Here is a 144,179-nt window from a genome sequence, read left to right as displayed (position 1 = left end):
CTTAAATTGCAGCAAGGGAGCTTTAGGCTGAACATCAGGAAAACCTTCCTGACTGTCAGGGTGGTTAAGCACCGGAACAAATTGCTGAGGTAGGTTGTGGAATCTCCATCATTGGAGGTTTTTAAGAACAGATTAGGCAAACACCTATGAAAAATGGTCTAGTTCAGGGGTAGGCAACCTATGGCAAGTGTGCCAAAGGCAGCATGCAAGCTGATTTTTAGTGGCACTCACACTGCCTGGGTCCTGGCCACTGCTCCAGGGGGGCTCTGCATTTTAATTTAATTTTAAATGAAGCTTCTTAAACATTTTAAAAACCTTATTTACTTTACATTCAGCAATAGTTTAATTATATATTATAGACTTAGAGAAAGAGACCTTCTAAAAACATTAAAATGTATTACTGGCACGCAAACCTTTAAATGAAGACTTGGCACATGACTTCTGAAAGTGCGTCTGACGAAGTGGGCATTCACCCATGAAGGCTCATGCTCCGATACATCTGTTAGTCTTTAAGGTGCCACAGGACCCTCTGTTGCTTTTTACACTTTTGAAAGGTTGCCAACCCCTGGTCTAGTTATTACTTAGTCCTTCCTTGAGTGTAGGGGACTGGACTAGATGAGCAATTGAGGTCCCTTCCAGTCCTACACTTCCATGTTTCTAGACAACCACTAATAATATGGGCAGTTGTATTCAACTGTGAATCAACAAGATGCATATGCTGACTTCTGCCTCAAACTGCTGCATGATATTCTGCTGAAGCAAATACCATCCCCAAGACTGAATGTTTGTAGAACATTTGCCTCTCCTTCCCAGGATGTTCCTACTAGCTTCTGTATCTAAGCAGTGCAGGAGCCAGTCTTATTCTTTAGATGTTCTAGATGGGATTGGTATGTTAGACGATGGTCCGGTTTGACTCCTAAATAAGTGACAACTGGCTGATAAGGGAGTGTATGATACTCAGAAAGGACTGTAAGTGGTTGATTAGTCAGGCGATCGTTCAGATGGAAAGTTGTGGCCAGTATCTTACATTAAATGAATCTAAGGCCATGGCTACACTTACAGTTTTGCAGCGCTGGTAGTTACAGCTGTGTTCGTACAGCTGTGTAGGGCCAGCGCTGCAGTGTGGCCACACTGACAGCTACCAGCGCTGCAGTGTGGCCACATTTACAGCACTTGCAGCGCTGTTGGGAGTGGTGCATTGTGGGCAGCTATCCCACAGAGCACCTAGTCCTATTTTGACGCTGTGGCTTGTGGGAAGGGGAAGGAAGTGTGCGGGTCTTTCCGCTTCCTGTTCCAATTCCCCCGTGGTGCTTTGCTACACATTCCGAGCAGTTTGGCGGCATTGTGAGTCTGCAGCGCGATTTCTGAGATTTTTGTTATAAATGGAGCCTGAGCTGCTGAGGACCTTGCTGATGAATGTTGCCAGCACATCACGCATGGCAGTGGAGCTATTCCTTCAGCTGCAAAGTGACAGTGAGGAGTCAGACGATGATATTGAAACGCCTGACGCTCAAGACCCTCAATTGCTTGTGGCAGTAACAGACGTGCTCAGCACCGTGGAACGGCGCCTTTGGGCTCGGGAAACCAGCACTGAGTGGTGGGATCACATCGTCCTGCAATCCTGGGATGACGAGCAGTGGCTGCAGAACTTTCGGATGAGAAAAGCCATTTTCATGGCACTGTGTGCTGAGCTCGCCCCTACCCTGCGGCGCAGTGACACGAGACTGAGAGCTGCCCTGCCAGTGGAGAAGCGGGTGGCTATTGCAATCTGGAAGCTGGCAACTCCAGACAGCTTCCGATCGGTGGTGAACCAGTTTGGAGTTGGGAGGGGGGGAGGGGGAATTGACCGATGGGTCACTGGGGTTTATCTGCACTGGGTACAGGACGTAGCTGGTGTCCTGCACAGGGGACAGTAGTGACCAGGAAGGTGGCGAGCTGCTGCCGGGGGGTGGGGGGCGCGTTAATGCCGTCCTGCTGGTGAGGGGGGGGGAAAGCACAGCTGTGCTGGCTGCCTGCTGGGAGGGGTGGGGGGAACACCAGAGCACACCGCGGGGCTACCAACATGTTTGGAACACCGGATCGCACCGCGGGGCTGACTGCCTGCTGGGAGGGGTGGGGGAACACCGGAGCGCACCGCGGCGCTGGCTGCCTGCTGGGAGGGGTGGGGGGAACACCGGAGCGCACCGCGGGGCTGGATGCCTGCTGGGAGGGCGGGGTGAACACCCGAGCGCACCGCGGGGCTGGATGCCTGCTGGGAGGCGGGGGGTGAACACCCGAGCGCACCGCGGGGCTGGATGCCTGCTGGGAAGGGGGGGGTGAACACCCGAGTGCACCGCGGGGCTGGATGCCTGCTGGGAAGGGGGGGGTGAACACCCAAGCGCACCGCGGGGCTGGATGCCTGCTGGGAAGGGGGAAGGGAGACTGGAGCGCACCGCGGGGATAGCTACGTGCTGGGAAAGGGAGGGGGTGACCGGAGCGCACCACGGGGCTGGGGGGGTGGGACCGCGAACCTGGCGCCCTGCACTCAAGTATCCCTAAATTCTCAACAGGGTTTCCTACTGCCAGATATATCACTGCTGCGTGTTACCTGGGAAGAGAGGGAGGGTCTTCTACAGCAATGTGGATTCTGCCCTGGCCCCTATGCAGCTTGCCTGTGTGCAGCCATGGTCCCCCCACCCCTCGCTGCACAGTGGATCGGACGAGTTAGCCTGACCGGGACAAGGACCACGGTGGCTCTCCCAATCAACTTGAGAAAGCAAATTGCAAACGCTCTGGCTGAAACTTTTCAAGAGATTACCGAGGCAGATTACAGAGACGTGATAGAGCAAATCAATAGGCTATTCCACGTTTAGGCATGCATGCAGGCAGCCATAACCCAAATCCTCCTGTCCCAAAACATAAAAATCTACTTACCCCGAGCACGCTCCTCAGTTTCTTCCTCACCAGCAACTTCCTCCTGCTGCAACTGGCTAGCCTCCTCCTGGCTTGAGAAGAGCTCCTGGCTGCATGCCTCCTGAGACTCCGGGGTGTCTCCCTCCACGCCAGTAGCCTCACTGTTGGCTTCCTCTACACCCTCCCCCACTTCTCCCTGCTCTGATATCTCCATCGTGGTCCTCGGATTGGCAGTGGGGTCACACCCAAGTATGGCATCCAGCTCCTTGTAAAAACGGCAGGTTGTGGTGGCAGCTCCTGAGCGGCGATTTCCCTCACGGGCTTTGCAGTAAGCACTCCTCAGCTCTTTAATTTTGACCCTGCACTGCAACGCATCCCGTTCATGGCCCCTTGTCAGCAAGGACTGCGATATCTGCCCATAGGTATCATAATTTCTCCTTCTGGAGCGCAGCTGTGCTTGCACAGCCTCCTCACCCCAAACACTGATGAGGTCCTGCAGCTCTGAATTGTTCCATGCTGGGGCTCTTTTGGGGCGTGGAGGCATAAACTCATAGACTCATAAACTCTAGGACTGGAAGGGACCTCGAGAGGTCATCGAGTCCAGTCCCCTGCCCTCATGGCAGGACCAAATACTGTCTAGACCATCCCTAATAGACATTTATCTAACCTACTCTTAAATATCTCCAGAGATGGAGATTCCACAACCTCCCTAGGCAATTTATTGCAGTGTTTAACTACCCTGACAGTTAGGAACTTTTTCCTAATGTCCAACCTAAATCTCCCTTGCTGCAGTTTAAGCCCATTGCTTCTTGTTCTGTCATTGGAGGCTAAGGTGAACAAGTTTTCTCCCTCCTCCTGATGACACCCTTTTAGATACCTGAAAACTGCTATCAGGTCCCCTCTCAGTCTTCTCTTTTCCAAACTAAACAAACCCAATTCCTTCAGCCTTCCTTCATAGGTCATGTTCTCAAGACCTTTAATCATTCTTGTTGCTCTTCTCTGGACCCTCTCCAATTTCTCCACATCTTTCTTGAAATGCGGTGCCCAGAACTGGACACAATACTCCAGTTGAGGCCTAACCAGCGCAGAGTAAAGCGGAAGAATGACTTCTCGTGTCTTGTTTACAACACACCTGTTAATGCATCCCAGAATCACGTTTGCTTTTTTTGCAACAGTATCACACTGTTGACTCATATTAAGCTTGTGGTCTACTATGACCCCTAGATCTCTTTCTGCCATACTCCTTCCTAGACAGTCTCTTCCCATTCTGTATGTGTGAAACTGATTGTTCCTTCCTAGGTGGAGCACTTTGCATTTATCTTTATTGAACTTCATCCTGTTTACCTCAGACCATTTCTCCAATTTGTCCAGATCATTTTGAATTTTGACCCTGTCCTCCAAAGCAGTTGCAATCCCTCCCAGTTTGGTATCGTCCGCAAACTTAATAAGCGTACTTTCTATGCCAGCATCTAAATCGTTGATGAAGATATTGAACAGAACCGGTCCCAAAACAGACCCCTGCGGAGCCATTAACAAGTACTCTCTGAGTACGGTTATCCAGCCAGTTATGCACCCACCTTATAGTAGCCCCATCTAAATTGTACTTTCCTAGTTTATCTATAAGAATATCATGCGAGACTGTATCAAATGCCTTACTAAAGTCTAGGTATATCACATCCACCGCTTCTCCCTTATCCACAAGGCTCGTTATCCTATCAAAGAACGCTATCAGATTAGTTTGACACGATTTGCTCTTTACAAATCCATGCTGGCTATTCCCTATCACCTTACCACCTTCCAAGTGTTTGCAGATGATTTCTTTGATTACCTGCTCCATTATCTTCCCTGGCACAGAAGTTAAATTAACTGGTCTGTAGTTTCCTGGGTTGTTTTTATTTCCCTTTTTATAGATGGGCACTATATTTGCCCCCTTCCAGTCTTCTGGAATCTCCCCTGTCTCCCATGATTTCCCAAAGATAATAGCTAGAGGCTCAGATACCTCTTCTATTAACTCCTTGAGTATTCTAGGATGCATTTCATCAGGCCCTGGTGACTTGCAGGCATCTAACTTTTCTAAGTGATTTTTTACTTGCTCTTTTCTTATTTTCTCTTCTAAACCTACCCTCTTCCTGTAAGCATTCACTATACTAGACATTCCTTCAGACTTCTCAGTGAAGACCGAAACAAAGAAGTCATTAAGCATCTCTGCCATTTCCAAGTCTCCCGTTACTGTTTCCCCCTCCTCATTGAGCATTGGGCCTACCCTGTCCTTAGTCTTCCTCTTGCTTCTAATGTATTGATAAAAAGTCTTCTTGTTTCCCTTTATTCCCATAGCTAGTTTGAGTTCATTTTGTGCCTTTGCTTTTCTAATCTTGCCTCTGCATTCCTGTGTTATTTGCCTATATTCATCCTTCGTGATCTGACCTAGTTTCTATTTTTTATATGACGCCTTTTTATTTTGTAGGTCACGCAAGATCTCAAGGGTAAGCCAAGGTGGTCTTTTGCCGTATTTTCTATCTTTCCTAACCATCGGAATAACTTGCTTTTGGGCCCTTAATAGTGTCCCTTTGAAAAACTGCCAACTTTCCTCAGTTGTTTTTCCCCTCAGTCTTAATTCCCATGGGACCTTGCCTATCAGCTCTCTGAGCTTACCAAAATCCGCCTTCCTGAAATCCATTGTCTCTATTCTGCTGTACTCCCTTCTACCCTTCCTTAGAATTGCAAATTCTATGATTTCATGATCACTTTCACCCAAGCTTCCTTCTACTTTCAAATTCTCAACAAGTTCCTCCCTATTTGTTAAAATCAAGTCTAGAACAGCTTCCCCCCTAGTAGCTTTTTCAACTTTCTGAAACAAAAAGTTGTCTGCAATGCAGTCCAGGAACTTATTGGATAGTCTGTGCCCCGCGGTGTTATTTTCCCAACATATATCTGGATAGTTGAAGTCCCCCATCACCACCAAATCTTGGGCTTTGGATGATTTTGTTAGTTGTTTGAAAAAAGCCTCATCCACCTCTTCCACCTGATTAGGTGGCCTGTAGTAGACTCCCAGGACGACATCACCTGTGTTTTTACCCCTTTTAGCCTCACCCAGAGACTCTCCACACTTCCGTCTCCTATGTCCATCTCCACCTCAGTCCAAGTGTGTACATTTTTAATATATAAGGCAACACCTCCTCCCTTTTTTCCCTGTCTATCCTTCCTGAGCAAACTATACCCATCCACACCAACATTCCAGTCGTGTGTATTATCCTACCAAGTTTCAGTAATGCCAATAATGTCATAGTTGTATTTATTTATTAGCACTTCCAGTTCTTCCTGCTTATTACCCATACTTCTTGCATTTGTATATAGGCATCTAAGATACTGGTTTGATCTTGCCTCCCAGCTTTGCCCTGACCCTCCTTCCTCTCTGCCATTAAAGCCCGTGCTCCCTCCTGTTTCCAACTCATCTCCCAGGTCTTGCTCCCCACTTACCTGTGGGCTTTGCTCACCTGTCCCCGTTGAACCTAGTTTAAAGCCCTCCTTACTAGGTTAGCCAGTCTGTGCGCAAATAAGGCCTTTCCCCTCTTCAAAAGGTGAACGCCATCTGTTCCTAGCAGTCCTTCCTCGAATAGCATCCCGTGGTCGAGGAAGCCAAAGCCCTCCTGGTGACACCCTCTTCGCAGCCAGGCATTCACCTCCACGATGCATCTGTCTCTGCCCGGACCCCCACCTTCAACAAGAAGAATCGAAGAGAATACCACCTGCGCTCCAAACTCCTTAACCCGTACTCCCAGAGCCCTGTAGTCACTCTTGATCTGCTTAGTGTCACACCTCGCAGTATCATTTGTGCCCACATGGATGAGTAGCATGGGGTAGTAGTCAGAAGGCCGGATAATCCTCGACAATACCTCTGTAACATCTCGGATATGGGCCCCTGGCAGGCAGCATACCTCCCGGGATGAACGGTCAGGGTGACAGATGGGTGTCTCTGTCCCCCTCAGCAGAGAGTCTCCAACCACCACTACCCTACGTTTCTTATCAGTGGTGGCAGCAGACCTCCCAGCCTTAGGGGTACGAGGCTTCACCTCCTTAACTGTTGGGGGTGATTCCTTCTCTCCTGTATCAAGAAGAGCATAACGGTTATCTTTTACCACAGCAGGAGGGTTCGCAGCAGCGGTGGAGCACTGCCTGCTGCTAGAAGTAACCAGCTGGCTGTGTCCACCCTCAGCCTCCTCCTCCACTGGTGTGTCAGACACACCCTGAGGCATCTCCTCCTCCACTGGTGTGTCAGTAGTCCTGTCAACTGGGACAGCACCGTCAGTTGTCTCCACATGGATACTGTCCAGGAATTGCTCATGGATATGGATGTTCCTCAGCCTAGCCACCTCCTCCTGTAGCTCTCCCACCTGCTGCGTGAGAGATTCCACCAGTAGGCACCTTTCACATTGGATGCCACCCCCACCCTGGATATCAGTAAGTGGAAATTGCAAATTACAGTCTTTGCAAGCCCACACCAGAATCTGGGTAGAAGCATCCATGCTTTGGTGCTCTGTCTGGCTACAGGCGCAGGTGGAGGAGACAGAAGCAGTGCTGGCACAGGTATTGCGGGTCCTCCTCACCATTGTAAGCCTCCCTCTGTCAAACTCTCTCAAATTCCCGTCTACAGCTCCCTGTCCGCTCTGCTCTGTTGTAAACAGAAAGGTTTTGGATGTGGCTCAGTTGATAGGTTCAGGGGACCAATGGGTCACAGATGAGACTGACAAGGGACCCCTCCTCCCTTCCTACTCCCCTTCCAAACTCCCTTGCAAAACTCCCTGTTAGCAGCTCCTGTTCGCTAAGCTCCCTGGCCGCTTGTGTGCAGCTTTATAAAGCCCTGGCCTGAGTGATTGCCCCGCCCACTGGTTAAGGCTCAGCCAATTACCAGAGGCTTCTAGCTTTCAAACCTTCCTAGTAGCTCCACCTCCAACTGCCAGCTACAGCACATGATCCTTCAAACAAACAAACCAAACAGACTGACAAACACAAGCTCAGCACACAACAAGTAACCCCCAAACACAAACACAAACACTGCAGACAGTCACTTACCCCACAGATGCTGTATGTGCTCCTCCTTCACCTGGAGAACTCCCTTGCAAAACTACCTGTTAGCAGCTCCTGTTCGCTGGGTCGCTGATTGATTGAATGATTGATTGCACTCCACACCTGGCTGAGCAAACAGGAAGGGGATTTTTAAAATTCCCGGGGCATTTAAAGGAGGGGTCAGCTGAGCCCAGGGCAGTGGAGTGTACCAGAGAGACTTCTAAGGTATGCTGGGATACCTCCTTATGCCACAGAGGTCAATAAAAGCACTGGTGGGTGTCCACACTTGCTGACCAGCGCTGGATCACCAGCGCTGGATCCCCTACACCCGAGGCTCGACCGGGTGTACAGCCAGCGCTGCAACCAGGGAGTTGCAGCACTGGCCGTGCTTTGCAAGTGTGGCCACATCCTAAGTTGCAGCGCTGTAACCCCCTCACCAGTGCTGCAACTCTGTAGTGTAGCCAAGGCCTAAGTCTCCACTGATGGCAGTGAATGGCCAGAGCATTCATGCCTTGGCTGAGAGACCCTTTGATATAATGTAGATAGTTACCCACATCAGCAAAATAATGTCATCTGCATATACATACTTATTGGCCTTTGTTATTGTAAGTATATATGTTGTAAAGGAGAGGAGTTAGCATGGATCCTTGCAGAAGTCCATTACTGAGATGCCTAAACCATCTGACAATCTCTAGTTTACAAGATGAAGCTCTCATTTGTTACCATTTCCATGATGAACCACACATTGGGCTTACAGGGAATAGTCTTCAACAACTTGGCAGTCAGCCCCACATGCTAGACAGTGTCGTATACAGCTGACAGATTCACCAGAAGAGTGCCAACTTTCTTTCATTGACAAAGTCTTCTGTCTTGTGTTAAACAAATGACTTGATCTTGGGTACACCTTCCTTGTGTGGAAGACAGCCTGAACAAAGGGTAATTGTGGGTCAGTAACCTCATTAATTCTCATCAGAATCAATCTGTCCTTAAGCCTATATGTGACACAGCGGAGAGAGATGGGTTGATTGCTTTTAGGATCTTCCAGCAGTTTTCCTGGCTTCAGAATGACTACAACCTTTGCCCTTCACCGGACTTTTTGGGATACAGTTCTCTTGGAAATATCGGTTGAGGAACTGAAGCAACCAGCTTTTGGACACAGGTGAAACAGGAACTCCATACGGATATAATCCAGGCCTGGGGCCTTTCCTGTTTTCTTAAGCTTTATGGCCTGGTCTATCTCTTTGTCTGAAAATGACCCATCAAGTTTGAATCCACACACAAGGAGGCTGCCCCCTCTCTGTAACCGTATCCAATTCTGTGTACAGTGATTAGTCACTGACTGGGATGTGATAGCATTTGCAATGGAAAATCTTTTTACTGGGACTGAAATCTCTGGAGATTCTTTTGATAATCTACCAGGCTTTCCAGCTAGAATAAGCACCGTGCATCTTTGTGACTCTCTCTCTCTCTCCATTGATCGTGCCTGGTTTGATCCAATAGTTAAATGAGTTCCTTGCTTTTATTAATGGTCTCTTGTTTGTTACCAGCAGATTTAAATTCCTAGTAGAGCTTACTTGTCTCTGATCACCCACGGATATACCGTCAGTGATAGCCTCTAGGGATCAATTTCTTAGCAGCTGCCTGAACTAATTCACAGAAAAGTTAATAGAGTCTTTATATTGGCTTTACATGTTAAATCCAACTCAACCAGTTCATTGACAAATGTCTCCAGTTCTGCTTAAATGACTTCCCACTGGGCTTTCTATAAGCTATTTGGTATCTGCAGGCCCATGGTGATAAAACATAGCTGAGGCTGACACTTTGGGAAAGTTTCAAGCCCCTTCAACTCTATGGCTACTGGTAGCTGTTGCCAGGAAGATGAAAAAGTGCTGTCAGATGAAGAGCCTGTTGCCCATCTGCTACCATGAAAGCTTTGCATTTTTCTTTGGGTTATAGAGGTGTTGTAGGTCTGCAACTGATGCCCACTCTATTAGACCCTCTTCTTCTGCATTGTTATCAAGGTATCCCAACAGACATGGCGGGAGTTGAAGTTGCCACAGTAGAGGGGAGAACCTGACAAAATGGACAGAGTGGGGGTTGGTAGGTCTGTAGAAACTGATTGACGTAAGCTCTTTCACTTTTATTGCTTGCCAGTCTCTGATGTCATTCGGACTAGATGTTGATATAGTGACCATAGACAGTCCTTCTGTAATACAAGATGCCAACCCATATTGCTTGTGATGGTGATGAGCCATGACAGCATAGCCTGAAAGTTGCACATTGGTGGTGGAGTTCGTCTCCGAGGCAAGATTACATGTGCTTCAAGGTCTGTAGCTGGGTGGAGGAGATTATTCCTTTTCACTGCCAATATCCCCTCGATATTGAAATGCAGCATGTTGAGAATCAGTCCCAGTGCTACGATTTGCAGCCCTGAAAAGGGCCCCATCGGAGCACAGATCTTTTGGACTGATTGTTGATTAGAATATGGGCCTGTGTTTCATATTTTATCTACTTACACTTCGCTTCCTGCAGAGGATGATGTTTCCCAGTTCACTCTTTCATTCATTCTTTCTTCCTTTCCCCTAGCCTAGTCCAAGAGTAGAAAGTGCAGACAGAGAAACTTCTCACCCAGCTCCATTCCTCCCCAGCCAGGCACAATATCCCTCTGCATTCTGGGCAAGCAGGGAGATGATATGAGTGGCTCCAAAGTGATTGAGCCTACCCCTCACCTAAGCCTATTCACAGGGGTTATCTGGCCCCTTATGACCCAATCAAACATCTTCCTTGGGGTCAGCATTTCTGCTATCTATTGGCATGGTAAAACATCTTAACTTTGGGTGGGATTTTTCAGAAGTATGCAAATGATTTTAGGAGCACAAGTCCTGTTTAGCCATAGTGTGAAGGATATATGGGTAATTAAGGAAATGCTTTTGTTTTCGGGGGGCTAAATTATGGGCTGACATTTTGGGGATTTAGGAGGTCGGGGTACTCTCTGAAGAACAGATTGGAAAAGTTCAAATATTTTTCTTGGTAGTTTTTGTGAAGAAATAAAAATGCCAGTGTATCTAACAGCAGTTCTTAAAATTTATTCAACAAAGCAAGCAAATCTTACTAGGGTCATTCACAGTACAAACACAGAGGTCTTTCCTTCTCATAATAAACATAATGAAAAAATCAAGTACACTTCCAGACTGCACAGAGGTGATGTACTTAATTTAATACTCCTGTTAAAATTAACCATGATTTTGCCTTAGCCAGAATTAGATCAGGCACTTCCATTTAATTCCCCCACAGCTCCCAATGTGCACTCCCTAGAGCTCAATTTATAGTCCTAATATGGTTAATATTCAATTTCCTAGCTTCTCAGTTTGTATATCAAGGACACAGAGCAGGTAATTGCAGGATATTAACTTGCCCTTGTCAGTTTCCATTAAAGGAATAAGTGCCTCAAAATGATTTGTGATCATGTCATTTTAGGAAACTGTCACGAATTGTTTGAAGAGATCCTTAACCCACAGAGTATGTTTAAGCTTTCTAACTGAACACCAAATATGGGATTTATGTCTTGATCAGCCATATTTCTTGGCTATCTTACTCCTTGATAGAGCATTAGTAATACTACAGAATGGTGCACCCTATGGTTGCTATGAGAAAGCATTTTTCTACATATAAAAATGTTTTAATTACTATTATTCAAAATTGCAGTCTAAATTACCTTGATCTTTTACGCTAAGTTTTCATGCTGTCAGCTCTAAAGGTGAACCTAAACTGAAATAATAGAAATCCCTGCTCTCTATACTCGTTATTGTGGAAAATATAATTGCTGCCAAATTATATACTTGAATCATGTTCAGCCATGCAAATCAATGACTTTTAAATGACTGGCTAGATCAAGTGTCATTTTAGTATTTAGCATCATTGTCATGGAACAATGTGGGGAATTAAATGGAAGTGCCTGATCTAATTCTGGCTAAGGCAAAAAGTACTGCAGAAAAGGATCAAGGGTCATAGTGAATCACAAGTTAAATATGATCCAACAGTGTAATACTGTTGCAAAAAAAAAATCATCATCTGGGCTGTATTAGCAGGAGTGTTTAAGCAAGACATGAGAAGTAATTCTTCCGTTCTACTCTGTGCTGATTAGGCCTCAGCTGGAATATTGTGTCCAGTTCTGGGCCCCACATTTTAGGAAAGATGTGGACAAACTGGAGAAAGTCCAGAGAAGAGCAACAAAAATGATTAGGGGTCTAGAAAACATGAGCTATGAGGGAAGATTGAAGAAATTGGGTTTGTTTAGTATGGAGACGAGAAGACTGAGAGGGGACATGATAACAGTTTTCAAGTACATAGAAGGTTGTTACAAGGAGGATAGGACAAGAAGCAATCAGCTTAAATTGCAGCAAGGGAGCTTTAGGTTGAACATTAGGAAAATCTTCCTAACTGTCAGGGTGGTTAAGCACTGGAATAAATTACCTAGGGAGGTTGTGGAATCTCCATCATCGGAGATTTTTAAGAGCAGGTTAGACAAACACCTGTCAGGGATAACTGTAAGGGACTGGACTAGATGACTGCTCAAGGTCCCTTCCAGTCCTATGATTCTATTATTCTATTTTTAGTGCTATTCCAAGACCACAGAAAAAATAACTTGACGAATATTTTACAATAGATTTTAAAAAGTCACCTGGGAAATTTGATCTTAAGCTTAACAAAACAACAAGGGGCCTGGTTCTTCTCTCACTCTCACTGAGGTTTAAATCATGAGTGACTCTGTTGGAGTCACTGGTAACTCTGGTATGGGATTGTATCTCCAAAACCACAGTGCCTCATTGACATCTAGGAGCATGATGCATATTTGGCTTGTATTGATTCAAAAGGAATACTGCTAACAACTGAATCACTAACACCACTTCCTGCCCCACTAGATTATCCTGGGAGAGTTCCCATCCAAGTGCTGACCACCCCAGATCCGGTGTTGCTTAGTTTATAAGACTTGACAAGAGTTTCAATAATTCTTCTGTATACTCAAATGCAGTGGATTGGTACTAACAGTGTTAGTCATTTGCAATAATAATTATGATGAACAAAAATAGTGTAGCTTTAATATTCTGCTTGTTTATGGAGTAGAAGCAGATAAAAGCAAAGACAGCTGTACCTTCACCATTGCTTCCCCCTGCACATTTCATTACACTAAAAAAGACAACAGTTTTTATTCATTTTAAGGAACAATAAATAAGAATGGATGATGGTTAAGATGGTTCCAACCACTCAGCAAAGTACAAAAATAAAAATTAACAATGTAAATATGAAAAATACATTAAAGGACTCACTTATTAATTTAAAGAATAATTTATAATTACTCAACACCAAAGCTATTAAAATATAAAACCCAAGGCCAAAACAAGAGAGGATGACAATTCTGAAAGAGGCCAGGTAGAAATTTGGCAAATTATTTTATCTCGACAAAAGCCCAAGAATATGTGTATTCACAAGTTAAAAATTGGTTGGGAATTTTTGACTAAACATTTTTAATTGAAAAATGCTGATTCATTGAAACTAAAACTGTTCATAAAATAGTTTCATTGAATCTCCTGATGCAAAAAGTTTGTAATTTTTTGCAAGTGTCAAAATGTTCCATTTTGACATTTTCTAAATGAATTTCAGTTTTTTCCATTTCAAATAACTTTTCATTTTGAAATGTAAGCCAGTTAGACAAAAAAAAATATGATTTAAAAAAAGAAAAGGTCACAATCAAAACCAGATATATTTTGGTTTTTGGTTTGTGAACATTTTTGAGATTTGTACTTTTCAGGATGAGAATAAAAATTCAAACTCTAAAAAATATGAAAAGGACCAGAAAAGGGTTTCCCTCTCAGCTCTATTCACAAGTACAGATAAAGTCAAATCTATTTACTTTTGAAATATTGATTGCTATTTGTGTTAAGTGCTTTTGAAAGGTGGTTCAGGCACTTAGGAGCTTAATTCCCACTGATTTTGGACTTTGCCTAAGGGCTTGTCTACATATACAGCAGTGCAGCACAGTGCGCTGTTGCAGCACTTCTGATGAAGACCCTCTATGCCAATGCGGGAGAGGCTCCCACTGGTATAATAAAACCACCTCTGCGAGAGGCGGTAGCTATGTTGGCAGGAGAAGCTCTCCCTCTGACATAGCAGTGTCCACATCAGCGCTTATATCGGTGTAACTTACATCACTCAGGAAGGTGGTTTATTCACACCACTGGGTGACATAAGTTATGCCAACAAAGGCTGTAGTGTAGTCATAGCCTCAGTCACTTCTGAAAGCAAAGACTAAAACCTGATTGACACCAGAAAATTAAGTTGATTTAACAACATTGGTCAGGGCATTGTTAAGATGATCTAAATCCCTGTGTAGAAGGCACTAGATTGACAGAAGAATTCTTTCATCACCCTAGCTACTGCCTCTTGGGGAGGTAGCTTGCCTACATAAATGAGGAACTCTTCCCATCAGCATAGGTAGTGTCTACACCAAAGCACTGCAGCACACTTGTGCCGCTGTAGCATTTTAAGCATAGATGAGCCCTTAGTCTCCTAAGTGACTTAAGTACTTTTGAAAATTTTACTCTGTATTTTTTAAGAGTTTGAATGATAAAAGTAGTAATTGAGCTCCGGCTTTGTACCAGTGGCAACAGAAATTTAATCTTATTTTTTTTCTCAAGGAACTTCTTATTCTCTAATATAGGATTTTTAATAAAAATACTAGTCTGAATATTTGTCCTGTAGCATTCAATTTAGAAATAAAAGTGCTGTCGAGTCTTACCGCATGTTAGTCACAATTTGATTAATAACTATCATTGGTTTTACAGCCTGGAGATTATCAATCCGGTACATTTTTTAGGAATATAAATTTATTTTCCATACCTGTTCTTTTGATTTTGTACGCATTACTTGAAAAATACTCTGATTTAAAATAGTGCCTTCTGAGCTTTATTTATCAGTAATCCTTATTAGTATTATTTATATTCTACTAGCAGATGTTGCTATGTAAGCCTTTCCACTGGCTTGTTTGCAAAAATAATTCACTAAGTATCAAACACTGTATTTGATGTCCCACAGACAGCTATGCAGGTGTTCCAATACTCATTATTAGCTCCTACCTTAGAGACCTAGTATTTCCGCTCTTCTGACAGGTTATCTAACATACTAATTGTCTAAAAATAATGAGTGTGTTGCTTTCCAAATGAGTGAACTGGCAGAGATTATTCCAGGTCTGCCAACAGACAGAAGAAACTATCTGCTACGTAAGCTATTGGGATTCTCCACTCACCCCCCTGCATGCCCCTTATGCAGGTGTTTGCAAGGGGGTTGTGCAAGGCAGTAATGGCTGTCCTATGAAATGATTGCGGAGTGGGGGAGGGGGCAAGAATTCTCACCTGGCCTGCTAATGGGTTTTCATAGTCCCTCTGTGCCATTTCAGTGTTGTGATGGGGAGAATCCTTCACGCAGCATAGACCATCCCCCATGTTATCTTTTACAGTGCCCAGAACAGTGAGGCCTTGATCTGATATCTAATACAGGGATGCAGTCTAATAGGCTCTGGCTCCTGTACTGAAATGTTACCAGCATTGTACTGCTCAGTGGCCTCTCACTATAAATAGCAGCAGTTTCCTCCAGATAAAGAGGATTCTGCAAAGACTCTAGTATGTTAACTTGCCTGAAAAAAAAATTCACGCTGAAAATTTTGTATTCTTATTACTGTTAAGGAAACTTCAGTAACAGTCATCATTATTCAAGAATACAATACTAGACATCTACATATGCCACTGAAAACACTGAATGCCACCTTCCTAGTTAAAACAACAGATTATTTCTCCTTATGCTAACAATAAATAAATCTATTCACAGTAGACATTAGAGTGGATTGGAACACTTTTTTGACAAAATGCTTCACAGAGATGTACTGATTTTGTCAGAGATGGAGTGTCTCTCTCTCTCTCATGCCTGGTGGTTAGGGCAATGGACTGAGAGACATAGGTTCAAGTCCCTGCTGTGCCTAGTTCAGAGTGATCAGGGATGAAAAGCTCTGCTCTGACTCAGGCAGAGCAGGGACTTGAACCTGTCTCTCTCAGGCCACTCACCCCCCCGCATGCTCCTTATGTAGGTGTTTGCAAGGGAGTAGTGCAAGACAGTAATGGCTGTCCTATGGGGGCAGAAATTCTCACCTGGCCAGCTAATAGACTTTCATAGTCCCTCTGTGCCACTTCAGTGTTAGGGTGACCAGACAGCAAATGTGAAAAATCGGGATGGGGGTGCGGGGTAATAGGAGCCTATATAAGAAAAAGATCCAAAAATCGGGACTGTCGCTATAAAGTCAAGATATCTGGTCACCCTACTTCAGTGTTGAGACAGGGAGAACCCCTCACACAGCATAGAATATATCAGTGTTTTAGATAATTAGTAAGCATGGACTTAAGCCTCTCCCAGGCTAGTGCTACACACTATGAGTATAAAACACTTTCATAACAGTTAATGTTGCTGGTTTAAAGGTTTGTTAAGTAGCTCAGCAAAAAAATGTTTCCTGTCATTCCCACCACCACCGTCACACCACCGATGCACATTCTGCACTGGGCCTCCTGGACTAACAAACACAAGTGGCTTGGTGCTGTTTCTGTTCCTTTCTGGTCTGCTTCAGGGGTCAAAACAGCTCTAGCACAACATAGAGAAGTCCCAGCACATTCCTGGATGCCTCTGGATTGTAGGGCATGCCAGAATCCCCATAGTACAATGTGCTACGGCTCTGCCCTGAGCCCCACCTCCAGCATCTTCCTTACAATGGAGCTTTTCAAGGAGGCAACAGAGACTTGCTTATGGTGGCCCTATGCTGTCATTGCACAGCGGGAAGTCTGCCCTAACCAGCTGTGTCTTATTAACTGGCCTGGAGTGGGGGACAGAATCTGTCCAGCTCTAGCCAATTGGTTCATTTTATCATTCATTTATTGTGTGTTTTATGGGTTGGGATTATAAAAGCATAAAATTATTTAATAATTAGAATGAATAAGTATGCATTAGGTATCCAAATAAGTGGGGCAGAAATGCCAGGCCTACAAGCTGAGGCCTGTATGATGTCAGCTTACCCATACTAGGCCATAGGCTTAAGAAATGCTTGACATAAGTAAGCGATCAAAGAATGACTCAATGCCACAAGATTACTGAAAAAGAAGTGCCAGTGGTATTGTGAAAAATTAACAAGAGTAATTTTTTGCTTACAAGATACCTAGTAGTTACTTTTTTCTAGCACATGCCCTAACCACAGGACACATTATGTGTCTAAACGCTAATGAGATATAGTTAAAATCACATTATAAAAAGAGAGTGCCCAAATTGGAAAAATTGAGTTCACTATGGGAAAACTCCAGCAGGAACCATCCCTCTACTGATAATCAGTTGGCAAAGTAGCCATCAGACCTTAGAATATTGTTAATGATGTAAGTATAACTATATTTGTAACTTGTGCATAGGTCTTAATAAAATTTCTATATGCCTGAGTAACCATAACTTTAATTGTAACTTTAATAAAATTTGTAAAACAAACTAGACCTTATACTTTGAAATGTATGTGCGGTCACTATCTTTGGTCCTTGTGTGTTCCTAGAAACTCTAAATTTAAAGCAAGTAACAAGAGTAACTTTCACTCTGTTAGGTTTGAAACTGTGGCCACTGTAGAGCCAAACGCACAATGGCATAATACAACATTACAAAATTTTCTTTAAATAAAATAAATTCTACACCGGTACTGGGATTTGTGTTTGAGGATAAGGCTGCTTGGTGGTGACTTGTTTAAGGTACTGCAGAGACAGAAAGAGCATGCCAAGTGCCCTAATGCATTTTTGTTTTAACTGACTAGGGTATAGACTGGGAACAAATTTAGTCAAATCTAGTTTGATAATTAGAAAATAATCCTGACTTCAGAGGAAGTTTGGAGCTCTCTACATTTTCTATATATTTAATGCTCTGGACAAATCAAATTATATTTGATGATACTTAGTTGTAGCCTGATTCCCCGAAATATAGGTTTCTGGACATTGTACTCTGAATAAAATATCCCATATTCTCATTTCACTTACATGTGCTTTCATAAAATAACATGCTTTTTAGGAGAGAAATAGTTAATTGTGAAGATGACTATAATCGCAGTGGTTTAGTCAAATTGGTCTCTCAAAAATTTAATATGCCTAGAATTACATAATTCAACAGAATAACTGTAGTGAATGACTAATTTAAAATACCATAGGGTGGTTAGTTTTACCTTGATAAATTAAAGCTTTAGGAAAACTGAGAAAATGTGACACCTAAGATTTTTGTTAAATATCAAGCTGTAGGAGGAATGCACACTTTAAATTCATCTCTCAAGTAGAGAAACCATTAACTATTCCCTTGCTTATTAAAGGATAATTGTATTATGAATGTAGCATCCAGATGCCCAGTTCGGGATCTGGACCTCATTAAATGCTAATTCTAAATGAGCTAATTAATGAGCTAATTCTAAATGAAACATTTCAAAAAACTGAAATATTCCAGTTCAGGTTGAATTGACCTGAGATGAAATACTTCATTTCAATTTTCACAATGAAAGAATGAAACTGCTGAGCTTCAGTTCATCTGCAAATTTGACACCATCAGCTCAGGATTAAACAAAGACTGTGAATGGCTTGCCAGCTACAGAACCAGTTTCTCCTCCCTTGGTTTTCACACCTCAACTGCTAGAACAGGGCCTCATCCTCCCTGATTGAACTAGCCTCATTATCTCTAGCTTGCTTGCATATATATACCTGCCCCTGGAAATTTCCACTACATGCATCTGACGAAGTGGGTATTCACCCACAAAAGCTCATGCTCCAAAACGTCTGTTAGTCTATAAGGTGCCACAGGACTCTTTGCTGCTTTTAATGAAAGAATAATTTTCCACAGAAATGTTTTGATTTAAGAGCAAATTTCCTACCAGCTCTCCATAATAAGCCAGACCCTCCACCGGTGCAAATGGGATTGCAGGCCATTTTCACTGAAGTAGATTGTATTAACTTTAATTAAACTAGGCTAATTTACACCAGTTTAGGATCTGGACAATATTGTTAGAGAGCTGGAGAGAGAGGGGAGCTGGGAACAGGGATACAGCTTTACCTTCACCCAGAAATACTCATGTGCTCTTAGCCATGAGGGTTGATTCATACATAGGTACTTGGGGGTGTAGGGAAGTTTCCTGTGTCCTCTGTCACTCTAGCATATCTGTACAGTGAGAGGTATTGTTAATGTCGTGTGTGAACAAGAACCAGGATGGGGATAGCACAAAGTCTTCTAAAGGATTGTTTGGGGCTTGGGAAAGGAGGGGTTAACTCAGGTCTGCACAGTGAGGCCTACCACGCTGGGTCAAGGAGAGTGGTTTTGGTTGGGAGAAAAGGGATTGAAGATGGAGGGCATTTGCTGGGAAAATTTGCCTCCAGATTAATGTAGAATTTGGAATAAAAAAAAGCTAAAAACTAATGTGAATCTCAGTCATTGCAAAGTCTTAAAAGAAGTTCTGTGTTTTTGGCATTGTATGGAGAGGAAGAATGCAAGTCAGAATATAGAGGAACAAATTCTGCTTGGTTACGCTGGTGTAAAGCTGGAGTTAATGTCACATGAATCAGTGGAATAACCTTATATATAAGTGAGCAGAATGTATACCTTCTGCCTTACAGAAGTAACTTCCAAGAGCCCATATCATGCTGCTGATTCTTAAGTAGATTTCTTCTTTAAACTGGTGAGGAGTTTAACTAATAAAAACAAGTCACTTTTAAAATTATCTTATACTGTTTCCATAGCATTTATTTCCATAAGCCTGGCCTTGAATGAGACCACCATGGCTTGCATTCCTTGTAAAAATTATCATCCTTTTAATATTTATCTTAAAGATTAATTATTAGACATGCTAGACTGCATTAATGAATACATTATTAATTCAGTTCATTATGTGATGCTTTAATCAGCTGGATGCAGGAAGCATAGTGATGAGTCAATGTATAAACATTGAAACAAGTTACAAAACATACAGGCCCAGATTTTTCCAGGTATTAATGTCTACTTCACTTAGCCTTGCAATACCTAACTGATTGAAGAGTTCAAGTCTCATTTTCAAAAGGGATATAGGCACTTAGGAATCTAAATCCCAGACAGTGGATGGGATTCAGACTACTAAGTGCCTACATCCCCTTTGAAAATGAGATTTAGGCTCCTAAACCTCATTAAGCTTGCCTAGATGCACAAATGCCTAAGCTAAACAAAGCTGAGGAAATTCTCCACACTTGTGTTTACACAAATTGGAGGAAGTTTTTTCTTTCTAACCAGTTTCAAATAAAAGTTTCTTTTACATAGTCCACCTTTCTACATTTGTCTATGCATGGGTTGTCTATGCATTGGAAGCGATTCTTTAAAAAAAAAACAACAACAGAGACAATGTCAAACATGCTAGCCTCGTAAGCCTGAATTTGACATTGGATGAGATTTTCAAAAGCATCTATAGAATTAGGTAACTAGCCCGTTTGGAGTTTTTTGAAAATTCCATCCATGCTTATTCCTATGGCACTCATAATCACAGCTTCTGGGAACAGCCTTCCACTTTTAACTTATTTCCAAAATTACCAAATTACCTTTTATGACTAAATCAACTCTTTGAACACGTATAATAATGCTATAAAATGGATGATACTATGGGTTACAACAATTCCTTTAGTTGAAATAGGCCAAACAATTCAAGTGCCTGACACAAGGGTTTCATGGAAATGGTTCCATTTCTCAATTGACAATGCAAAGTGAAACAATTTGAATTCCAAATTCTTTTTCCCCCTCATACTATGTCCTTTTCATATCTGTCTGGTCCCACAGTGATAAATGCATCTCACAAGACAGTTCAGTAGCCATTACTTTGGGACAGTTTTTTGTTTTTTTAAGTAAATAATCCTGTTAATTCAAAAAGTGGCCCAGATTGATTTCTTCAGGGGGAAACCTGCCAAAGCCTACCACAAGCGTTTCCTCATGGAGTTCCTTTATATTTTCCTTTTGGGTTTTCTCCCCACATGGAACTCAAGTCCATCTTGGAATGCATGCTGTGCCTTTGTATGGCCTGTTGGCTCTTGCAGCCCTCCTCTGCCTTTGTCAGCAAAGCTCCAGTGGAGACTGCTTGCAGGATTTCTTTGTAGAAACTATCTCATAAAGGATGGGAAGAGGTCTCCTGCATCAAAGGCACCAACTCAGAAGTTATTATTTATTTGCATTACCATAACTCCTAGGACTCCCCCTGTCATGAACATACAGCTAAGGGTAGCATAAAATCCCTCCTTTACCTGTAAAGGGTTAAGAAGCTCAAATAACATGGTTGACACCTGACCAAAAGGACCAATAAGGGGAGAAGATACTTTCAAATCTAAGGGGGGAAGGTTTTTGCTTTGTGCTCTGTCTGGGTGCTCTCTCTGAGACAGAGAGAGACCAAGCAAGTAATCCAGCTCCTACTGAAATGATACATCTAATATTATAAAAATAGTAAGTAATAGCAAGGAAATGCGTTAGATTATCTTTTGTTTTAGCTTGTGAATTTTCCCTGTGCTAAGAGGAAAGTTTAGCCCTGTTCTTGTAACTATGAAGTTTTTCCTAGAGGGGAACCCTCTGTGTCTTAAATCTTATTACCCTGTAAAATTATCTTCCATCCTGATTTTACAGAGGTAGTGCTTCTATTTTTTTTCTTTATTATAAAGTTCTTTTTTTTTAAAGAATCGGATTGGTTTTTAGTGTCCTAAAAACCCAAGGGTCTGGTCTGTGCTCACCTTATTTACCTGTCTGGTTGGTAGATTATTCTCAAGCTTCCCCAGGAAAGGGCGTGAAGAGGTTTGGGGGGATATTCTGGGGAAACAGGAACTCCAAGTGGTCCTTTTCCTGAACCTTTGTCTAACTCACTTGGTGGTGGCAGCAGTACTCATCCAAGGACAAGGAAGCATTTGTGCCTTGGGGACGTTTTTAACCTAAGCTAGTAGAAATAAGCTTAGAGGGTCTTTCATGTGGGTCCCCACATCTGTACCCCAGAGTTCAGAATGAGGAGGGAACCCTGACACCCCCTCATTGCCCAAGATCCCATAATAGGCAATGTACGTACACAGAACAAAAAGACAGCCCCTACCCCAAAAGACTTAAAATCTAAGTATAAGTCAAGAGATGAATGCAGACAGAAATAATAAGACAGTATTAGTCATGATAGGCTGTGGTCTCAGTACACTAGCAGCCTAACTATTGCTAATGTTTTGGATCAACATCATGGCAAAGGAGAGTATTGAGGAGGGATTTGCAGGTGGATAATGAGATAGCTTTGCCAGTGTTTTCAGGAAGCACCTCCCAAGACTGGGGGCACATTGGGAGAAAGCACAAAAGCATTTGCTTGAAAATGTGACAAGTTGTCACTGGAGGCTGGCGTCATAAGCCAATCAGAGGCGAGCATTGACAGCTCAGTAGTGAATGAGAGATGACAGGTAGGTTGCGGTTTGACTGCAAAGGGCCTGAAAGTAAAACTTTGCAATAGGTTTGAAGATACTGGGAGTGATGCCTATTTCCCCTCTCCAGTTGTGGATGCCAGGGAGAAAAGAGGAGGGGATAATATCAGAAGACATCTGATAGTCCTTCAACCCTGCATAAATGATGAGATCTGGCACCAAATTATAATGAACAAGTTAGGTTGCAGTGTGATTGATGACAGTGTAGTAACTTATAGCACCATTTACAAAACCCAGGCTCCAATGAGTATAAAGAAGTGTATATTTCATAACAATATAGAAAACATAACTTTGTCCCAGGGGTTGTATTTTACAATTTTTTGTTATCTTGATTTCATTGTACTTTAAGTTTCACTTACACGTATTTATCAATTGACAAGAACGTATTTTAGCAAGTGCTTCTAGTTGCTATTGAGAATAATGCGCAATATGCAGTTCGATAGGAAAATGATGTACCAATTTATGCTAAAATTATGTATGTGGACTTGCATTTGGAGCCTAGCAGTTTATACACATAATCAATAATTATCATTCAAAAAAGTTTTGTTTTGTGTTTTTTATGATATTACTTGTGCAAGAATAATATTGGGTGAGCCACAGAGGTTATCTAAAGGAACATGTACTGGGTCACTTGATAAAAATGTGTGTGTTCACATGTTCAGTGTGAAATTTATTATGTCCTTACCCATTTACTTGCTTTTAGGTGCTTGGATTTTGTAAATGATGTGAGAGGAAACAACATTAATGTCCTTAATGACCTGTTCTGGTTTATGAAACCCATGTTACTTTGTTTTTCCAATTACCCAGGTGGTGTGGGGAGGTTTAGTGTTTTTTATGTCTTTTGTGTAAGTAAATAAAGATACAGCATCAGATCCTTTGGTGTAATGAAGCCATGAATGTGACTCAGCAAACCCAGGCAGGATCACTGTAATGGAGAAATGGGCAAACTATGGCCCACAGGCCACATCCGGTCCGCGGGACCCTCCTGCCCAGCCCCTCTCCTGCTGTTCTCCTCTTCCCCGCAGCTTCAGGGTGCCACTGGGCGCTCTGGGTGGCTGGGCAGCGCAGCTGCAAAGCCCAACCCGACCCGGTGCTCTGTGCTGTGTTGTGGCATGGCTGGCTCCAGCCGGGTGGCATGGCTGTAGCGCCACCAGCCACCGGTGCTCCAGGCAGCATTGTAAGAGGACAGGGAGCGAGGGGCGGTTGGCTAGAGGGCAGGGGAGTTTGGGGTGTGGATAGGGGTCAGGACGGTCAGAAGTCAGGGAACAGGCGGGTTGAATGGGGGCAGTCTGGAAGGAGGGAGGGTTGGATGGGGGGTGGAGGGCAGGGGTTCCAGGGGTAGTCAGGGGACAGGGAGCAAAGCAAGGTGTTGGATAAAGGGCAGGGGAGTTTGAGGTGGTGGTCAGGAGGCAGAGGTATGGATAGGGGTCAGGTTGGGGCGGTCAGACGGTGGGGAACAGGGGGTTGAATGGATGCAGGGGTCCCAGGGTGCAGTCAGGAAGGAGAGGGGGTTGGATGGGGCGGTGGGAGACAGTCAGGGGTGGGTGTTCCGGAGGTGGTCAGGGAACAGGGAATGAGGGAGGGTGCGGATGGGGCAGGAGTCCTGGGGGGTGCCATCAGGGGGCGAGAAGTGAGTGGGGGGAATGAAGGCAGGGGACAGGACACACCTGGCTTTTTGAGGAGACACAGCCTCCCCTAATCGGCCCTCCATACAATTTCTGAAACCAGATGTGGCCCTCAGGCCAAAAAGTTGGCCCACCCCTGCTCTAATGCAACCAATAGAGAAAACAAATATTAAGTAGTGACTAAATCCCAATTAAAATCCAGAAGATACAAAATATTTGCTCAAATGATGAATAGGCAGCCATTTTACAACCGCCTACTCTGTATAAAAGGCAGTAAAACAAATTATATTCTTCCAGCAGGAGACAAATAAATTGTGGGCTTATATAAGAGTTAGTAATAATACAGTCTGCATTTCCTTGAAAAATTGTGCCCTAAATTTTATACTGGAGCCAGAAGTAGTATAGACATTTATAATTTTCTGTTGGACAATCTCTCTTATCTCTTCCTTTATAGTTTATTCTGCACAGTTATGAGCTTGAGTCATCAGAGGAAACACAAACTGTAACGTGTAAATGGAATACATTAATTATAATTCACTATCTAGATAAAAATGGTTCTAGAAAGGGTCAAAACATGACATTCAATAAAGAGGCACAATCCTGGAAGGTGCTGAGAAAAATTTTGCTTTGTTCCAATTTTATGCAACTTCTATCTCTGATTTTTTTAAGAGTAATTCACTCAGTCTAAAATGCAGCTGGGATCATGCTTCCCAGCATGGGTAGACAGACATGTGCTAGCTCTGCTCAAACTGGCACACTAATAATAGCAGCACAGCTGGGGGTAGCATGGGCAGCAGCCCCAGCACATAGCCAGTGGGTCTGGGTGGGTTCGTATTTGATTGACTAGTCTGAAATGTAGCCCATGCTGTTCTCGGCTATACTGCTGATTTTAGTTCACTAGCTTAAGCAGAGCTAGTGCGTCTGTCTACCCATGCTGGGAAGCATGCTCCTAGCTGGAGCGTAGACAAACCCTCAAAAGAAGAATTAATGTAGCAGCAGCTACTTTAGCACACCAGGCTGCATGATACACACTAGGTGTGGGTGGTTGCTAAAATATCAGTAAGAGTATGCCTGCACAGCATTTTGGAGTGAGTCTCCCAGCCTGGGTCAACAGACTCAGGGTAGTGGAGCTTGCACTAGAGGTCTAAACATAGCTGTGTAGACCAGGGGTGGGCAAACTATGGCCTGGGGGCCGCATCCGGCCCTCCAGACATTTTAATCTGGCCCTCAAGCTTCCACTGGGAAGTGAGGTCTGGGGCTTGCCCTTCTCTGGGAACCATGGCCAATGGGAAATGCAGGGCGGAGCCTGTGGAGGGGGCAGCCGGAGGGGTGACATGCAACTGCTTCTGGGAGCTGCTTGAGGTAAGCACCACCTGGAGCCTGCACCCCGACCCCTTGCTGCACCCCAACCCCTTGCCCCAGTCCTGATCCCCCTCCCATCCTCTGAACCCCTTGGTCCCAGCCCAGAGCACCCTCCTGCACCCCTAACACCTCAGCCCCACTCCAGAGCCTGTACCCTCTGCTGGAGCCCTCACCCCCCCGACACACACTCCAACCTCCTGCCCTAGCCCAGATCCCCCTCCCTTACCCAGAACTCCTCATTTCTGGCCCCACCCTAGAGCTCGCACCCCCAGCCAGAGCCCACACCCCCTCCCATACCCTAAACCCCAATTTTATGAGAATTCATGACCCACCATACAATTTCCATAAGCAGATGTGGCCCTTGGGCCAGAAAGTTTGCCCACCCCTGATGTAGACCATGCTTTGAAGTTGTGGCTGCGCAGCTTTGAAACCTAACGAGGGGGTGGGCTTCAGAGTCCAAGCTTCAGCCTGAGCTGCAAACTTCAAAGCACTGTCTGTATAGTTATTTTTAGAGCGCTAGCTCAAGCCCCACTACCCCAAGTGTGTTGACCTGGGCTGGGAACGTCACTCCAAAATGCTGTGTAGACATACCCTAGGACTTCACTGAACCCCCTAACATGCTGCAGAGCTCTCAGTGTAATGATATGTTTATCTCCAGTATATTATTCTGCTTTTGGATATCTCTATGTGCTGTATCCAATTCCAGACAGGGTGTGATCATTGGTAAACAAGGGAGACAAAACTGGACGTTAAGCTGCATGGAAGTCTGTTTGTCTGTAGCTGATAGCTGTCTTCTTTAATAAATAAGTGGTTCTATTTATCATGACATCTGGGATGACTTATAAAAGAACTTCCACTGAACATATGCTCAGCTTTCAATGGCATATTGTAACATGCTTTATTTTGATATAATCTTCCATTACCGTTAGCAACTGACAGAAACTAAGCAGGTCACTAACAAATGTAGAAATATCCAAGAACCAAATTAAAGCATATGGGTAAAATTCTGGCCCAAATGAAGACAGTGAGAATTTTGCCACTGACTTCAGTAGAGCTAGGATTTCACCATGTGTGTGTACCACAGAGGGAAGGGGAGAATGACCTGTGCTGCTTTTTTAAAAGAGTATTAAAGGTATCGTAGTCAGATATTAAGGATGATCTGGTTTATACCGATAGGGCCAACAGAAAAAATTGAAGACCCAAGCAAATGGTCCAAGGACTTGTAGAAAAGTAATTTGTATTTCCTTCTGACGAAGTATGAGAGCACAGAAACTGGCAGCTGCATATGAAGAAATACTTAAACATATCAACAAAACTTCTAGTAGCTAGATAAGTCAATATGAATTATTTCTGATAAAGAAGGCATCAATTAAGTCAAATTTGCCTCCAGTGACTTTGTTTTTTTTTTCATTAGTTGTGCAATGTAAAAATCTGTCTTTCATATATATACATTATATAACATAGCTGGAGACAGGCTTTCCGGGTTGGTGAATATTTGGGATAGTGCTGGCAATTTTAGAACATAATTCTTCCGTTGGCCTACAAAATCCTTGTAGTTTAGTTGTCTTAATTTAAATGACATTATTTAAAACTATTCAACTGGCCTTTAAATGTCTGCAGAGATCCCACATAATTACACAGATGCCAAGGTCTACCCACTGGCAATCTGTAAAAGTTCCCAGTTTGCATAAATTGCCTTAATCGAGACTAAGAAGAAACACTGAATCTATTATCTGTGGTATTTTTTACTACAAAATGGCTCAGTTGTCATCATAAATTAACACAAGTTTCCTTTATTTTGTTTGTTTTTTTTAATACAATCCAGCCTATGAAATGTGTAAGAAATCTATCCATTAACTCAGTGTACTGACTAAAATCCCCATGGACTTCTGCAATATGTAACAGATACCAGCTCACCAGTTCTTACACTGAAAACAAACCTTGTGGAGAGGGGCAGTAAAGAGTAAATATCATAAATACACTTCTACTTCAATATAACGCTGTCCTTGGGAGCCAAAAAATCTTACCACGTTTTAGGTGAAACCATGTTATATTGAACTTGCTTTGATCCACCCCAGTGCACAGCCCTGTGCCCCGGAGCACTGCTTTACTGCATTATATCCAAATTTGTGTTATATCGGGTGGCGTTATATCAAGGTAGCGGTGTATTTTCATTAGTCTTCAGTCAGAGTAAGATGGAGTTTTCCATTACAGCCCTGTTGAGGAAGAATGGTCTATACCCTTATACAAAAATGTGCTGGATCTAAATGTCCTGTTTCATGTACAGTACATTTTCCATTCTTACTATTAATTTACTTTTGAGGATGTAGGCAAACACCTGGCTCCCCACTCTTTTCTATGTTGATGGGTCTTTTCTTTTACATCTCGGAGAACCTAAATGAACACAATGTATACCCAGGAGGGAGGAGAAACGAAGAGGTAGCTGAAGTGCCAGTCCCAGGTTCTTTGCTGCTCATGGTGGAAAGCATCCCCCACTCTCTCCCTGAGTAGCTGAGGACCACAAGAAAAAAACAAAAATGAGAGAGAGAGAGAGAAAGAAAAAGACTGACAGGCCAAGCAATATGCACCTGTGGATGCTGATTTGGTACCAGTTTGTAGGGAAGAAGCACATGCAATGGAGTATTTGGATTTGGTAGGATTTTTTCACACACACGTGTATGCACGTATGTATGTGTTTATGTTCGAGAAGAAGGATTTTTATGCAGTTCTGGAAGTAGAGGAGGAAGAATGAAACTAGTGAGGACTGCAATCCAAAATCCCAAGTCTGAACACCCCTAAACATAGGGGGAGTTATGGCTTGGGCCTGTATCTGTTTGAAAGAGCAAAATATTCTTGGGATATTTAAATAGGCAGAGATGTGTTGAGTAAAAATTATAGCCACAGGTACACTGAAGTGCCTAAATTGTGTAATGCACAACTTTACTTTTATTGCATTATGATACTTGGCTGTATAATAGAAAAATTTTAAACAATTTTTCCAAAAATTGTGGCACATCAATCCCCCTCTCCCTGCAGCAGACACTACCTCCCTGCCTATTGTAATGGGTCAGATTAAGAAAAAGCCAGAGTAAACAAATGTATGTTGCACTGTGTCCAACATATTTGAAACTCTGGCAGAGTGAAAGAAGGAATTAACTCCAAAGCCAAGAGTCTTCCACCATAAATGCATCGTTGCATCTGCCACCAGCAGTTCAACATGGGACAGACACAATGTATATTTTGATTTATTAAAAGAGCTAGTGAAGGCCCACTTTCACAAGGTGGGCAGGGAACTACTCCAGCCCACCTGTGCCTCATTCACAGCCTATATGGGGCCTGATAGAGGGCAGATATTCTTACAAAGAACCAGAATAACATAGGAAAAAGGGGACAGGTGCTTTCATAGCACAGCAGGTAGTATGTCACTCTCTTAAACTAAAGGTCCTGAATTTGAGTTTCAGAGGGGACAGCCCATTTCCTTCTTAGACAGGGTTACTGGCATAGTGGATGGGGGGATATTTTGATTTTAATGAGCCTTTTGACGCAGTGCCATATGACATTCTCAATTAGAGAAATGTGGTCTTGATGAAATTACTATAAGGTGAGTGCATAGCTGCTTGAAAAACTGTGTTCAAAGAGTGGTTATTGATGGTACACTGTCAAACTGGGAGGGTGTACCTAGGAGGTCCATGCAGAGATCAGCCCTGGGTCTGGTACTATTCAATATTTTCATTAATGACTTAGATAATGGAGTGTAAATACAATTTGCAGATAACACCAAGCTGGGAGGAAAAGCATAATTATAGAGTATCGGAGGGGTAGCTGTGTTAATCTGGATCTGTAAAAGCAGCAAAGAGTCCTGTGGCACCTTACAGACTAATAGATGTATTGGAGCATGAGCTTTCGTGGGTGAATACCCACTTCGTCTGATGCATAATTATAGAGGTTGCTGGGGTTTCTAAGATCCTACATGGTATTGGAAATAATTTGGAGTTTTGGCATCCAGGAAACTGTGAAAGTGCACTGCTTCTTTCCCTTGTGAACTGGGGTTAAGGTGAGTTAAAATTATGAGCTACTTTATTGTCACTAGAAGCTAACCTGCTGCCACACTGATCTTCCATTATATTCAGAAGGTGCATTAGGTAAAATGATCAGCAGCGAAATAGTTAACAATGATGGTTTTTAAACTATCCTCATTAGGTTCCAGTGTTCACACTTACTGAGAAGAAAGGAGGAAGTATACCCTTTCAGAGATATTGCTTTGGGCTGTCTGCAGACTCAGGAAGAGTACACTACTTCCTTTCACTCTTACTTCATTTGCTTTGCACTACACTAGGAAACAATGGTTAACTGTAAGCTTAAACTCTGTCCTACATTTCCATGGCAGAGGACACATTCTGCAGCAAATCCCTCAGCCATAGTTTGGCAAAATATACCTATTTTGCCTAAATAATGAAAATCACAGTAATGTAAAACTCCTTTGAAAAAGATTTCACTTATGCTATTTGAAAAGCTGTCATAGATTTGGTTTGATCATAAAGAAACTTGCAGAGCATCACTACACAGAAGATTGGGAACACTAAATCTTAGGCAATATACAAAAAGAAGTGGGAAACTAACAAGAAAATGTGTTTTTTAATTAATACATGAATTTGCTCCTTAAGTAAATTTTAAAAATCAAGTAATAATATTAGGTGTTTTCAGGCATGTGTGGGGGTGCCAGAGTCAGGGCTGGGGTCATGGGAGGGTGAAGAAATCAAGCAGAGGGCGGCGTGTGTGTGAGGGGGATACAGGGCTCAGGGCAGAGGCCTGGGGTTGTGTGGGGCTGCAGGACTCAGGGCAGAGGGCTGGGTGTGTGTGCGGGGGGTATAGGGCTCAGGGCAGGGGCCTGGGGAGTGTGCAGGGCTCAGGGCATGGGCCTGAGGGGTGTGCAGGGCTGCAGGGCTCAGGGCTGGGTGTGTGGGGGCAGGGGTCAGAGCAGAGGGCTGGGGGTGTGGGCTGGGGTCATGGGGTGTTCACGACAGGGGGATGGAGGGGATATGCCCCCATTCCACCACCCCCCTTCCCCAAGGCCCTGCCCCCGCTTCTTCTCTGCCTCCATCGGGAGCAGCGAGCATGCTAACTCCACTTGTCCCCGACCCCCTCCCTCGCAAGGGCCATCGGCTGATTGGCAGGCAGGGAGGGAGGGACGGAGAAGAGGAGGAGGGGCAGGAACCCAGCACTCTGCGGGAAGAGGCCAGGGATCCGTCAGGATCAAGCTTCTCCCCTTTGCCCTTTGCCCCCAGGGGAAGGGGAGGGGGGCAGAGGGCGGGGAAGAGTGGGCCGGGCCGGACCGGGCTGGGCAGGGCAGGATTTTTAATAGCATTCTTGTCTCGGAAGGCAGCAGCATGCCATTAAAAATAGGCTCATGTGCCGTCTTTGGCACGTGTGCCATAGGTTGCCGACCCCTGACATAATGTAACAAGTGGTTATGTTATTTACTACAGGCTAGTTATTCTCAATTCCACTGGCCTAATAATCTGTATGCGAATAGGAAAACACATTTCAGTTGCTATGTACTGGTGTTCTTGAGAGGTTCTGAAAGTCTACATGAGCAAGAAAAAAATTATGTAACATATTGATATGTTATCACCTGAAAGCTGCTGAGGAAAACTGATGATCCCTGACCCTTCCAAGACTGAGTCTGTTCCCTCCCCCCCACCACACACACACACACATAATTGCTTCTTAAAATAGAAACTCTACGCTTGTCAGATGTGACTATGTAGTATATACATGTAAAATAGCCTCAGGGTAAGTTGGAAAAGAGACATTTAACTAATCATTATTAAATAGCTGCATCAGATGATTGCTGAGTAAGGCTTGTTGTTTTTGGTGAATTTTGTGGTTTTGCTTCAGAATGACTTTATGTGATAAAACAGAACAAAATGTATTCTCTAAAATCACTAGTGGTTTGGAAAAATGTGAGCAGTGGCAAAATATGCAAATATGTCCATAGGCAGGATTGTATGTTGTAGAAGATCACTAATGACATAAGGAGTTGGCCTCCTTTAGGTCTCTAGCTTGTATCCAAAACCAGGTCTATATGGACTGAAAATCAATTTTGTGAAGAGTGCTTGGTAACCTAGATTAAAGTGCTCTCGGTATGATTTACAACACTCTCATCACCACGTAACCAAGTACTTGAGTTTGTGGTTTTACGCCAGGAGCCAGGTGACATTATCAAGGAATTGCATCTTATTGGTACCTTTTTTGTTTGTTTCAGAGAAATCCAGGGTTGGTTGGATGTGGAAGCTGAGCTACCTGTGTTCTTCTTTCAGATTACATTGAGTCATATTGGTGTGTGCAGTATACAAAGGTTTGTGCTACTGCTATGTGCTATAGATAGAAAACTTTAATTGCCAAGCTGTCAACCTGGCATCATTCACAAGCACTAAATGTTTATAAAGAAAAATATAACCCAGCCCATAACTAACCCTCAGGAAAGTAATAAACATGAATAAGCCACTTTGAAAAAATGAATCGTAACCCTGGCTTTAAAAGCTAACACTGTGCTAATATCACAACCTGTCAAGAGCAGGGAAATTCAGATCCAAGGACAACAATACCTTAATGCAGAGATCTTACATATGTGAAGTGCAGAAGAGACCATTTTTACTGTCTGAAAACATAACCTGGGGTTTAGATGAAATACATTCGATAAATAAAATGAGAGAATGGGGTGGAAAAGGGACAAGCAGAGTTATGCATGTTCCGTTAAGTGAGAGCTACAAGCTATTGCAGAATAGAAGGATGCACATATTATACTCTGTAAGAAATGAAAACCAGGATAATAGGACACCCCCACTGTTTTAATGCGTTTAAAAATCCTCCCACATAGCAGAACCAGTTTTTAAAATGTGTTCTCTTCCATCCACTTGCTAGCTGTTGTGATGAGACTAAGCCTGACCTACTTACAGGAGAGAAACTATAACAGATTTAAGATCTTAGAATGACTTGGAAAGATCTAGAAGCATCTAGCCAAGGTCATACTTATAAGACCTTGGTTTATGCTGGACCATTTATGATCCTTCTTTTGAGAAGTAGGCTTTTTCTGATGATCTAGGGTTGCTATAAAAGGCAGAGGAGTCCCGGCAGGAAGCAGCTTGCCATTAAAAATCCTGCCCGGCCCGGCCCAGCCCGACCTGGCCGGCTCTTTTCTGCCTTCCGCCCCGCCCCCCCGCCCACTTCTGTAGGAGCAGGGTGCAAAGGGCAAGGGGCAGAAACTTGGTCCTGCCAGCTCCCCGGCCTCTTCCTGATGGGGCCTACCACAGAGACAGACGTGCTGAGCCTCAGAGAGGTGCAGCTCCAGGAGGTGGAGTGGCTTGACCCCGAGAGAGAGAGTAGACCCCCGAGAAGGGCTGTCTCATTGAAAGGGGCACCCCCCACAGACCACATGGGGCCATGAGTGGGCATGATCTGTGAGTCCATGATACTCCCCACATCCTGACTCTTGCACCTCCCACATCCCTACCCTCACCCTGAGCACCAAACTGGAGCTCCTACACACACAACCCACATTCCCACCTGCACCCCTTGCACTAAATGGGAGCTGCTCAGGTAAGCACTCCACACCCAAAACTCCTGCCCCAATCTTGAGCTCCCTCCTCATTCTAGCTCCTGGCCAGACCCTACACCCCAGCCCCTAGCCTGCTCCTTCACCCCCAGTCCTGTGCTCAGTGTACTCCCACCCTTAGCTCAGTGCAGAGAGGAAGTGAATGGGCCAGAACCAGGGAGAAGGTAAGTACCCACTGTATGTGGGCACGGCCAGGACCCCAGACCAGCAGCAGGCTGAGCGGGTCTGGCAACTGGGATCCTGGATGTCAGGAGCCGGCGGATGGAACCCCTGAGCGGCAGTGGGCTGAGCCACTCAGCCCACTGCCAGTCTGGGGTCCCAGCTGCTAGCCCCGCACAGCCTGATGCCAGTGTGGGGTTCTGGCTGCTGGACCCTTGCCAGCCACGGTCCCAGCTGCAGGACCCGCTTAACCCGCTGCTGGCTTAGGTGAACAGAACCCCAGACCAGCAGCAGGCTGAGCGTGCCGGCGGCGTAAGATCAACATTTTAATTTAATTTTAAATTAAGCTTCTTAAGCATTTTGAAAACCTTGTTTATTTTACAATACGACAATAATTTAGTTATATAATATATAGACTTATAGAGAGACACTTTCTAAAAAACATTAAAATATATTACCAGCACATGAAACCTTAAATTAAAGTGAATAAATGAATACTTGGCACACCGCTTCTGAAAAGCTGCTGACGCCTGATCTAGACTGTTCTCAGTGGTACCAGATGACAGAACAAGCAGTAAGTCTCAAGTTGCAGTGGGAGAGGTTTAGGTTGGATATTAGGAAAAACTTTTTCACTAGGAGAGTGATGAAGCACTGGAATGGTTTACCTAGGGAGGTGGTGGAATCTCCTTCCTTGGAGGTTTTTAAGGTCAGGCTTGACAAAACCCTGGCTAGAATAATTTAGTTGGGGATTAGTCCTGCTTTGAGCAGGGGGTTGGACTGGATGACCACCTGAGGTCCCTTCCAACCCTGATATTCTATGGTTCAGAATATAATGGCAAGCAAAGTATTCCAGAAAAGTTTTAGGTCTTGATCCAGTCCTCCCTACCAAGAGGAAACTACCAGACTCAAATCTGAGGAAGGATAGTCCAATGATTAGGAGGACACTAGTCTAGGATTTTGAGACCTGCTCCTCCACAGACTTCCTGTGTGAGTTAGGGCAAGTCACTTTGCAACCCAGTGCCTCCATTCCCCATCTATAAAAAGGAGATAGTCGTTCTCTTTCCCCACCTGCCTTGCAGAGCAGAGGTCTTATGAAAATAAATGTATTAAAGACTAAGAGCTGCTCAGATACTAAGGTAATATGGGCTGTATTTGTACTTAAAATCAATCAATCAAATTTAGTAGCTTGGACAAATCTCTTTATATTTACTACATTTTTTTCACAAACGCTTCTTATACCTGACTCTGTAATCATTCACCTTCCTTAACAATGGAAGTCATTGCAAAATCAATGAAAACCTACTGATTCATTTCCCTGCACTCTGCTGTCAAGTGCTTTAATCTCAACCAGTACATCCCATGCTCCATGTTGTCTTTTTAGATTGTGCTAGTAAATTCCCAGATCTACAGACTAGCTAGCACAACGTAGTTACCTTGATTTCTTCTTGGTTGTATCCAGGGCCGGCTCCAGGCACCAGCATTCCAAGCTGGTGCTTGGGGCAGCAATATGAAAGGGGCGGCAGTCCCTGTTGTTTTGCCCCCAAGCAGCGCACCGAATTGCCGCCACGGATGGTGGGCGCCGTCCGTGTGCCCTTAGGGCAGCAGGCAAGTTTCTGCGGTGAGGGCAATTCAGCAGCAGCTTCTATGTTTAGCTGTCTGGGGCGGCTTCAGCTAAATATAGAAGCTGCCGCCGAATTGCCGCCACCACAGAAACTTGCATGCTGCCCTAAGGGCACATGGACTGCCCCCGCCATCCGCGGTGGCAATTCGGCATGCTGCTTGGGGCGGCGAAAACTGTAAAGTCGGCCCTGGTTGTATAACTCCACAAATATAAAATTTAAATTTAAAACAAAGTATCTTACTAAGATTAGTTTTGATTTATTTTTAGTGGCTATTGTAACAATCTGAGAACTTTCTCTTACCTTCTGGAAAACTATTAAAAATTATTTTATTTAGAACCAGTCCTTCTGTCCTATTTCCATTTTCTTGTTACCAATCTATCTCAGTGAAATAAATTTATTCAGCAAGTTCGTGATCTGTAATTTAGTAATTCAACACTGCCCCTTCTTTTATGCAAATTACTAGTGCAGCCCAAAATAGTTCACATAAATTAGAGCTTGCAAGATCAAACCCCTTGATTCTAAACTCTTAACTGGTCTCAAAGGGAGAAAGTGATTGGGGAACGTTCACACAGCCAAAAATGGGGAAAAGTTGGGTTAAATATTGCACCTTTAGAACTGGAGCAATTAAGATTGAGCTCATTCACTCTCAGCCTAGATTTCATTATGGCTAATAACTGTGGTTAATTTCAGGAAAGGTGTCTTGCATATTCTGTCTGTGGAAATTTCCTTTAAAGTTCTGACATATGTGAAACAAATAATTTGGGGATGATTTGTTTGTAGTGAACAAGTTCTCCTACAGTATGTCTACACTGCAGCTGGGAGTAAGCCTCCCAGCCTCAGTAGATAGTCTCGTGCTAGCAGGGCCTTGCACTACCATGCTAAAAATAGCAGTGTGAACATTGGGGCACTGATAGAGGCTCAAGCCACCTGAGCTCAAGCTCACCCAACCTCCTGGATCCAAGCTCAGGTAGCTAGTCCAAGCCTCCACCAATACCACAATGTTCACATAGCTATTTTTAGTGCAACAAGTGTGAGCCCAGGCTGCTAGAGGCTGAAACCATGATGACAGCTATATGGTGTGGTAGCTTTCCAGCAAGGGGAAGAGGGAGAAATGATTGAGACTTGGTTTGAGACACGGGATAAAGAAAGAAACTTTAGCTGCTAAAGTTCTTGTGGACCTGAAGTGGGAATAGATTCATGTTTCTTTGCTGAAGGTCTTGGACAAACAGATAGTAGTCAGAAGACAACCACAGCAGCAAATATGAACCAGCTGATCTGGTAAATTCTGGCCTAGGATAATCCTTTAAAGATGGCATCTTGTCTAGGAGAAGAAAAGGTAGGATTGGAGTCCTAAGCTGGATAAATCTTGGAAGAGACACTGAACAGTAGCTTCATGGATAAATGAAATCATGTATAGAGTTGCCTCCCAGGATTAAGCCTGAAGTTATCCACAAGGACCATCTGAGCAAGTATAGGGAGACAGAACTCCAGCTTGAGTACCTCCACACACCCTTTTCCCACTCCCCCTCAGCTGGAAATAACAATTATAGAAGCAAAGGCTTAGAGAGCAATAAAAGAAACAATGGACCCACCACAAGAGTCAATTGAAAGGGGCCCTTCCCAATCTGCTGAGACAAAATCATGGAAACATAAGGCTGGAAGGGACCCCAAAGTCATCAAATCCAGCCCCCTGCGCTGTGGCAGGACCACATAAATCTAGAGCATCCCTGACAGGCATTTGTCCCACCTGTTCTTAAAAACCTCCAGTGATGGGGATTCCACATGCTCCCTTGGAAGCCTATTCCAAAACTTTGCCTGTATAATTAGAAAACTTCCTCCTATCTAACTAAATCTCCCTTGCTGAAGATTAAGCCCATTTCTTCTTGTCCTACCATCATTGGACATGGAGAACAACTGATCAGAGCAATGGGGGAAAAACCCTTCCTTCGGCAGAGGCTGCATCTATTCTACAGGGTTATGCCAGCATAGCTATGGTGCTGTAGCTATGCCACTACAATCCCCATAGTGTAGACAGGCATAAATTTAGACTAAAGGTGAACAGATCAGATGGCTATTAACAGTAGACTACATTAAGGATGCGAGAGTTATTGAAACTGATCTCATGACTTAATAATTGAAAGGTTCTAACTGAAAAAGCCTTTGATTTTTTTTTAAAAAAAGAGTTTAATGGGAATTATCACAGACATTTGATTCTCAGTGCTTTTTACTTTTGCTTAAGGGGCTAAAATTGCTATTCTGTTTAAGACCGATTGCTTGTTGATTAATTTTCAACCCGTGCATAAAATGGATACTAAGCAAAGGAGCCTCATGTTGCCCTGCAGTGATATAGTGTATATCTTCACATTCTCAGTGGTCTTGCATTAAAGCCATGTTGCCTCAAAAGCACCCAGCTTTCCATTATGGGTAAGTCCTAGAGGTGTGATTCATTACTGGTTCTTAAGCATTACAAGTACATTTCATTGCAAAGTCTGACTCAACAAGCTTTGCAGTGAAGACCAGTATGGGATGGAGGAGTACGGATTCCTCCCCTATTCAATACACAAAGCATGTGACACCTGTGCAACTGGTCTGCAGTTTTTTCTTTGGTCCATGGGCCACCAGTTAGCCTGCAAGATGCCAAAAGCCCATGTCTGCTCTTACAAAATGGTCTGTTATGGGACCTGGTTCCACAGTGAACTGCAAAGCTCTTCTTCATGGCCTGACATTGGTGCGAAGTGGTTACACTGTATTTTGGGCCTCCCACAGCTGGAAGTATTTCTCTCAAAGTAACTTCAGTAGAGAGGGGAGAACATAAGAGACTAAAGTGGAGAACTTTCTTAATCAAACCAATGAGTTTTTTAAGACAAAGTGGTCTTTCTCCTTTAAGAAGTAGTACGGACTAGAGCCACCCTGTTCTATGACACAGCCCCTTCAAGGTTCCAAGAATTCTGGAGCAAACAAGGGTGTAGGGAATGGTAGAAGCAGATGCTGGGAGAGAGGAAGTGGTCCTGAGGTAATAACTTGCATCAGAGGTGAGGCGACAGTAAGTGGAGTGGAGGCTACTGTTTGTTTATGGACCTCAGAGCAGGAGCCTTGTAGTGTAAGGTCGGACAAGACACCCATCTCTCTCAGCCAACCAGGCCAAGTTCTGAGAAGGAGGGCCACTAGCAGGAGGACTGCTTCTCTCTTCCAGCCCAGGGGGAAATGACTGAAGTGGCCTCTAAGTGGTAAGGATGATTGGATGACTACACCCCGGCAGAGATGTCTGAGATCAAAGGGAGCAAAGAGTCCTGTGGCACCTAATAGACTAACAGACGTATTGGAGCATGAGCTTTCATGGGTGAATATCTGCTTCATTGGATGCCTAAGAGGAAAGGGCTTTCTCATGAAGGTGATGTTTTGAATTCTGTTTGTTTGAAAGTCTTTACTGCCAGTCTAGATGGAACTGGGTACATGTAATTAAAAGGGGTCCACTGGAAGAGCATGGTTTAGGACTGCAGCCTGCCTGAGTCACAGGTCTTGATCTAAGAGGAAAGAGTTGTGTTACTGGATCAGGGCAGAAAGAGACTGGAGAGGGATACTCTCCAGAGAGATCAGGAGCTACAATGGGACTGACAGAACTCCTTGGCCCAGAGGAACAGGAGGGTGCCTGGGATCTTGAAGCCTGAAGGAGTGAGTTGGAAGTCCTAACAGGAAGGGATTAGGCCTGAAGAGCCATTGGAGACTATACTACATAAAGACTTAATAAATTAGACCCCAAGAAAGGAAATGTACTCTGGACTGTGAATGTGTTATTGAGAGATCCAGGAGGGAACTGGGGATAAAGTGCCTGCAGGGCCATGCCATGGGTGGATGTGCTATGGGATGGCACCCAGTCATAGGGGTACATAACTTTCCAGGTGGTTTTTAACAGAATTAGGGTGTGATGGTTAAAGAAGACGTGTGTCTAAAAGTATATAAGAACTCAGCGTAGACTCCAAAATAATCCTAGAAAGTAAAGGCACTTGTGTTATAATGCTGTTTTACTGCATTCTTCAAGTAAAGCTTACAATTCCATACTGTATATATACAACCTAACAAAAACATTACACATGGACAAAACTTATTTTTCCCTAACCTTGTTCTGAGAAATGCTTGAACCATTTTTGCTTATGGCATCCCAAAAACCTCTGTCCGAGGCAGACACCCAGTATGACAAATTTTAGTCCAAATGACTTAAGTTTGACAAAGTTACAAATAATTGAAAACAGGGTCTTATAATGGTAAGTGATGGGCGATCTTAACCATAGATGTCACAATCTATGCTACCTACAATGGGTAAAGAGGGAACTCTATCCTAGGAATAGTGTTTGTTGTTTTCTCCATCTAGTCAAATACATTCCCTGTTACTTTGGTTTCTGCATTGTTGTATTTATGCTTAGCCTAGTAATGTTTTTTTATTACTCTAGCATGTCTTAAAGGTAAGGTTTAATCACTGTAACCTGGGCAAACCACTGCAGGTGTGTGTGAAAGGCCTTAGACTAAGTCTTTACACAGTCAGGCTATTTGCAATATGAAAAAATTAATGAATCATCTTCAGAATTATTCACTCTTAACAATTCCCAGATAATAAAATATTGTGGAACAGGGCATTTTCTTTTTATCAAGAATAATAAATGAATGGAACAGTTTCCTGTTCCTACATCTCTAACTAGATCGTTTGAATCACTGTGGAGTAGGTGAAGTGGCTTTGCTCTGAGATGTCCAAGATTTACAGGAAATGTTTTAATAACAACCTTTCTGCAAGGACTAAGTCCTGTCAGAAAAGCAGTTTACGGCATCTGAAAAACAGATCTAAACCAAGTGAGACTCTCTATTAGCATGTACAATACCTAAAGATCTTACCATAGATTGCTCTTTTATGCAGCTTGCTAGTGGTATAAAAGGCAGCCATTTCCGAGTTTGTTTACTTTATGCTACAATCTAATAATGAAAATTGATTATATATCACTAAATGGAATGCATATTAAAAACTTCTATATTATTTACAACAAAATTAGAAATAAAACAAATTATAGGAATTAGATTTACAAGTAATTTAAAGTGCTGCAGTGGCTTAAGTGATTACAGTTTATCTGAACTTCCCAGAAATGGAGTAATGAAGTGGAGGTCAGCTCTGATCACTGACTTCATTCTTCCAAGGTTTAGTATTTACCTTGCAAATCTTACAGAATGAAACTCTACTCCTTTGGAGGTTGGTGGTGGGGAAACAAGCCAGATTCTCAGCCCTGTACTGTGCAGGTGGCTCAAATAGAAGATGAACTGCCTGTAATTCCCTAACTGTGGCTTCTTCCAGCCAGTATGGGGACTTCAGCAGGTGAAGCATTGTTCCTATGTAGGACTTGCCAAAATATTTCTTAATTGGATGTTTGACTAAATGAAACCTCACAAAAAGTGTCTGCTTTCCAAGGAGAGTGTGAATTTATCAACACACTAAACTCTTGAAACTAAAAATATTTCAATTCAGGCCCCCCACTGCCCTGCCTCATAAGAGCTGCAGATCAGTTTCCTCATGACCCCATTCTCTCTTATGGGCTGGTCTCCCCAGCTGGACTACATTACCTATGATATACCCCCACTAGGGGTGTGATGCAACTGTCTGCCCTTACCATGATAAGACTTTAGGCCATCATACAGTATTTGTAGAGTTTAAGGCCAGCAGGGGCCAGTGGACAGGGGCAGCTACAGGTATCAGCACACCAAGCGCGTGCTTGGGATGGCAAGCCACGGGGGGCACTCTGCCGGTCACCATGAGGGCGGCAGGCAGGTTGCCTTCGGCAGCATGACTGCAGAGGGTCCGCTGGTCCTGCGGCTTCGGCGGACCTCCCGCAGATGTGCTGCCAAATCTGCGGGATCGGGGACCTCCTGCAGGCAAGCTGCGAAGGCAGCCTGCCTGCCATGCTTGGGACTGCAAAATGCCTAGAGCTGTCCTTGCCAGGGGAGCATCTAGTGTGACTTCCTGTATATCACAGGCCATTACATTTCATCCAGATACTCCTGTACTGAGTCAAATAACTTGTCTGACTGAAAAATGACTTCCAGAAAGGCATCCAGACTTGATCCGAAGACAGCAAGAGATGGAGAACCCACCACTTCCCTTGGTAGCTTTTCTATGATAATAACTGTCACTATCATTGTCCTTAAAAAAAGGAAAAGAAAAAAAAGAAACTATACCTAAACTCTAGTTTGAATTTCAGCTTCCAGTCATTGGTTTTTGTTATGCCGATCTCCACTAGTTTAACCAAGGAGCCCAGCCGACAAGGGACAGTGCAAACATGAGGCACTCAAACTACAATTCCTGCGAGGTACCAAGACAGACATTCTGAATTGAAATTTTCTGAAGGAAACAAGTTCCTTTTCCAGTCTGCAGAAGAGAAGAATGAGGGCGGTTTTGATAGCTGCTTTCAACTACTAGAAAGGAGGTCCCAAAGAGGATGGATCTAGACCAGGGGTAGGCAACCTATGGCACGGGTGGCACTTCTGAAAGGTTGCTGACACCTGATCTAGACTGTTCTCAGTGGTACCAAATGACAGAACAAGGAGTAATGGTCTCAAGTTGCAGTGGGGGAGGTTTAGGTTGGATATTAGGAAAAACTTTTTCACTAGGAGGGTGGTGAAGCACTGGAATGGGTTACTTAGGGAGGAGGTGGACTCTCCTTCCTTAGAGGTTTTTAAGGTCAGGCTTGACAAAACCCTCGCTGGGATGATTTAGTAGGGAATTGGTCCTGCTTTGAGCTGGGGGTTGGACTAGATGACCTCCTGAGGTCCCTTCCAACCCTGATATTCTATGATACATTTATGCTGTCGGCCTTCCTTCCCTGTAACCCTAGCACAGAGAGAAAGAGGAGGCACAGCTGGAGCATTTGCTGGGCTGTCATTTACTTCCTTGGGGAACATTGGTAGTTGGCCTATGAAGAACAGCCACCAGGTTAGGGCAGAAAATTGGGAAATTGTAACCAACTCCATCATGTCTATTGCCTCACTGCTACACTGAGCAGATCCCAGGTGCAACAGAGATCCTGACCTTGTGTCTAAACTGAACTTAGTATTTTAAAAGGTAACTTAGAACCTTTGTGCTCTTTTAAGAAGGTGAGAACGATAGTAACTAGCATGATTCTTTTTCTTTTGTATAATCTGCATTGTTCTTTCATATGGAACAAATGCTGAAAGGTGAAAATTTCCCTTGCTGCCATTTTCTTCTCCTGAGAGTCATTCTTTGGAGCTCTTGACTACATGAGAGGGATTGTGCAAATTTTCTCCTACCTTGGTAATGATCATGCAGACAAGGCTTCCCTGGCTGTTGACATTTTTAACATTCTGGAGCAGGGTTAGCATCACCTCACCCAAAATCTGACCTTTTAGCAGTTGTTTCTGTTCCTAGCTTTAGGGTGCTACCAGTGACTCAATGGACAGAGATAAAACACAGTTATCCCTTCTCCTAATTGCAACAGTATCAAGGTGTAACATAGATGAGACTTTGACATGAGTATAGAGCGCTAATGAAGTCCTCAGTGAGCTTTAGTCTTTTTATAGGAGACTGAAATATCCTGTCTACTTTCTCCATTGCAATCATGCCGTAATGGGGTCAGCACGCACTTGGAAAAAGACCTTCCTAATCATAAGGGTTCAAACAGATTTTTTTAAAAATGAGACCCTTTATTCTGTTGAAGCTGATGGAGCCATCAGAGTAATTACCAATCTGGTGTCCCAATTCAGTCTGACCACTGTGTGTACTTATTTGCAGCTAGTGGAACTTCATACATGCCAGGTATGGACAATTCACAAAACTAAACACTTTCCCCTGGTTTTCTTGCTGTTGTAGTGTGTGCCACAGTAGATGGTTCTGCTGGGAATTGCATGACCCAATATGCAAATGAACTTTGAGAAAGTGCTGTTGAAGTTTAGTTTGATCAAAATTCTGGACTGGATTTTTAAAAAGATGTTCTATCTCAAATGCTCTTAGAAGTAAGTTTTTGCTAGTGTGGGAAATTCTGGTAGGCTTTGTTACTCTAGGAAAACTGCCAAAAAAGAAGGTTGAGAACCAAATATTAAGGAGACAGGCATCTTAAAACCACAGACACTGTTCTAAATTTAGCAACTGCTAAGAATTAGACAGGCAACAAAATAACGCAAACATTGTTAGTGAACCAGGCTGACTCAGCTACGTTGTCTATCAAATGGTACTTGTTGCTTTTATTTACAGTGATGCATCAGTACTGCAGTTAGCTAACTCATAAATTAAATGTATCACACTTCTGCACCTCATAACTTGAACAACCATTTATCTTTAATACACCATCTAACCATTACTCAAAATGCAAACATTAGTAACGTTGTAACTGTGATTCTTTATACACAAATACTTTTTAGTGACTATTGCAACAGTAGCCATGAGAGGCAATGTAAAATGATCCCAGTCAGGTGATAGATGTATACCATCTTGTAATATGACAGAGCCATTAAATAAATGCTGTCTCTTACCAGGTGACCTAATCTGTTTTAGCATTACTGCACATATGAATAATAACCTGGGATCAGTTACTGATTACATTGGCAGGCAATGAATAAGTTCTTAGGTCACTGAATAGGACAGTTATGGAAAGGAGGGCTGAAGTGGGTAAGTCATTGCTTTGTCACTACAAATAAATGCAAAAGTCAAAATTATTTTTTAAAAAAGAAAACAGTAGTTTGTTTCTTTTCTGTTTAAAAAAGGTGTTGGGTAGCTGTCACTAATAGCTCAAAAGTAGAGCTGGTTGGAATTTTCCAAACGGAAAAGCTTTATTTAAAAAATGGCCTTTTCTTAAAATTGATGATTTCTCTCATTTTATATTTTAAATTTTTTCTTTAACTCTTTCTGTTTTCCTTTTACCATAATTTTTTTCTCACTTTTTTCCTAGTCATTTTTGAAAATCAACCTTGTTTTTAATGATTGACTGAGGGTGGGGAATATAAAGAAAAATCCCAAAGCATTGAAAGATGGGAGAGGAGCCAGAGGGGATCTTTTACTCAAGATGAGAAACTGACATACTACTCAAATATCACTTTCTAAGAGAATACATTGAAATTTTAATATATGGTACAATTTAACTTTATGTAGGGGACCGGATCTATGCAAAGAGGGGACCCTCTATCTCATTCCCATGTGGAAGGGGATGTAGATTCTTGTATGACACTACCAGAGAATAGAGTCACTGCAATCATACTTGTGCATCTATAGCACCTTACATCTGAAGGTTTCAAGGGGCTTTACAAACATTAAGTAAGCTTGATAAAGCCTTTGAAAGACAGGTAAAAAATAAGCCCATTTTCAAGTAGATAAACTGCAACATAGAGGCGTTCGATGGGAATTGCGCCACTTGCTCTACCATTTAAGCCATCACATAGCAGATGGCCAAGGTCTGCACTTCGCCAATGCCTTCATGGTCTTTAATGTTGCATATAAAAAGTATAAGCAAGAGCTAAATTTAACATACAGTGCAACATTCTGTGCAGATTGCTCATTCATCTCCGTATTTCAAATTGAAATTCTAATTAAACAGTTCAGAAAGGAACTTAAGGCCCCCTTTGTGAGATAACAGTGCACCAAGCTGAATAACAATGAGAAGAGAGAAAGAGTAAAGAGCTTTTCCCTCAATTTTCATTCCTGCCAATTAATGCATCTAAGGTATAACTGCAGGTGATACGATGGCATTCATATATGCTTTAGAGGAAGAAACACATTAAATGGAAGATCTATTCTAAACAGCACTGTGTCAGAGACAGACATGAACAAGTAATGAGATGCAACTAGTGTTTGCTTCAGTTTTTATTTATCATATTTGCTCTCATTTTGAAGGATGTGTCAGCATGCAGATTTTATTTATGCGGGGTACAAAACAAGGCTCTGATCCTGTAACTTGGCTTCATGTGGATGCAAGCAGCTGCTTTTGTGAATGAAGATGCTGAATTGGTGCAACAGTGTCATCATTGATCTGTCAGATATTGGGTCATTGACATTAATGGGCCCAGGATTTCACCCTAACACTCTCAGTAGTATGCTGCAGCTATAATACACTTTTCTGTTGCCTACCTCACTGTTTCTTTCCCTACAATTGTTTATCAACAACAAGTGGTGACCCAAAGAACTAAAACTTACTTAGTAACGATGCTTACCAGATGTTGGATGTGACAGTCAGTTTTCTACATACCAGAAATGACTGGGATTTACCTAAAGTTACTCTAATGCTGGGGTAGGCAACCTATGGCACACGTGCCGAAGGCAGCATGCGAGCTGATTTTCAGTGGCACTCACACTGCCCAGGTCCTGGCCACCGGTCTGGGGGGGCTCTGCATATTAATTTAATTTTAAATAAAGCTTCTTAAACATTTCAAAAACCTTGTTTACTTTACATACAACAATAGTTTAGTTATATATTATAGACTTATAGAAAGAGACCTTCTAAAAACATTAAAATGTATTACTGGCACACGAAACCTTAAATTAAAGTGAATAAATGAAGACTCGGCACACCACTTCTGAAAGGTTGCCGACCCCGATGTAGACAGTGTGTCAGCTGCTATGCTGTTGAATGTACCAAATATTTCCTGTCTGCCTAGCCACTGTTCACTGATTTAATGGTAATGTTAGAGAACAACGTCATAATAGTGCAAAGTGATGGGCGAATGATGAAGGAATTAATTAAGAAAAATACTTTTTGCTAAGTTTAGATACTTCTGTGATGAGTACCTTAGAAATAACTAATTTGTGTGATGGAGAGATACTTTGTCTCAGCACATCATTTAACTGATTTTATTAACTGATTTAAACAACCTTCTTTGAACATAAACTTTCCACCAAAAACATCTAACTTGTGGGTAACTTAAGTTCCACACCATAGCAAAGCTCAGAACTCTTAAGTACTTTACCTGAGTAGTGGCTCTGATAGATCAGAGGCCTTTAATTGTAGCATTGTGGCAGCTCCTAGCAATGTGGAGGAATCTGACTTCAAAAAGGGAACTCCTAAAGGCTGGGCCTATCAACAAGAAACCTAGATTCTCACAGATCACCTTCAGAAGACTCTCATGAGAATGGACACCAAGAATCATGAACATCAAGGTGGACTGATTAAAGGAAAGAAAGAAAGAAGCTGAGCAAATGACGAGCAACCTAGAACTCGGAGAGATTGTGTTTGAGAAGGAATCCATTGATCTTGAAAGACAATGCTGATACTTTGTATAAGTAAGACCTTGATAATAAGCATTGTTCTAATATCAGGATCACTGGTGTCCCTGAGAAGGAAGATTATAAGAATCCTATTTTATATGTCAGAACTTATTTAACCATCAGTTTGGTAAAGAACATTACACGCCTACCATTAGAACAGACAACTAGCTTGCTAGGATCCCATCCACCTCCCCCAAACCAAATCTTAAGGAAAAAATATGCCTGTAGCCTTAATTTTTAGAATGTTCAGGTAGAGGAATGTAAGAAGGAGAATTTTCATGCAGAAAATTATTTTTTTCCTGACTTCAGCTTGGAGACTGAGGTGCCAGCTGGAATAGAACCAGCACAGGGATCAATTTGCCAAGATAGGACATTAAACCACCTGAGATCTGGTACTCTGCAAAGTGAACTCTTCTTTATTATGAAAATGCTGTTTCTTTAATATCTCACAACAAGATCTTCTACACAATTACCCTGAAGTAGAGCTGCACCTGCCTATGAAAAACCCTATGGAGTAAACAGGAACTTCACTGACAAATATACCTTTTTTTCCCCCCTTTAATGTGGTCAAGTTTCTGATGCAGTTCTATAAAGTTAAATACGTTTAATTTCAAATTCTTATTCAAATATATTTCTAAACAGGTCGAAATGGACTCTGCACCTCTGGGATTGGAGTGTCTTGCCAAAAGAGGCACTAATTAGCAATGTGCTAGTTTATTTGAATGTATTAATTTTGCCTCCTAGGCTAAATGTTTAGCTCAAAAGAAGAGCCTTGGGATATTAGCATTCCCTACAAATCTGTAGACTGTATTAATATGATGCCAAGATCATTCCATTTGTACTTAAGTCACACGTGTTATAAGAGAGAGACTTACTTTACAGCAATGTGCATCAAGGGCTAATCTAAATTTTGCCAGTTGCTTAATTCTCAAAAGATTTTGCTCACTTTTGTTTTTCTGCCTTTTTTCCTATGTCTTTTCTTCTTTAACAAATAGTTCACATTTTGTATGTATGTAGACATATATATATTACTCCTAGGGTAATTCTTCGGGACTCAGCACCCGCAGAAAATGCCCCAACCCCATAGAATGCCTGTGCTTCCCTGCAGAAAATGACAGGGAAGCAATGGGAAGACTCATGGGGGGCAGTGGGGATGACCATGGGCACAATTTGTGAGGGGGATTGCTCCCCAAAACAGGCGAGGCATGGGGAGGCACACAGGGTTATGTGTAGGGTGACAAGATGTCCCGATTTTATAGGGACAGTCCCGATTTGGGGGTCTTTTTCTTATATAGGCTTCTATTACCCCCCACCTCCGTCCCAATTTTTCACACTTGCTGTCTGGTCACTCTAGTTACGTGCCCCTGCCCCCCATTTCTGCAAGTGCAGAGCTGACCAGCTGAAGGAGGCTGCTTCTGGGTTCCCCTGACTCTGCAGCTGTATGCTGCCTCTTGGATCCCAGTGCCAGTCAAGCTTCTGTGTTCTGGGAGCCTTCCTGTTTTCTGTGCGAGATTGAGTGCCAGTGGTGGGGCTGGGTAAGGAAGGATGGCGGAAATGATGGAAGGGGGGGCAGGGGGGAGAGGCAGCTGGGAAGGAAGAGGGTGGAATAGGGCAGGGGAGTGTGGGAGTAAGGAATAGGTGCTGGAACTAAGGTTGCTGGGGTACTTCCATTATATACCAGGTTTACAGTTTTGTTCAATGGCTCTCTGATTTCAAATTATGAGTAAGGGTATCTGAATCTGGTCCAATACTTAGAGCTAAAACACTCAGATGCTTAAGGCTGCAACAATACATTCCTAAGAAAATGGAGTCTTTTTGTAGCAGGGATTGTTTAAGGACATGAACTAGACTATATTTATAAATCATTAAGTAATTCTCACAAATGAGAGGGTAAGGAACAAAATATCTGAATAGGTGCAAAAGACCTACAAATTAAAACTCTCAATTAGAGGTATTACAGATGCTTCAATGCACTGACTCAAGAGCCAGCTTAAAATTGCCAATTTAGACAGGGAGTAAAATTTGATAGCTGCTTAATTTATGACTGTTTCCAAACATGGCTTCAAGTAAGCTTATTAAAAGAAAAAAATCTTTCCCAGTATTGCAGGGAAGGATGGACAGAACTATTGCTTCTTGCATAAATACAGGATATTATCTGCAACCAGGGGCGGCTCTAGACATTTCGCCGCCCCAAGCTCGGTGGCATGCCGCGGGCGGCGTTCTGCCAGTCTCCAGTCCTGCGGCTCCAGTGGGCCTGCAGAGGATCCACTGGTCCCACAGCTTCGGTGGACCTCCCACAGGGACCGGAGCCGTAGGACCAGCGGACCCTCTGCAGGCAGGCTGCCAAAGGTGGCCTGCCTGCCTCCCTCCCGGCGACCGGCAGAGTGCCCCCCGCAGCATGCCGCCCCAAGCATGCACTTAGCGTGCTGGGGCCTGGAGCCGCCCCTGTCTGCAACATGGGTCTTCATACTATATTAAAACTTTGTTTTATCTCTCTCTTTTTCCTTGTGTTCTTCAGTTTTAATTAATTTGCCGTTGTTGGTTTAATGTTAATTAAAACTAGAGATGTGGATTTTTATACTAACTTCTGTAAATGCTAAAATGTATTAGACTTCAGTGATTTTCTTCTTGTAGTAGGCTTGCATACAGAGAACGATCTGTAACTGAAGCCAGTTATTCTCCTCTAGCGGAGTGGTCCAAGATGAACAATATGGAAGAGAGAGAAGCCTTTCTCCAAGTGACTATTTGTCAAGTTATTTCAAGTTCCTTTTAGAAGCACTTGCTATTACGTAAGTAACCTTGTAGGGTGAATTTTAGCCATGAAGGGAAGACAACTGGGTGTTTGTCTTCATTACACAGCACACCTTCAGACAAACAAGAACAAAGGCATAAGTAGTCCAAAAAAAAGTGTAGTTTGACCTCACAATCAACTTGATTACTACGGTTCTCACCATGATACTCCCTGACAATGGGTATGCAGTGAAGAATCTTCCTCCACTCCTACCTAAATATCCTTCTCAGCTACAGTAATGTCCTTCATCTTACAGTTGTACATAATGTGCCACTCTCTCATCTGATCTCAAGTGTCACTGAACATGAAAATGAAGCTATTTATTACCAGTAGTAGCACTAACAATAGAAAAATCAAGGTTTTCTAAAAACAGTAAGTATTTCAAGGCAATCCTTCAGTAATTCTTTCCGACTTGTATTTTCTTTTCTTGATACATGTAATTCGCGTTGCCCTTAATGGTGTTATGTAGAAGCATATGCAGCAGAAGAGAGCTTAGCTGTGTTTAATAACATTTCTCTATTTCAAGTGTTGGATATAAATTGGTATTTTTTCTTCCAAGTAATTATGAAGTGTATCCTATATTCTGATGGAAAATCCAGAGTGCCAGCCCCTATTGCCTCTTCTATTTCTTCAGTTCCCAACTTAAATACTTTTCCCAGCCCCATCTTCCTCTCTATTCCTTGGCTTCAACTACCATCCGCTCACTCAGTGTTTCCAAAATCTCTATCCTCACTATTCCTAAACTTTCTCTTTCCACCCAGTCTCAGGACTGTAACTCCTTTTCTGACCCTTTTTCTTGTATGTCCTGCTGTCCTCTCTAACTCTCTTTCCAAAACCAAATTTGTCCTGTCTCTCCCTAATCTCTCCCCTTTCTCTCCTGTTTCTATCTCCATTGACAACTCCACTGTCTGTCTGGTGTCCGAAGCCCATACTGTCAGTACATAATGGTCATGTCAGGATCCAGGAAATGTAGCCACAACTGTGACAGCAATTGGTGGTCACAAACCCACATCACATTTATGGTCTACATATATTTCTGTTTCCACAGGTACCTTTGTCTACCCTGGAGCTCTTACGGGTTTGAGTCCCATTCATAATGGTTAGCACTGATGGAATGTGGCAATTGCCTGTTTGTTTTTGTCCAGAGGAAAGCATATTTGATTGGTTACCCTTGTAACCATGGAATGTAGAAATTCTTCCAAACAATGGGAGATAGCAGTTTGCCTAGTGCCTGAGAGACTCAGGCAAGTAGACACCAGTTGGTAGTGACTATAGTTCTCATCCTACCAAGGTCATTCCTGAGCTCCTCATGTGGGTACAATAAGGCCTCTAAAGTGAGCTGGTACTGCCAGACCACCTGTGCCACATATGTCAAGGACTGTCCTCCTGGGCCCAGAAAGGCTCTTTGCAGAGTATTGGTGCCTCCCCCATCTCTGAGCCAAAGGAATTCTTCCCCCACTCCTCCTTTCTCTCTAGATACATCACCCTAAGATGGTTGGGTGTTTAGTCAATGGCTGATGTGGCACCCACTATGATGCACCTCCCTTATTCCTACCTGTTGTATCTCTCGCCTCTCCACTGGCCCTACCCTTATTCCAAAGCCCTTAGTAACTACTTTCTCTTAGACAATCAGAATCACATGTGCAAACTCTCTCACCCATGGTCTCCTATGTCCTTGGGGTCTTCTTAATTAACTAAGAGTGGGGTTCCTATGCGGTGTGCAGAGCAACCGTGAGCAGACTGAGCTGCACCTGCTGCCTTAATCATGTGGCTAACACATGACTAATCAGAAGCATCTGACTCACAAGAGGAGGGTTTCTGAGCAGTTCTGAAAATCTAAGTCCTAAGCATGCACCAGACCTGCCCTCCTGGAATACTCCCAGTGTTTCCAATTCTCATGGTTTTCCGAAAGCCTCACCTCCTGAAGACAAGTGCTAACATGAGAATCTCAACTTTCATTTTTTTTAAAGTACATTTATAACCATCATGGCTGCGAAGCTTGAAAATGTGTGTACCCTGATGGCACAGAAACAAGAAGAGAAAGAACCCGTCATTTTTTAAAATTCTCATAATTTTTAAGTGGATTTTACCTTCCCAAATGCTCTACATTTCATTCACAGAAAGCCAAAATGTTCAGGCTTTATACCAGTGAAGCGGACTCAAAGGAAGAGAAAGTAGTGGCATTTGGATTTTATCAGGGAGTTTTCCTCATGCAGATAGGGCTGCATGGGAGAAGGCATGGATATGTTCAGGGAAGTTAACTGGTGGGCAGTAAAGGCTGAAAATATAGGCAGAGGTCAATGTCACAATAGGTTATTAGCTCAATTGGCTGAGGTAAGATTATGAAGGGCCTTAAAAGTAAAGAGAAGACACTTATATTTGATGGGGAGGTGAAAGAGGCACTAGTGCAAAACTGGTGGGCTCAGAGCAGTGATCCAAAAATGATTTTTAGCAGCAGCATTCTGAACAGACTTGAAGAGAGCAAAAGTTGATGTAGTCAAGGGCAAAAGAGAGGAGGTTAAAATGAAATGTCAAGGGCTTGCACAAGAGTTCTGGCTGTGTGAACAGAGAGGAAAGGCCAGCATTTAGATGAGTTGTGTCAAGAAAAAAGCAGTGGTATTTAGAAATGGCCTGGATAGCAGGGTCCAGTGAGAGGACTGAATGAAGGATGGCACAGAGATTATGGGACTGAGTAACTTGGAACATAATGTGGATGGACAGAAATTATGAATTAAATGGAAAATAATTTAGAATCTTCCAGGAATAGTGTCTCTTCTAAAACAAATGTTCTAATAAAATCTTTATGGCTAACATGTTTTTGCTAGTCTAAATTGGTTGAGCTGGCTCATGAAATCCTCATAGTTTATTATTCACTAAACATAATCTCATTTTCAGAAGAATTTTATATAGATCTTCATCTGTGACATCTGCAGATGCATTTACTACAGTGGTCATAAGGGCTATTTTAGTTGTACAGATCATCAGTGGGTCAGTAGTCAGACCGTTCGGAGAAGAGGAGACTATAGCTGTATTTTTCAAACAGACTTTTCTGAAATATAATTTTTATTGAAGGATATTAAAGGGTTTTGAGCCAATTTATATTCAGTTATGGGACAAGCAAGTTATCTTTAAAAGTAAGCAATCATAAAATACATTTTTGATCTTACAGAAATTTATATCACTGTCACCTTGTCCTAAAAGTGCTTTTCCAAAAACAAACCAGTGGAGTGCTTATGTAATATAACATAAAAGTCAGTTTCTCAGTCATACTTGGTATGAAACCCTATTATCTCATCCTGGCAGCTAGTTCTATCGCCACAAAAGAAGTTAAATCACAATACTTTATCCGTGATTAGCAATGCATGGTAAATGAGAGGCATGCTACTGTAGTTTATCACAAAGATATGAATCATAACAGACACAGTGGAACTGATCCTGCTCTCACTTGCACCAGTGTAATTTTCGTATAACTCCATTCAAGTAAATTAAATTTGATATAAAATTGGAATCAGTCCCAATAGCTGGACCCTCGTAGAAAACTGAAGATTTACACTTATAATGGTATATCTTGTATGTGTGCAAATGCTAATTTGCAGCTTCCATAACAAAACAATAAAAGCACTTACACTTTTTTATTGCCGTTCATCCCAAATGATCTTCCATCACTTTACAAACTGAACCTGATCTTCAAACTGTGCATAAGAATCATTTTGTCAACTCCTGCATTATACCTCCTTTTTTCAGCCCCCCTCAGTAGTATTACAAGATGTGTTCAGCTTTTTGGATGTGAAAAAATATCGATTGCCACTAACCTCGAAAGACAGTTTTTAGTTTGTTTTTTCTCATTTTTGAAGAGCTCACATACAATGAATGTGACATTTTCTAAACACAGGAAAGTGAGATCTTTTCATTTCTGTTTTGTAAGAGATTATACAGATTAATAGTGAAGAATTTGTAGAAACTTTGCATATGCAGTACATTGTGAAATGATGGGATATATCGGGTTTGTGATTTAGTCCTTCCTATTTTCAAAACCAATTCATTCTGCCTTTTCTTAATTTAATAATTTGTTTATATTTTTGCTGTTTATTGTTCTCCTCTAGGATATTTTTTTAATTCTGTGACCTGTGAAACCAAAAGTTAAGACAACTAGCTCAACATTATCATGCTGCTCGAGTTCTAGATATAGTTACTTGGTTACTGCTGACATTTGTCTCTTTGCTTCAATGTTTGGTTTGTTTTGTTTTTATTAACAGCCAAAAGAATTTTTAGGAAAAAAAATTGATTAGCTGTTAAACAATGCACAGAAATGTTACACAGTAGTTTAAGATAGGTTCTTTAGTTCATATCTAGTTCAAACTGCACAGGGAAAATCCCTGCCCCAGTTAACTCCCACATGCTGCAAAGACCTTTTACCACCTTTTAATACAAAATTTCCATTATACAAATATTTAATTAAACTAATCACAACCAACAATACCTGCAAAGAAACGATCACCCAGTTTCTAAACTATTTCCCCAAAATCCATTGTCCATGGGTCAAAGTTCATAGTACCCTCCCAAGTATAAGACTGCCCCCCCTGCGCACACATGCCTCCATTACCTGTATCTTTAAGCTGTAACGAAAACATTCCCAGGGTAAGAATTAGCTTCCTACTACATTAGCAGTATTGCAAAATAAGTCCTTTGTTTTGGACACACACAAACATTCTCATAACTTATTTACTCTTCTTAAAACCATATGTACTCCTTCTAAGCTCACAAAAGTTATCTTAGGGCACATCTACACTTACTGGGGATCAATGCTGCTGTAATCGATGCACCGGGTGTCAATTTAGCAGATCTAGTGAAGACCCACTAAATCAATCACAGATCACTCTCCCATCAACTCCAGTATTCCACCAGAATGAGAAAATTAAGGTGAATCGATGGGAGACAGTCTCCCATTGACACAGCATGGTGTAGACACTACAGTAAGTTGACCTAAGCTATATCAACTCCAGTTATGTAGGTCGCCTTACCCCAGTAGTGTAGACAAAGCCTCAGATACAGAGCAATTCCTTCCTCCATTTTACCTAATGGAGGCCCTGCTTCAGCAAAGCACTTAAGCACATAGATTCAAAATTTCAAGGCCAGAAGGGACCATTGTGCTCATTTAATCTGACCTCCTGTATAACACAGGTCACAGAACTTCCCCAGAATAATTCCTAGTGCATATCTCTTAAATATTATTAGCTTCAATGGGTCTGAAACACATGACTGAGGTTAAATACACGCTTAGGAGTTTCGATGAATAATGACAGATTTAAGCAGATGTTTTAATGCTTTGATGAATCAAGGCAGTATTCCCAGTCATTTGCTTTAGAAAGGGTCCAAAATATACCTAAAACATAAAACCAGTCTGCTAGCTATCCAAAGGAAGAAACAAACACCTTTCACTCTCGTTCACTGCACACACTTTATACATGTACTGGTAGTTTTATCTGTATTCCCTTTCCTGTTTATTTGTACCCATTTAGCCAGGTGTAACCCATCTCATTTGGGTTCACTATTGGGTCTGAATCTACCTCCGCCACTACAAGCAGGAGCCTACAACTTAAACTAAAGGACTAAGGAATGGAGCCAAAGCCAGTTGAATGCAGAAGGGACTGAGTAGGAATTTTTTGGCAGAAGCACTGTGCCATAAAAGTATTTGGAGATATCACCATTTTGATACAAGAGAGTCATTAAAAAAAAAGATTATGACTGTAAGAAAAAAGACAACAAATATGCTAGAAGACCCAAACACATCAATAATTGTGCTCAAATGTTAAATTATCTATAATGACAGGGAACTGAAGTGCCTATTAGCAATGTTATTTCCTGTACACATGGTAGCAAATCTCACATAATTACTTTTTTAATGAAAAATACAGGTCCATAATGCAACACAAAACACACTGGATTTAAGGCAGAAAAATGAAAATATGTATTAGCAAATTAGCTGGGTATTTAAAAAGTCATTTTTCCCAAATATCGCTAATTTGCCCATAGGAAATAGTTAAAGAAGCCCTTATAAATATCTCAGGTGATGTCTTCAACATCAGAACTGGAATACGTTATTGATTTTTTCAAAAAATTAAATATTTTTGGCTTATACCAACAAATGTTAAGAAACTCAAAGATGAAGCCCCAAATCCAGCCATATTCAACTTTGTTTTGTTCCAGTGTTGGAAAGTCTTCTGAGAAGTGTATTATTGTATGTGTTACATATTGTACTGTTCTCTGTTTTGCATAATGGGGCGTAGTAGTGAGGGAGTTTCTGGGTTTTGTTGATTTAAACACGGTACGGTGTGAATTCCATGTACTTTCTAGAGTTTTTTCTATTCCATTTTCTTTGGAGAATTTTTTATGGAAAATTTATTTAGTTTTAAAATATAGTTCTCTTTTACAGAGCACTGCCTTACTGAGTAATACAACATATGAGATGGACACACAGAAATGTTGGATTATATTAGCGATATGGAAGAAATCCATTAGATCCTTAAATCCATTCCGCTGCCAGTTTGTGTTTAGAGAGATTAAACTAATTATGCTAAATTATAGACAATGCTAGAGGGAAAGGAAAAAGAGTGGTTATTAAGCCTATTGTATGAAATCCAAAGTATTAGGGCAGAATCACCAGTTTAGGGTAGCTACCTTGTGTTGCACCACCAGTAGAAACTGGTTTGATTGGCCTAGGCAGGATCACCCCAGTGTAAGGATGAACCACTGGAAGCATAAAGTTCCTTACACCTTTATTCATCCCAATTGCCAGTACAAGAGGTAAAAAGAAGCATAGCTGGGAATCCCCCTATGCAAACCTATTCTTGGCTGTAGTTTTAGTCCCTTGTGGCCCTTTGCAGCCAGTATAAATTGGAGCAGACTAATGTGGCTGCTCTAATGTGGTACAGAGGCTGGGCCAGGATCAAGTGAGTATGAAGATGAATTTTAAACCACTCTTTCATGCATGCAGCCTGCCATGCACTCTGTGGATCAGGCCCATTATATCAAGCCATTTTTTCCAATGAAAAACATCCATAATAAAATAAGCATTTCATGTATACCAATAAGAGGCAGAAGTGGATTCTTCTCCATATAATTACAAATGGAATATGAGTCCTTCAAGGGCCTTGGATAAGACTAACCCCTTCTCAATTAAAATTAATTAGCATCAGCAGTGTTTGTAGGGAGATAGTTACAGTGGCACTGCACTTTGTTTCTGTATCCACAGAGGGTTGATGAACTCCAATTTCTTTCAGAGCAGTTCCCAACTGAGTAGCAACACTCTGTATTGCAAATTAAAAAGAACTGCATGTTGAACATATTTCAGCAGGAACAAGGAGACGCCCATGGGAATTTGTCTCCCAAATGATCCTATGACCATTTTCTCAATAAAGGTTTAATCTTTTTCTGTATTTTATCAAAACTAGTCAGTCTTCTCTGGCATTTTGTTCAATAACATAGAATTCAGGCACTACATGCTGTAAGTTGCAGATAAGAGCTTGACGTTTAACAGAAAAAAATATATCTGTGTTATGCAATTTATGTAACAAAAGTCCATAAAGAAAAATCTGTTCTGTGGGCTTATTTAGGCAATTCCTCCAGATAGGCAATCTGCTATGTAAATATTAATCAGCTGATTAAATAGGCTGAGTCATGGCAGCAAGAGACAATTCAATCTCTTTACTTTACTGTCTCTTTGTTATGATAATTTAAGCAGCTAAACAATATTTGTGCATCCTGCCAATGACCTGATAGAGTTCCAGAGGGAACCATGGATCGACTGTCTCTCTTTTAGAGGGCATAGTGTTACTTAATGGTAATATAACAATTTTGAAGAGATATTAGCAAATCTGCTTTTATATAAAAGCTCTTGTGATATAAGTTCACAGTCTTTTGGATGTGGAAAATCAAAAACTCCAGTCTTGTAGAACACTTGTACAATGATGACCCTGAGTCAAAATCCCTGCTACTAACCGATAACTGCCAAGTTTTTGATACCACATTCTGGTATTCTGTAAAATGAACCCAAGCTTACAAGCACAACTCTTATTAAAATACATGAGTGTTAGGATTGCTATCTGAGAATCTGGGTCAGATTCTGCCTCACTCATTCACCTAAAGCTCTTGTTGAGATTTGAAATTAATGGCAGACTTGGGTGACCAAAAATCCAGGATTGGGCCCTTAATAGCCAATTCTCCAATATTTACTCACATGAGTGATTCCAATGACTAGCAAATCAGAAAACAAGTTATCTCAGTATAGGAAAACATATCATAGTAAACAGCTATGTACTCTAAGGAAAGTTGTAGGCAGGAAATATACAGAAGGATAACACACCTCAATGGAGAAATTAGATGTGATTTCTGAAGCTGGTTAGCTGTAGTTGGGGAGTGTTTTTGAATATCTGTTGCAATTGTTTGCTTGTATTTGGCTCAATCATGTTCATGCCCCTTTTTGTTCACTGTCAGAGCTGTGGGGGGGCTGAAGCCCTGATTCCCAGCGCCCGGCGCAGGGCTGAAGCCGGAGCCGTGTGGCTGAATGCCTGAGCCCTGGCAACCACTGTGAGGCTGAAGGCAGGAGCCGCAGGGCTGAATCTTGGATTCCTGGTGCTCTCCATGGAGCAGAAGCCCCCTGAGCCCATGGGCAGAGTTGGGGGGCACTGGGAATGTTGGCATCCCAAAGTGCAGTGCATGTGAATGGGTATCCCGGGAGCAGTTCCACACCCCCCACACCTCCTTCTCTCTCTGCCCTCTGGCCACTTTGGAAGCAGGAAAATGGAGCTGGGCAGTGCGGAGCAACTGCTCCCCCTTAGCTGGAGCCATGGAGCAGGCAGCCAAGGTGTTCCCTCCTCTCCTGCTGGCTGCTCCTCAGCTCCCAGCCCCCTTTTCTCACACAGACTGTAAGAGCCCTAGGGGTCAGGCTGTCAGAGCCCTCAGGGAACAGAGACTTCTCCCTGCACCCTGAGCTACCACCTGCCCACACAGTCCCCAGCTATGCCCACCCTGCACCCTGAGCAACCCCTTGCCTGCACACAGTCCCCAGCTACCCCCTCCCTGCACCCTGAGCTACCTCCCACCCTACACCCTGAGTCTCCCATATCCCTAACAAGCAGGATGCAGAGTGTGATGGATGAACATATACACTCCCCAACACAATTCCATTTTCACAAAAAAGTTTGAAAGATTTTATTTTCATTCCAATGAGAAAGGAAAAGCAAATTTCAAAATCTCAAAGTTGCCACAAAATGGAATTGTCATCTTCTGGTCAATTCTACTCATTTTTGTGTTTGCAGGCAGCATTTGTATACTAGAAAATGACTTTGTATTCTATGTTGCTCAGAATATTACCTCCCCGGTCTAGATCTAGATCATCTTTTTTCTGAGTTTCCTGTTAGTGTTTATCTGGTTCTTCTTCTTCCTTGCTGACCACATTTTTGGTGCAAATTCACTGGCAGGAGTGCTGGAACAATTTGTATAGTGGGGATGCTGAGAGCCATTCCACCAAACCGCAAACCCTGGATATAATGGAAACAAAGCCCAGCACCCCTAGCACTCCTAGTTCCAACACCTATGTTAACTGCTTCCTTCTCTGTGAGTATGGAATAGGTGTTCCTGTATTTTAGTACAGTGCACAGCATATAGAATCATAGAATGTCAGAGTTGGAAGGGACCTCAGGAGGTCATCTAGTCCAACCCCCTGCTCAAAGCAGGACCAGTCCCCAACTAAATCATCCCAGCCAGGGCTTTGTCAAGCCTGACCTTAAAAACCTCTAAGGAAGGAGATTCCATCATCTCCCTAGATAATCCATTCCAGTGCTTCACCATCCTTCTAGTGAAAAAGTTTTTCCCAATATCCAACCTAAACCTCCCCGACTGCAACTTGAGACCATTATTTCTTGTTCTGTCATCTGGTACCACTGAGAACAGTCTAGATCCATCCTCTTTGGAACCCCTGTTCAGGTAGTTGAAAGCAGCTGTCAAATCCCTCCTCATTCTCCTCTTCTGCAGACTAAACAATCCCAGTTCCCTCAGCATCTCCTCATAAGTCATGCGCTCCAGCCCCATAATCATTTTTGTTGCCCTCCACTGGACTCTTTCCAATTTTTCCACATCCTTCTTGTAATGTGGGGCCCAAAACTGGACAAAGTACTCCAAGTGAGGCCTCACCAATGTCAAATAGAGGGGAATGATCACTTCCCTCGATCTGCTGGCAATGATCCTACTTATACAGCCCAAAATGCCATTAGCCTTCTTGGCAACAAGGGCACACTGTCGCCTCATATCCAGCTTCTCATCCACTGTAACCCCTAGGTCCTTTTCTGCAGAACTGCTGCCTAGCCATTCATTCCCTATTCTGTAGCAGTGCATGGGATTCTTCCGTCCTAAGTGCATGACTCTGCACTTGTCCTTGTTGAACCTCATCAGATTTCTTTTGGCCCAATCCTCTAATTTGTCTAGGTCCTTCTGTATCCTATCCCTACCCTCCAGCATATCTATCACTCCTCCCAGTTTAGTGTCATCTGCAAACTTGCTGAGGGTGCAGTCCACACCATTCTCCAGATCATTAATGAAGATATTGAGCAAAACCAGCCCCAGGACCGACCCTCGGGGCACTCCGCTTGATACCAGTTGCCAACTAGACATGGAGCCATTGATCACTATCTGTTGAGCCCAACAATCTAGCCAGCTTTCTATCCACCTTATAGTCTATTCATCCAGCCCATACTTCTTTAACTTGCCGGCAAGAATGCTGTGGGAGACCGTATCAAAAGCTTTGCTAAAGTCAAGGAATAACACATCCACTGCTTTCCCCTCATCCACAGAGCCAGTTATCTCATCATAGAAGGCAATTACCTTAGTCAGGCATGACTTTCCCTTGGTGAATCCATGCTGACTGTTCCTGATCACTTTCCTCTCCTCTAAGTGCTTCAGAATTGATTCCTTGAGGACATGCTCCATGATTTTTCAAGGGACTGACGTGAGACTGACTGGCCTGTAGTTCTCCGGATCTTCCTCCTTCCCTTTTTTAAAGATGAGCACTACATTAGCCTTTTTTCAGTCATCTGGGACCTCCCTTGATTGCCATGAGTTTTCAAAGATAATGGCCAATGGCTCTGCAATCACATCCACCAACTCCTTTAGCACCCTCGGATGCAGCACAGCTGGTCCCATGGACTTGTGGTCATCCAGCTTTTCTAAATAGTCCTGAACTACTACTTTCTCCACGGAGGTCTGGTCACCTCCTCCCCATGCGGTGCTGCCCAGTGCAGTAGCCTGGGAAGCTGACCTTGTTTGTGAAGACAGAGGCAAAAAAAGCATTGAGTCCATTAGCTTTTTCCCACATCCTCTGTCACTAGGTTGTTTCCCTCATTCATTAAGGGGCCCACACTTTCCTTGACCAAGTGTTGATCCTGATATAATATATGTAACCTAATGTTCTCCATTTCACATTGACAGAGAGAAGAACATTTGTGTGACTTTTTCCGTGTTACCCCTATATAGCCTGACAAACATAAACTGTTGACCAAAGAGAAGTAGGACAAATAGTAGTGGAACTGCAGTGACAGTGGGAGAGGTCACAGTTCATAGGCGCCAATGCCTTGAAAGTGGCATAGGCAAACAGTGATGCTATGTGGCCTGGAAGAGAGTAGTGGGTAAGAAATATACCAAGTAAACGTAATCTCATCGCTGCAGTAACTGCAGTTGCATAGAAAGGTACGTTTGCTTTCTCAGTTTTCAGCTTTATATATTCAATATGTCTAATGAATTACAACTCTTGGGTCCAACAGGTTCTACTCTATATATGTGTATCTAATAGAATTGTAGCATTTCTAGGAAGCTTAGAGATGAAGGAAATATTGAAATATAAGAGATGAACATAGATTTAATTACTTTAAGGCAAATGAATAAAACAAGAACAAGAATCTGCTGTTCTTATTTACCACCTTAAAGAAGTTTGCTATCTATATGCACATATCTTTAGCTTTGGGAATTTTTGTCCTTAAGTGTATCTCCAAAATATATCACAAGAGATTAACCAGCACTATAATACAGATTATGACTTCAAAGATACAAATGGAAAAATTTGCAATCTAAGCTTTTTGTCTCCTTCCTTTAAATTATATTATATTTAATAATTTAAATTATATTATACATGAGTGTGTATGGCACAGTGTGTATGGCAACACCCATTTTTTCATGTTCTCTGTGTGTATATATATATATATATCTTTCTACTGTATTTTCCACTGCATGCATCCTCGAAAGCTTATGCTCAAATAAATTTTGTTCTCCTCCTGTTCTTTTTGCTGATACAGACTAACATGGCTACCACTCTGAAACCTGTCAGTATGTGAAGTGGCATATAAATGTGTCCTTTTCTATTTGGTTGTGCCCTAAAAGATCCCTTATACTTTTGTTGGGAATTAAAGGTAAAAATATGTAACGGCAGCAAGAAAAATAGGAATCTAGAAGAAGAAAAATAAGAGTGGGGCAGTGAGTATAAAAATACTGTCAATTTTTAATTGTGTATTAGAGGCTTTTACTCTAATGAATTCCCCACTTCATCTCTCCTAAAGTCAAGTGACTGACATAAATCAAATGGGTCATCTAAGATAATATACCAAATGTTTTTACCACATCCAGTAGGGGGGGTTGTTTTTATTTTATTTTATTTTATTTTATTTTATTTTATTTTATTTTATTTTATTAGGTGGCATCAACAGCCAGATTTGGGTACCAATAATCTAGATGATACAAACAGTTGGAAGAAATAAAAAGTTTTGAGTTTCAGCCAGACTAGCTCCTCCTTTCATTCCCAGCCCATGTATACACACGCTTCTCAAGGTCACTATCAAATTCTTCTTTGCTATAACTTGGCAAGAAGATTTAAAAAGTTTTATGTCTGGAATTAGATGGGTAAATACTACTGTAGAACTCTTGAACTTCTGTAATATCAGCCGAAAACTCTTCACTTACTGCCAATCTGATGAAGGGCAGAAAAGGGAGGACAGTAGCCTTTCTATTCTGTAATGTTACTAATTTTCATGGGCAGGCATTTAGCACTGATACCATGTGTTTCAGGAGGAGTCGTTTGCTGGACAGATCCATAGAAATGGAACCAGCAAAAGGAAGTAGTAACAATGGGCTGGTCTACACTAGAGGGGGAAATCGATCTAAGATACGAAACTTAAGCTACGTGAATAGCATAGCTGAAGTCGAAGTATCTTAGATCGAGTTACCTACCGTCCTCACTGCGTGGGATCGATGTCCATGGCTCCCCGTTGATTCTGCTACCGCCGTTCACATTGGTGAAGTTCCGGAGTTGACAGGAGCTCGTTCGGAGATCGATATATCACGTCTAGATGAGACGCGATATATTGATCCCCGAGAAATCGATTGCTACCCGCCGATATGGCCAGTAGTGATGACGTAGCCAATGTCTTCTGTCACTAACTGAGCTTTGATTGATGTCACTAAACATCTACAAATGATTGCAGGAGGAACTGTGGGATTTGCCATGGTCATTAATTTGTCTTTATTTTTATTTCCTTACTTTTCGTTATCCTTGATTCTCTATTAAATGTAGTGCCCAATTAATAACAATGTTTACATAGCTATAGGACCAAGACAGAAAATTGTACCACTAGGGTTCTTCGTTTGTAGTGCTTGATGCAATACTATAAAACTAGTGACCAACATGCATAGAGTATCCAATGTTATAACAAGAAAACTCATGACTTACAAGTGGGTTTATGCATCCAGATTGTCAGACAGTTTTCAGATCAATGTGTAAAATCATGGAGATATACAATACTTTTATATTATGTGGTTGGTGGTGAAGGATGGGTTAGAGTTGGAAAAAATTGCTCCAAAGTGGAAGCAGGGTGTGAACTAGCGGGAATGTGGCAGGGAAGGGAACTGGTAAGTAGGACAGGAAAGAATTTCACTTCCTTAGTCTTCCTCATTTAAGGCCTGATGATTAGAGGTTCCGAGTACCTGCAGCTTTGGAGTGTGAATCATATTGTCAGCACTCTTCATGATAAGCACTATACTGAGCCCTTGGGCCCTGAATCTGCATTTCTTTGTATCCACACAGAGTCAGTACTACTTTTGTGTGCCAAAGGAACGTAGGAGCTATCCTTCAAGGAATTCATTAAAACTTCCTAATTCTTATTCTTTCAATGTTATTCAACACTATCCAGTCAATTTAAATAGCTTTCTGTATCTTGGGTTTTACTATAGTGAGAACTTTAATCAAATGAGTGAAGTTTAACCAAATCAGAGTTACTTGTCTTTTATTAATCTAAATTAAAATCGCCTCAGCCAATGTATTCACTATTCTTTAAAGTATGTAAGTTCAAAGAGGCCACATGGCAAAGAGGTTTCCATTCAGGGAGTTTTGTAGTGCATTGTATAAAAGTAATTTTCTTTTAAATGCTACCTACATTAACATTTAATCTCTCTATAACTCTGAATACTGTAAGTAAGGGCAGAATACAACTTAGTACCAAGTACATCAGAAATCCATTTCTCCTTCCTACTAATCTTGTTTCCTCTACAATGTGTATCATTTGTTACAGATGTGGCAATCATCATTTTTGGTTATAATGAAGATTCATATTTTATAGCCATAGGTATTTAACATTTTTGTCACAGGCATTCAAAATTGGAAGGGTTTGGGAATTAATTTTCTTGCATACCCGTTTTTCTTTAAGCTATTTTTGACAAATAGGTTCTCTAATTATGTTAACAGTCTAAAGGTTTGTTTTGGTCTCATCAAGGAAAATTTTTTATGAATTTCAAAAATATACAGAGTGCCAGTTGAATTCTATTTGAATTATTTGCATATTGAACACTCAGTTCACTGAAATGATGAATAAAATATCTCATCTATTAAAACAATCCAGAGTATCTTATTCTTGTCACATTATATCTGATTGACTTGTCTTACGTCACACATGGATATGGCTTTTCATGCTTTGATGCAACTATTTTGTGCAACTTGAATCAATGTGTCTTGTGAAAATCAAAAGAGACTTCTTTTTTACTTTAGCAGTATAGTTTTTTTTTCATGCTCAGATCTGAAGTAAATCAATCAGAATGTCCTATGGGTAGATGTTGATATAGTATCTCCAGGTATGTTGAGTGTGTGGTACAATGCAGCTTACATATGTCACTAGTTCTCATTAAAATGAAGTGTACACATTAGATGGCTACCATAGGTGCTGTGGTGACTGCTGAGTGAGTTGCTGTGGAATGTGTGAGAAGACCAGCTGTGCTGTCTTACACTTTCTGCAACTTTCCTCTTTTACTTTCCTCACAGCTGGTCTGACTCCTTATGAAATTAGGAGCACAGTGAGATGACATCTTGTTATTAGGTTTGGGGAAAGGGAGGTGGAAGAGGCAGAAAGAACAGGAAAAAAGCCTCCCTTAAAGTGCTTATGGGATAAATCTCTCTCTGCCTGCGTCCCATAGCCATCCTCACATCACACACAACAGCTAGTTCCTCCGGCCTGTGTTTTGGCACACTTTATCAGTTAGACTGTTATTCTAAACAGCATCAATATGTATTTCTTGTGTTACTCCGGGCTGTTTTCTAAGTCACTATGTGTGCCAACCCTATAAGGAAAGGTTGAAAAAATTGGGCATGTTTAGTCCTTTGAAAAGAAGACTGAGGGGCGACTTAGAACAGTCTTCCAGTATGTTAAGAGCTGTTATAAAGAGGAGGGTGATCAATTTTTCTCCATGTCCACTGCAGTAATGAGCTTAGGCTGCAGCAAGGGAGATTTACATTAAATATTAGGAAAAGCTTTCTAACTATAAGGGTAGTTAAGCTTTGAAATTCTATGGGAGGTCATTGAGTCTCCATCATTGGAAGTGTTTTAAAAACAAGTCAGGGATGGTCTAGGTTTACTTGGTCTTGTCACAGTGCAGGGGGCTGGACTCGATGACTTCTCGAGGTTCCTGCCTGCTCTATATTTCTATGATTCAGTATAGAAACATCTCAACTAGCAACAGATCCTTTATCCCATTAAAGAATTGGGACTCCCTCCTTCTCAGTGGTATAAAGCATTTGGTTGTAGTTTTAGAGCACTGCAAAATGTGTGTGCCTTTATATTGTGGCCACCTATTAAATAGAAAAGGTATATTCGAAGTTTTAAAAATAGAATTGATTGTTCTCTCTCTCCCATAACTTCTACAGTATGATCCATAGTACTAAGAGAAGCCAGCATTACAGAGGATAGATACAAAAATAATCCCAATAAAAAAAGCCATAAACTTTACACTATAAAATGGCTTAACAAACATGACAGTGCTTTAATATTTTCTGGAACAGGTTTTATTGGCATAGAGGTTACCTTGAACGTGGCTTTCACTTCTCTGAATTATGAAGCAATCCCACATTCCTAGGAATAAACCTCTATACTATCAAGTATGCGCATCATTTATTTATATACATACACACACTCAAACATCAAAGATTAGATTCTGTTCTTTCAGAAAAATAGCAAACTTTAACAGGATTATACTCCACAGGAGATTTATTCAGCATGTCATTTGATGTTGGTTGATAGATTTTTTTTCAAGGGCAGAAGGGATCGTTATCATCTAGTCTGATCTCCTGCCATAGAACTTCCCCCCCTAATTTCTGCATAAAGCCCGTAATGTTCTTTTCAACTTAAAAAGTTTGAGTGATAAAGAATCCATCATTGCCTGAGGTAAGTTGTTCCTGTGATTAATTATGCTTACTGTTTAAAAAATTGTGACTTATTTGTAGTCCAAATTTGTTCAGCATCAGCTTCCAACTTGCCTTCTGCAAGATTTAAGAGGTGTGTACTGAAAGAAATCCTTTTAGACCATGATCAAGTCATCTCTTAACCTTCTCTTGGATAAACTAAATAGATTGAGTTTCTTAAGTGGCTCACTAATGCGGGTTTTCCAGACCTTAAATCATTTTCATAGCTCTTGTCTGAATCCTTTCCAAATTTTCAATATCCTTTTAAAAGTGTGTAGATCAGAACTGGACACAATATTCCAATAATGGTCTCACCAATGCCATATGCAGAGGCAAAACCACCCCTCTCCTCCTTCTCACTGTTCCTCTGGTTATACATCTAAGGATCACATTCAACCTCTTATCTACAGCATTATACTGAAGGTCATGCTCAGGGGTCTGTGATGGATCAGCAGCTAAGTCTTTTTCAGTGTCACTACATTGCAGGATACAGTCCCCCATCTTGTTAATGTGATTGTCACAGGGTGGCCTGACTCTTTTAGGGAGTTGAGCTCAGCCTTGTCTGTGTCTAGTTATCTGTCCCCAGGTGATGGGCCTGAGCCAGCATTTCACTTGAGCCAGAGGATCAATATCACCAGTTAGTAACCTAGTGTGAGACTTATAAGAGGGAACCTTCTTCATCAGTGAAGGGAGACCAGCTTGAGATGTAGACTCAGAGAGGACTGGGGTGGCAGTTCTCCACCCTATGCAGATGCAAAGGCCAGGCTGGAGTTACCTTCAAGGAAGGGCAGGAGTAGAATCCTTAAGAAAAATTGGCCAGAGGAAATACAGAGCAGCAGCAGCTGTTTTTTTGGGGAAGGAACCTTTATAATTATATAAAGTATATATAATTCACTACATATATCCATACACACACACACACACCTATTCTGATTTAAGGTGACGTTTGAACTGTGATGCTGTTTTAATAAACCACATCACGAGAAGGGATATTATTTGACAAACATGAGAACTTTGGTGCAGTTCCCAAGAAAGGGAATATGAAGTTCTCATGCCAGATCCAGAAATACCCTGCGGCAGTGACCTTTGTTCCTAGATATATGACCCTGCATTTGACTGTATTAAAATATAAATTATTCAAATGATCCCACCTTACCAAGTGATCCAGATAGGTCTATATAACTGACCTGTCACCATTATTTACTTCTCCATCATTTTATGTGTCATCTGCAAGTTTTACAAGCAATTTTATATTTTCTCCTACATAAATCGATAAAAATATTCAATAGCATTGGGCCAAGAACAGACCGCCGCAGGACCCCACTAAAAGCACCCCTTAAGAGGATGAGGACTTTGAGATCAGTTAATTTTTAAATTAATTTAGTATGAGCTACACTGATTTTTGCATAGTGCTGACTATTTTATGAGAAGTTCATGCAGGACTAAGTCAAATGCCTTGTAACAGCCTAAGTGTATTATGTCAACACAGTTATCTTCATCAGTCAAACTCACAATCTCTGAGATATATATCAAGTTTGTTTGACAGGACCTATCTTCCATGTCATTATGTGACTGGCATTAATTTTGGAACCAGCCTTTAATTCTTTACTGATTCCATCCCATGATTTTACCCTGGATCTCAATGTCAGACTAACCAACATATAATCAACCAGGCCATCCTGTTTAACCCTTTTAAATACTGGGGGAAAAGCTAATGTTGTACCAGTCTTTTGGAACTTCGAACTACCAGAAGCTGGGACTGGATGATAGGGGATGGATCACTCAATAATTGTCCTGAAGCATCTGGCAGCAACCACTGTCAGAAGACAGGATACAAGCCTACATGGACCATTAGTCTAACCCAGCAGGCCATTCTTATGTTCCCCAGTATTCCAAGATTTGTTAAAAACATGGCTGGACATTACATCTTAGTCCTCATCTGATGTCTTCCTCTGTAATATTAAAGCATTGCAAGGATCACTTCTTTCTAATGCTACAATACTGAAAAATGTCTAATTTTGATAACTAATTGTGGATTTGACAGCACTAAATTATAGTGGTGCATGGCAGCTAGTTTAGTGTTATGCAGTTTCAGTTAGTTATGTCATACAGTGTCGAAGTCTTACTGCTCTATCAAAAGAAAATTTTAAAATTCTTGTCTCCCCTTCTGTCCTAACTACCAAGACTGTTGTTGAGGCCCTCATCATCTTATGTCTTGACTACTGTAATCTCCTTCTCTCCGGCCTCAATGCCTGCCATATGGCCTCCCTCAAGTTCATTCAAAATGCTGCTGCTGGAAACATTTTCCTGGTTTGTCACTCCAATCACATCATCTCTCTTTCTTTGCATCTCTCTTCCCTGCCTGGCTTCCCCATTCAAATACAAACTCTTTGTCTTTACTTTTAAGGCCCTTCATTATTTATCCCTCCCCTACTTATCAGATCTACGAGCTTATCAAGCCATCAACCCTTGCCTTCTCTGCCAGGGATGCCAGCTCAATTGCCTATCTTCTTCTCCCACAAGCACCTACATACTTATAAATAACCTTTTTTAAAAATATAGTGTGTTTCAGACATTGCTGCTTTTCTAGTTCAGTATACTTTTGTTTTTAAATGTTTTTATAAATTGCCTTTAAATATTTTTTATTTCAACATGGTTTTAACAAATAAAAGTACATTTGCCAGTGAATGTGTTTATAATTAATATAGGGAGGAAGACTAGAACTCAGGATTAGCAAAATTCATAGGAGATACCCTAGTTCCACTGCCGTTAATAACAAATCTCTCACTGTTTTTAGTAAGGCTAGGATTTCATCTCATACGTAAGCCAATTTACATTCTAGCTGAGCTAAACTTCTCTTTGGACAGGGATAGATTTTCTTTATCCTTTCACATCTGATCCATTTGAAACTCTTGGACCACTTCAGAGGTGCGTGCCAATATAATTAACTAACTTTGATTTATCATAGGCCATAATCTTCGTTCAGTTAGATGGTATTGCTGGGCTGACACTGGGCATGAATAACTATTTGAAATGATTGTGATAACCCAGGTCAAACAAGGCCATGAGAAAGAACTCCTTGGTTTCGTTGCCTCCTGCAACTAAGAAGCCGGCCAGAACTCCCTGTTTTTGCCAAGATAATTTCATATTTTTAGGTATTCCTCCTATTCTTTCCATTCTCTCTTATACAGGAAAGACAGTTCTCCTCATAATTCTCTAAATAAAATGTGGCCAGAGTAATTATAAGCAAGATTTTGGTTTCCAAAACTGTCATGTCTTTTTTGCTTATGAGCTTAGTTTCATCTAGAATTTGCTTTCCAATCAATACTATCCCATTTCATCTTAAATATTTTCACAGCTGTCTTATTGCTTTATATCTGCTTGATATTTGCCTTCATTTCTGACACATGCATCCTGTTTTTCTCCTATCATTAAATTCTAAACACCACTTCTGAATTCTCCCTTGGTCTGTGTGTCAGTACAACTAGGGTTAATCACTTGACATGTCACAGATTAACAGGACAAAATATTATTCAAAAGGTAGGATTAACTCAGTGGAACACCACTTCTTTGGCTCAGTTGTGTGTAGAATAAATTAATTAGATTTCTAGAAAAAGTGCCACCAAGATGTATTTATCAATTCAAACAGTATTTCTATTTATTTCCTTCCTTCTAATGGTTTTATTGGATGATTGAAAACAAAAAGAAACTATCAAACTTCCTCTCTATTTCTGGAGATCAGAATGTGTCATTACTATCAGTTACTTTTCATTTGGCAAACCGCATTGACTTCAGCAGAACTTTAGTGATGTGTTAGTATCGGGGTGCTTCGGTGAAGAGTATTCTTATATTTACAGCTGGTGTCAGCAGCAACATGATCCAGCCAGTAAGCACCATCACCAAAGTAGCTTGCATGTCCTCCTGAACACTTTGGGCCTGATACCGAGTTACACTTAGCCACCCTGTGATAGTTCTCACCCATCCTTGGAGCATGCTCTTGCATCAGTGTGAGATGCTGCTGCTGTCTTTGACTTCAATGCCTCCTGTTGGCTCAGCCTCTGGCTTCCAATCTTTTGTGGCTCAGCCATTCAGCCAAGTCGCAACGTTCAAACTACCTTCAGAGTATCCCAAACAAGACCTAATGAACCTGGATAATTCCTAGGCCCCTGGGGCTACTAAAATCCTTCCCTTCTACTGGCACAAACCCTATCTCAGCAATTCCCTCACAGGAGCATATGCTAATCCCATAACCCTGGGCTTCTCTCAGCCAGAGAGGCCTGTCTCCTTTACAGCATCTCCCTCAACTAAGCTCCTTTAGTCTATTAAGTATGGCCTAGGTCTGCCCCCTCTGGCTGGGAGCCAGTGAGCTACTCACCTCTCCAGGTGCAAAGCATGACTAATTGGATGTATTCACTAGCCCTGGAGGTGATGTGGTTAAGCCCCATCACACTCCCATATACCCCTCTGATAGAGTAAAAGGGCCTTAAAATGGATCTTAAAAATCAGATTGCTTATTCACAGCTGCTACCCAAATAGAACAGGGAACAAATGATGCCTTCCACATTTGACTGGCCAGCAGATCATGCCGCATCCTATCAGTTACAGTCCTGGCCACTGTAATCTATGCATTTATAACCTTCAAACTAGATTAGATTACTGCAATGCTCTGCATTCATTACAGAAACCTCAACTAGTGGGGGATGCAGCATCCTGCCTTCTGACACATTCAGGTCAATAAGAGTACTGGTTTATTCATTCCAATCACTTTGAATGCTATCTATTGAATGCTGGCTCAAGATTAAAGCTCTGGCTTTGATCTTCAGTGTGCTCAATGGGCTGGTCCTGGGACATCTCAAAGGTTACCTCTCCCTCTATTTTCCACTGCATGCATCTGATGAACTGTATATATATTGTTCCTGAAGATCACTGGGCAGCATCCTGGGCAGCAGTGATCTTCAGGAACAATGGAACCCTTAATGGCAACGGTAACTAGAAGGCACTTAGTGACAGATACTTCTTAGTAGCTAGCCAACTTCTGCTAACCTCCTTTCCACCAGTGCCTTCCACAAGAATGACCACAAACCTGACGGTTTTCAAGACAAAATGCAAGACTCTCCTCTTTGCCATCGATTTTCCATCCTAATATTAAAAACATGATAATTATATTACTAAATATTAAAAACCTTTTTTTTCCCTTTTTTTTTTGACAGAAGGAAATGAGAGTGAGTACTACTAGGTCTGTTTGTACACCACTTGTCTGGATTTATGTAATTTTGAAAAGTGCTTAGATGCATCAGTGAAGAGTGCAATATAATTATCTAGGTAGAAAGATGAAAGAAAGTCATACTCTCTTGTCTGGGGGGCGGGGGGGAAAAGGAAGTTAAATGTAAAATAGCATGGTGAAAAATATCCTGTAAACTCAAACACAGGTGTGGAGGTTCAGGAAGCATGATGTTGGTCGGTCTCCGTAGACTTGTAAAAAACCAAAGGTGTTTAAAAATCTGGAATTCTCTACTGCAAAATGGACATGATGCTCATCTAATTTAGCAACAGAAACGAAAGTATAGCACAAATTGTAGTCTGAGGAAATATGGGTTCAGTATATCACTTATTCAAGCAAAATGGAGAATAGATATAAGTGTAAAGGGAATGAGGAGTACTTGTGGCACCTTAGAGATTAACAAATTTATTTGAGCATAAGCTTTTGTGGGCTAAAACCCACTTCATCAGATGCATGCAGTGGAAAATACAGTAGGGATATATATATATATATACATAGAGAACATGAAAAATGGGTGTTGCCATACTAACTGTAATGAAAGTAATTAATTAAGGTGAGCTATTAGGTGAGCTATTATCAGCAGGAGAAAAAAACTTTTGTATTGATAATCAGGATGGCCCATTTCCAACAGTTGGCAAGGTGTGAGTAACAGTAGGGAAAAAAATTAGCATGGGGAAACAGTTTTTAGTTTGTGTAATCACCCATCCACTCCCAGTCTTTATTCAAGCCTAATTTAATGGTGTCTAGTTTGCAAATTAATTCCAATTCTGCAGTTCCTCGTTGGAGTCTGTTTTTGAAGTTTTTTTGTTGGAGTATTGCGACTTTGAGATCTGTAATTGAGTGACCAGGGAGGTTGAAGTGTTCTCCAACTGGTTTTTGAATGTTATAATTCTTGATGTCTGATTTGTGTCCGTTTATTCTTTTGCGTAGACTGCCTGGTTTTAAACAATGTACATGGTAGAGGGGCATTGCTGGCACATGATGGCATATATCACATTGGTAGATGTGCAGGTTTCTGGTATAGGATGGCGTTTATGTGACCATCGCTTATTAGCACTGTAGTGTCCAGGAAGTGGATCACTTGTGTGGAGTGGTCCAGGCTGAGGTTGATGGTGGGATGGAAATTGTTGAAATCATGGTGGAATTCCTCAAGGGCTTCTTTTCCATGGGTCCAGATGATGAAGATGTCATCAATGTAGCACAAGTAGAGTAGGAGCATTAGGGGACGAGAGCTGAGGGAGCGTTGTTCTAGGTCAGCCATAAAGATGTTGGCATACTGTGGGGTCATGCGGGTACCCATAGCAGTGCTGCTGACTTGAAGGTATACATTGTCCCCAAATGTGAAATAGTTGTGAGTGAAAGTATAAAGGGTTTTTTTTTTAAGATGGGAAAGAAATTGAAAGAGACATGAGCCTAACATTGCATCTTAACATCTTATATTTTTTGTAAAAAGTGACAGAGTCCTGTGGCACCTTATAGACTAACAGATGTATTGGAGCATAAGCTTTCATGGGGGAATACCCACTTCGTCAGATGAATCTTCTGTATGTACTTAAACTGGGTTCTCCCAGGAACCTAAGGAAGTTAGGCACTCTAATCAAATTAATATTTAAGGGGATTTGGTTCCCTAACTCCCCTAGATGCCTTTGAAAACTCCAACCTTATTTGTTGGTTCATTTGTATTTTTGGCATATCCAAAAGTGACTACTGACCATGAGTCCCTCCCATTTTTGTGTCTGCGGCCAACTTTAGACATCTGAAAGGAACCTAATTTTCATAGCGCAAGTGCTCAGCATTTTTGAAAATCAGGCCCCTTTAAGTGTCTTAAATTCACCCACATATCAGTGTAACCCCTCAGAATTCAAATTCAGACCATTACTCCACAAAAACTAACAGAATAATTATACTCTACAATAAACTTCAGCCATTTTACAAGTTATGTAGAGCTAGGGTGACCAGATGTCCTGATTTTGGGGTCTTTTTCTTATATAGGCTCCTATTACCCCCCACCCCCATCCCGGTTTTTCACATTTTCTGTCTGGTCACCCTATCTAGAGCTGGTGAAATACTAATATGAGAAAGGAAAAGCAGCGAAGACTTCTTTTTTCTCAAGGCACAGATGTTGGAGCCAGAAACCCTGAGTTCTGTTTCTGGCTTTGCTACAGCCTTGGACAGATCACTTAAACCCTTACTCTACTCCTGGGGCAAATGAGGATAATACCAGCCCACTTATGTGAGGCTTGATTTAATGTTTGTAAAGCACTTGGAGATCTGCAGATGGAAGGCATCAGAGAAGTGCCAAGTGTCATTTTATGCAGATGTTAAGTTACCCATTGGCATTTTTTGTACACTCCTTTTCTTACCCTGTGGTATGTTGGGCACATGATTTAATTAATGTATTCTAGTGTGTAGGTATTTAAGGGAAGCCTTGATCGCTCATTAGCAAAGTAAGCTCTGCCATCTACTGCTCAGTATGGCAGGAGATGAGATTGTAGGAAGGCCACACCTGGAATAATGAGCTCTGCATTGCATGATAAAATATCAGTATATTATGATTTCCAGTATTCTTTGTAACCCAGATGTGTTGTTTAGTTGATTGATTGTTGTCGGATGGCGGTGATGATAAGGTGTGGAATTGTAACCTACTATGAAGCAATACTCTCCACCAGCTCTCCCATGCTGAGGATAGGGAAATACCAAACTTGGCTCACAGTACATACTCTATTTGATATTCTTCTTCTTAGAAAAATAATGCAGGTCATGCTACTGGTGTTTATTCTGAGGGATCATTGTTCTAATTTAACAAAGAGATGGAAATTCAGGCTGGATTTTTAAAGGCACTAATGGCTGTTAGGCAGGTGCCATTTCAGCCTCTTAAAATCTGTTAGACAAAATGAAAACAAAATCATTGGCTGAAGCAACACAATGATATTACAGATTTGCTACTGCTTGTGTTTTCACAAGCAATGTTGGTCCAAAAGCATTTAGCACCTATTTCCTCTTTGTAGCTCCCCATCCACCAGTTTGTTGAAGCATTCCTTGCTTCTTACCCCTCAGATAACATTTCTCTTACAACATTTACAAATAGAATATATTTTGATTAAATTTAATGTCACAATATTTACAGTGAATTTCACAGAAAATTGTAATACTAGTACATATTACAAAAATTCATTTAAATAATGGATCTAATAATGTACAATTACTCTATTAAATCTGAAGTTAAGGTTTTGGTACAACTTTATCTAAAAGGAAAGCGTGACATTCCATTTTGTTCTGAATACAGGTGCTTCAGTGTCTGTGAAGTAGCTAAGCTTTAGAATATTAAAGATATCCTTTTTCATTCTGTTTTGCATTTACTGAAGAAGAAATAATCTTCAGGCATTTGCTTTTACTGTCACTTATGTGAGTCCCTCTTCTCCCTTAAATCTTCTATCCTTAGTTTTATCTGTTGCACCCTGTTCTGATCTGACTTTATTCAGAGTAATTTCACTGAAATCGATACCATTGTAACTGATCAGAATTTGGTCCACTGAATACTTACAATAAACTTTCTCACATTAAATATTTAAGGATTAACAAAACTTTTATCACTGACATGCTTGAATTTTGTACAGATCTGTTTGTTCTTACTATGTACCTCTTGGGAAATCCAAGTGAATTACCAAAGGCACTTATTTTATTTAAAATGTGGGGTTCACAGTGACTAATCCTATTGATGAGGTACTGAATGGAGTCCTGGTGACTTTTAATACAGTGACAATGGTTATTCTGGTACTTGATTATCATCAGTACAACAGCATATACCCTCATGAAATTCAACTGAACAGATGCGATTCAAAGTAAAAAGGGTGCTTTTATATATATTATTCGGAAACAGCACGAAGGGGACTGTTGAAATCCTCCCATCTTTTATGCAGTTACTTGAACAAAGAGACATCCTAGTTTCTCTATATATTGTGATACATCAAAAATCACCACTTAGAAAGGACATAAATTAAGCTTTTGTTGTGTAAAATATATACATCCTGCTCTTGTCTCTTGGATTTAGTCATAATAAAATCCATGAGAAGCATTTTTACTGAAAGGTCTGAGATAACCAACAAATTATGCTCCACTTTTATCTTAAAGACCAACCACCTGTGTCAATGGTATATAACTAGACAAGGCTTTTGCCATTTAGTACCAAAGGGCCACTTTTTAAAAAAATCAGCCTTTTATTGTTGCCTTTCTGGATTTTAGCTCAGACACACAGAACATTTTCAACACAAGGCTTGAAAGCATCTACATTGCCACCGTTTGCTTGAAAAATGTCATTTTGTAGTAAAACAAAATACATTCTGTATCACCGGTGATCCCTGAATATTAATAGCAATGTTGTAACCCACAAACATGAGAAACATAAATGAATGCTCTCTTCTGTTTACATTGATTGATAAAGGTGCAGATCTGTACAAAGTCTTGTCTTTCTGGATTTCAGTTAATTTCTCTCCCTTGAAGCGTCAAACTGCTTATTGCTAAAATGATTTGGCTTTCTCAAACAGAAAACTATTTTCATTTGTACACAATAGCAGTTGTCCCACTAATAAATGAGAGATGTCACCACTTTCATGAGAAATACATTTAATACAATGCATCAAGCTCATTGATTTTTATTTTATTTTTTAAGCATTCCCATTCAAAGAAGATTAAGTGCATTTCATAACCCCTTCATTTCTTCTCAGGCTAAATCTTCATTACTTTTCCTTCCCCAGTCGTGCCTTGGCCATATCTGATTACTTTGCTGTGCATTTGGTCATAAGTCATGACTCTTTTTTCTTGAATAATCAGAGTTTCTCCTGTTTTAAGAAAAAAATACACAACCCACAATGAATTAGATCGGAAAATGTAACAGCATCCCCTACAGGGCTTGATCCAACTCCCATTTAAATAAACTGAAAGCCTCCTGATGACCTTGATGGGAACTGGATTAGGCTTTTAAAGAATTAGAGCTCTTTCCCAGAAGTTCAGCACAAAACTTGAGGCCTAAGGAAGTGGGTGGCTAAGGTCACCTTTGTGCTTGCCCAATTCCGGGCTTCTATGAAGGCTAAAAAGGCCCTTAGCATAATTTGGACAACCCTAAGGTACAGCAGTCCAAAAACTAATGAAGCAGCATCTGCTAAAGCCCTCCCCTGGCCTGCCCTTCTACTCTCTGGCCATACACAGCCTATGTCAGGACTTCTGGAGGGGGCCTCATAAGACAACCTCTGGTTGTCCCGCTCAGTTCTTATGACAGGAGAATTTCCCGGGCACAAAAGCTGAGTAAAGGGGCCATAGCAAGATGGAGAATCCTTTTCTTGATTTTGCAAAGTGACCTTTATCTACATAACTTCTGCAAAAATAACTTCACACCCAATATTTGTCGACAAAATAATGTCACATTTTATCTTAGCTGCAACATTGTCCGATTAATGATCAATGGAGCCAAATCCTGCTCCTTCCTCTGATGATGTAGAGAAACTCAACCCAGTGGAACTAGTGCTGTTCTGCTATGGAAAAGGAAGCAGGGGGTCATCAGTCTCTGTACATATCAGAGTTCTGTTCCATGGGGGCTTCCTGCACCCCAGCCAGTAGGGATTTGGGGGCTTGACCCTGCAAGATGCTGAGCTCTCTGGCCTTGATCCAGGAAAGCACTTAATCAGATAAGTAATTTCACTGAATTCAGAATCAAGTGCTTTTTGGAGAATGATAGAGGATCTGTGACTACATAGATCCACCAATCATTCTGTCCCACAGGAAGTGTCTTTCCTCAGCCACTTGGACATTGTGTTGAGATCCAGGATTTGGCACTAATAAAAAATAAAATAAAATAAAAAAATAAATAAAAAACATGAGTGCAACAGTAAGGCTGAAAATTAAAAACTGAAACAGCTGAGTATTTCTGAGTTTGGTTTGCATAACAGCCTAAACTCAACTCTCTCAGCATGCCATAGGCATAGTGGTACCTTTGGGCCTGAGCACAGCCCTTCTTCATGTGACTACTCCTACTGAAATCAATGGGATTATTCACATCAGCACAGGCTGCAGGAGCAGGCCTTTAACAGTCAATCATTTCATTAACTCTCAAGTATTTCAGCACATGAACCCATCCTAGCAAACAGGAAATAAATTGAACAAAAGGAGGCAATTCCTGAAGAGCAACAAAGGATAACACAAGAAAAGCAATTTTACAGTGGGATATAATGCAGAAATAGATTTCAAACAAGTTTATTTCCATTGTTAGTTAAAATGAGAAGACATAAGCAATTAATTGTAAAAACTAACCAGATAATCATATCCAAGGTCAAAACTAGATATGAAGGAATGAAATAATCAAAAATAGGTTGTTTCATTTATTTATATATCTCTATATATATTTAAATAAAAATAATATTCAGGGTCTGCTTTAGTTGAATTCACATGCCTAAGGAAGTTTTCTGTTTGTTTTCTGCTTATATATTGCATACATCTAAAATGAATACAACTTGTAGGACCAAATATTTGCCCTCAGAGATGCACACTCACTGAAGTCAATAAGAGTGACTTCAGACATTGCTGGTTCTGTTGATCTTTATTTGTGGATGTGGTGGGTAAGAGTGAGGGAGAGAGAGAGAGAAAATTTGGAGCAAGTTATATATACTCTGTGTGAAACAGAAAATCTGGAATAACAGATACTGTAGATTAACTCTCCTAATTCTAAATTTGATTTTATAGTTAAAAGTTAGACACCCTTATCGGTACTTTCATAGCGTTTGCTATATTAAATGACTGTTTATAGCATTTAATATAGCAAAGAGAAATCTAAATCAATGTCTGCATATGAAACATTCCTGCAATCCATGCATTGCTGAAAAGAACTCCAATGGTTATTGAATAATGGGATCTGTCAGTTCTATGTATACAATCAGTGATCCTTAAGTTCTCTCTCATGCTGTTTGACTTCCACGACATGTTTAAAATCCTAAACTATCAGTGCAGATATCAGGGCCTCCCAGGTACATTCCTTAAGAGGGGCCACAAAGAGCTTGTGTAGACCTTAGAGAATCAATCCCAACCATACAAGACAAATCAAATCATCAGGGTAAATTCATGCTAAGGTAAGATTCTACAGAAAATTCTCAAATCTCTTAATAGACTACTAAACCATAGTGACTCTGCCAGGCTTCCATTAAGCATGCTTTAACTAATCAGTCTTCACTAACAAAATCTTGTCTCTAGTGGAGGCAAATCAATCTATTTATCATAGGCAGATGTGTAGTTATTATCACTGTAGTATTTACATGTTTTCTAGGAAAGAACAATTGTTCGCTTGTATGTATCCAGCTCTATATTTCTACATAGTGTCCAATCACTGTAGAGACTTGGAATAATTCACATGATTGGAATATTGTTATAGAAGGGTTCTGCTTGTTCAGGAAGGATAGGCAGGGGAAAAAAGGAGGAAGTGTTTAACAACTAAAAATCATTGGCCTGGTCTACACTACAACTTTATTTCACATTTAGCAGCGTTAAACCAAATTAATGCTGCACCCGTCCACACAACGAAGCCCTTTATTTCGATATAAAGGCCTCTTAATACCAATATCTGTACTCCTCCCCGATGAGGGGAGTAGTGCTGAAATCGGTATTGCCATTTCGGATTAGGGTTAGTGTGGCCATAATTCGATGGTATTGGCCTCCAGGAACTATCCCACAGTGCACCATTGTGACTACTCTGGACAGCAATCTGAACTCAGATGCACTCGCCAGGTAGACAGGAAAAGCCCCACAACTTTTGAATTTTATTTTCCGTTTGCCCAGCATGGAGCTCTGATCAGCATGGGTGGCCATGCAGTCCCAGAATCAAAAAAAGAGCTCCAGCATGGACCGTACGGGAGATACTGAATCTGATCTCTGTATAGGGAGATGAATCTGTTCTATCAGAACTCCATTCCAACAGATGAAATGCCAAAACATTTGAAAAAATCTCCAAGGCTATGAGGGACAGAAGCCACAACAGGGACTCAACACAGTGCTGCATGAACCTTAAGTAGCTGAGACAAGAGTACCATAAAGCCAAAGAATGAAATGGACGCTCACAGAGGGAGGGGCAACTGACGACTGTAGCTATCCCACAGTTCCTGCACTCTCTGAAAACCATTTGAATTCTTGGCTGAGCTCCCAAAGCCTGAAGGGTCAAAAACATTGTCTCAGGTGGTTCAGGGTATATGTCGTCAGCCCCCCCCATTGAAACCAGAGGGGAAAAAAGTTGTTTCTCGCCTTTTTTCAATGTCACCATATGTCTACTGGATGCTGCTGGCAGATGTGGTGCTGCAGCGCTACACAACAGCATCCTCTTTCCTTCCCTTGCCTTGCGGATGGCAGACGGTGCAGTTTGACTGATATTCGTCATCGTCGTCCCGTGAGTGCTCCTGGCTGGCCTCGGTGAGGTCAGCCAGGGGTGCCTGGGCAAAAATGGGAATGACTCCCGGTCATTCTCTTCTTTAAGTTTTGTCTCCTAGAGATTCACTCCTGCCTGGAATATCATAGCAGCTGGAGGCTGCCCTCCCCTCCCCTCTTTGATTTCTGCTTGCAGAGGCAATAAAGTCAAGGCTGTTTCTTATTCATGCATTCTTTATTACTTCATCACACAAATTGGGGGATAACTGCCACGGTAGCCCAGGAGGGGTGGGGGAGGAGGAAAGCAATGGGTGGCGTTGTTGCAGGGGCACCCCCTAGAATAGCATGCAGCTCATCATTTCTGCGGGATGTCTGGGGCTCTGACCCGGAAAGGCCGTTTGCCTCTCTGGTTCTTTAGTAGGCTTGCCTGATATTCTAGGCAGGACTGACTCTCCCTTTAGACAAAACTTAAAGAAGAGAATGACCTGGAGAGTCATTCCCATTTTTGTCCACATGCCCCCAGCTGACCTCACTGAGGCTGGCCAGGAGCACCCATGACAGCAGCAGATGGTACAGCATGACTGGCAACCATCATTGTCAACTTGCAAAGCAGTAGACGGTTCAGCAGAGCAAAGAGTAACCGTCTTTGCTAACTTGCAAAGGCAAGGGGATGCTGCTGTGTAGCACTGCAGTACCGCGTCTGTTAGCAACATCCAGCAGACATACAGTGACAGTGAAAAAAGGCTGAATGGGCTCCATGATTGCCATGCTATGGTGTCTGCCCAGAAAATCCAGGGAAAAGGGCACAAAATGATTGACTGCCATTGCTTTCACGGAGGGAGGATTGTCTGACGACATTTACCCAGAATCACCCGTGACACTGTTTTTGCCCCACCATGCATTGGTATCTCAACCCAGAATTCCAATAGGCAGGGGAGACTGTGGGGACTATGGGATAGCTATGGTATAGCTACCCACAGTGCAACACTCCGGAAATCAATGCTAGCCTCGGTACAAGGACGCAGACCACCGAATTAATGTGCTTAGTGTGGCCGCATGCACTCAACTTTATACAATCTGTTTCCAAAAATCGGTTTTTGTAAAATCAGAATAATACTATAGTGTAGACGTACCCATCCAAAGCACAGGACTTGGTGGTGATGGGGGATTTCCACTACCCAGACATCTGTTGAAAAGATAATACAGCAGAGAAGAGATTATCCAACAAGTTCTTGGAATGCATTCAAGATAACTTTTTATTGAAGAAGGTGGAGAAAGAACCAAGAGGAAAGGCTGTTCCACATTTGATTCTGACAGATAGGGAGGACCTGGTTGAGAATTTGAAAATGGAAGGCAGCTTACATGAAAGTGATCATGAAAGATAAGAGTTCATAATTCTAAGGAATAGTAGGAGGGAAAACAGCAGAAAAAAGACAATGGACTTCAAGAAGGTAAACTTTAACAAACTCAGAGAACTGGTAGGGAAGATCTTTGGGAAGCAAGTTTAAGGGAAAAAAGAGGTCAGGAGAGTTGGCAGTTTTTTAAAGAGACATTATTAAGGACACAAGAGCAAACTACCCCAGTGCAGAGGAAAGATAGGAAGTATGGTTAGAGACTGCCATGGCTTATCCAGGAGATCTTCAATGATGTGAAACAAAAAAAGTTCTACAAAAAGTGGAAATTAGGTCAAATTAGGAAGGATGAATATATTTTAAAACAATAAACATAAGCATATAGGGACAAAATTAGGCCAAGGAACAACATGAGCTTAAACTAGCTAGAGGCATAAAGGTAACAAGTAAACATTTGACAAATACATTAGATGCAAGAGGAAGACCAAGGACAAGGTAGGCCCATTACTCAATGATGTGGGAAAGACAATAACAGAAAATGCTGCAATGTCAGAGGTTTTAAATGCCTTTTTTGTTTCATTTTTTACCAAAAAGGTTAGTAGTGATCAGATAACTAACATAGGGAACATAAGTGTAAATGGGGTAGGATCTGAGGCTAAAATAGGAAAAGAACAAGGTAAGAATTACTTAGACAAGTTAGATGTCTTCAAGTCGACAGGGCCTGACAAAATATATCCTAGAATACTTAAGGAATTGGCTGAAGAGCTCTCTGAGCTATTAGCAATTATCTTTGAGAAGTCATGGAGGACATGAGAGATCCCAGTGGACTGGAAAAGGGCCTATCAAAAAAAGGGGAATAGGATAACGCAGGGACTTACAGATCAGTATAATTAACTTTGATACCCAGAAAGATAATGGAGCAAATATTCAATCAATTTGTAAGCACCTAGAAGATAATAAGGTGACAAGTAACAGTGAACATGGATTTGTCAAGAACAAATCATGTCAAACCAAATGAATATCCTTCTTTACAGGGTAACAAGCCTTCTGGTTAAGGGGGAAGCAGGTGTGATATATTGACTTTAGTAAGGCTTTGGATAATGTCTCATGTGGCCTTCTCATAAACAAACTAGGGAAATATAGCCTAGACCAGTGTTTCTCAACCTTTTTGATACCAGGGACTAGCTTGCTGCCTTTCTAAATTGTGTTAGGGAGATCTCAGGGAATGGTGCTGGCCCACAGACTAGTTTTTGAGAAGCACTGGTCTAAACATACCTACTCTAAAGTGGGTGCACAACTGGTTGGAAAACTGTGGTTCACAGTCAAGTTGGAAGGGCATATTGACTGGGGTCCTGCAAAGATCTGTCCTGGGTGTATTTAATGTCTTTGTAAATTATTAGATAATGGCTTAGAGAGTACACTAATAAAGTTCTTGGACAATATCATGCTGGGAGCAGTTGAAGGACAGGATTAGAATTCAAAATTATTTTGACAAACTGGAGAAATTGTCTGGAGAAATTCTATGAAATAGTTTGAAATTCAATAAGGACAAATACAAATTACTGCACTTAGGAAGGAATCATCAGTTGCACGAATGGGAAATGACTGCCTAGGAAGCATTAGTGCAGAAAAGGATCTAGGAGTGCTAGTGGATCACAAACTAAATAAGAGTCAGCAATGTAATACTGTTGCAAAAAACCCAAACCTCATTCTGGGGTGTATTCGGAGTATAGTAAGCAAGACACAAGAAGTAATTCTTCCACTCTTCTCAGCACTGATAAGGGCGCCACTGGAGTATTGTTTCCAATTCTGGGTACCACATGTCAGGAAAGATATGGACAAATTGGAGAAAGTCCAGAGGACAGCAATAAAAATGATTAAAGGTAGGGTGACCAGATGTCCCGATTCTATAGGGACAGTCCCAATTTTTGGGTCTTTTTCTTACATAGGTTCCTATTAGCCTCCATCCTCTGTCCCGATTTTTCACATTTGCTGTCTGGTCACCCTAATTAAAGGTCTAGAACACCTGACCTAAGAGGAAAGACTGAAAAAATGGGTGATTTTAGTTTGGAGAAGAGAAGACTAATTGGGGGACATAAACAGGAGGGTGATAAATTGTTATTAACCATTGAGGACAGGACAAGTTATAATGGGCTTAAATTGCAACAAAGGAGACTTAGATTAGACATTAGAAAAAACTTCCTAACAACAAGGGTAGTTAAACAGTGGAATAAGTTAGGTAGGGAGGTTGTGGAATCTCCATCATTAGAGATTTTTAGACAAATACTTGTCAGGAGTGGTCTAGATAATACTTAGTCCTGCCTCAGTGCAGGACTAGATGATCTATCGAGGTCCCTTCCATTTCTACCTTTCTATGATCTCTATTTCCTTGCCATGTTCTATAAGGCTGAGATATCACAAAATAACTTTTTTCCACAGTATGTGTATGAAGCATATGTTTGTTCTCCTTTTGTATGTATTTTTCTTGTGACTGAATGATCCCTATTACTGTATGAGTGTCCTCTTTTAAAATGCTGCTTGGCTCCATTATACTACTACTGATACCTAGCTCTTAAAGAGCACTTTTCATCTGCAGATCCCAAAGCTCTTTACAAAGGGGATCAGTACCATTATCTCCATTTTACAGACGAGATTAAATTATTGTGTGTTTTAAGTTACTGAGTCTAGTCATTTGCATTCTGTTAATTCATGATAGACTTTAATACTTGCACTCTTAGAAATAAGAGAACAAGTTTGTTACAGTAGCTCTCTCTTATGTAGAAAAAAAAAGTTAAACATACTGTAAACACAATTTTCTCGAACGAACAAGACCACACATAAGGAAAGTCCACACATCTGCTGTATTAAAAAGAGAGAATTGTTGATCTTTTATTGACTGAGTAGATCTAAAACTAAGAGAAAAATATTTATCCAGTCTGCTATGTCAATAGTTTATAACAATATACACCTCTACCTCGATATAACGCTGTCCTCGGGAGCCAAAAAATCTCATAGGTGAAACCGCATTATATCAAACTTGCTTTGATCCACTGGAGTACGCAGCCCCAGCCCCCCGGAGAACTGCTTTACCGCATTATATCCGAATTCGTGTTATATCGGGTTGCGTTATATCGGGGTAGAGGTGTAGTAGGTTTCCTCTCAGTGGGCTTTCTTTCTTCTCGAAACTTGGGTATTTCAATATGTATTTCTGATTCTGGGACTATTTATTCAGTTAGAACTATATATAAAACTATCATAAATGATAGACAAAGATAATACTAATAAAAAAAGTCAGAGCTTCACTGAGTCTTAAAATGTTTCCTACATTGTCTATATATATCAGAATCCACAAGAAAGCAAATAATCAGACTGCCTTTTGTCTACAGCAAGGGATGTCAGTCTAGGGTTTGTGAACATGTGTCATGGGATTGCAAACACTCTGTACTTCCCATACTGCTCAATGTGAAAAGGTCATGGTTATTTGGGAGAGGGGCTGAAGGAGGTGCTGATTTGAAAAAGGTTAACAGCTACTGGTCTACCATTATTAAGATATATAGAAAATGAACACTGAAAAAAAATATAAATAAGATTCAATACTGTGTTTGTACCAAACTCATGTGTGGCAATGATTATTTAGAGAAAAAAATCAAGATAACAGCAATAATGATACTATTAGCATGTACTTCTTGTATAAAGACCAATAGACAAAGAAAGATTTTCTTTTTAAAGAACAAGAAAAGAACCTAAGATCTATGGTGAGCTATGAACAGGATCTGCTGATAATTTTTTTCTGTGCTTTCCCTGAGAGAAGTTTATCTCTTGAGCAGTTTTTCCTGAAAGACAAGAAAAATCAAATAGAAAGTTAAGGTGGTAGCTATGCACAAAATAATTGGCATCATTTTCAAGATTCCTTGGTATTCTTGTGTCCTGCATTTTAGAGTCTTAGTTGAACTATCCCTAAATTTACCTCAACAGTACTCTAGAGATGCTATGTTGAATAGTAAAAATAGTACAATGTTCTTTTATATATACTGGATGCTTGTTATATACCACAAAGCTAGAACATGAAAAGGGAGAAAAATGATAAAACTTTGCAGTATAAATTTACTCATAAACACCCTTAACTCAATAACTGCAGTACATTTATTTCAGATTATTTGGCACATCTATGCTTCTGTGTGGTATTGGATAATAAAATAATATCTGGATAGGAAGAGAAAGTGAGAAATTATTTTTATTTTGATCAAATGACTATAAAATGATAGATAACTGGCTTTAAACTTTTAAAAATAACTTGGAAACAAAACAGATTATAATTATTTCATTTCAAAGCAGGGGTTGGCAACTTTTCAGAACTGGTGTGCCGAGTCTTCATTTATTCACTCTCACTTAAAGTTTCGTGTGCCAGTAATACTTTTTAACATTTTTGAAGATCTCTTCCTATAAGTCTATAATATATAACTAAACTATTGTATGTAAAGTAAATAAGGTTTTTAAAATGTTTAAGAAGCTTCATTTAAAATTAAATTAAAATGCAGAGTCCCCTGGACTGGTGGCCAGGACCCGGGCAGTGTGAGTGCCATTGAAAATCAGCTTGCGTGCCGTCTTTGGCATGCATGCCAGCCACAGGTTGCCTACCCCTGTTTCAAAGGTTCAACAACAGATCTCCACTTTCTGCTATTTATTGAATCTATCAGTTAACCAGAAGAGTGGTTAAACAAATAGGTCTTATATTGTGCTCTGACACTCACCAAACCCAGGTTCTGGTGGGCTGCTGGAGGTGGGAGAAAATCCAAATAAGTAGGATCTTGGTGCTTCCCAGTTGGCCCTGGCTCAGGTGGGGGAGGTCCTAGCTACTTAATGATCCCTAGTTATTGCTAGAGCACTCTAGTTGTTGTTCCAAGTCTTTGGCTACAAGGGACTGTGCCCTAGGCTCAATGTCTGGCTGGGTTTCTGGGGCTAGAGCTACACCGCAAGGTAAGCCCAGGGTTAGTAAAACTTGAGTTAGCAGAGTCTGGGTTTGTAAACCTAGGGCTTGAGTGTCTATGCACACTTGTAACCCTGGGTTAGGAATTGTTGAATCCTGGGTCCCACCCTGAGCTCCAGTGTCTACACTGCATTATGTGGGCCTGACTCCAACCAGCCATATCCCAGACTTCCTAGCACCCTCCCAAAATGTGGCTGCTGTAGCCCTGTTTGCAGTGCAGTGTGGGAAAACTTGATGGTCCACCAAACTTGCTTGTCCAGAAGACAGAGAAAATCAGCCTGCAGACGTGTAGGGCACACGTGGAGACTCCCAGAGCACGAATCCAGTGGGGCTGCATCCACAGAGCAAAGCCATAGTGCTTGATCCCTGGTACCTGGCTTGATTGAGGCTCAGACCCTCCACCCCATGGGATCCTGGGCCCGAGCCAGAGTTAGCGCAATTTGTGTGTAGATGGAAGGGGAGTTAGGCTTGAGCCTGAGTTTGAACCCTGGGCTTATATTGCAGTGTAGACATACCCTGTGAGTCCTGAGAAAGTCTAACCATAGAGATCCTGCACAGAGCAGCCCTAATCATAGAAATGCAACCTAGAGTGACTCCCCTGCTTTTCAAATCAGGATATACAAGCCCCTGTCCAGTAGGCAGGAGCCATGGAGAATGAAGGAGACTGAACAGTTCTGGGAGCAAGCAATTCGGAATTTGTTGCTGGATACAAGAATACATTAATTGCCTATGTACCTGGGCTCTGGTAATCGGACCTGGAAAACCTGAACCTCAAACAGAATTCCATATCAAGTATCTACATACTCCAGCTTTTGAGCTTAAAATGTAGTTCCTGCACACATTCTTGCAAGTAAAACTCATTTGGTGGAATGCACATGGAAAGTAAACATGAGTGGTTTACAAACAAAGCATTTTCACTTTAAAATGTAAGTAAATATTTGTGGATAATGATTCCCATTATTTACACAACTTTAGTGTTAACTAAACAGAAACTAGGCTAATATGTTGCCTCAACAGGCACTGAAGAGATATCTAAGTTGTTAATTAAGGATATCATTTCCTCTGGGATTTTTGGAACCTTGTGTTTTACTAGACATCCTTGGCTTTTTCACAAAGCTAGTTAGTTAAAAGCAGTAAAGATAGTGAGAGAGCATTCTCGGGAGAAGGAAAGCAGGTCTTTGTTTCAGCCATAATCTTAGCCAAATTCCAAAGCCATGGACCACATTCTGCTCTGTTACACCAGACACCTCTGGTGTAAAAGAGGGCAGAATTTGGCCCCACTTTTCCTTACAGTCAGAGATTATATAATTTTAACTAGGAAGGAATTCTGGAGCCCTAGGAGTGTAAATATAAATTTGGGAAAGAGAATATTCCAGGAAATACAGGGAAGTGAATGAGCTTTCTAAGAAGAAATATTTGATCTTGGTACCACAAGGAGTAAATGGATGCTGTTTGGACTTTCCCCAGTCAAATAACTCCTGTTGCTGCATAGCTGGTTCAATAGTATGCATATTGGTAAGAGACAAGTCTATCCTATAGTGGGAATGTTTACATTAGGAACATTTTAAAATCTTTCCTACCTAATGGGAACATCCCCATTGTAGGTTACACTTTTGTTCTTCCAAGTTGCAGATGTATACATCTACCATTTGTTCAGCTAAAATATGTTGTCAGTGGCAATTGTGGCAAATTGCCGGCACTGTTATGCTGGGTCTCGCACTTTCTCTTCTTTGGGGAAGGTTCAGGGCGCCATTGCTTGCCTCTGAACTGGTATTTTAATTACCCCACTAGTGTCCTTGAGGAGGGGAGTGGAGAGGGAGGGACCTGGGCCCACCTTCTTCTCCAGGTCCCAACCCAGGGGCCCTGAGGTTTGTGGTGAACCACTTGAACTAGCGGTTCCCTCCCCTGGGCTACTTCCCTCTCCTGCCCTTCAGCTTGGGAAGGGGCTTCTTGCCCTCCTTTTACACAAGCCAGGTGCCCCTTACCTAGGGTTTCTTTTGGATTTCTCAGCCCACCGCAGCACTCCTCCAAACTTTCCTTTTGTCTCTCTTCAATACTGTTCTCTTCTCCAACTCCTTCAAACTGCTCTCTGCTCCAACCAAACCTTCCTGCTCTAACTCCCACACTGTCTGACTGAAGCAGGGGTTTTTATCATATGACTGACTGCTAGTGCTCTAATTGGCTTCAGGTGCTCTAGTTAATCTATAACAAACCTTCCTCCCCTTGCAGGGAATAAGGCTCCCTGCTAACACTCTCCTGCTGCCCTCTGGCCATGCTGTATCACATATCCCCCTCCCCCCGCTCAACACCAAGGGGTTGGGCTACTTGGGACGAGAGGCAGTGCTGTCGCGATAGGCAATCAGCGTTGCCATGTTGGCTTCCAGCTCTATGCTGGACCCGAAAATAGAAAGGCTGCAGAGAGAGGAACCACCTCGTCTCTCTGGCGTTCTTCTTGTTCCTGTGCATCCACTGGAGCGGGGCGTGGTCTGTCATGAAGGTAAACCGCCGCCCCAGGAGATAGTAGCGGAGAGTCTCCATAGCCTATTTTATCCTTTATTCCTTTTTGACAACCGCGTACTTTTGTTCCCTGGGGAGGAGCTTCCGGCTGAGGTACAAGATGGGGTGCTCCTCCTACCCTACCATCTGGGAAAGGACGGCACCGAGCTCCACCTCTGAGGCATCCATTTGTAGGATGAATTCCTTCTCGAAGTCTGGGGCTATGAGTACTGGATGGCAGCATAGGACTGTCCGTAAATCTGAAAATGCTTCTTCTGTCGCATCAGTCCACTTCACTATCTCGGGGCCCTGAGCTTTTATCAGATCCGTCAATGGCCCTGCTCTTGTGGCGAAATGAGGGATGAATCTCCGATAGTATCCTACTATTCCTAAAAATGCTCTGACCTGCTTTTTGCGGTTTGGTCGAGGCCAACCTTGTATTGCCTCCACTTTGTTCCACTGGGGTTTTACCAAACCTCTCTCTACTACATGCCCAAGGTATCTGGCCTCAGCTAGTCCTATCGCGCACTTGAGAGGGTTAGCAGTGAGACCGGCCTTCCGCATGGCATCCAGCACTGCTTCTACTTTTTCTACGTGCGTTTCCCAGTCAGGGCTATGTATGACTATGTTGTCTAAATAGGCAGCGGCATACTTGGCATGGGGTCGTAATAACTTATCCATAAGTCTTTGGAATGTTGCAGGGGCCCCATGGAGTCCAAAAGGGAGGACAGTGTATTGAAATAGGCCATCGGGTGTAGAGAAGGCATTTTTTTCTTTGGCATCCTTGGCCAGGGGAATTTGCCAATATCTTTTGGTCAGATCCAGAGTGGTTAGGTATCGGGCCTTGCCTAACTGATCAACTAGCTCATCAATCCGTGGTATCGGGTAGGCATCAAAGTGAGACACTTCATTCAATTTCCAGAAGTCATTACAAAACCTCAGGGTGCCATCAGGCTTGGGGACTAGGACAATCGGACTGGACCACTGGTTGTGGGATTCTTCAGTGACTCCCAGCATCTTCTTCACTTCCATCCTAATTTCTTCCCTTTTAGCTTCCGGTATTCGGTATGGTCTTATCGTCACCCTTACTCTGGGGCTGGGTGACAATATGATGTTGGGCTAGTGTTGTTCGGCCCGGTTGTGTACAGAATATGTCCTGGTTCCAGTGGATCATTTCAATGACCTCTGTTCGTTGTTCTGGGGTTAATTCAGGAGATATCTTTACCTATCCCTGTGGGTCATCTGTCTGAGATAGAGCTCCTCGAATGACCAGATACGTCTTTATGTCATGCCAGGGCTTCAGTAAGTTGATGTGGTAGATTTGCTCTGGCTTTCGGCGGTCTGGTTGTCTAACCTTATAGTTCACTTCCCCAATGGCTTCCACTATCTCATATGGTCCGTGCCAGCTGGCTAGAAGTTTGCTTTCTGCTGTCGGTACTAACACCATCACCCGTTCCCCCGACTGAAATCTCCGTACTTTCGCCCGACGGTTGTAATATGTCCGCTGGGCCTCTTGTGCTTTTTCCAAATGTTCCCGTACTACCGCAGTTACTCAAGTTATTCGCTCTCTCATCTGTGTCACGTGCTCAATGACATTCTTTCCTGGGTTGGGTTGTTCCTCCCAATCTTCCTTGGCGATATCTAATATCCCGCGTGGGTGGCATCTATATAATAGTTCAAAGGGAGAAAAACTTGTGGACGCCTGGGGGACTTCCCGTATAGCAAACATTAGATACGGTAGAAGGGTATCCTAGTCTTTTCCATCCTGTGCTACCACCTTCCGGATCATACTTTTAAGGGTATGATTAAATCGCTCGACCAGTCCATCTGTTTGTGGATGGTAGACTGAGGTCCGTATGGCCTGGATGCGGAGCAGGGCACATTAGTCTTTCATTAGTTTTGACATGAACGGGGTTCCCTGGTCTGTCAGGATCTCCTTAGGGAAGCCCACTCTGGCAAAAACCTGTAGTAGTTCTTTTTCTATTGCCTTGGATGTGGGGTTTCTTAAAGGAATGGCCTCTGGATACCGCGTGGCATAGTCAAGGATGACTAGTATGTTTCGGTGGCCTCGTGCTGATTTTTCTAATGGGCCCACTATGTCCATGGCTATCCTCTCGAAAGGGACATCAATAATAGGCAAAGGTACTAATGGGGCCCGCAAGTGAGGTTGGGGGCTATGCAACTGGCATTCAGGGCAGGAGGCACAATAATGCTGGACTTCTGCGTGTATCCCTGGCCAATAAAACCTTCTTAGGATTCTATCCAGTGTCTTGTCTACCCCTACATGTCCCCCAAATAGATGACTGTGAGCTAACTCTAGTACTGCCCTTATGTGTTTCCGTGGGACTAAGAGTTGCTCTACTTCTTCCCCTCGTATTTGCTCTATCCTGTACAAAAGATCGCATTTGAGCACATAATATGGCCTTGGGCCTTTGAGTTTTCCTTCCACAGGCACACCATTTACTTCCACTACCTCCTCCCTCAAATTCGCATATAATGGATCTTCAGCTGGTCCTGCCCAAAAGTCTCACGTGCAGTACCGAACTGACCTAATTCTAGGGGGCCTATTTCTACTCTTCCCCTCGGGGTGCTCCCACTTGGGCTAGGAACCTCCTCCGAGTCTTCCTTGGCCTGAATTATCTCCTGGTCTCCTGAGCGGGATCGCCTACCCACAAGGGAAGTTTTTTGATTCGCTGCTAGAATCCTGGTCCCTAACCTTTTATCTGCCCTTCGTTCTCGCCTAGATCTTCGGGGTTTTCCAGGGGATGAGAATAACTCTGGAGCAAATTCGGCAAACACTGGGGTTAGGCTATCTGTAGTTGCCTCCGTCTCAGCCTGGGGGTTGCTACCCTCCCCTGGATCTATTGAGGTAAGTAAGCTTTCAAACCCGGGGAAGTCTCTCCCAATCAAAACAGGGTAGGGGAGCTTGGGGACCACCCCTGCAGAAACCCTGGTAGTATTTCCCTGGATCTCAATCTGTACCAGAATTGTGGAGTTAAAGTTCACGGTGCCATGTACGCACGCTACCCCTATATTTTTGGCCCGGGTTACTTGGTCTGTTCCTACCAATTTCCCCGAGACCAGCGTGACAGCACTCCCGGAATCTGTTAATGCTATGGTCTTTATACCATTCAGTTTTACTGGTCTGGTATATCCATGTAAGGTCATTGTGACCCCTGCTAGGCCGATTAGGCCACATTGCTCCCCGTAATCCTCCAGATTACACTGCATAGGTGCTTCCTTGTTGGGGCATTGGGTTGCTATATGCCCCAATTCCCCACACTCATATCACTGCCCCCTTATTCCAGTTGTCACCCTCTGCCTGGGGCTATTTGGCTGGCCCCCAACCTCTCTTCCCAAACCCCCAGGTCCCTTCCTGGCCTCGAGCCATTCCTCAGTGTCTTTCCTCCTGGTTACAGTTCTCCTATAGTTCTTGACATCCCGGGGCCTTGGGTTTGGGGTTGGCTTCCTGGATTGCCGTGTCTCCCCGCCTGGGGTCTGGAACAGTTCACGGGCTGCAAGCTGTCTTTCCATGAGGGAGACCAATTCATCATAGGTAGAGGGATCATTCTGGCCAACCCAAGACCTGAGACCTGGTGGTAGCCCCCTCACATACCGATCCAATACCAGTACCTCCATCATCTTCTCAGAGCTAAGGGCCTCAGGGCGCATCCATTTCTGGGTCACGTGGATCAGGTCAAACAATTGTGATCAGGGTGTCTTGTCCTCTGTATATTTCCACTCATGGAACCTCTGGGCTCGCAGTGCCGTCGTTACTCCGAACCTGGCCAGGATCTCTGCCTTTAGCTGGGAATAATCTGCTGCCGCCTCTGCAGCCATATCGTAATAGACCTTCTGGGCTTCCCCACACAGGAGTGGGGCAAAGATACCAGACCATTGATCTCAGGGCCAGGCCTCCCGCAGGACTGTTCTTTCAAAAGCCAGGAGGTGTGCCTCCACATCATCCTCCCGTGTCATTTTCTGTAGGCAATGGCTAGCCCGTATGGTCCAGGTCCCTTCACAGTTGCGATTCTGCTCCATAAGGGCCTTCATCTGGTTCACCAGGTCTTTCAGCAGGGCTCGGTCCTGAGCAGCCTGACTCATCAACAGATGATCGGTCTCCTGCTGCATTCTAGTCGCCTCCTGTTGGGCGGTTGCTTGGACCTGGGTAGCCTCCTGCTGGGCCACAGTGGCTTGTAGAAGGGCCTTGACCACGTCGTCCATCTTAAGGATGGGAGGGTTTTTCCTAACCCTGGACTAAGTCCCCAGCGCGCAAATCACACCCGACACCATGTGTGGCAAATTGCCAGTACTGTTATGCTGGGTCTCGTGCTTTCTCTTCTTTGGGGAAGGTTCAGGGCGCCATTGCTTGCCTCTGAACTGGTATTTTAATTACCCCACTAGTGTCCTTGAGGAGGGGAGTGGAGAGGGAGGGACCTGGGCCCGCCCTCTTCTCCAGGTCCCAACCCAGGGGCCCTGAGGTTTGTGGTGAACCACTTGAACGTCGCTCTCCTGGGCTACTTCCCTCTCCTGTCCTTCAGCTTGGGAAGGGGCTTCTTGCCCTCCTTTTACACAAGCCAGGTGCCCCTTATCTAGGGTTTCTTTTGGATTTCTCAGCCCACCGCAGCACTCCTCCAAACTTTCCTTTTGTCTCTCTTCAATACTGTTCTCTTCTCCAACTCCTTCAAACTGCTCTCTGCTCCAACCAAACCTTCCTGCTCCAACTCCCACACTGTCTGGCTGAAGCAAGGGGTTTTTATCACATGACTGACTGCTGGTGCTCTAATTGGCTTCAAGTGCTCTAATTGGCTTCAGGTGCTCTAGTTAATCTATAACAAACCTTCCTCCCCTTGCAGGGAATAAGGCTCCCTGCTAACACTCTCTTGCTGCCCTCTGCCATGCTGTATCACACAATATATATACTAGTCAGCTGTGGAGCAAGGGCTAGATGCAACTTCTAATGGCAGACCTCAACCCTTTTGAGATGGAATGCATAGGCCTGCTTGATAAAGTGGCCACAGCCCTCTGTAGAGATACTGATGGAGTGTTTACATGGGTGAAAGGGCTCCTTCTGTGCTTTTCTCCTCTCCAGCCTATGCTGCCCTGTGGTCCAGAGGACAAGATTGAAACTTTAGTATCAAATACAAAAATATTTTGTAAAGATTCCAAAATACCAACAAAATTAGCTTTTTACTTGGTATTTCAGAAGTCTTTCAGCCTTTCTGCTTAACAAGGAGCTTTCTAAACACCTCCCAGATCCAGCAAGAATCCCCACACCTGAGGATCAGATTGCTGAAAAAACTTAAGCCGTAATTCTCAGATGTGGGGACATAAAGCTGGATACTAAGGGTACCTGCAGCTCCCATTGACTTCAGTATATTGATTTAGGTACTTACCTTTAGGCACTCCCCAGTTAAAAATAAACTGGCCTTAAATTGTGTTAATCTTAGTTAAAACATATGTCTGGGCAGATGGGTGACGTCTGAGGTCAAAATCATTCATTTAATGTTAGATATGAAAATTTATTTATGGCAACATCAGCCCCAGTACCATTTGTACATAACATGTCGACATTCTGGGTCAAATTCTGCTCTCAGCACCTGTGCAGCTCCATTCATTTCACCTGGGATGCAAATTAGATCAGTTCATGTCTCTGCCCTCAGATTCATGGGAGTGCCCCGGTTGTCTCTAATTTTTTTTCCCTCTGCGCGGAACAAAAACTACTAGAGCTTAAATTTAAAACCCAGGAGTCCAATCTCTCCCACCCCCATTTTTTCCGCCAGGCTATGCTGCTTCCCTTTCTATCCATCTTATTTGTTATTCACATATTTTTTTCATCTTCCCTCCTGTCCATTTACTAGCTGTCTTTCCTCATCTATTTCTCTTATAACTTACATTCCTTGTACGCTTCTTGCCCCCTTTCATTTCCTTTTCCTCTCTCCATCCTGTATAACCTCCCTGAACTTTCTGTCTGTCTGAGAGAGAGATGTGATCTGTTTTAGGGTTTTGTACCAATACTTATCACCACAGTAGAGACATCTCTCTCTCTCTCACTCACACACATACCACTATCATTCACTACTTTCACTCTTTCCGTGGGAGGATGGGGAGGATGGGGAAGCCTTTACTTCAGACAGAAGACAGCAGGTGGAGTGGGAGCCCTTAAGCCCCTTCTTCCAGCAGGAAGCAGATGCCTCCTGGTAAATAAAGGTCTCTTGAATGGCTCAAATATAACTGTGCATGAAGCCTGCCAGCAGGGTGTACAGTCATGCATGTGAGCAAGGTAGTGAGGGAATATTGGTGCACACCTATGTATCTGGTAAACATCAGCTATTCCTGCAAGCTTGTGCACTTCCAGTGACTTTACAAACTCTATACAAAAAGACTGGGACAAATTCTGCATTGGTTTATGTCTCAAGTAACACCACTGAATTCATTTAAAGTTAGTTTAATGTGGTGAATGTTAGAGCAGAATTTAGCCCAGAATACATTTCGGCATTATAAGATAATAGAATGTATGAGATGACCTTGTTGCTAACTTGTAGTGATGGAAACTACTTTGTAATGAGTGTGCTTTCTCCTCAGAAATTCTTTTTCTAAAAAAAATTGGGAGTATTAAAACTGTGAAATAATAGAAAGAGTTTAATTGGCAATGATACAATATTAGCTATTCCTGAGATTTCTTTTACAAAAGCTCCAAGTTTTCCTTTCTTAAGCTTAAAATTTGCAAAATGTAGGAACACACAATTGGTGTAGTGGTTTCTAATATTCATTCATGTGAACACAAAGAGATCAGTAAGAAGAAAAGAATACTCCAGTGTTGGGTGACTGGGTCAGCAGATGGCAAACGTGACCACTGCAGACAACTTTAAAATAGTTAACCTGGAAGAAGAGATCAAGATAAGAAATAGGTGCCAAATGGAACAGTCATCCAACACAATGATAAGGAAAGGATTTGGGAGTTATCTCGGGTAAAACTGAACATCTATAGCCTAAGTGCACAGCTCTAATAAATAGAGCAAACTACGTGTGTGTTAGCACGGGACAGAAAGCAAAATGAACCATCTGACACCCTGAGACCATTACTGTACTGTGACTTGTTGAGTATTACTTGGAATATTGTGCACAGTACTGATCATCATTCCACAGAAAGTATATTATTGATAAAAGGCTTGATCCTGCTCCATGCAGGTCAGTTGGAATTTTGCCATTGATTTCGATGAGAGCAGGATCAAGCCCTTCGAGAGGCTGCTGCACAGGACAACAAATAGAACAAATGTCCAAGTTTTTAGGCAAAGTTGAATGCATTACTGAAAAAGAGATTTTGACAAAACTTAATAATTTTTGAGGGAAAAAATAGGTAATCATATGAGTAGTGACCAAAATATGATTTTTTAGGTATCAAGTTTTATATTTGATACAGAAGAGTGGTTCACAAACTAGCAGATGAGCTCTAGAAAACTGTGATAAACTCAGACAATTCACTACTGTTGTTGAGCAAAGACTGTCAGGCCAATAGAAGCCTAGATTTGAGTTTAAGTGTAAATTAGAGAAGATGGACTCAGCTGATAAAATCAGAAGAGTTTGATTAAGCAGGGTCAGGGAAGGACCAGATTGCCTTTTCCTGATCTTAAAATAGGTTATATACCAGTTTCACATGTTAAGTTAGAGATGTGGGGGCAAGATCCTCAGCTGGCATAAATCAACATAGCATCATTGAACCTTCACCAAATTATACCAGCAGATGATCTGATCCATATAATCAATGTGTATTTTTTCACAGTGATAAATACTGTTTCATTGGAAGGTGTACAAAAGTGATAGTAACCTTCACTGATGTTCATTCACAGGTAATCAAGTGAATAAAATTATTATATATAAATAATAAAAACAACGAGGAGTCCTTGTCGCACCTTAGAGACTAACAAATGTATTTGGACATAAGCTTTCGTGGGCTAAAACCCACTTCATCTGATGCATAGAATGGAACATACAATAGACAGGTATAAATACACAACATATGAAAAGATGGGAGTTGCCTTACCAAGTGAGGGGTCAGTGCTAACAAGCCAATTCAATTAAGTTGGAAGTGGACTTCTCAACAGTTGATAAGGAGGAGTGGAAATCACTTTTGTAGTGCTAATGAGGCCAGTGTAAACAAGGTGGCCCATTTCAAACAGTTGACAAGAACATGTGAGTATTTAGCAAGGGGAAATTAGTTTTTATAAAAACAACAAGGAGTACTTGTGGCACCTTAGAGACTAACTAATTTATTTAGTTTTTGACCTATCCATTCCTAGTCTTTATTCAGGCCTAATTTGATGGTGTCCAGTTTGCAAATTAATTTTAGTTCTGCAGTTTCTCATTGGAGTCTGTTTTTAAGGTTTTTTGTTGAAGAATTGCCACTTTGAAATCATTATTGAGTGACCGGGAGATTGAAGTGTTCTACAGGTTTTTGAATGTTATAATTCCTGATGTCAGATTTGTGTCCATTTATTCTTTTGCATAGAGACTATCCGGTTTAATCAATGTATATTTATACCTCCTTACTGTACGGTCCACTCCATGAATCCGATGAAGTGGATTTTAGCCCACGAAAGCTTATGCCAAAATAAATTTGTTAGTCTCTAAGGTGCCACAAGGACGACTCATTGTATTTGCTGATACAGACTAACATGGCTACCAATATGAAACATATAAATAATAATGATCCCAAATGATACAGTTTCCCCAGTCCAATTTTGTCTTACATTGTTTCCTTTTATAATAATATAAAGTGGAAAGGTTGGTTTATGCTAAAATCCCAAATACTCTAGGGCCTAGTCCTTTCTACAGCAAAAAACTGTGGCACTTAGGACTAAGTTTAGTAGCTGTGTCTTACAGATAGTTAATGATTTCATCAGGGCAGTTTCTCTGATTAGCTGTCTCTTCATAATTAAAAGAAAATGTGTATAAAACAGTGAATTATTGTAAAAAGGGATAAGTGACCTTACAGCACAAATTCTGGCTTTTCCGCAAGCTTCAGAGCCTCGTGCATCCCTGCAGCTGATAGTTTCCGGTTGATATTCCTATATCTGCATTGTAGTAGATTGCGATAGGTTGTCCTCAGGTCCCGATTGAAGAAGGCATATATAAAAGGGTTAATGAGAGAGTTTGCATAACCCAACCATAGAAATGTTCTTTCAACCCAAAATGGGATGCAGCTGCATGCTGTACCACAGATAAAGGGTCTGGCAGTTGAAAGGATGAAAAATGGCAACCAGCACACAGTAAAGGCCCCAACAATAATTCCCAGGGTCGTCGCAGCTTTTTGTTCTCTCTTAAAGATGGAAATGTTTTTCCTATCATGTTTAAGGAGTCGTGAAAAATTTGTACATTCTTCTGATTCCTTGTGTAGCTTTATAACTCCATTCACAGAAACCATGCCTTCATTTTCTTCTGGCCGTGGGAAACCAGCAAACTTGTGTTTAGCAGCACTCCTCTTAGCAGCCTTGTAAATCTGATAGTACATGAAGAGCATCACTGACATCGGGATATAAAATGCAACCGCAGTGGAGTAAATTGTGTAACCAAAGTCTTGACTGATTAAACAAACTTTTTCATCATTCACATTTTGGGCCCAACCGAAAAGCGGTGGTATGGTGATGGAGGCAGAGAGGAGCCATACACACAGGATCATTTTAGCCATACATTTTCCATTCTGCCTCACAGGATATGTAAGTGGTCTTGTTATTCCAAGGTACCTAGAACAATAAGGTAGAGTTACTACATGGTTCATTGATTTATGGGTAAACTATTTCATGTGGCCTGCCATAAAGTGATTGAATAAATATTTTAGATTTTATTTTACATTCTCTATTCCTATCTTCTGCACTTTTTCAAACTTGCAGTTAATTCATGTCAACTTAATCACCTTTAGGATAGGCAGAACCTGCTTTCCTGTAGAGACAGTTATTCTCCTAGGGTAAAATCCTGGTGCCACTGAAGTCAATGCCAAAACTCCTGTTCACTTCAGTGGGGCCAGGATTTCATCCCAGATGTAGAATCTTTCTAATTATGTAAAGACAGACATCATTTTTTGCTTACAAAAGTTTTTTTATAAAAGAGTCTGAAAGTTGGGTTTTTACTTATTTAACTTCTGGAATTTAACCCTTGGTACATAGTCTACAATTCACCCAAAGAAGCAATTACTCTTTTACATTTTGACTTATAACTGTGCTTACAGCAATATAAGTGATTTTACAAGAGGTATTCTATAAATAAAGTGTATAGATCCATGCCACTAAACTGGATAGGATACACTGTTTTACTCTTACCTTTGTGCTTCCAAGAGAAACAACAGACTTTGCAATTGTATTCCATGATTTGATCATTTTAGTAGTACATTATAATACATTTTATGATTATATAATTAGAAAGAAATGCCATTTCTTCAACACTCACATCAACTGTTTATTAATTAAACAAAATAAAAATACATTACAACTTTCAATTCAACAATGCTTGAGAACAAAGGCATCTACCTATAACTGATAAAAGTTATTACATTTACGATTATAAAAGACTAAGAAAAGAAATTACATACATGCTATAGAAACAGTAGGGTTTGTCACAGAGTTTATGAATAAAATGCAGTCTACTGTCAGGTTTCCATGTTGTAAATATTTCTTAAATGTTAGTTGTTGAACTTAGAATACAAATATTTTATTCTAAGAAACTTTTACGACTCAAGTTCCATTTAGATGGTGAGACTACTGTAAAGTGCCACACTGGTGCCGTAATTGCAAGGTAGCAAATTATGGCTAATGCTACTTCTTTAAGTAAGAATCCGGTGGCAACAGTCACTCAGCAACATCACTGACGTTAAGCATCACCGGCATGACAGGAGTGTGAAAGGTAGACTTTGGTAACTGTATCATATCCTTCACACCCTAGTCTGGCCAGTTACAGTGAGCTTCTAGTCAAATCATTCTGTACTTCTGAAATCTGGATCAGGAATGGGCTGAGAATGGTTACTGTGGTTGGCTGGAATTGCACCTCCATGATCAGTGATCGCATATTGTAACACAGATACTAGTAAAAGTTATAGTATTTTTGTTGTTTTCGTTCTCTCTCACCTTTTGCATTAGAATATTATCTCCTGCTAGGTCTTGGAGTCCTAGAAACAAGCTGTAGATGTCATGGAGAATTCTATTCTGTGAAATCACTGGCTGGAGATTGTGCCACCATGATGAACAGAAAGTTCCCCAAGGCATTCCAAGATGTAAAAATTAGAGTTCATACTGAAAAGGTCTGGAGTTCAATTGTTACGGGACAGAAAGTGCCTGACCGAGGAACTTTCAAAATGGCTATTTATTAGCTGAAACATTTAAGGTTTGTGTTGGCACTATAAATGGGTGAGGTACAACAGCTCACACTCACAATGAAGCCAATGGGACTACTTTTTGGGGTTTAAATTCTGCTAGCCTCAACTGAGTTAAATTACTAGCATGACTGAGCATTAATCAAAAAAGCAGCAAAGAGTCCTGTGGCACCTTATAGCCTAACAGACGTTTGGGAGCATGAGCTTTCATGGGTGAATATCCACTTGGTCAGATGCATGCAGATCTGCATGCATCTGACCAAGTGGATATTCACCCATGAAAGCTCATGCTCCCAAACGTCTGTTAGGCTATAAGGTGCCACAGGACTCTTTGCTGCTTTTACAGATCCAGACTAACACAGCTACTCCTCTGATACATTAATCAAAAGTCACTTGTAATGCAGCTTCACAGTTCAGGGCAACTGAACCTGTATTTCCATTCAGTGGTTCAGCAGTGGCACCCACACTCAGGCTTCTAGCTGTTATCTTTCTTGGGTGGAGAACTGACTAGGGCAAGAGTCAGCATCCTATGGCACACGTGCCAAAGGCGGCATGAGAGTTGATTTTCAGTGGCACTCACACTGCCCAGGTCCTGGCCACCAGCTTCAGGGCTCTGCTGCCAGCTTGGGGTTCCATCTGCTGGCCCCCTGCCAGCTAGGGTTCCCTCTGCCGGCCCGGGTCCCAGCCACCAGTCCAGGTGGCTCCATTGCTGGCCTGGGACTCTGCTCCTGGTCTCGACCCGGTGCTCTGCAGCCACCCCCAGCTGTGACCCACTGACCCCAGCCTGGGGCAGTGAGGGGTGCACACAGGGGCAAGAGGGGGCACAGCTCAGCATCCCCACCTTAAAAATTGTTCCGGCACCACCAGGATATTTTTGAGTCCTGATTTGCTGCTTACATCACTATCATGGCAGGTGGAACAGTGCACTGCATTTGATGTTGCGAGTCCCATCTGTCATGATTTTTTTTTCCACTGTGAGTTGAGGGATACATTTGACAAAATGTCAGCTCCTAAGAAAGCAAAGTTAGATGTCCATTCATTTCAGCCTTCTTGGACACACATTTGGATTCATTCAAAAGAACGACCATGCTGTAGTAGATATCCTGCAGTAGCAGGATATGAGAAGCAAAGCAATATTTTTAAATCCTTAAGTGTAAGTAAAAATCAAGCCACAGAAGGAAGTTACAAGACTGCACAGTGCATTGCAAAAAACAGAAAGCCATTTACAGGTGGGGTAGGGTGACCAGATGTCCCGATAAAATCGGGACTGTCCCGATTTTGAGGAGTTTGTCCCGCGTCCTGATCAGAGTACAGTCAGGACGCCATTTGTCCCAATATTTTATTTCCTGGTCTTCAGCGGCAATTCAGCGGAGAGTCCTTCAGTTGCGGACGGTCTTCGGCGGTATTTCAGTGGCGGGTGCTTCTGTCTTTGGTGGCGAGGTTTTTACCCATCGCTGAAATACCACTGAAGACCGCCCGCGACTGAAGGGCTCTTTGCCAAATTGCCACTGAACTCCCAGATGGGTGAGTGTAAAAAAAAACGCCCCCCCTGCAGCAGTCCCAATATTTTCCCCTTAACATCTGGTCACCCTAGGGTGGGGAATATATAAAAGAAGTTTTTCTCAGAAATTCAGAGGTTTTGTTCAATGATTAACCAAATAAAGACACGATCATATCTAGAATAAAAGAACTGCCTGTCTCTGCCAGAACAGTTGAGAGGCACAGAAGCAAAATAGCAGAAAACCTTAATGAAAAGCAGACAACTGCATTAAAAGACACAGCAGTGTTTAGTGTTGCAGTTGATGAGAGCATGGATATAAACGATGTTCCATGTTTGGCAGTTGTTGCAAGATATTGCTTCCGGTGAAATCCAAGAGGAATTTTGTTGCCTAAAACCCCTGGATGGCACAACAAAGGGGGAAGACAGAGTGGAAAGTTTTGTAAACCATTTTGAAGAACGAGGAGTTGACATCAGAAAAATATTTTGTGACACAACAGATGGTGCTCTGCCATGGTTAGAAAACAGAAGGGATTTTTAAAGTTACTTGAAGATCAAATTGGCCGCCCGACAGTCAAATTTCACTGTATCATCCATCAAGAAAAATTTCTAATTCAGAGCTTAATAATGTGATGAATACAGTGGTGCCATTTGTGAATTTCCTTGTTTCTCAATCTGCTTTGGCTCACAGACAGTTTCAAGCATTGCTAGAAGAGATGGACAGTGCTTTTAACGACATTCCACTTCACAGAAACATTTGGTGGCTAAGTCGTAGCAAGATTTTGGTGCGCTTTGTAAACTGTTTTGATGCAATCAAGGCCTTTTTTTTGGAAAAAGGACAAAACTACCCCGAACTGGATGACAAATGGCTGTGTAAGCTCATGTTTCTAACAGACATCACCACTCACCTAAACGAACTCAACCTTTGTCTCCAGGGTGCAGGGCAAATGATTCTGGATCTTTATGAAGCCTGGAAAGTATTTGTTGTAAAACTAGCAGTTTTTTCTCAGGGTATTCGAACTTCGACTTTCTGCTAGTTCCAGCACATAAAAGAGCTATCGACACATTGTAGTGTCAATGTCGATGATTGATTGGAATGTACATGCAAGAACTGGAATCAGAATTTTCTGACAGATTTCAAGATTTCCAGCCATTTGGTCCAATGCTTTCTGTTCTAATTAAACCTGAAAAGTTCAACGGAAGCAACTTGGATTTGTCTGTATTTCAGTGGATGGGTGTTGAAGATTTCAAAATGCAGCTCATTCCGTTAAAAAGCTCAGAATTGTGGGCATCAAAGTTTGGAGATCTGCTGAGTGCACTTGAAGCTACCGAGAGAGATCATGGGGCCTCTATTCTGACCCACTGGACATCGCTGCTAGTGAAATTTAACTGTTTGAAGAAAATTGTGTTTGCAATGCTTTCAGCATTTGGACCCACATACCCATGTGAACAGGTATTTTCACACATGAAATCTGTCCTCCGTCCTTCTTGGAGCCTGTTAACAACTGATCACTCAGAAGTCTGTGTGCAGCTCCAAATACTTGCCAGACGTTGGAAAACTCAGCAAGGAAAAGCAAAGGCAAGGACCACACTAAACTGATAAGATCTGCATTTTAATTTAATTTTAAATGAAGCTTCTTAAACATTTTAAAAACCTTTATTTACTTTACATACAGCAATAGTTTAGTTATATAATAATGACTTAGAGAAAGAGACCTTCTAAAAACGTTAACATGTATTACTGGCACGCTAAACCTTAAATTAGAGTGAATAAATGAAGACTCGGCACACCACTTCCGAAAGGTTGCTGACCCCAGGACTAGGGTATTTCCAGGCTGGACAGTTCCCTGCCTTCACTATCTTATTCCCAGCAGAGATAGGGAATACCTGCTTGCTTTCTCTTCAGAGATGGTTAACAGAGTGATTGTCTACAGTTTTAAGTTCCCATACAGTTCTTTTTAGGCAGGCCTATTTTTTCTTAAACTAAAAACCATTACAGAGAAAGCATATTAAGAAGCTGCCTGCATGCTAATAAGCTTGCCAGAGATTAACCCAACTCTAGCATGGGCTTTGGAAGGAGCAGCCCTTCAATGTGATGACTTAAGAAATATTTACAACGTGATGACAAGCTCATAACAGTTTCAGTTCAGAACAAGCATGGTCAGAACACACTGTCCACCCTTTATACAGTTCAGGGGTCTTTGATATGGAGTTTCCAGGAGCAGGTAATTAGTAGATAATGGGTTTTTCTTCCCCAGGAAGGACCTAGCTTCAAAAGTGTGGATTCAAATGGGGTCATTTGCATTCCCCTTGCTCCCAGGCACTTTCCTAGGAAATCCACTTCATGGATATTGTTTAAAAAAAAAAAAGCCCTTTGAAGTTCCTAATACCTTCCAGCGATTGTATTAATCTCTTGTAGAAGATATACATATGCAATTCCACAATAACATACACAGAACTGCATTTTTAATATAATGGATCCCAAAGGTATTAAAACTACTTCAGCAAGGTTTAACTTAATTCAATAAAGTTCATTCAGGACATTACAGTATATTGTCAGTCAGACACAGCTTTACAGAAATCAACACAGGATATGGTCCTTTGAGAGCTTCGTACCTGGAGAGCATGAGCAATAGCTGCAGACACGTGTTCCTGGGATGCATAGTACTATATATGTCCAACTATTTCATACTTCATCATGGAAAACAATCAGGCTATGATGATGGGGGCCAAAGATATATAGCTTGAGGGATTAAATTAAGTTTCAGTGAAAGACAAATTTGTGCATTGTATATGTTGGTTTTAGGAATGCCCAGTGCTGCAATTTAATGCATTCAAATGTAACCAAAAAAGTTAATGTAAGCAAATATATATCCATACGAATTAAAATGCATTAGTAAAATGTGGTGTCAGTGTAAAGCTGAGTCCCACAGTATATTTTCTATTAGAAATTAAAATGAACTAATTCACATAAAAACATACAGGTTTCCTTTCTACCCTATCTACTTCTGCTAAATGTAATGGGCTGGAAAAACTAAACAGGTATAAATCAAGTAACCTTCACATCTCTTATCTTAGTGCATAAATTGCATTAACCTTGAAAATTTAGATACAATCTTAAAATAACATTAATCATTGCCACTGTATAATATACTGGAGATTACAGAATGGTTTAACAAAAACTCATGCCTTTCTGAACTATTGTGTCACTATTGAGTAGCAGAAAGTAGGTTCTTTAATACTGTCAGTATTATTATTATTACCTTCCAAAAGTTACTGAGTAGGAAGCAGCAGTGCTATTTAGAGAGAGCGGGGGCATGAGCCCCCTGCCTCTCCCGGAGTTTCGTACCACAGGCTGGGAGCAACCCCTCCCCCTGTTGCTGGCTCCTCTTCCCTCACTAGTCAGGAGTTGTGCCTCCCCAATCTGACATGGTGCTTCTGGTAGGAAGCAATTGTTTTCAGATACTGTTTGACAAAAGCAACATCCAAGGAGTCTGTAACCTCTTCAGGCCCTGCTAACAAGGAAGGAAAGAGGTTGCATTGTCCAAAACTTCCTGTCTGGTTACTGGTTTTTAGAATCCTTACTACAAAGAAGAGGAAGGATGATCTTTAAGGTTCTGGGCTGGGAATCAGGAGATTGGGATTCACTTTTTGGCTCTACCAAAGACATCCTATGTTATCTTGGGGAAATCTCTGAGTCTGAGTTCCAACCTGAAAAATGAGACTAATAATATTTCCTTTTCCACACTCTTTGTCTTGTCTACTTAGCTCTTCAGGGAAAGGGCTTACAATCTGTCTGTTGCTATGCATACATGCAGTGCCAAGCACAATGGAGTTTCAACCTAAACTGGGGCCTCTAAGCAGTGTCTTATGATTTTGTGTTCTTATATATATAAGCATTGAGCTCATACCATTATCTTAGTTACTGGTCCCAGTGGATCAAGTTTGAAATTAACACCCTATGAAAGCCCACTAATCACAGAGTCCCAGCACGCATAAACCCACATTGAATTTGGCCTATTTACATACTGTTCATAGAATCATAAAATATCAGGGTTGGAAGGGACCTCAGGAGGTTATCTAGTCCAACCTCCTGCTCAAAGCAGGACCAATCCCCAGACAGATTTTTGCCCCAGATCCCTAAATGGACCCCTCAAAGATTTAAACCCTGGGTTTAGCAGGCCAATACTCAAACCACTGAGCTATCCCTCCCCCTGTTGAATATATTCACACTACTAGCAATGGAACATATCAAATAAACGGTATTCTCTTTCTTTTCCAAACCGATAAGGGCTGTTGAGATACATAGAAAAGTGAGACAGGCTGGAATTGACAACCACCCTGCAGGGTAGCTATGAAAACAAATAATCCCAGTAATTTATTATGATGTATACAGCCCCCAAAAGTGTGATGGGGATTAGAATCCGTAGTGAACTAGACCCTACGATATGGCACCAGACTTTAAATAAGACAGTTCCCTTCTCCACAGGTCTGCCGACAGCAATTCTGGGCCCGAGGGCAGAATAGTCAATGGGCCCCCACGCACGCACAAGCCACCGTCACGATCCACCTGACATTTGGGCGGTGCTGCGCCTGTGTTGGCTGGTGCACAGAAAGCTGCTGGCTGTACTTCTGATGCCCAGAGCAGGGTTGCCCGGGGGGGGCAAGTGGGGCAATTTGACCCAGGCCCCGGGCTCCCCAGGACCCCCCAAGAGAACTGGTGAGGCTCCTGCCCCGGCCCCGCCCCTCTCCCAGAGCCTCAGCACATCCAGGACCGTCCCTGGACAGCACTGCAGCATGGCTCCAGCGGGGCCTGAGCCCCGCCCCGCTCAGAGCCACATGGTAAGGGGGCGGGGCTGCGAGCTCCATGCCAAACAGAGGGAGCTCAGGCCCCACTGGTGCTCGCAGCCCCGCCCCCTTACCACGTGGCTCTGAGTGGGGAGGAGCTCAGGCCCCAATGGAGTCACGCTGCACAGCTGTCCAGGGACGGTCCCGGATATGATGCACTGAGGCTCCGGGTGAGGGGGGAGCCGAGAGTAAGAGGCTGGGGCCAGGGGGGGTTAGCTAAGGGGCAGGGAGTCCCAGGGACAGTCAGGACCGGGAGAGGGCAGAAGTTGGGGGGTGGTCAGGGGACGAGGAATGGGGGAGTTGGATTCTGGGCATTCCGGGGTCTGTCAGGACTCAACAGGGGGGTGGATAGGGGACAGAGCAGTCAGGGGACAGGGAAGGGGTCATGGGACAGGGAACGGCGGGGTTGGATTCTGGGAGTCTGTCAGGAGTCAGTGGGAGATGGATAGGGGTTGGGGCAGTCAGGGTACAGAGAGCAGGGGTGGGGTCCTGGGGTGGTGGTGATGGTGGGGCCTTTGGGGGATGGTGAGAGGGCAAGGAGCAGGATGGGTCGGGGATTCTGAGGGAGGCAGGCAGTTGGGGGGCAGGAAGTGGGTGCGGGTCGGCTGGGGGGCAGGTCCAGGCTGTTTGGGAGGCACAGCCTTCCCTACCCTAAAGCTCATTCAGCAGTTTGAGGCTTGCAGAAGAGCCAAACTGTTAGCTTTTCCATTAGGGCTATCATCCCTTTCACTTCTCAAATGCCAAATTATAGTCTATATTTAATGTCAGTGCCATAGGGCGATTCATGTCAGGGGAGGGTAGCTTCATTTAAAATTAGCCACTGTGGGAGGGATCATATGAGAAGAGCAATATTCTACACCACCTACCTCCTTCCCAGCCCTACCAAGGAAGACCCCAACCCCTGCATTCCCTGAGGCTTCAGAGGGGTTAATTCAGTGGTTCTCAAACTTTTGTCATGCTGACCCCCTTCACATAGCAAACCTCTGAGTGTGCCCCCCCTTATAAATTGAAAACGCTTTTTTATATATTTAACACTATTATAAATGCTGGAGGCAAAGCGGGGTTTGAGGTGGAGGCTGACAGCTCGCGACCCCCAGTAATAACCTTGTGACCTCCTGAGGGGTCCTGACCCCCAGTTTGAGAACCCCTGGGTTAATTTAATTTTAGCACCCTGTGTCCATTCACATGCATGTGCTATTTTGAGCATGTCAGTTTTCACAATATAGGCTCATCCCAGATTCTGGAACAAGCTCAAATGCTCAGTTCATGGAGTATGTACATAAGCTATACAGGGGTAGGCAACCTATGGCACGTGTGCCGAAGGCGGCACGCGAGCTGATTTTCAGTGGCACTCATGCTGCCTGGGTCCTGGCCACCGGTCCGGGGGGGCTCTGCATTTTAATTTAATTTTAAATGAAGCTTCTTAAACATTTTAAAAACCTTATTTACTTTACGTACAACAATAGTTTAGTTATATATTATAGACTTATAGAAAGAGACTGTCTAAAAATGTTAACGTATTACTGGCACATGAAACCTTAAAATTAGAGTGAATAAATGAAGACTTGGCACACCACTTCTGAAAGGTTGCCAGACCCTGAGCTATACTAAAGACAAACCCACAGTAACCATCTCCAGTTTGTGAGGGACCCCATGGAACCAGTCTCTAGGAAACAGATAAATGCATGGAGGATAAGTCCATTAATGGCTATTAGCCAGGATGGGTAACAAATGGTGTCCCTAGCCTCTTTTTGTCAGAGGGTGGAGATGGATGGCAGAGGAGAGATCACTTTACCTGTTAGGTTCACTCCCTCTGGGGCACTTGGCATTGGCCATTGTCAGCAGACAGGATACTGGGCTGGATGGACCTTTGATTTGACCCAGTATGGCTGTTCTTATGTTCTAACCTAAATGAACCCAAAGTTATGGAGGAAGATATGAGTCAAGGAAGTCAGCAGAGCATCAGAAACCTGGAAAAATCTCTGACTGGATGGGCTCAGGTGTTTGGTCACAAGCTGAGGTTGTTCAAAAGTTTTGGATTTTTTTTAAGCAGAATTTTTTATTGTTTCTTTAAACAATCAAAAACAGCAAGCAGCAAATATTTGGCCACACACTTCTGAAACCCCAAACCATATTCAGGTTTTAGCAGACTAATTTTAGCTTTTCAATTAAAAAAAAACACAACAAATTTTGAAGGAATGCAGACATTGTCCGTGGTTTTTTTCTGCTTTTTAAAAACCCCTAGTTTTCAATCCAAAAAAAGTTTTGATGGAAAATATTTGTCCAACACTTTTAATGAGCTTTAGTGCCTTTTAGCACTAGCTGATTCTGAGAACCAGTGATACCCTGTAAAGCAGTTTTCTCAAAACTGGGTTTGTGACGAGATGTGGAAGGTTTATTTTTCCCAGGGCCACTCGTGGGGGGGAGCAAGTGAGGCAATTTGCCCGGGCCCCATGGGGCCCCCACAAGAATATGGTATTGCAATTTTTTTTATGGAAGGGGCCCCCAAAATTGCTTTGCCTCCTGAATCCTCTGGGCGGCCTTTGCCCAGAGAGCTGCTGGCATGGCAAGGGTTTCCACATGCCTGCTTGGTAGAGTTGCCAACTGTCTGATCGCACAAACCCAAAGACCCTTGCCCTGACCCCTGCCACGTCCCTTTCCTGAGATCATGCCTATGTCCCACCCCTTCTCAGGACCCCGCCCCTGCTCACTCCATCCCCCCTCCCCCGTTGCTTGCTCTCCCCGACTCTCACTCACTTTCACCAGACTGGGCAGGGGGTTGGGGTGCAAGGTGAAGGTTCTGGGAGGGAGTTTGAGTGAGGGAGTGGATAGGGGTTATGGGCTCTGGGAGGTAGTTTGGGTGTGGGAGGGGGTGAGAGTTCAGGCTCTGAGAAGGAATTTGGGTGCCAGAGGAGTGCAGACTCTTGGAGGGAGTTTGGGTGCGGGAGGGGGTGTGGGTTCGGGCTCTAGGAGGGAGCTGGGTGCAGTAGGGGGTGTGGAGTTGGGCTCGAGGAAGTTTGGGTGCTGGGTACAGGCTCTGGGCTAGAGCAGGGGGTTGGGGTGCAGGAGAGGGTACGGGGTCAGGCTCTAGGAGGGAATTTGAGTGCGGGAGGGGGTGCAGGGTTGGGCTGTAGGAGGAAGTTTGGGTGCTGGGTGCAGGCTCTGGGCTAGGGCAGGGGGGTTGGGTGCAGGAGGAAGTGAGAGGTGCAGGCTCTGGAAGGGATCTGGGGTGCAGGAGGGCACCAGGGGGTTGGTGCTTACCTCGGGTGGCTCCCAAAAGTGACCAGCACACCCCTTTGGCAGTGGCTCCTAGGCGGGGGGCCCAGAGGGACTCCACACATCACTGCCCACAGGCACCGCCCCTGCAGTTCCCATTGGCCGCAGTTCCCAGCCAATGAAATTTGTGGAGTAGATGCTCAGGGTGGGGGTAGCGCGTGGAAACCACCTGCATCCCTCCCAGGGGCTGCAGGGACATTAGCCACTTCTGGAATCTGGACTCAAATGGAGCGAGTTTGGGCAGGAAGCCTGCCTTAGCCCTGCTCCATTGCCAGCAGCAACCAGGGGCCCCCGGGCCCTTTTAAATCACCTAGGCCGCTGAACAACTGCCCTCTTTGCCCCGCCCTGTTGGCAGGCCTGCTTCTCCATGAAGAGAAGAGTGACAGTCACAATTGTAGAAGCTGACTGCTCTAGATAGTTATTTTCCCAAGGCTCTTGACCTAGAGATTTAAATACCACATAGTGTCAAGCCACAATACCAGCAGCAGCAGAAGAATGTACCTTCTGACTCTGATTCTCTATAGCAATATTATAAACATTCACTGTTTCTTCCATTTATGGATGTTTTACTCCTACAAATAAATGACAAACTTGGAGCTGACAGTAAAACTGTTTCAAATGTTACTGCTTTCAGCAAATATAACTAGTGAACTTGAACATTCGGTCACCACTTTTCACATTTCCCACTAATAAACATCAGGTCTCTACTGAATAACAATAATAGAGAAGATACTTACAAAGAAAAGAGACTTTACTCAATACTATTAGTAAAACTCCAGCTCAGTGTGACCTAATATTCTTTCGTAATATTTACCATATTGTTAAGGATCTTTATTTTCACTGTGGGTTACAGCTCCTGGGGAACATTCTTTTTTACATTTTGGGTTTTTTGATATACTATTCATGCACTACAATGACTATAGAAAATGGTCTATATCCAACAGTGCTAATATATTCCCTGCACTTTCATATTAATTACAGATCACACAACCACCTCACTTACTAAGTGTGTTAAACTATACAGAAAGCTATAGCAAGTGCTTTGGATTATAACATGCACAGAGAAAGCAGCATGCTCTAGAGGACAGGCACTCCCAAAAGAAGAGTTCTGGACCTGACCTGGAATGTAAACTTGGGCAAGCCACTTTACTTCTCTGTGCCTCTTTTTCCCCTCCAACCCTTTGTCGGTTTTTGTCTATTTACATTGCAAGTTGTTTGGGCCAAGGACTGTCTCTCTCACTATGTGCTTGTTCAGCAACTAGTGCAACAGGGCCTTGATTTCAATGGGGGTCTCTAGGTGCTGCTATAATACAAATAATAAACTATATAGTATTTATGGTCAGTATGGAGACCTTTGAGTCCTTGAAACCATAAAATGGTGCGGAAGCTATTTCATCTCCAGCAGTACAGGAGTGAGTGCCTGTAGATACCCATCTATCACAGATGTGGCAGGCTTTTCAGAACTTTCTCATCGCATCTCTCTGAATGTTCCTGCATTTGTGCTTGAAGCATATGACAGTTCCATGTGTGTAACAGAAGCCGCTGACTGAACCTCCAACCACAGTTGCCAAGGCTTTTCTTGGATAAGTATGGAGTAAAAATGGAAAAACTGCAGAAGACAAATCTACTTGGAATCCACATATTTTGTTTAGTTACTACTTAAATCTTGAATAGGGCTTGGCTTGGCTTGGCTTGGCTTGCCATCAGGGCCGGTCCACATTTTGGCACCTGAGGCAAGGAGCTCAAATGATGCCCCCATGTTTCCTTGCTTGGGCCAAAACTTTGAAAGGTCTCAATTCTGCCTTCTTCCTGTTTTACTCCTCTCATGGTACTGCTCTGCTACCTACCCCAATAACAACTTAAAATGCCTTATTAAAAAATTTTAAGTAACACTTAACTTTCAAATGCCTGAACAGCAAATGTTACTTTTCTTGTCTGCATAGTAAACACTGGTATTTTTATCTGTTTGAATAATCAAAGTGGTGCTTTCCGTGCCTTCTTGGTTGCAAAGATTTGAACTGCTTCCTCAAGGACCACAGTCTGGGCCAGCTCATGCTCTGTTGAGACCTTGCAAGGCCAACCAGCCTTTCCTGTTTCATCATGGAGCGTAGATGTGTTTTTATTAACTTCAGTTTGGAAAAGCTGCGTTCTCCACTAGCAACTGTTACAGGAAGCGTTAGAAGTATGTGCACAGCAACAAAAGCATTTGGAAAGAGGGTGGTCATCTTATTTGTGCACATATATTCCAGAACAGTCTTTGGAGCTGAGCCTGCTGAAATATATCTTGAAAGGGCTTACAGTTCATCACCTAAATCACTCACATCAATATCATGCATGTCATCATGTGTTAACACTGTCTCTAGTGTTCTGCATTGCTGGTGTAAGTCTTCTTCAGGTATAGTGAGAAGTTTTGGAATATCAGACAACATCCCAAATATACTGCTGTGTTCCTCGAGCTGCATGAAACGTTCTTCAACTGACTATATTGCACAATCTAGCATCTGGTTAAAGAATTCAACTTTGAATGGTTGTTTCGGGTCTCTGCCAACTTCTGTGCACTCTCCAGAACATTTTGAAATCCCTCATCTGACCAATAAGACTGTAGGTATGACTTTGCTTTGTTCAGTTGTTCCATTGCTCCAGATATATCAAGGTTAACACCTTAGAGTCTCTTGCTTACAACATTTACTTCAAACACTAAGCCACACAGAAATTTGAAGTTATGTATGTTTCTGGTGATTCCATTTTCCTATGCCACTGTTCTCCCATGAACAGTTCCTGTTATAGCATTATTCTCCATAATGGCAACTATGGCATCATCTATCTTCCCAATTTGGTGTTTGATAGGCTTTATTGCCTCCACTCGACTTTCCCATCGTGTGGCACTCAGTGGTTTCAGTGTCAGAGAGAATGTTCCCAGATGTTGCTTCAAAATTTGCTATCAATGAGTTGATGCAGAGAAAAATACATAGATGCTTTGAATTACATTAAAAAATTCAACAGCCTCACTAGACACTGATGCTGCATCACTGACCATCGAGTTCAATGAATGAGAACTGCATCGGACAAAAAAACTCAAGGGTTTAACTCTCACATCCATGTCTGCACTCCTCTGTTCTTTCCTCTCATGTTGCACCATTATTGTAGCCCTGACCTCTCAAGTCAGCTATCATAATTCCCATATCTTCCAGCTTTTTAAGAAGCACATTTGTCATACTAGCTCCTATAGTATCATCAATGTCAATAAATTCTAGAAAATGCTTTCTGACAGTCACCACTGCAGGGACATTTTCACTAGGTTCTGTTGTTGTTACAAAACGCACCATTAAAGTCATTTGTTCCATATGGCTGATGTCAGGTGTGCAGTACAGAATAACAGTAATATCTTGCTGACTTCAGATCTGCCACAATCTTCTGTTTGACTTTTGTTGCCAGTAACTGTATGATCTCATTTTGAATTGTTTTTCCAAGGTAGTGGTGTGTGTACATTTCTCGGGTGGTGACTCTTCTTAGATGCTCTTGGAATACAGCATCAAACTCAGTTATCAGCTCCACAATTTTAAGGACGTTTCCACTGTTTGGCATATACAGCTGATCTGAAGTACCATGTGCTAGGTTTTGAGTAGCAAGCATTCTCACAATAGCAATAAGCCTTTTCAGAACATTTTGCCAGTAAAGACATTCTGACGCAATCTTCTCTTGATGCTGATCAGCTATGGTGGCTTTTAACCTTAGTCTCATCTCAAGCTCTTTCCACCTATGGAATGCTCTCTGGTGATTTGCTGCCTTCTCACAGCATGCCAGATTTCTAGCCAGATTTTTCCAGTCCTTTGTTCCTGTACAACCCAATGTGACTGGAACATTAGACTGGAAGAGTTTGCAACAAAAACCGTATGCAGCATTCTGGGTTTTTGAGTACATAAGCCACGGCCTGTCCACTTTGTCCCCATTGGGGATTTCACACCAGTAATGTGTTGGATAGAAACTTCTATTTTCATTGTCTTTGGGAAACATGAAGTTTTTCACTTGCTGTGGCCAATGCAGAACAAGGAAGTCCCTCAGGTTACTGCTCAAGTGAGTCCACAGTCCTGGATCATCTAGACTTAAGGAACTAAACTCAGCAGCAGCTGTTTCTTGCACCTCCACCACACTCTTCTCTGATCTACACTTTTCTTCAGGAATGTGCATGGTTACATCCATTTGAGAGGAAGATATGGATGCAGCAGTAGCTGCCAGGTCACCGGCACTCTGACTAACTGAAAGATCAGGCATCTCCTCATCACTCACATCCTCACTGGGGTCAGAAGTCTCACGGTGAACATTCATGTCTATATGTCTCAGGAGAGCTCCTTCCTGTTTAGATAGAAAAGCTTCCTTTGCTTTCTTTTTCTGAATGCTGCCCCAAAGGGGCATTTTCTTCTTTCACTCATGACTGCTGTTCTGTTCTAGCTATAGCGGCTCTCAGCACTCAGTTGGAGGGGACAAATAAGCAGGCTGGCAGCAGGACCTGGGTGAGGGAAGATATCTGCGTCTTAAGGACCTAACCGGCTCCTACTACTTCAGTTGACTGCCTGTTCTCCTCAAGTGGGTTCAGGGAAGCAGCAGAAAGCTCCCTGAGAAGCTGGTGTTAATCAGCCCAGGCTCCTGGGGGTGCTAGAAAGGTACATAAGAGGCTGCTCCTCCTCTCTCTCCCTGCAACTTCTGCTGCTTTCTATTATTCCCTCACCTTTTCTCCTGCCTGCCTGTTATGTTTCTTGTGCCCTCCTTCCTCCAGCACAGCACTCCACCATCTCTGTGCATCTAGAGCAGAGAGAATACCTATGCACCAACAGCAGACACAATTTTCTACACTCTGGCTCCTAGTGGCGCCCCCCACAGTCTGGCACCTCAGTTCGCCTCATGGTAAGGCCAGCCCTGCTTGCCCTTGTTTTTAGTTCCAAGACCTCAGCTTTTTTTATATTTTAAAAGATTAATATAAACGTTTGCCTTTATTTATTTTTAATCTTTTCTAAGAACAACAAAACCTGATATGCTCCCTTTTGTAATGTGTCAGGAATTAGAAATCTCTCTCACCATATTTGGGCCTTTCAAATCTGTTCACAGACCAGAATGAATTATTTTAAAGAATGATGCTAACTTAAGGGCTTGGTTGTCTTTAACGTTGTGCTGCGGCTCATCCACCCCATCTGCGGAGCTGCCATAATCTCTTAATAATCCATCGTTAATTTTCTATTGAATTCAATGCAGTATTAAGACAAGTATAGGCCTAGGACATAACAAAACTTAACAGAGATTCTTAGAAGTTGTCGAGCATTTACAAACCTTCTCCCTACTACATGACTTATATTTGATGTCTAGAACTATTTTTGCCTCTTCATTAATATAATTTATTTAATTGTAATGCTCCACTACTTAAATAACACATAACTAATAATGTATAAGTGACCACAAAATCTATTTAGTATTTCTATTACAGTAGCAACTAAGGGCCTCAATCAAAACTGAGGCCTGTCATACTAGATCAGGGGTGGGCAAACCTTTGGGCCCGAGGGCCACATCTGGGTATGGAAATTGTATGGTGGGCCATGAATGCTCATGAAATTGGGAGTTGGTGTGTAGGATCTGGGGTGGGGCCAGAAATGAGGAGTTCAAGATGCAAGAGGGAGCTCTGGGCTGGGAATTCGGGGTTGAGGGTGCGGGAAGGTGCTCCAGGCTGGGACCGAGGGGTTTGGAGGGTGGGAGGGGGAACAGGGCAGGGGGTTGGGGCATGGGAGGGGGTCAGGGATGCAGGCACTTACCTCAAGCAGTTCCCAGAAGCAGCAGCAGTATGTCCCCCCTCTGGCTCCTACGTGCAGGCACAGCCAGAGGCGGGACATGCTGCTGCTTCTGGGAGCCACATGGAGTGGGGCAAGCCCCTCACCCTGCTCCCTGGCTGGAGTGCCAAAGAGCAGCAAGCCTCTGACCCCACTCCGTGGCTGGAGTGCCGAAGTGGGGCAAGCCCCTGATCCTGCTCCCCATCGGGAGCTCGAGAGCCAGATTAAAATGTCTGGAGAGCCGGATGCAGCCCCTGGGCCATTGTTTGCCCATCCCTGTACTAGATGCTGTACATGCACATAGTAACAGAGAACGCCCGGCCCCAAAGAGCTTATGTTTAGGTAGATGTGAGAGAGGAAGCAGGGGAGCAAGGAAGTATTACTCCCATTTTTTAGAGGAGGAACTGATGCAGAAAGAGAGCGAACATGACTTACTCAAGGTCACACAGGAAGTCTGTAGCTAAACCAAGAACTGAACCCACATCTGCTGTATCCTACAAGACCACCCTTTATTTATTAAATGCTGGTGTCTTCAAACTTCTTATTTAAAAAATAAAATAGTATTGTATACTTTCATTGTGCCTTTCATGCAGAGATCCCAAAAGCTTTACAGAAGGTGGGTGAGCATTACTTTACCCATTTTTTTTCAGAAAAGGAAACTGAGGCACAGATGTGTTACTTGCTGAAGCTTCTTGAAGTCAGTGGCAGAACTTGGTAATGAACTTAGGTCTTTGGATCTCCGTACCCATGCGTAAACCACAGGATAACACTGCATCCTTGATTTGCATTCAATTAGCCACATAGGTTCATTAACAGTAATAGCAGTACCCATGTACTACACAGGCATTTTTACCTCATTCAGTGCTGACCAATGTACATAAATTAGAATGAGCTTGAGGGAGGGGGATAAATAGGATGATGGGATGTGGAAAGAAATTGCCTTGATTTCTAGTATTACAGTATTGATTCATAAGTCTTCTTGCAACACGCACTGGCTGAATCTTGAGGCCAGTCTGGCTGTAGCCTAGCAAACCACATAACTACCCTATCCACTCATGGTGGAAGAGGAAGAGAATAACGTGGAACCAAAGGAAGTAAAGAATGAAATTCTACTCTCCTCCCTGGAAGGGGGCCATTTTGCTGGTTAAACAGTAGGTACTGTGAATCAGAGGGGTAACCGTGTTAGACTGGATCTGTAAAAGCAGCAAAGAGTCCTGTGGCACTTATAGACTAACAGATGTATTGGAGCATGAGCTTTCATGGGTGAATACCCACTTCACATGCATCCGATGAAGTGGGTATTCACCCATGAAAGCTCATGCTCCAATACGTCTGTTAGTCTATAAGGTGCCACAGGACTCTGCTGTAGGTACTGCATGACTTTAAAAACTCAGACTAAATATTGGTAAAGGTTTGCAATGTCAGGCTAGTACGGTTGGTTCTTTAGCCAAAATCAGAGTCCTGTACTCATTACTAAAGCTGAAACTTTCTGATTTCATATTCCCTGTAGTTAAACAATCTTTTTTATGTAGTGAATTAGAGGTAGTCTGTGAAAATCCCAAACTCTACAGTACAGGCCTAATTCTGTACTCTAATTACATTACTTAACCTAATCCTTTAATTTTTCTTCCTGCTAAATGTCAGGTGTCATGAAAGTGCTTAGTATTACTACAAAAAGTGTTATAGCTCATTATTAACCATGTATAACAGTTTAGACTTTATATATTGTGCACTTTATGTACAAGTCTTTATTAGTCTCATGCTAAAATATTAAGTGATAATTTTTCATTGTGAAGCATGGAGAAAATTAAATATTTGTGAACAATTGTGATTCTCTGTACCAAGATGAACATTTTCATTTATTCTCCTAGATTGCAAATGGAGCCTAAGCATCTTTCTTTTTGAAAGGGGAGTTTATTCCCAGAAAAATTGCTCACTTCCAATGCCAGAAGTGGGGTAGATTTGTTACTAATATGCAAGCACCAAAAGTAAGAAAGACTAACAAAGTTCCTACTCTTTATTCCCAACATCCAATCTTGAGGTTCTGGTTAGTTCTGACAGAATCCAAAGAAACATAAACCTTTACTGATAGAAACTTTTTTAGATAGAAACTTTTTTAAATAAATCAATATTATTTTATATTAATACTAAATAAAATTTCTCTTCACTTATTTACAGCTTCCTTATGGTTCTTTCCCTCTCTTCCATTTCCCAGTTTTTCTGTGTTATTCTTTATTGTTTCTATTCATTTTTTCTAGCCCTCCTTCTACTCTTTTCTGAAAGCAGTTACTGCTATATATTTTTTGCATTGTATGCTCTGTATATACTTCACTTTAACTCTTTTTTCATTTTTCCTTTATCTCTTTCATTTCATTTTCATTTCAGTGTCTTGCTGGTCCTGTATTTCTATTGATATTTCTTCTTTTTTTAATCTCTGTATGTTTCCCTCTTCATTTCTGTCTGCAGACCTACCGTTCCACTTCCTTTAGAGACATTCATTCTGCTTTCATTCTAAGGCAATTTATAATCTCCTGGGAATAAAGGTACTTGCAGTGAGTTTCCATTTGATTTTATCTCACACATAATTTCTGAAATCTCATTCATTTTTACCCCAATCTTGGCAGATGTGCTTTCCCAGTCCAGCTCACTTTTGCCTTGATTTTCCCAATTTGCCTGTCACCCCTCCCTGCTCAATTCTTAGCCTCCAGACACAACACTTCAGGACCCTGGGGGAGTTCATTGCACAGTTTGACTGAACCCCCACAAAAATTCTGTTTCCTGCACAGATGACCTTTACCCTGATGGTAGAGATCCATCATGCCTGAGATGCACAGTTGTCAGCCATGGTCTTTGTCCCAGAGCTTTAGTGATCTTTTAGATATGTGAAGCCAAGGCCACTGAGCAACTTAAAGATAAGGATGAAGATCTTGACTCGATATGCAATGGGAAGCCCGTGTAGGGAGCTGAGGACAAGTCTGATGTGCTCCTGAGATGTTGCTGAGATGAGCTGCAGCTGTCTGTACTAGCTGGAATTTCCTAAAGGCTGATGCAGCTGGTTGAAACTGGTTCCTGCTGCTGCTGCTCTGTCCCTGTTGGGAGGAGGGACAGGATAGCTTGAGAAGCAAAGACCTGCCCCCTTCTAGGGTGCTTAGTGTCCCCTGTCAATTCTGGTAAGGCTGGTGGTATGAAGAGCTGGTTGGAGCTGGTTCCTGCTGCTGCTGTGTCCCTGTTGCCGGGGGTGGGCGGGGGGGACGCCTCACTAACCTATTAAAAAGATTTGGTCATGTCATCAAAACAGCAGGTACAGGGAAACCAGCTGACATAAAGGCTTTTTGCAAGCCCACGTTGACAAAGTCCCTCCCAAGAGACTATTCAGAAAACTACATAGTCATGAAGAAAGAGGCAAAGTTTCTGTTTCAGAAACAGAAACAGAAACAAGGGGCTTGATTCTCCTTTTCATTGCAGCTGCTTTATGCCACATGGCAGCCTAAAACAGTCATCTAGGGGACAAAACGAGGTCTAGGATGAGCAGAGTATCCTGGGTGGACAAGGTGGGCCTGGCACAGGACTTGTGGTGTCATCAAGTAGATTTCTGTGATACAAACTGCATCAGACTCATCACTGAGAACGTCATGTATTGTTTGATGGCAGCAGGTCTTTCTTGATCAGCATCTGTTTTAGTTCAGGTAACTTTGTGGTGCCTTTTTTGGGTCCTTACCTAGATAATGGTCCTGTGTAGTGGATAGGTAGTAGATGTCTGGTAGCCAGTTTCTTATGTCTACTCTGCTGTCTTCTTGGACAGTTCCTCCCTATTTGAACTGTGATAGGTGAAGTAGTGTGTTGTGTCATGGGATGCTCTGAATAGAGGAAAGGTTATCTGGTTCGCCAGATTCCATGAGCAAGACGCATCTGTTGGACCCCTTTTGGTAATATGACCTAGCTGAGTCCCAGGAATGGACAGAGCTGGAATAGTCTGTTCCTGTAGTCATGGATGTTCTGGAAGCATTGTGGCATAACAATGAAAATAATTATAATAGTAATAATAATACTAGATAGGGTGAGTACAAGAAAACAGAGGTATCAATGGCATCAGGCAGCTGTGTGTGGTGTGTGTTCCCTTTCCTGCTTTGGGGGAGAGGCAGGCAATAGTATTACTAATGAGTAGTGTGTGAGAGTTACAGCGTAAAATGTCCACCTGAACAGGAGGAGCATGGTTGAGGTTCCTTCCCTATAAGAGAGACAAAGCCTTTGAGAGCCTCATTCCCACTGGTGATTCTTGTTCAAAGGTTGTCCATTCTGGCACGTAGACTCTCCCCACCCCCAGCCCCATTCTCACGATCCAGAGAGACACACAGCTCATGCGTACAACCAAACCATGGCCAACCTGAACTTACCAATTCATAAGGACTTCCAGAAGGTTCTAAAGACATACCTGAAATCTCACAAGTCTCTTCGGGATCAGGCTAAGGCTCTTAAATTGTCCTCATTCAATCTTGGGGCAAGCTGAAAAAATACTCTGGGATAATGCAAACATTCCAAACAAACACCTGATCAATGAACTTCCAGGCTTCAACCTACCCCAGAAACAACAGCATACACTGAATCGTTTTAGAACACTGCATGACAGGTGCTGTCAATTTCTTACACCTTTAGAAGATGAGACAATGCATCTTGTCAATGTGGACATTAGTTGCAAACTATGGACTATGTTATAAATTCATGTCCGCTTCAGTCTTTTGCCAATGGCATCTCCAAATCACTCCTGAAGTTACCCACTGGCTCACTAATCTGGACTTGGTTCTTCAAACATTGCTAATCATCTCCCTTGGCACACAAAAGAAGTAGTAGTTCCTGGGCTGCAGAGAGGGGAACTGGGATATGAGTCACAGCCTCACTTTCAAAATGAGAAAATCTCTCTTCTTTCAAAAGTGAACGACGGCCCCTCCCCGGCTGTGGGAAGGAGGGGAAGACGGCAGCAGTGATAGGGTATAACTGTTTCCATACCTTTGTTTTAAAGGTGTTGTTATTAACTGAATGTTTGTAGCAGGTAGAAGCACCGAGCCTGAAGCCCCACTATACAGCTGTGGTAGCAGAGACAGCAGCAAGCAGCAATACAGTACATATCCATAGGGTCCAGGCAGGTATGTACTTGGGGCAGCTATCCTGTGCTGGTGCTCACTGTGTCCATGCTACTGCAGCTACACTACTATTGTTAGTGTGCTAGCTCAAGGAGAGTTTGCCTATGCAAACTGGGAATCATACGCCTAGCTCATAGCCACAGCTGTGGGCCCCACTCAGGAAAGTGCACTAGCTCTATATGTCTCCTGGAGCTGGAAATTACACCTCCAGCTTGAAGTGTGGATGTATTTTTTGACCAAAGCCATATTCTGATTGGGTTTGTCAGAGTGCAGAGGACAGAATCTCTGTTTCATGATGGATTTTTAAAAATTGGCTTTGTTCCGAATATGAGCAAAACCTGAAATTTCCCATAGAAAATTCAAACAAACTTTTGCTTCAGGTTGATTTAGATGCTTCATTTCAATTTTGACTTGTTATATTAAAACAAAAAAGATTACATTGTCTTTTCAAAACAAGAAGTTGAAATATTTCATTCTTAAAATGTCAAAACATGTCCAAGTGGAATGTGGTTCAGCTGAAGTTTCTCTGATCAGCTCTAAGCTTTCTTGGGTGGGATAGCTCAGTGGTTTGAGCATTGGCCTGCTAAACCCAGGGTTCTGAGTTCAATCCTGAGGGGGCCATTTAGGGATCTGGGGCAAAAATCTGTCTGGGGATTGGTCCTCCTCTGAGCAGGAGGTTGGACTAGATGACCTCCTGAGGTCCCTTCCAACCCTGGGATTCTATGATTGTTACAACTGTGAGTCAGCTCCCAACCCAACCAGGACCAATCACTGAATTACAACAGCAATTACAAATCCCTACATGTTATAATAAACCAGTGGAGTGGGGGAGTATTAATCCAAGGAAGAAATAACAAAGAGCAATATGGGGGAGGGAAGAGATGCACTGAGGGAGGAAAAGTGACAGTTTTAAGATGGTAGGCTGCCTGTGCAGCAGCAATTTTAAGACCTTCCAACCACTATTTACCTACAGTACTTTCAATTGTAAAATCCTTCACTGGGAACTGATGAGAAGATTATAAGCCATCTCCTCCTCCTCTGTAGCTCAGTTAAGCAACTTTTTTTTCCATTTACAGATCTTATTTTATTTATTCTCCCACTGATATTCTGATGACGGTAGGGGAGGAGGCAGGGAGGTCCTCTTTCATGCTACAGATGTGGTGCAGAATGCTGCAAAGGTAAGGTCATACTTAATCAGATAATTTTCAGTACCAATATAAGCATGTACCTACCACCTCCATGGCATCTCTGAAGCAAACCTCACTTTATTTCCCTAGCACTTATTACTTTTACACAGCTGTTCACTTGCAATATGCTTACACATAGTTCTCCCTTCACTTATACCTATATAACCTAAATGACTTCAGTGTGTAGCCCTTCTCCTGGGTACTGTTAATAGTAGGAAGGGCCACATTCAATGTAGTCTAAGGCTGTAGCGTAGACATAGCCCATCACTACAGCCAGTCAGCAAAACTTATGTCACTCACGGGTTTGAATATTCTACCCCACTGAGCGACATAAGTTACACTGGCACATGCATTCGTGTGCACAGTGCTATGGTGGCAGGAGAGCTTCTCCCACTGATATAGCTTATGCTGCTCATGGGGTTGATTTTTTTATGCCAACAGGAGAGCTCTCTCCCCTCAGCACAGAGCGGCTTCCCCACGAGTTGTATCAGTACAGCTGTGCCACTGCAACGCCGTACATATAGACATACCCTAGGAGTTCCATTTAAAATAAATGAAATGACTGGATCAAGTTCCCATGTGAAACCTTTTCTGCTCCCAGCTTTTAGGAACTTCACATTTGGTCCTGCCTGGTCACCTTTACAGCTGTTTCTTTCCAGGAACCCTTAGGCAACTCCTTTTATTTGAGGGGACAAGATAAACATCTAATGACACAAGCAAACCCCAAGCACTGTGTTTGGGGTTACAGCCAACCCCACAGTTCCAGTTATTAATTGCCCAGATTGTTACAGCCCAGAATGCTTACTCACAAAACAATCCCCCTACCCACCTACATCTCATCACAAATCCATTTAGATTCAGAATGGCCAAGTGAGCACCTTGAGACAGCTCTTCTTAGCCTGTCTGCTGCAGGCAAGGGAAGTACGCACCACTAGGCCTGCCATTGCCAGGTCAAGTTCTACAAAGTCAGCTCTATACAAGCTGCAAATCTGGGAAAGAAACCCAAAGGAAAAGCAAAACGCTGGTCCACAGTCTCTGCTCTCTCCAGCAGTCTCTGATAAAGTCTCTGCTTCTCTTGTTGAATTTGGACAGTTAGAGTCCACTACCTAACAGCTCAGGGTGAACTCCTTTCCCCAGGCTGTTTCTCCTCCCTTTCCTACATATATTTACACTTCCCAGATGCCATAATACAACATGGCACTATACAGAACTGCACAGAGGTGAAATCATAGTATGTACATGAAGCTTACCAGAGCTGACTTCCCCCTCGCTCGCTAGGTCTGGGGCTTGCACGTGGGAGGACAGGTTTTGGCTCCATGTTGTGACTCCAGTTGTCTAAAATGATAATTTAGACTACTACTGAACAGTATGTCGGCCAGCTCCATGGGACGGAGATAGCTGGGCTCCAGGCCAACCATGCTCTGTGCCCACAAACACTAGTCATAGCCTGAGTGTGAGCAGGAGTGCTATATAGCCACTTGGAATCTTCCCCACCCTAGCTGAGGGCCCTGAGGAATGACATCCATATGAGAAGGGTTATGGAAAGGTTTCCACTAATTAAGTGATCACCAGGAAGAGAAGGTAGGATGGGTTGCACAAGTGACACAGCAAGCTGACTTTTCTAAAATTGAGCTGTCAGTTGCAAGATGAAAGGCCTTTTGAGGCAATGATACTTGCAAGGTAGTTGTGTGGACAGCTGATGATAGAGAGCCTGTCCTACAATGTCCTCAAAGATAACTGGGATTTTAAGGGCCCAGAATCCCAGTTCTCCCATCTCTTTTCTTACCTGCCTTGTGAGGGCTACTGCTGCAGCAACGTTCATGGGTGCAATAGAGGTGGATAGAGGATCAGCAGAAAGCTGTCCATCTTCCCCCCACCACAGGTGGTTACATATCACACTGATAAGCCGTGGGTGTGGGTCCTCTACCTGTTCTGGGCTGGCAGCCTTCAGGAGCTGTTGGTCCTTGATGGTACTGGCTACGCAGAAGTAAAAGGCAACTGTACTTTCAGTTCTCAATAGTTCCCCTCATAGTTTTAGGACAGAAGTTCAAAACCTGGGTATCACAAGTTATGCTCCTAAATTCATATTTAGGCATTCATGTGGCCTGACATTCATAACAGCTGAGCACTCACGAATCTAAGTGCATTCAATGGGAGCTGCTGGTGCTCAACATCTTTTGACAACTAAGCCACTTTTATTTAGGTGTCTAACTATGAGCTTGGGAGCCTAACATTAAGTACCCAAGTTTGGAAATGTTGACCCTAGTTCTTACATTTTCTTATTTGTAGATGAATATTCTGATGTCATCTTAATTTGCTTAGAAAATTACATAATCTCTGAAGAAATGAAGCTTGTTTTGTGCTAGTGACCAAATTAATGTAGCAAATAATAAAGCTGTTCTACTTAGGACAATGGCCTTTTGCAATTAGTCTTGTTGCTAAAGCAACTTGTGCTAAAAATGGATTTCTCCAACTGCAAAGACATTTTTTAAAGGCCCAAAAAGTGTACGTTTACAACCGCAGGGGCCATATAGTTTGTAATATTAAAACAACACCTTAATAGGCTACTAAAGAAGCACTTTGCATCAAAATAACACCATCAGCTGTTCCTAGTTCAGGCATATGTATTCCCATGTAATTCTCTGCACAGATGAATAACTGATCATGGATCATCTATTTTCTCTGCACTATTCTCCATTTCTCAACCCATTTAATTGTCTAGTTCTACTACAAACAAACAAGGCATTAAAAATTACTTAGAAACCCAATTAAAGGAGGACTGTTGTTTTTGGAGAATCCTGCTGGCATATGTTGCTGCCAGATACACAGTATTTAGCAACAGTCACACCATGATTTGAAGTTTTACATTTTTAATGTGGTGACAGCATGCTGCAAGTTTCATTATAAACTGAAATATAACCGCATGCACTTCTGTTCATTGTGTAAACTTCTTTTTCAAGCACATGGCATTAGACAATTAATTATATGAATTTCAGCTATCTTAAAGGAATATACCGTATAGTGTACTTTTAATAGCTTTTAAAATCAGTTGCAAAATGAGGACAAAGATTATTATAGGTGGAGTTTCTTCCATTGATGTGTAGATGATTGTCATGCATAACACCCTTTTGTGTAAATTGCAGTTACTAAAGTAAATCCCCTGGAAATCAAAAGGCCAATAAAACTTTTGTAGGTAAATAGTTTTGAGGATCTGTTTTTCCATTAAAGAAAGCTGCACTTTTTGGACTGATCCTCAGTCTTGCAGTTTTCAAACAGCCATACCACAGAATGCAGCTACTTAAATAGATGCCGTTCAAAAAACATGTTAAAGAAAATATTTTCTCATTCTGCAAAGCCCTGCCATTCTTTGCCTCAAGAAGCCCCCAGATGCAAGTACTACTCAGTGGGAAGAAGGGTGGTAGAATTGGGTTCAAAGTTATACCGTAGCTTATGCTTCATATATTTAAACAGCTTCAATGCTAAGGCTTCTGGCAGCAAAGAAATCACCTCAAGAAAACAATGGTGTATCTCCCAGGTTGACTCTTATGAGCATTTTCATGGCACAGAATAATAAAAGGTTTCACCAAAATATCCTGTGTTTTAACGATAAGTTTTTAAGCTTAAAATATCCCATTAAAAGCTGGGACACTGTTCTCTCCGCAGACTATGTAACACTGGGGCCTATCTCGAAAGCAGTGCCCAATGATCGCTGGGTGTGGCTCACAAAGGGGACAGCTACAGAGCTGAGTGCGGTTCCCTGGTTCTTGGGTCAGTTGCACGCCTTAAGCCCAGGCTGATGTAGATCACAGCAGGCTTCTGAAGTTCAGTTACCTCTCTTCTGTGTCTTCACTGGCTGGTGAAATGAGGATTAAGCAGATGGAAGAATCTGAAGTGAGAGCAGCTGGGGCCTCCCTAGGGAGCTTTTGGGCTCTCAGATGATGTCCCATCGGTGGGAGGTGAGCGCTCCTTCTTCTCTTGATCCACTTTAACTACTGCCATGACCAGTGCTTAATTTGCCTTAACCCAACTGTTGTAATGAAGAAAGCTTGGGTACAGATTTCTTCCATGTCATAGCTCTAGCCACGGTCTTTTTTTCGACATAGTGGGCTAAATTGTGGCCTGGCTTATACAATGGAGTAAGTGGGTGAAAGCAGTGCTTAATTTGTAATAAAAGAGAGGCCAGAGCTCAAGCAATTTTCTACCTTCATAACTGACACAGCAAGCCCAGAGATGCTGGGGCTGTGAATTGCCAAGCCTTGAAGTGCCGGGGTTCAGCCCTGGCAAGTCCTGGCACAAATTAAGCACTGGGTGTATGTCACCTCCTGACTCCCTTGTGATTCCACAGGTACAAAAAGAGGAGAGTAGGCTCTGCAGACCTGCCACATTCCCCAGCTCGTGGGCGGGAGTGGTTAGGGACAGGGCAGAGCCTTGGCATTGCCTCACACAATGTGCTGGCTTGCAGAGTTACACTAGTGCTCTAGGGGAAGTAAGCTGTGCTAGGTTTAGGCCAAGGCTGGGCATTCTCCCCTTGCAGCAGGGGAGATCAGTAGGAAGTGGCAGAATGTGGCTCAAGAACAGTCTGCCTCCCAGTCTGCTCCAGAAAGAACAGAACGACACACTACCCCTTGCTTGTGGCTTATAGTTCATTATTCAACCCAAAGATAGTTATTTGCAAATTTTTCTAAGTCAAATGCTAGTAACTATTATTGTTTGAGTACTCATCTCTTCAGTTAGTAAAACTGTTGTATTCAGTTAAATTGCAATATATCAATGCATAACTGTAATAGTTTCATGAATCTTATCCCTCTGCTGCAAGGCAGTTTGATTGTCTACATGCAGCAGTTCCTTGTGATTACATCCACTGATTTATCTTTCCTTAAAATGCTCTTAAGATGTCAGTTCTGTATATTAGCACTATTGCAGCTATTAGCACTTCCAATCTTGCTTGTACACCAGCCAAGGAATGTGGGTTATTGCTAAGATATGACTCACTTTCTGGTTTATTTTTCTATTTTAATATTTCTGCAACTGCTTGTAATTTTATCTCTACGGATTCCTCACAAAGGGAATTTTTTAGTGGTGGACATGATTAATTATCTTTGCATGTACAAATACAAAGGGTACCAGAAAACTGATGTCCTGTGTGAAATTTTCTGACAAAACTACAAAAGCTATTAGCATATTTTAACCGAACAGAGCCAAATTCTTCCCTCCGATATGTGCCTGCAGCTCCCACTGAAGTCAAAAGGAGTCGTGTGTGTTAAGGTGAAATTTGACTCCTTATTTAATTGTTAGTGATAATCAGCTGTAAGTGATTTTGTAACTTTACCACTCTAGCTATTTAATTTTTCACTCAGGGCTTTATGATGATACTAGTTTTATGTACAAAGAGAGACTTAATTTTGGCAAAATCATTTCAAATGGTTGTAGAAAATGAAAAACTATTCAGTTTCAAAACTCAAAAGTTGACTTATTTAGCAGTATGTATCAGAAAGCCTATAGACTGCTTTCACAGGAGTCCTCAGAATTACAGAGACAAAGTAAAACATAGGTGCCTAATCCTTTCTGCCCATCTCTGGTGGCTGAAATTTTCTTCTTTTACTAAAATCTAGCTTTCCCTGCAGCACACAGAAGGAAAATTAGATGTTCTGCACTATCTCTGTTGTTGTCCTGGAGAGCAAATATTCACATGAGGTTTGCGATCTAGCTCCAAGTCTCAGGGATTGAATTAAACTGGTATAGCCAACATGCCCTATTGGCACTTCTTGTTCACCTGATGTTTGAGCGCCATTAGAAATATGTCAGACTTTTCCTTCCCCCTCTGTCTCTGGTCCAACTCTGGCTCCACTCCCTCTCTGCCTCCTTCCCATGAGCACAATTTGTACTTGTGCTGGGCTAAATGCACAGCCAGCAGCCTCTTGTCTATTCAGATTTGCAACATTGCTATAAAGGATTGAACATTACCATGGGATCACACAGGCCTGGACTGGGACACTGAGAACTTGCCAAATAGGCAGCCATTCTCTTGGATGTGCCAACTGTGGATTGGCAACTAGAATGATCAGAATTACTATTTATTCTGCTGACTGCTTAGTGGCCTGAGACGTTTATGGAAGAGGAGAGTGAATAAGAATCTTGATTTAACTCTTTCTCTTCTGGGAAGAAAAGTCCCCATTTTCCCTCCTCTAAGGAGATGCAATGAAATGGACAGTTCCTATGGCCTCGACAGCCAGCTCCAAAATCTTTGTCTCAAAAGGACAAAGGAGAAAATGGACTGAAGGGAAAGGTGAGTTGAATTGAACCAGTCTACATCAGCCATCCTCCTCAAATACGTGGTGTGGCCTATATTCCCGTGAAATCTCAGCAGCTCCAAAACAGAGATGGGTTTGGGTACACTCATTCCTCTGGCTGAACTTTCATTGTGTTTGGTTTTGGTGAGTCAAGTTCATTATAAGTAATTCCCACGTGTGGTATGATATCTAAATACACACACTCCCATCAAAATGGAGTCAAGATACTATTACCCCAATGTAGCTGTGTCTACTTTCTGTAATCTGTCCAAATGTGGGTCAAAAGTTAGTGTGTCAGCTTTAAATCATAGGGAAGGTTTAATCTTTGCGCTGAGAGATGGTTAATTGTTCTGCTAATTGTGACTGTGGGGTATATATATCAGAATTCTTATTTGCCCTATTCAAGCACCAGCCTGTTCAGTTACCTATCAATCTCTAAGCATTTCTAAAAGGACCATGTCTGTAACATGTGAAACAGAAATCTGTTTGCAGCTCATCAGCTCCAGCACATTACGAGAAGGGTAGATCTAGTAATCAGCTAAAACAGTATTTAAGTGCAAAATGTGAATCTTTGGTTGCCCCTTTCGTGCAGCTTTCCACTGCTCAGCAGCTCCAAGCAGATGTAGTCAGGCTCATTGTTGCTTACTGATTTCCATCAGTTTAGAGCTGTTCAAATAGCTGCTTATGACAAAATAAATGTCATCCATCAGAAAAGATGTCACAGGTGATGTAACAAATATACAGAGACAGAATGTGCCTCCTTCTTTACGATGGGTAGTATCTTACTGCATGCATTTTTTAATTGCTCTCTTAGGCAGGGATTGTCATTTATTATGTATTTGTACAACGCTTAGCTCAGTGGGACCCAATCGGCTTGTGGTATTTAGGCCAGGACTACACTAAAAAGTTAGGTTGACCCAGCTGTGTAACTCAGGGGTGTGAAAAATCCACACTTTCAGTTGACCTAACCACCCTTCCCTCCCCCCGCCCCCACACACAGCCCCATATAGCCAGTGGTAGGTCGATGGAAGAATTCTTCCATCTACCTAGTTACTGCCTCTAGGTAGAACTCCTAGAATTCCTCCCACTGGAACCTTAGGCTAACAGATTATCGGGGTGCTCAACCTATGCCCCACAGGCTGTACATGGCCCACCAGAGTATTTCATAAGACCCACGGCCTGCTTCAACACAATATACTGTTCTAACGGCTGATTCATTAGCATTTTGTTGTCATGTTTACACAATGTGTAAACAGGTTGTTTCTATGTACAGCATGTCTATCTAAATACATAGGAAACAAGATGAACTTAAAATATAAATCAATACAGGTGACATTAAGTCTTACTAAAATATGCAGAATCTGTTTGGCCTACAAAAGGTTGTGCTTAGGTTTATGTGGCCCTCCTGTGTAATAAGGTTGAGCATTAATTAATAAGTAGTACTACAATTAGTCATGGACTAAGGTGGCAAAATCTGACCTATAGTAACGTCAAGCATGCAATATGATACTGTCAGTAACTGCTGTTAGAAACCTCTCTGTACACTGCATAAGGAAACTGTTCCTTTTTAAATATGTCTGGAGTCCCAATAATATCTATTATCATTAACACCCTGATCTTGTACTCCTTGCACAGTTTGAGAATTTGCAGGTACATAAGAATGCAAGATTCGGGATTTTAACAAATTGTATCTGAAGAACACATTCACATATACAATACCAAGATGATATTTATACTGGATTTTCTATTACTTGGATCTCACTGAAGTTACCACAACAAAGTTCCATGGTACAATGTGGCATCTGCAAGAATAATCCTAACAATACCAGTGAACTCCTTTAAAGGGCTAAAACATTTATCACCATACCTAACTTCCAAATTCCACATGAATACTAGTCATGTCTTTGTAGAAAATTATTCAATAAAAGCTTTATAACTATTTCCTTGTGGAAATACTTCTGTTTCTGTGTAAGACACTGTGATAGAGCAGTTCACCATTGGTAACTGTAGCAATTTTTTCCCATCCTAGACAAACCTCATAGAAGGTTATCATTTTGCCATTCATAAGCTGACAAATACAGAAATGAGTACAAAATGGCTTGATTCAGTTAAAGAAACGCTTACTGGACTGTAAGAAAATACAGATCAATGCAAATATACTGATTAATTTCATTATACACATCCGACTATTTCCTGCATTTTCAGTGCCTGTATTTATGGAAGTCTCCATCTGATGCTTAGGCTCCAAAAGAAGTGTCTGTGCTACACTTTTAAAATATTTTAAAAGGAATAAAACCCAAAAGTTTTCTATAGAGTCACAGCCTTTTGGTCAAGTCAGAAAAGGTTCAGTTTGTCCTCATGGAAACCTTTACTATGACCACCAAGATGGGAGTCCATTTCCAATGTCTCCGGGAATTACACACATCCTTTAAATTGACTGACAAGTTTGAAATAAATTGTGCAATTTTCTTTTTTTTTTTAATTCTTTGGAAATATATTCTTTTTAACATCAAAGTAATTTCTGGGCACTGAGCAACAGTTGGAATCTTCCCTTCTCTGACTGGTAAAAGACCTGGGGAACAAACTTTTTTTTTTATGCATAAGCTTAAATTTTAAAAAATGACAAGGTAATTTTGTGGGCTCAGCTTCGGCCACTTTAAAAGAAGCCTGATTGTCAGAAATGCACAGCGCCGACAGTGCTGAACACCAGGCCCTTTCTGAAGTGGACACCCCAAAATTGGGCACCTTATATCACTAATCACTTGTTAAAATTTGAGCCACAATATATATCCATGTTGGAGCAAGCATCAGTAGTTACTTTCAGATGGGAAATGCAACAAGCTGATTTCAACGAAAAGCAGAGATGCAAAATATATGTAGTTGAAAATGTCCATTAGCGATTGATCCAATAATCCCACCTACTTTGCAGCATTTAAGCCTTCCCAATTATCTTTTGACTCTTTAAGTGCAGGAAAATTTGCAGCTTTCCACATTCTGAGTAGTCTGTTTTCTTTATAGTAACTAATGTACTTAAATGTAGCTGACAGGTGACAAGAATAGCTAAACATTCACACATCCCTAATCCCTAACTTTTTTTCTCATCTTCCCCTGTGCAATCACAAAACACAGATTATGCTTTAGGGCCCAATGCTGCTCCCAATGGAGTCATTGACTAAACTTCGGCAGCTTCAGGAGGAGTAGGATTTCAGCCTCATTCCTGAAGTGTCATTGTAACATATCTGACAAACACAGGCATATCTTTGAGAATAAGGCTATCTGCATATTTGTGAAGGACTGTATGATGGTTGGCTAGGGATTGTTACTAAACCCCATTCAGGAACTCAAATCAGTGAGGCGGGAGAATTTATTGCAGACCTTGGGACCAGTAAACAAATCCAGACAAGTACCACCCACTGGGGTGAATTGCATATACTGGCACCATTCTGTGAGGTGGTGCAGTTACCCCAGATGTATGAAAGGCATCACTCACGAAACTGAGCATTTGTTTACCAGTTTATCTACTTCACATTATTATTAATATGTTGTCCAGTGGCACCTAGGAACCCAACTCATGATCACAATGGCACTGTACAAACAGATGCTGCCACAAAGAGCTTACAGTCTAAGTAATCACATCTCTCAGACTCAAATTTAGTTTCTTCATCTCAGTAGTTCCCAGGTGTTGCACAGAACATGACGAGAGCTCTGTCTTTTCAGCAGAAACAATAGGAACAGGCAAAGATTGTTTCTAAACAGTACCCTTCCAATTCTGCTTAAAAAGAAATAAAACAACTTGGAAGAGAAAGAATGATGGTGCCTCTGTTTAAATTGACTACAAGGCAAAAGTAAACTACAAGGCAAAAGTAAAGAGGAAATGTCTAGCTGCTTTTCCATTTAAGGCATGGCATCACTGCTATATATTTAATCATCTAGATAATAAATTATTTACAGACTCAGAAACAGTAAGTTCCTTAAAGCGTTTAGAAATGGAAAGAATAGCCCTTATGATGGTAGTAATGTTTAGGATTAAGCTAATTCTTTGAGTTGATTCTGCTGAAATATATACCATAATTGCAATTACTCTATCACATACTTTTTCTATAATTCCTTTCACATTGTTATTGATCTCTCAGGAATTTGGGTGTAAATGGAGGTTTCATCTTTCCTCATCAAGCCTTCAGAGATATTGCTCTTCCAATACTTGTGCCTGATCCTGCCAGGCATTATGGGGTTCCTGGGACATGCTGAGTGTCCTCAAATCCACATTCTTCTCTGAGGCAACTTGATTGCAGTGGGAGCTGAGGACACTCAGCACCTTAGAGGACTGAGACCTAAGATTATGTCTACACTTAAAACACTACAGTGGCACAGCTGCATCTGTGCCACTGTAGTGCTTCAGTGTAGACACTTAGTACAACGACAGGAGGGGTTCTCCCATTGCTGTAGTTAATCCATCTCCTGGACAGGCAGTAGTGAGGTTGATGGAAGAATTCTTCTGGGTCTTAGGTTGGCTTAACTACATCGCTCAAGGATGTGGATTTTTCATACCCCAGAGCGATATAGCTGAGTCGATCTAATTTTTTAGTTTAGACCTGGCCTTAGTAACTGCAAAATCACATATATCTGTTTATAGTGTTAATGAATGAATCAGGAAAGAACAGAATTCTTTTAGAAAGGAGAGATTTTTCTATTCAAGTATAAATATAGTGGTGACAATATAAAACCCAATTCTGCATTACTGGCATACCCCAAATTCCCAGTGACTTAAAGGAAGTTTGGAATACTCATGGTATGATGGATGCAACATAAAGATTCGAAAGGTCTTCCAGAAAGCATGCATCCGACAAAGTGGGTATTCACCCACAAAAGCTCATGCTCCAATACGTCTATTAGTCTATAAGGTGCCACAGGACTCTTTGCTGCTTTTACAGAGAGCATGCATGACTCTAGCAGGTTTGGTTAAAATATTACAATTCTTCTTGTATTACAGTATTTATTCTACTAACGTCTAAAGAATCATGAAGCCAGAATAGTTCTAGAAAGGAACCGAGTGGGTTTTCAGTTGAACTAAAAGTTGCTGCTTCTTATGTAGATATTTAGTTAACTGTCTTCCAAATTAGGTTTGTGCAGCTATTTTGGGCAGAATTCACTGGGCACCTCAGTATGAGCCACACCAATTTACAATCCCCTTAGACGCATACCCAGTTAATGAGGTGTAGCCTATACCCTCTTACACATCACATCTGAATTTTGCTCACTTTTGAATCTAAGGGAATATAAATTTGTGTAATCTATATGCTAAAGATCCAGAAGAGAAGATTTTAGGGGGAAAGCAACTAATAAGAGTTGTTATTTAAGGAAGGTTACCTCTTACTGCAGGACAATCATGCTGCCAAGTCTCTGCAGCCTATACCTTTTCCCAAAACTCCTCCTCAGACAGGTTCCTACAGCACAGATGTGGTGCTTAGCAAAGTTAACACTGACTCTGTGAGTATATTAAGTTAGCTCTGGAATCTCCATGGGGCTAGTGGTGGAAGAATGATGCCTGACTTCCCCAGTTCCACCCTACACCACCTCTGACCCAGCCCACCCCTCCTATAGGCAGATACCTATTCCCACAGAAGAGCTTCCACAAGATATAGGGTGGATGCCACAGAGGTGGCACTGCCCACTTTTGCACTACCTGATGAGGATCTGTGGGGTTTTCGTCCTGTGAAGGTATAAGAGATGATACGGCCTGCAAAAAGCCTAAAATTCCAATGTTTGATATTGTCAAGGATATTACCTTAGATTCTCTATTAAGTTCAGTCCTGTATAGATACTCACTGGAGTGTGCTTTTCCTAATCTGGCTGAGTCCCTGTGGAGCCTGTAAAGCGTCAGTGATCACTATACAAACATTTTAATAAGTGCTTTGCACATTCATTAATACAACCTAAAGCACAAACATTTACCAACTGTTTTATTCAGGTACTTCAGACAAAGTCTGGGTTTCATTTTAGATGCTCAATAACCACATGGCGCATCATTAAATCCTGTATCTGAATTCTAAAAGCAGCACTTAGGGAAATAAATACCCATTGTATGTGTTCATGTGTCAATCTGAGTAGCCAGGGTGAGTATGGACATCTTATTCAGAAACTTATATTTGAAAAGTGGGCCCAGAGGGTGAAAAAAACAAATTGCATACTATATCTTGCATTGGATACAGTCCTTGCATATCTTTAGTAAGACAGGCAAATTGCCTATCACTGAAGTGTATATAGGTCTATTATTCCATCACCTTTTCAGTTATATTTCCTTTTAGCCTTCCATTTGATATGCATCAAAACTCTCCTTCCACAAACTGTCTCTGAATGTCAGTAAAGTATTATGCAAATAAATTGAGCTGTTCCGCTCTCTCAGGTACACACTGCACATATTTTATGTATTACAAAATGCCATCACTTGAAAGGCATTGTGGTCCTGTGGAATAAACACTTCAGGATTTTGCATGGTGCTATGGAACACCACACGCGGAGGGTATGTCTTAATAGGCAAAAAGGGTGTGTGTTTCAACTGAATTAGCTTAACAGATTGAAAAGAAGCATTACAATGCAGGCTAACCAGTTTGAAGCCATGTTAGCTGGCCATGGTGTAGGCTCCACATTAGGTTACAACAGGACTTTAAAAGTGTTAGACTGCATCTCACATGGCTTTTGCTTAACATGATTGAAAATGAGGCCCAAGCACACAAGGGCTTTCAGTGAGATTTAAGTGGTACAGAAGATTGTGCTGACTCTGTGTGTGGAGTGAATTTCACACAGAGACTGCACACCTTGTCCCCTGGGTCTGACTGAAAAGAATGGCTTGTTTGAAACTGTGATTTTTAGTTTCATTAAATATTTAAGTTCTTTCAAGATTTTCCTTGGACTGATAGTGATTCTCATCTCTTGGAAAGATGACTTGCTGCAGGAAGAGCTATTTCTGCTTAGAGTTCTAACAAAGAAAAGGAAAAATGATATGCCCAACATGTTAGTTTTGTCTCCAAGCCCTTCTTCTTGCTTTTCCCACAAGGGGGTGCTAATTGGATTACTGTGTATTATGCTCCCTACACTGTTCCACAGAGCAGTTTTTTGGGGTAGGATAGAAGGCTATTTTCCTCTGAAGCAAGATCAAATATACAGGCACTTCCATCAAATCCATCTTTCTTTGTGAAAGGTCTCACTTAAATAATGCATACCATGTAATTTGCAAGTTGCTACCTTACACATAGAGTTTTACTCAGTGATATGCACCTCTCACCCCAAAATGAAGTGCTTTCTACTTATACAAAGTAGTAAGTGAGACAACATGAGATCAGTGCTATCTGGGGATGGTTTGCTGTTCAAATTAAAATTTTGGTCATTACTAGTTGCTGAAAATATTCTATGCATCTTCACATCTCCAAAAAGTCACTAATATCTCATGATTACCTTGAAAAAAACCTGTATCTGATTCACCATCGTTAATCCAATTCTATGCCAGTGTAACTCCATTAAAAATAATTACTCTTCTAGCTCATCTCTTTATTTCTCTTTTTTCAGTTGTTACTAAATATTTAGTAAGATTTCACTAAGGATTTATCTGCAGCTGTTCCTTACTTGACATCAACCTCAATTTACAGCATCACAACTCATGGTTGTATAACAGATTTGAAGTAAACAGAGGTTAAGGCATCCGTCTTCACAGAGAATTATAATTTTAAGTTTGAAATAAGCAGCAGGAGAGTATGAACTCTTTAAGAATCAACAGATCCTGCTTTAATACAAGTACTCGTTCAGTACAAACAAGGAATAAGCAAAGTAAAAATGAGACTATTTTCATTGTTTTTCTCCATTAAAAATCAATCACTTTGTAATTCTAGTTCCAGATTCTGTCTTAAAAGAATATATTATCTCCTTGATACATGTGTATAACTTCTATCATTGGTTTAACTATAACACTATCACTAGGGTAACGATAACAACTCAGGACAAAGACCTGAGTATCTTTGTGGACTGCTCAATGAAGACCTCTGCCCAATGCCCAGCACTGGCCAAAAATAGCAAACTAAAATGTTAGGATGTATAAGAAACAGGATAAAGAATATTACTGAATATATCGCAATGCAGTTATGTACATCAGTAGTACAGCCTTACTTGGCATGTGAGGTTCAGAGACGGGCAACAAGAATTATTAGAGTCATGAAAAAACTTAAAAATTGAGAATCTTTGCCACATAAATGGATAAAAGGGTGTACAAACCAATGAATAGTTTAAAAAAGGGGGAGGGGGAAGTCAGCCACTGCTGTTCACCGATTCTCATAACACAAGAATTAAATTTAAAGGTGGCAAATTTAAAAATGATGAAAGGAAATTCAACATTAAATTAGTATGTGGAACTCATTTCTACAAGATGTAATTGAATTCAAGAGCTTAGGAGGATTCTACTAATGGTTGGTCAATACAGTGTTAGCAAGAATATACACAATTGTAACAGCAAATATTAATAAACAGGAGAAATAAAGAGATGAGCTAGAAGAGTAATAGTAGGATATAAACCTTCATGCTTCAGGTCATAATACAATCTCTGATTGTTGGAGGTCAAGAGGAAAACTTTCCCGAGGGCAGGTTATCCATACATATCTATTGCAGAATTCTTGCACTTTCCTCTGAAACAGCTGGTACACTGTCAGACAGGACCAGGCCCGCAGACAGAAATTCTGGGCCCCAGGGCCAGGACCGTCCTTGGGGGCGGCAGGGTCTGGAAGTGATGAATTCGTCACCTCCAGAACTGACCCCACACCGGGGCCCGGCCCCAGAGTGATCGTGCGCACCTAGGAGTCCTGTGGCCCGCCAAGGCAATTTTAAAAGGGCTCCTGGGCCTTTTTAAATCACTCAGGTCTCTTGGCAATTGCTCCCTTTGCCACCTCGTCAGCGGGCCTGGACAGGACACAGAAATAAATGGACCACTTCTCTGTTCCAAAAAGGCAGTTCCTATGGCTCTATCCATGCTAGCAATTATTACTGATATATATTGATTAATAAAATCCATTTGCTTTTAATTCAAGGTTTCAGATTGCTATGTTTTTGTTGACAATAGAAGCAAAATTCCCAAAAGTTTAAATAAAATTATGAAATATCTTCGGGCCAGATCCTCTCCTTTGCTCTAACCTCTTTGCACTACTCAGGTAGCACACGGGCTGTAATGGCCATTAGCAAAACCACTGGGTGAAGAGGAAATCACAGCTGGTGTAAAGTTGATGGAGCCAGCTGCCCCACATAGGCAGCGTACTGAGGGAGGGAGTTTGGTGGGGGTGAGGCAGAGCACTGGCCCTACTGTGGCCATCCTCCAGAGGCATAAATTTCAACAGCCTATATAGCTGCTGTAACTTATGTCAGGGCTGGCCCAGTGCAGAATCAGGGAGTCACAGCAGGCTCCCTGAAGCTTCCTCTCCCTCAGCTTCAGGGTGAATCAAACCCATAAACTTGATTTAAACATTGGAAACAAACTACTAGTAAGCTGTCCTGCAGTCAGTACACACCCTCTCCCCGTTTTAATGTCCACGTTTTTTACATGTATTTGCCTGTGTGTAGATTAGCAACAATAGGCTGCAGGTGTAAAATAGGTTAGTCTATGATCTAATTGATTTTTTCTTTTTTTAAAATGCCATCAATTTTTCCTCTGAGAATATCTGTTATTTCCCAAGGAAAAATAAGCAAGCAAAAGAGACCCCTGGTGGAATTGCAATACAATATATTTGCCAGCTGCAGTCAGCATCCAAGATTCTTCTCTGCTAACTTATCAAACTAAATACTGTAACTTTGAGTCATTTTGCAAGATTGGGTTGTTTCTACTCTGTATTTTTCTCCTAGCCACTGTAGTGTTCAAACAGGGGCATTCACTCGGTTTGCTTTTCTCAGCTCCAGTCAAAGACAGAAAGAGACACACGGCACCAAGTACACACGAGACGTTGGCATTTCCGCTTTTGCACTCACCTGTCAATACTTATCACACACAAAGTCATAATGGAAGCAGTGCAACACATCACATCCATAGCAATGAAGACATTACAGAAAACGTGGCCAAAGATCCACTCTCCTCCAATGAGGTCAGTTACGCTGACAAAAGGCATGACGGCCACCGCTACCGAGAGATCGGCCAAAGCCAGGGAGACAATGAGATAGTTGGAGGGCTGCCGGAGTTTCTTTACAAAGCACACGGAGATCACCACCAGGCAATTGCCCGCGATGGTCAGCAGAGTGATGAGGGAGAGAATGGCCCCGATAACAACTTTCTCCATGTTGCCGTAGCTGAGGATCTGCTCCCCGCAGCGAGTGTCATTTTCGGCCGCCAGGCTGGAAGCGGGGCTGGGGCTGGCGATGACATCCTGGATGATCTTCAGCCAGCGGGGGGGCAGGGAGCCAGCCACCATCCCACTGCTGCTCAGCTCGCGCGGAGCCGCCAGGGCGAAGGCGCGGAGGTGGCCGGACACGTGACTGCTGTTGATGTCCATAACCATCTTGACGGGGGCTGCCCATGAAGCCGCCGGCTCCCAACACGCTGGGTCCTGGGGAGGGTCCCCGGGCCCGCCCAGCCCCCAGCTCTCCGGGCTCGACAGTCCGCGGGAGAAGCGCCTCAGCCCGGTTAGCTGATCATTGCCACCAGAGGTGGGGCGGGTGCCTCAGCTTCCCCCTGCCCCGCTGGGCTCGCCGGCTCCGCGCCACTGGCCGCGCTCCGCGGGGGCGGGCATCTCGCCATGGGGTCAGCGTGCCCCCAGCGCTGCCCGTGGGGGGGCGCGCCCCCCAGCGCCCGCTGCTCCCTCCTGACCCGGGAGGCTGCCTGCTCTTCCCCGCAGCTGCTGCCTCCACCGCCGCGCCGGCCCGCGACCCCGCCCACCCCGACTACCTGCTGCGGGAGCGGCGGGGAGGGAAGTTCGAGTCTCCCTGGCTGCTCCGCCCCTCGCCCTCCTGCAGCCGCTCGCCGCTGCCTGTGGGCTTCAGTAGCCTGCCCCGCTGAACTGGGGCCGTGGGGGCGCCCAGGCTGCGGGGGGCGGGAGCAGAGTCACACAGGGGTCTGCTCACAGCTCTGCCCGCCACCCCGGCAGCTACGGACCCGTCCTGGGCATGCCCCTCTCTGCGCCGTCCCCCGCCACCCTTGCTTGGGGAAGGCGAGGAAAGGGGGTAGGAGGGGAGGGTGGGAGAAGAAGGAGGGGCCCTTAGGACTGTAGGCTGGGATGAGTAGCTGCCAGCATCCTAGCTGTGGCCGCAGACTCTGCTATGCTCCGTGTGGGACCAGGGGACCTCTGAAATCACAGTCCCGGGAGGACGTGGGGATGTGGAGCCAGGCTTTTCCCTCCCACGTAGTTTCGCGGGAGGAAGAAGACTTTTAAGGAGCTCATCTGTTTGAAATAGCAGGGCACAGGCGTGTTGGCAAGGCAGATGTCCTGCACGCTGAGGGCTGAGATACCTATGGGATGCGCGTTGTGGGGGTGAAGAAGAGCAAAGCTTTCCTGAGAAGCTAACAAGAAATATCATTAGCAACGTCTCTTGCTGTTTTACCACTGATTTTGAGCTTGCCGGTGCCTAAGCCTCATAAGGAATCCTGTCCATTGCTAGCCTTTCTTTCCTAATTTGCTTGACGGCTGATTCGTTTACCCAGAGTCTGAATTAATTCCTGTTCCATTCATCTTCACTAAACAGCTGGGGGTGGCCTCCTGTAGTAGTGCATTTGCAGACCCCTAAAAATTTTGAATGACTCCCTGTGCTGGGAGAGAGCTCTCCCAGCGCTGCAGGTACTCCACCTCCCCATGGGGATTAGCTTACAGAGCTGGGAGCTGTGCTGCCAGTGCTGGAGCACTGTTTACACTGGCGCTTTACAGCACTGTAACTTGCTGCGCTCAGGGGGATGTTTTTTCACATCCCTGAGAGAGAAAGTTGCAGCGCTGTAAAGCACCAGTGTAGCCAAGGCCATAGTCTGTGGACCCTCTAGGGGTTAAAACCACTGTCAGAGCTGTTTCTTTCTCTCCTGAAATGTGGGCTGTGGATGGGCCCAGCCTAGTGATGGAGCCATTCAAATGCAAGTATAAGGAGACTGTTGCCCCCTTACTAACATTCAGTGGGAGTGTTTTGGTTGCTAGCTCCCAGCACTAAAAGGGGAGGGGTCAATGACTGACAGTCCCCAGGAATAATGGTGAGAGGCCAATGCTCCAGATCAGCCTGATTGACAGGGCAGGCAGGCTAATCAAGGAGACAGAAGGCCAGGGTGGGTCCCGTCCTCCATGTGAGCTGGAATTGCCTGGGTCAGACAGGGTGGGGCCATGCTAAGGAGAAAGCAGGGGCCCGAGCTGGAGAGCAGAGCCATGCCAGATCCAGAGGGGCCAGAGCTGCAGCAACAGAGCCAGAGACACAGCCCAGGGAGCGCAGCTCCTGTGCTGGGAACGGAGCTGCAGCCATAGACCCAGAGGCACAGCCCAGGGAGAGCAGATCCTTTGTTGGGAGCAGGGATGCAGCCATAGAGCCAGGTGTGGTGAGCAACTGAGGCCAGCCAAGGAGGGGACCTTAGGCAAAGGGCCCAGTGCCGAAAGACACCCCCAGCCGGTCCTTGCAGGCCAGACTGGGAGGGGGTTCTTAACCCAACGGGGGGCTGGTGCTGGGAAGAAGGGTCCCACCACCCAAAGCCCGGAGGTGTGTGGCCACCACCATTGCAAGTGTCCAACCCACAGCATCGCTGCAGCACAGCCAGGGCCTGAGACAGAGGCCTGGGACCTACAAGGAACAGACTGTGAACTGCCTTGATGTCCAGAGACACTCTTTGTAATGTTCCCTGCCATGGAGCGGGGTGATGTGTTTTCCTGTAACCTTTCCCATTTCTTCTTATTCTTTTTTAAAATTAATTGTTAATTAAACAACTTGTATTTGTTTAAACTGTATGGAATAATCAGTGGGTCAGAGAAGTGCCCAGTGCAGAGAGGGTACCCCGGAGTGGGGACACCCTAGCCCTTGTCCTAGGTGACCACAGCAGGGTTGGGGGTTGAGCCCCCCCAGGAATCCTGGGCCCAGCCTTGTTGGGGTTACGAGAACTCTGCTAGACAGGAAAGTGGAAGGGGCGTCCTCAAGGGCAGGAAGGCCTCTGAGTAAAGGAAGTGGGAGCAAGGACTCAGATTCTTTTGCTAGCCCACTTCATCGGGATAGCGCAGAAGCCAGGAAAGTTCCCCACAATAGCGGGACCGTTCCCTGGCTTACACAAGGCAGCAGCAGGGATTCTGTGCACCCCAGCTGTGGTGGCCCTCTGTACAGGGGTCAACTGCACCCAAGGAAGAGTTAAGTTCTTGCAGGCTGCTTATCCAGCAAGAGTTTAGTAGTCGATGGTGTGTTTCTACATTGTAAAAGGAAGTTTCTCACTGTTTTGACTGACCTCAGGGCCAGTTCTAGGGTCCCATTATTGGGAGGTGCAACTGGGTATGTCGAGGCCTTGGATGTCACTATTTAAAAAACAACTGACCTTCCAGGAGTCCAGGGACTAGTTTCACACCTGGAAAATCTTGGGTTTAAAAAGTAAAATTTGGCTATGGTATCAGTATTTTAGTGTGATTTACAGTATATAAATAGGGCCTTTGGTTTGGGGGTTTTATTTTATTTAATTTTTCCCAGAAATGTATCGGTATTTATTGCTACAACAAAAACAAGTGAAAATCAGTGGGAAAAAGTATTTATAATTTTTCTGGGTAAATATCAGTGTTTATTTTGGTGAGCAGAAAGATGGGATGAGGGGAAGTATTCGGAAGATTAATGCTTTTATTAATGGAATTCAATGTGGCTTACTGCAGAATTAAAACAACTCCAAACACAATGCTACTTCTGAGTTTAAGAAAACAATCTCTCTCTAATCCCCAAATAAAACTTTTCATTTGAATAAATATTTACTGTTGTAGACTTAGAACTATTAGCCTATAAATATTTACATTTAATAATTGGGCAACACCATTTGCAGCGCATTTACTCAACTTCATTCTTTTCTTCCACTTTGGGGTCTTTTTAGAACTTTTGAAGACTTTCTTGTGTTCTGAAATGTATTCTGGTACAGCTTTTTGTTTTCTTCCCATTTTAGTGTGTCATATCTTTAAACCATTATCTGCTAACCACTTGAAATGTGTACGTGATGGCCGTGAGATTCATCTGTACATTCAGATGTGCATGCACTTCAGAGCTTGCATATGTGCCCGTTTGTGTGTATCTTCTAGACTAATACACTAGACTAATAGGCTAAGCCTTATTTCAAGAGGCAGTTTTGCATATACACACAGACTAATGTTTTATTGTAATACATTTACCTCATGCAATGTATTGTATTTTCCTAACAAAACAAGTAATTTTTTTATATATTTGACTGATACAACAGTAGGGTGAAAATCAGAAAAAATGAATATTTTTTGTAAAAACCAGGATTTTTTCAGTAAAAATTGGTTTAAACTGAAAACAAAGGGGCTTATATATAAATAATGAAACCTCTCCAATCTGCTGCTGTTCTGCTGCTTAACACTGGATAACTTTGCACACATTTTGGCCTTTCTGACAATACCTGTGGGGCCCCTTGAAGATCATATGTGGGGGGGGGGAAGGGCAATGTCCTCTTTCCCCCTCAGTAGTGCCAGGTCTGACTCAACTAGATGATTATGATACCAAGATCTGAAGGAATAAAAGAAGTTAAAGACAATAAAATGTGGAGGAAACAGGAACACTCTGCCAGTGGAAAGTCACTAGAGGAGATTCCATTGCTTCTGCACTAGCTGCCCTGACTCCCAGTGTAAAGAGAAGGAAGGGGTATGTCAGGTGCAGGAGATAGATGGAAAGGGGCATGGTGGGACAGAGTTCTGCCACAGTTGATCCTCCACTGGTGTAAGGTCCCTGAGGATCTTACACCAACAATGTATGTTGCTGCCCTGTCTTGTGCCAGGGCTGGGCATCTAAGAATCAGGCAGCCAACCCTGGCTCCCTGTGACCCCGTACTCTCCACTCCATCCAATGAAAATAAAAGCTGTTGTCTTTTTCTGCATTTACTTGACAACTGAAGAATACAGAGGAGCCGGCAGGATTAATATTGCTATGATGGAAGATGTTAATGGCTGCCAACAAGAGACTCTTTAATCAAGAGACAATCATATACCTAATTAAAGTTGATGGGTAGGCTAACCACCCTTTTTTCAGGCTAAGTGGAAGAAGCAATTAAACCCCTTTACGGAGTGAGATAACAAGAAACAATAGGATGCTATCACCCAAGGCACTGGGCCATGTGGAAAAACCTAAGCATAGTGAAGCCACATCATCCAAGAAGTTTCCTGGGAATGATTGCAATGCAGAGGCTGAGGGAATGACTAATTGCTGCTGCAAGTGATGATATCTGAGAGGCAGAAAGCTAGAGACACAGGGTATGAGTGGCCCTGACAGCGAGCAGAGGTCCTTGGGGCACAGGACTGGCTGAAAAGGCAGGTTTGAAATTAGTGAGCAAGGAACCTAACATGTTCTTTGTAAATAAACAGATTTGCACCAAAGAAATATTTGATGCGTATCATCAATTTCTCCTTCTAATGGAAACAACCCAATAACGCATTGAATACTGGCTAACCACTTGAAGCAAAGGGGCAATCAAATTGACAAAAATGCACAAAATAACCACCATCCCCTCCTTTCCCCCTAAACTTAAATACAGGATAGTGTCAGGAATGTACAAAAAAATAAAGAAGTACAATTAACAGAAATTTTTTCTTGCTTTTTCCTCTCTATTTCTTTATCCCTTTTTTCCTTCCCTTCCATGTCTGATCCATTCTGTCCATCTTCATATCATGCTTGTTTACCTGTTCTTTTCTCTTTCTTTATTCTTTCCTTTCAACTCTTTCTCCTTTCAAAATCAGCAGCTCCTTTTCATTTGGTGCCCATAAAGGTCTGGTAAGTTATTGCTGCTCTGAGCATTTGCATGCTGGGAATAATAAGTAAGATCTAGGTAAATGTCCCTCCAGCCTGTGGAGGATATGTTGTCAACATGTTGAACATATTTTACTACCATCTGAAGCTAACTATTATTTGAACCTGGATTTCTATTCCCAGCATGTGGTATTTAGCACATCATGTTTCTGTTTGACTTGAAGCCGAGATGTTGCAGTGCAATTTTCTTTACTGCCTTTCTTTGGCTTTGTGAAAATAAATCATCACCACTTTGTGGTAGTAAAACAGAGTGGTAAACATTCATTTCTTTGGTGTTTCTTTTCTTCTTAAAATAAACGTTAGCATCTGCACAACTTAAACAAATGTGAAATGAATGTTTCACTTTTTTGATGACTACATTCCGTATACTGACTGCAGCAGGCAGCACAGCTGTGACAGATATTGCATCCCCATGCAGTATTTTTGGAGGCCATTGTATTTAATTTATGAACGTTTTATATGCAAGTATGATTGTGTTTTTCTCCAGGAAGAGGGTAACCACAGGTCCTGCAGGAACTAAAAATAATGTGTGTGTCGGGCAGGGAGGTTATTAAAGTCAATCACAAACTAAACAGTTGGTTCAAACTGGGTTTTCT

General features: G+C 42.4%; 1 protein-coding gene across 4 annotated transcripts; it reads right to left on the bottom strand.

Annotated features, from left to right (window-relative positions):
• Window positions 1-74,061: 74,061 nt before the first annotated feature.
• Window positions 74,062-138,320, bottom strand: HTR7 (5-hydroxytryptamine receptor 7). 4 transcript variants are annotated; one of them, XM_030570846.1, is made up of 4 exons: window positions 137,602-138,320; window positions 97,187-97,936; window positions 80,492-80,544; window positions 74,062-75,799 (listed from the first exon to the last, which is right to left on the bottom strand). In XM_030570846.1, exons 1-4 carry the CDS (start codon window positions 138,123-138,125, stop codon window positions 75,687-75,689), a joined length of 1,440 nt encoding a protein of 479 aa, XP_030426706.1. In that variant the 5' UTR covers window positions 138,126-138,320; the 3' UTR covers window positions 74,062-75,686. The 4 variants fall into 4 exon arrangements, with proteins under 4 accessions (XP_030426706.1, XP_030426708.1, XP_030426709.1 ...); XM_030570848.1 differs by lacking the exon at window positions 80,492-80,544; XM_030570849.1 differs by lacking the exon at window positions 80,492-80,544 and having other exon boundaries at window positions 75,717-75,799; window positions 97,182-97,936.
• Window positions 138,321-144,179: the final 5,859 nt, after the last annotated feature.

This window comes from Gopherus evgoodei, chromosome 7 (assembly GCF_007399415.2).
Source record: "Gopherus evgoodei ecotype Sinaloan lineage chromosome 7, rGopEvg1_v1.p, whole genome shotgun sequence".
NCBI classification, from domain to species: Eukaryota; Metazoa; Chordata; order Testudines; family Testudinidae; genus Gopherus; species Gopherus evgoodei.
Note: the sequence above shows the minus strand (reverse complement) of the source record. Positions and strands in the feature narration are given on the sequence as shown.

Excerpts from the sequence above, each read along its gene's own strand:
- HTR7 (XM_030570846.1), bottom strand. The coding sequence starts at position 138,125 with ATGGTTATGGACATCAACAGCAGTCACGTGTCCGGCCACCTCCGCGCC. Across the intron at positions 80,545-97,186 it reads GAAAAGCCAGAATTTGTGCT|ATGTCTGGGTAGTGGAAATC; the intron begins GTAAGGTCACTT and ends TCTTTTCAACAG. Across the intron at positions 75,800-80,491 it reads AAGTCCTGTGCTTTGGATGG|GAGAAACTCTGATTATTCAA; the intron begins GTACGTCTACAC and ends TTCTTAAAACAG.